Genomic DNA, 144,179 nt, shown 5'->3' on the forward strand with positions numbered 1-144,179 from the left:
AATTTCTAGATTGTGGTGCATTTTTATGGAATTTGTTGTGGCTTATATACATTTCAATCCTATTCCAATTGTTTTTAAGTAAGGTATAATGTAAAGCCATCAGATGGTTAATGTATGATGGATCTTTGATTGGGTGTTTAACAAGTCAATAATTTTCCACAAAAGATCAATTTGAAATAACTATTTCTTCTGAAGGTTTCTTAGGAAAGGGGCTGTCACCATGGGCATCGAATGAGGATGCCATTGTACAACAGTGAGACGTGATATCAGCTGAACAGGTTTATTTAACCCAGTTAGAGAGGTAACAAGGGTAACAGAACAGTTCAACAGTGCAGTGTTGCCACCCCATGTGAAGATCCAAATGTGAGTGCAAGGGAGTGCCATCTTAAATCAGCAGTGACCAGGTGAATGCAATCTAACTAATCAGTGACAGAGCGTAAACCTCAACTAATCAAGGGGAGGGCAGAAACCAGGATAAGAAATAGGAAAAGACAGGAAGTGAAAGGACGCCAAATAATAATCTTTACTAACGTTTTGATTTGATTTGATTTTTTCTTGCACTAAACAAATAGTCCTTTGTCTCCCCATAAAGATGTGTCCACAGCCACAGTTAACTGTATAGCCTTCATGAATGAGCAAAACCAGCTTTTATTAGTCACGTCAAACAGAACATTTAAACAGGGGAACGTGTGTGCATGAATCATTGTAGCGTCATTGTCGGAGTCTGTTGACATACGATTCCATTCACCAGTGTTTAAATACAAGGGGTCCTGCTGTTTTGTTGTTTGCGTATGAATGTGTCTGAATGGGCTTCTTATTTCTGATGCTCACCTTACATGGCAACCTCTGCCACGTAGATGTGACCTGGGGTGTGAATCAGTAGACAAGAAAAGCACAATACCATATAAAGTCCATTTACCATTCACGCCCCTCCTCGCTATGGGATCATGTATGCTTGGCCTGCCAGTCAACTTCTGGTAACAAAAAATTATATATATATATATATACACACACACACACTTAATCAGTGGAAAAAGTTGGGCAAATTGGCTTTAACTCTGGGTTGACCTCTCACATTCAATTTCGTACTATAAACGTTGGTATCATACATTTTGATAAAGGCTAAATATCACTGTATTTTCTGATTGAGACTATCCTACCAATTCTTACAATTTGGCCTTCTGGCATTAATAATCACATTAAAGTGGCCAACTTGGTAATCAAGGATTCCTATCCCATGCTGTAAGCTATGACCTGAAAATGTTTTTGAAAAACGTTCCAGTTAAAATGGAAAGAAAACAGAAAAAAAACACGTTCAGTTGATATGGATGCTAATAATTCTCTCAAAGGCAAAGTGACGTAAACCAGCTTAATTTTTATGATGTTTTGTTTGTGTTTGTGCAGATGTGTGTGTGTGTGTGTGTTGCAAGGGGGGTTGTACTATAATCATCCCAAAAGGTTTTAAAGGAAAGCATTATAATCGTTACATCTGGCCTCAAAACTTTAGGCCTTTATTTCTCAGCTTCACTTCCTCTTTAAGTCTTTAAGTCCACCATATTCCAAATTACAACGCCATGAAGCTATCACAACAAATTCACTCAAGTGAATGGATTCCCATCCAAAACCACAGACTTTACCAGATTAACTTTTATTAAGGAGTGAGGCAGAGTTTCACCAATGCATGTGTTTGTGTCCGAGCAATGAAATTAAGGGTAATGACATCATCCTCAGGGGTTGTGATGGCCTGGCGCTTATAGAATTGGTGTGATCAAAACTAAATCGAAGTTATTGCAGGAGTTCCCTTATGAACTTGTTTATTTGTTCCATCCACAACACATAAAAAAGTTAGCCCTCAGTCCCTTGGCGCATTCGTTAAATAAATATGAAATAGAAATCAATTTAACAAAGCCTTAACGGCTATCCCTTGGATGCCATTTCCTGCCGTTGCGCAAGAAAAATAAAATTCAAAGACAATAAAAAAATCATAAATTGTGGTTATCAAATAGCTTCCTCGAAGGTTTATGGTCGAATTGCCTCTGCTGATGTGATTTTGAGTCGTTATTTCGCACCAGTGAGCATAAATGGGAATGGGATTTATATTAAAATTGCATACCTCATGTTTGATGTGGGAGAAGTGATCAATGATTTCATTAATTAGCGGTATATATTTGAGCTTGGGGAGTATTACATTTGATATTCTCTATATCTCTCTTGCCCTATAGCATACCGAGACAGTTCCCCTTCCTGCTCTCCTGTGCCTGCAGTTTTATCTGCCTGTCCGTCCCACACTATCTCCCCTTATAGGCCTGGTTGAACAAGGCACCTCTGCGGAAAGAACCTCGGATTCAGCTGAATATCCGATTATCATCCAGGTTACATCGACGTCTCTTTAAAAAAAAAAAAAAAAAAACTGCGTGGGAGGTCGGTGCATGTCCTGACATTTTTATGTGTGAGGAGAGCCTTTTCATCAAGGGCAATGTCAGCTGTGGTTGCCAATAATTGGTGTCAGGGGGGTGCTTGTTAATATCAATGATGTAGTCCTAAAAGCTCATCAGTTGCTTACACTGTTTTGAAACAATCAGAAAAACACTATTAGAATCACTTTGACCTGATTCCCAGCAAACTTAAAAGCGTTTGTTTTGCAGTTAGTACCAACAAACAACAGTTTTTGGAATATATTAGAGATCAAAGTCGGAATAGAAGATGATTGGTTGCAAATGAAGTCAAATGATTTAGAGCTCCCCCTACTGACTGGCTGAAGTTCATCTTAAAAGCGCCTCCTCCTTCCATGTTTAAGGGAGATCGATCACGCTATCTCTAAAGCCCAGATTCTATCTTGATAGTTGGTTCTTATCAAGCTTATGTTTTGTCTTAGTTATCATGAGTCATTTGATGCAAAACAAAGAGCAGATGTAATGACTTGATTGACAGCGTTGTTGACAAATTTGGCTCCTCCAACTTTTGTCCCATGGCGCAACAGGATACAAGAACACACAACGAAAACTAACAAAGAGGTCATTTAACTTTCATTAACTGTCAGTGTCTGCTTACAAACTCGTACCCAAAGTTGACTGTACAGACATTGCTGCCAATGTTGTCATTGCCTGAGTGCATTGCGTTCTGTCAACGCCACAGTTTTGCTCCATTGGACGGATGGTGGGTTTCCTTGTCTGACTTGATATTTAGGTCGCTCTTATATGTTTCTGTTGACGCATGCTTTTTCACTTCAATTTTTTACAACAGAAAGAGGGGACACGCTGTCTATAGTAATACACAGTCAATGTGAGAGATTGACGTAGATAGCAAAAAAGAATAAATAAAAACAAACAAAAAAAAGTTAAAGTGATTGTTCCCATTGCTGAGAGATTGAGTTTATTTTCCCCCGCAGACTCTGACTCTTATTTATGAAATTCATACTATTCATCCACTGTTTTATTCATTAAAAATATTACAACTATTAATTGGTATGCATTGCCTAAACATTAATTACATTCAAATTCATTCTAATTTGTCTTAATTTCCCCTTCTCTCGACAGAAAATAAATAAATAAATAATACTACCCACTGATTATTCCATGCCAGGCAATTCAAAATGCTTCAGAGAAGACAGGGAAAAGAGCGAGACCATTTGCATATGAACATAATTCAAACCTCGTGTTTCTTAGAAGTGGCGTCTTTTGAAGACAAACATGCGGGTGGGAAAATTCACATTTTGAATTTCCAATTGGAGTTGCGCATGAACAAAACTTCATAGTCTTGTGGCAAAACAATGTTTTTTTCTGAATTTGATCATTTGGGTAATGATATGACACAACACTGCCCTTTCACTCTCTCATTGAAGGTCCTCAAATATTCCTATTTTGTCGGAAAACGTTTCAAAATCTTGGACTTTATGTATTTTACAGCACATTGTCTTTTTCTAATAAGATGCCATTAGTGATTTGAGGGCGTTGGAGAGGCTGCTGTGAGCCGTTAATCACAGCATAGGGAAAACAGTGGAATGGATCTTTAATCACCAAGTCTGTAATCACCACATACATCACCTAGGCATACAGGCCAGATAGGAAACACACATTTAAAAACATAAATATATGAACATAAACTCAGCCAATTATAAGTGCAGCTTTTACATGATTACAGCACCAGATTCTGAATGAGTGTTAGACAAAGACGTTCCATATTTATGTCACACAGTGGATTGATTCCCTACTTTGAAATACACTTCATGGTAATCAACTGCATATTGTTCTTCTCTGAATCCCAAGTTAATACAGTAGTACTTGTGATTGTTTCCCTTTAACTTATTACAAAGCATCCTAAATGTATCCCTTTTTTTTTTTTTTTTTACAATATAATTTGATGAGGTTACCAGGTTATCAAGTGGCAACCTTCGGTCTTAATAAATGAAGCCAATGCAGATGTGCAAAATCCTGCAGTTTGTTGAGTGTCCCCTTGAGGCTGGCTCCAGGAACACAGGAAGTCACATACACACTACAGCCAATAAAGCAGATTTTACAGCATAAATAAACATACTTACAGTCTTGTACAAAAAAAGAAAATCAGTCTGATTAGTTCTTCACATCATTGGCACGCACTGCACATGGGTGAATGTTTTTTTTTTAAAACGGCTCCATTTTGATTTTGAAAACTATACTTGTTATCAACAGTTAGGCGCGTAGCTGACATGATTAACAGGTGAGCGCAATGTAATGGTTGGTCCAGTGGCTTAAAATCTGCCTCAGCTCCTGCTATAAGCCTGTTGTTAGGTTGACTGAAAGTAAGGCTGAGACATGATTTCCAGCATGGCGATTGCCACTAATTAGCCTGTGGAGCCGCTGGCCATAACAGGTCACTGACGTTACTCAGGTTTCTTTGCATTCATTTTGACAGTATGTGGTATGAATCTTTTGCTAATAGCAATGAACTCTATAAAACATTTAATTGATTAAGAGACTTTGATTCTCCTTCCCTTAAATTCAACCACAAAAACTATTCCTTTCTACTTCTTCATTCAGCTAGCATATAGGTCTGTGAAACCCAATGTACTCCTCGCAAAACAAACTAAAAAAGAATATAGCTGCTTGCTTCCTAACTATATTCTATATCTACAATAAAGTTTACTGTATACAATTTGGTGGAGACCAAAGCAGAGCTTTAATTAGAGCGAATAATATACATTTGTCAGCTGGACATGAAAACAACTTCAAGTTAATGCTAAAAGTAGGCTGCGTCTGCTTAGCATACATGATAGCAGGCTAACAAATAAGTGTAACCTACGTCTTACTTTTACAGTTTCAATAGTTTCAAGGACAAGACAAGAATGATAAGGTAATCATAAGTAGACCTTTATTATCGACATAACATTTTATCTAAAATGGTAAAAATATATAACTGAAAGTAATATTATGACATGGCTTGGTAAGCACACTGTGATTAATGGTCCATTAAATAGCTGGAATAGCTTACTTACATACTCCATTTTTAAAGTTATGAGAATAATTTACTGCTTGATGCATACTTTAAAACAAATAATTATACCTGTTAAACATGACTGGTTTAATAGAGGCATTGTTGTAATTCTTGTAGCTACACTATGAGGAATAAAAGGCCCTCTCAATATTTATTATCCAATAAAAAAAACCCACACATATTGAAAACAATAAAAAGCAAAGAGACCGTAAAGACAGAATTTTGTTTTACCATGTTATATTTTAATTTCTGCAGAGACAAAAATGACAAGCAATTTATTTACACAAACCTGTACAAAAGCAAATTAAATTATGTAAAATATCTCATAAATAGAAGTGGACTTGCGTTCAATACACTTTGCCATGTTCAGCTAAGCTGCGTGCATAGTGACTCATATTAAACGATGATAAATTGGTTCCTCAATTTCTATATCAACATCCAAGTCGCAGGACAAATAGTAATGGTTAATATTACAAATCTCATTACACTGTGAAGGCTATATGAAGAGTGGAGAGCACGGACCGAGCACACACCTCAGGCAAAGAAATTTAAACATTTTGATTACAGGTGTTTGGTATGCCACTTTTTTCTGTCAAATGTTTATTGTGAAAGCAGTTGCCTCAGTGGATAAAAAAATAGTTATTATACTGTCTGTAGTGTAGTTTCCAATGGATGGCATTTTGTCTTTTAATGCCTTCGCTTTTTGGCTGAGGTGCACACTACAGAGTATATTTTCCCTCCCATCTTATCTTGAAATTCAAAGCATCACCCTGCAATATTATTGCAAACATCGCGGTGCACTCATTTGGAGCACAGGGTTTCATCACATACTCTGATATGCACATTGTGAATCCGCGTACAAGTGTTGTGTTGCTCCACACATCCTGAGGTATGTGTTCTGTCAGCTACTCTCCCTTACAGCTTTTTTCCCCCCCTCCCATCTCCCACTTCCAACTCCTAGTAAACCGTCACATTAGCATTTTTATCTCCAGGCTCCCACAAGTCTCAGCAGTCAAATGTCTCCAAGCTTTTTTTTTTTTACTCTTTCATCCAGCTCTCTGTCTTTCTATGCTTCTATATTCAGTCCTAGGGCTTGTTTCATGCACAAAGGTTACTTGACCTCTGATGTCATACATGTACATGGGTGAAACACGACAAAAAAGTCCATTATATCATTATTATTACTACCAACAAGCAACTTTTTAATGTACCTGTACTCATTCAGTAATGCACTATGCTATGAATGGATATTTCAACAAGATATTGATCCCAGTGAACAATAGCCATAAGACTCTAAGGCTCACTGACATTTGACTGTTTTTCCTCCGTTTGACATCATGGGATTTCCTCTAAGATATGCAAATGTAATTCAGTCTGTTCTTAAATGCCACCCCATCTACTTTTGAAAAGCAATGTAATTGTTTATGCACCATTCCAAACCAACATTTAATCATACCGATTGGTATAAAAAGGCACAATTGCATATTTGCATTCACTCTAGTATTTTTTATGGGGTTTTTTTGTTTCTTTTTTTTTCAGAAGCACTCTAAATATACAAAGTGGCACCAGATAAAGGAAAAAAAAAAACACATAGTACATTGTCATGATAATTTCAACGGTTTTGATTTTATAGTGTAAGAAATCAACATGTATATCATAAAGTAAAATAAAATACAAGATAAAAATGTGATAGAAAGTTTGATGTTAATTAAAACATTTTGGGTTTGTGTTGTGATATCAGAGACGATATTTGATTATGTAAGAAAAATATTTTTAAAAAATCAATGGAATGGTGTAAACTGATGTACTAAGTTATACTACATGTCTCTTCAGGTATAACAAAGGCAAGCAACAAGGTGGATTTCCATGTTTACAGGGAAAACATTTTTTTGTACATTTTGTTTTACAGTTTTTTTCTTCCTTCTCAGTAAGTGAAGTAAGTTCCCATTAAACGTGCAGTAAAAAGTAAATATTTATGTATACAGTTGATAAGTATAGGAGCACTTTCTTTCCAACAACGAGTAGTACTTACAGACTATAGATTGCCAGAGTGCAGAAAAAAGCACCTCCGGTCGAACCAAAGGGGTTTTGCTAACATACAAAAAAGTTCCATTGCATCTGATATTCTTTTGTTTTATTACAGTTAGGAGATTTGCGCCTCTGTAGCTGCGGAAAGAAACATCACTTGTGGACAGGGAGGCACAACATCTCAACATTGTTTGTTAGCGTTAGCTGTGAGGACTTAATGCATGGTAGGCCATGTTGAGACATCACAATCGTTTTGTTCAGTCTCAATCCTTCATTAAAAAAAGAAAAAAAAAAATCTTCATGTAATGTCAAAGCAACGTTCATCCAGAAAGCTATTATCTGTCAATGATTGGGGGGAGGGGGGGGGGGGGGGGGAGTGCTTCAACCTGTTTGCGAAGCTTTGGTTTCATTTTGACACCATTTTGTTCAGCCTGCAACCAAAAATGCTCCTGGTATCTGCTCGACAGTGCAGATGTTGCCTTTTTGATTGTTCTCCGATGAGCTGATTCTTACATTCGTGCTCAAAGACACCATCACCAATGGACAATGGAAAGCAACATCGACTTGGGTTTTAAACATCCATGTGTGTGCGGTAATGTCACCTTGAAGGCTTGAGAAGGAGTGAAAAAGAAGTTGATGCTTGTTGGTCACATGTACATTATGATATTTATTGCTCAGTCTATCACACAACAGAAATAAAGAACAGTAAAAAGCTGTCCTTGCAACTGTTTAAGGACAAGCTAGGCCATGTTTACACCAACCTTAGCCTATTATCGGTGTACATCTACAGTATACACTTAATATAGTCTATACACACACTATATACTGCATATCTGGCCCATACACACATACAATTTCAAATGCACCTCAAGAAATGTAATCTCGGCATGCCACACACTGTGCTTACCAAGGATTTTCCGTCAGTACAGCCGCACCTCAGTTGAATGAATTTGCTTTACTGCTTCCATGTGAGTGTGTGATTGGGAAAAAACAGGGTACAACTTGATATAAACTGGAGCATTCTACCAAGGTGATCGAGATATGCACAACCACGTATACACATGCTTTTTCCAGCCAGTGGCTCTATGATTATGCAGTTCATAAAAGATGGATTTTGGTCTCAACCTTGCCAATCATCGACAAAGAACGAGAGACTGAGGAAAGGTTGCAAGACAAAAAGGGAATGGGAGCAGTTAGCTTTGTTGCTATGGGTCAATGTTTATGTACAATGAGTGACTTTTTATCTGTGAAGAACCACACATCGTTCAGACATAATCAGTCATCTTGTGTTCGTAGTACACCAGTTGTGTTGGGAACTGAAGAAAGAAGTTGTTGCAGCAAATTCCATTGGCTCCCATTTGTGTTCAAAAAGTGTTCTTTTGTTTTTGTTTCAGCTGAGTACTTAAAGCTTAGTCTTTAATGTCCTTTTGAGATTTCATTAAGTTTTGGTAAACTTTTATCACAAACAGTCAAGTTGACGGAATCCACAGACAGCTCAGTGTGATGGAAACCGATGGGTCCCAAATATTGTTGCAGCAACTGAACACCACTGCAAGAGCACTGCAATGTTCAGGAATTAAAAAAAAGGTATAACCAACACACACTTTGAAGTCAAAATAGTCCACATGTACAGCTTTGTTTCTAGAAAAAATGTTGTCTTTTTTTGTACAGTGTCTTCTTCAGAGATGAGGCCTTCGTTGGGGGTCATATGGGTATGCATGCATGTATTGTGTATGTAAAATGACTTTGATTATTTTACAGATTGACTGTCAGGCAGCAGATTGTGTCCTCAGAGCCCATTGCCAGTAGAACATCCCAAGTCCAATCAATGTCTTCAACAGTTTGTCCTCCTCCTCCAAATTGTTCCAGGTCAAGAGCAGAATAAGCACTTCCAAAATGGTTTTAATATCCCTTCCTTTGATTAAGGATCAGTTGCAAATGTCTAGGAGATTTTTTTAGTCCTACCTTGTGAGGAACAAGAGTGGCTAAAAGCTTTTAGAGCAGTAACTTGATGGGTAATCAACTATGCTTGGTGTGTTCCAATGCAAATGTTCTGGCACAGGGGATACAAGCTCACAGGTACACCTCCCGTCGTGTCAGAGTACCACAGGACGTGGGCTTGTACTCCCCAGTTGGTGCCAGAGGGATCTCCTCGGTGGGGTGGCCCAGTGTCTCCTCCCCACTTCCTGGTGATCCGTAGGAAGGCGATCCAAAGGCCTCGTATGAGGAGGAGGAGGAGGCCATCTTCTTATTGAGCAAGTTGCGATTGCGGTCGCCCATCATGTGAGCAGCTGTGGGGTCTCCGTTGGCCATTGTGGCCATGGCGAGGGTCTCTTGGCTGCCAGGCTGGTCGGCGCTGCTGCTGCTGCTGCTGCCGCTGCTGTTGCCGCTCATGAAAGTGGAAAGCTTTGGTTGTTGTGGGGTGGTGGTTGACTTAGATGGCCGTCGCTCAGGCGACGTGCGCACAGGCATCCAGCAGGAGTCCGAGTGGCCGTACTCGTCGCATTCCCGGGTGCACTTGCCAGTCATGGCTACGTCAGGCAATGGCCGAGAGTCTAGAGGAAGAAGAAGGAGAAAAGAAAGTAAATAATACAGTTTGTTCCACCAAAGTGGGATATATATATGGATAAACTATTACTTGTGACTAGAAACATTTCCTTGCACTAAGTGTTTGTTGTGGTATGTGTCTCATGATTTGGCTATGATTCCTCTATTAGATGCGTGAGTCTGTTTTTCACCCTAATGAAGTCATCATCGCATCTGAATGTTAATGAAGAAGGTGAAAATCAACAGAAACTGGTTAAAATGGTTACCAGGCGACTTGTCACTGCTAAAGCTTAAGTTACAAATGTTATCCCTGGTGGATAGGATAGAATTAAGCCTGTGCAGAATTCAGTTGCATGTTTTCATGCAGCACCCAAAAACCACATGACAGAAACGGTAACAGAAAACAACAATGAAGAGAAGACTCCACTGGCTTATACGACAACAGCCTCGAACTCAAAAAACAGTGGCGTGAATCAGAGTTGAAATAATGTCATGCTTCAAAACGTGTTTGTGCTCAGAGGGGGGAAGGGCGGGGGGAGGGGCAGCAATGAAGGGAGGCTGGAGGAGGAGTTCAGTTTGTGTTTTTAGCTTACCCTGATCTAAAATGTATGATGCACAGTTCGGCCGGCTCTGTGTGCATGAGTCAGTATGTCTGTAAGCTGGGGGCAACAACAGCACCCTGCGTTCTTATCCGGTGATTGACAGACGGCAATCACGTTGTAATCTAAGTAGCTTAATAGCTTTGTGTGGCTAAAGCAGCCTGATATCCTCTTAAATCCACTAATAGAGGTCTTAACCAATTACCTAGCAAGGAGCTGAGCCATTAGCTACATCTTCTCTGTTATTGTGCAAAGCGAATTATGTGCTTATGATGCTGCAACAGGACAACAGGTCAGTATGCAGTCAGACAGTGGCATGAGTTTATTCCAGTGCAATATGTGAAAGATAATTAGCCCAAATACACACAAAAAACCCAAAACAAAGCTGACTAGCTGGCTCAATATAAGGCGAAAAAACTGTGAGTACGGAGCCTAATCTAAAGAATGCTTGGACGTCGTAACACAGTGCCAGTTATTAGAGTGCCAATGTTATAGAGATGCCATGTTAGATGTCATTTCTTCATGATCTGATGCGAGTTATGGGAAACCAAAATCAAGCAAAGCGAGGGTGAGTGCAAACCAAGCCAAAGCATGCCTTCGCCCATAATATAAAAAAAGTAAAACAAGAGTTTGGTCCATGGCTTACTTTTAATGCTCTTTTTCTCCTGTAAAAGAAAAAAGTAGAACAGAAATCACTCTTTATGTTTTGCACTTATGCCATAATGAATATGTATATATGTCTGCTGTTTATGACAACTCTTGAGCAGCATTGAAAGTGTGACTAAAATGCACAACAGTGACACAAAAACAGTGTTATGCAAAGCAGAAATATGACTGAGGACACAATGCAAGGCTGAGACAAGGACAGCAAAGAAAGAGGAGACAGAAAAACAGGATGAAGCCCTCCTGATTTGACTCTTTCAATCAACCAATGACTCACTTGCTCCACTATCAAATTCAAAAACATTCAACGAGAGTGCCATTCCTGTGCTGCCTCAACGCCTATTCCTTCTGGTATATGTCTTAGATTCCTTTCTTTCAAGTCACAAATTACCTTCATGAAGCATCAAATGATAATTAAAGTCAACGTAAAGCTAATGCCTTGGGGAGCTGCTACCACTTGAAAAAAAAATCAAAGACCTTTTTGTTATTCGTGATCCAAAAAACAAAATGAATTCTTGCTTAATGGGATGGAAAAAGCGTAATAAATGAGAATACAAGGCCAGAAAATCAAACAAACTATGTAGATGGAATTGCAAATAGAAGTAGTTAGCGTGCCAGTTTTATGGGGGTGATCATGGCACATGGATCTGTGCCTTAGCTTGCCAAACACAGTCATCAGAGAGACAACCATGGACTGATTGTCTTCCTAATTTACACCTAAGACTGAGCCATCAGGTTGCCCACAATGCAAACAACTCTCACGAGACCCCTGCGCCCTGCTCCTGGAAGCTCATCAAATTGCCTCCTCACCCTCAATGAGCATGTATATAAAAAAAGAAACTGAGCAGGGGAGGACCTTTTTGCTTCTGTCAGCTCTTGTGTGGAAGCAACCAACCTAAAGCTGCTGCTGAGGTAGTTACCTGGCACTCTGTGTTGTTGTGTGCGCTTGAAAAGGAGGCTGATTATTTCCTCGACATGCTCCATTGTCTCGGCAGGCTCGCTAAAAATGAAGACGTTTCCCATCGAGCTAATGAATTGGGCTGCTATATCAAAGCGAAAATGCTCTGTTCTTTCCCTTCTTCAGAAGTGTCACTTTCCCCTGAGGTTGGGCCCACAATATGGATACTTTAAAACCACTTAAATCCAAGTGTCCTGTAGCGCTGGACAAATAAGTATGTGCATCTTCAGAACGGACTTCTATTTGTTGTCTTGGGAATAGCTTTCGGGATTTGCGAATTAATTCTAATGTTCACTAAACATCAATCAGATTATTATTAATTCCATCCAGAATAGAAAGACAACATCACAATTTAGATTTTTTAATAAACCCCTGCTGACTCATTTGATCTAAACTTTACTCTATGTAAATCTAAGATTACAAATCAGCAGGATGAAAGCAAATGCGTTAAAATATAGTTCAAGAGTGATCAATTTGAGTTTTTTTCTCCTCCGAGTGTTTCAAGGAAGACACGCAACATTGCTCCCAAACATATCCATAGGCCCTTTTAAGACCCAATTCAGGAATCAGGACGTAGAAAATATCTTCAAAGAAAAGCCCTTACAGCGCACGCAGCACTGGAACAGGCTTTTGTTGCATATTCACAAACACCCCGCGAGCCCACACCATCAACCACTGCCTAACACAATACAAGTGGGTCACTCTGCTGTGTTGAAAAAGCCTCTGTGCAACACTGAAAGCTTAACAGAAAGGCCTCTTCATTCGAGGTTAGGTCCCAAAGGAGGCTCAAGGCCTCGTTATTTGGGGGATGCAGGATCAGAAAACCGTGTTATATATGTATGGTCAGGGTGCTACGGGCAGCATGTTGCTATCTCTGCCACTAGAAGGGGTATTTCAGTGAATCAGGGAGGGATTGTCTGTTGATAATGGCCCCCCACAGATCAAGCCATTGTCTCTTTACTTCCAAGAGAATTCCAGAAGAATTAAGAGCAGGGTGGTATTTGGGAAATTTGGCAGGTGAGTTAGGGGAGGGAGGGAAGGGATTTTCCTTTGATTTGAAACTGTAGGTATGGAGGATTACTTGCGTTTCACAAGTGTATTCTAGGACTTTCATTTCTAAGTAAAAAGATATGGACCTGAAAGATCTTCATCAATTGACCACTTCATATTTCATGAGCAACTGGAAGAAACAATACATTTCAGTCTTTTTCAAGCGAAAACAACATATTGATTACTTCATTCGGTACCAACATCTAAGTTCTCCACAGCTATGTTAGCATTCGACCTATTTTGAGCTAAAGTTTCAGTATGACAACCAATTCATTGCTAAAATACTGTAGCTGTTAGTTAATACAACTTTTAACGATTTAACGATTAGCTAGGTATCTGCCTATTTCCATAATGTAGCGTAACCCTTAATGTAAGCTATGAAGTGGTAAAATGCTAGCGTTAGCTTTTATCTAACAGCAGTCAATGAGCTAGCGAATATGCTGCCACTTCATACATGGACCCTTGAGAGGTTCACTGTCTGTTTTCTTTCGTCAATCCTTAAGTGTGAAATGTTGCATATTTGTCAGTTGTCCTTTGTTTCTTTAGCGTTAGCATCTGCATTTGAATGGCGTTTGAATTCCAGTCCCAAAAGCGAAATCTGAGAAAAAATGGCTGCCATGTGAATATGGCGAATGAGGCTGAACGTTGTGCACTGCCGAAGTGATGATTACCCAGCAGGACGCCATTATAAAGCAGTGCTCGGAGATATTTGTGCCTTATTCTCTGGCTACGCTGAAGGCTTTCTTCATTTTGTGCAAGAAAAGCAGGCTGAAAGTGGGCCATTGGCTGCACTGGTTGAGCCGCTGCTTTTCTTAGCTGGCTTTAGTCAGCCTCCCTATCAGCTGACTAGCTTACACTGTGGGATATTTCAAAGAAGCTCCACTGCTGGGGATACAGTAGCAATTTGTTGCGGTGTCTTTAGCACTCGCTAAGATGTTGCAGCGGTAGGAAGAAAGCAGAGGGTTAGACTGTCATCACTCGCGGGCATATGCACGCTAATGTCTGTTGCGTGGGCCTTTCTGGGCAATTACAGTTTCGCAGGGTTTGTTTGTGTCATGCACGCTGTATTTTTTTGTTGCAGCATGTCAGCATAGTCCACTTGTCGGCATGCATTCATCTACGTCACCCGCACACTACACTTTTGAGCTCGGTCTTCTGTTCTTCCTCTCCCTTCGCCTCTTCATATTTTCTGCTATACAGACTGAAGCTCCGCGACCTTTTGCCCTCTTTTTTTTTTTTTCAGGCTGGCAGATTCGACCTAAACAGCTGAGGCATTGCGGGGAAGAGATAGGGTAAGGGTGGGAGTTGTGATGAAAGGCGGGGGAAAGTTGGGCCGAGACGAAAGAGGACAAAACAGAGGTGATGTGCCTGCATGCATTTTTTTTTTGTGTGTGTGTGTGTGTGTGTGTGTGTGTGTGTGTGTGTGTGTGTGTGTGTGTGTGTGTGTGTGTATTCGTGTCCACGCTGCGCCTTTGACGGACATTGCAGCTGGCTGGACAGCAGACAGGGGTCACGGCAGAGAGGGAGGAGGAGGAGGGTGCGAGCGGCAGATGATGATGATGATGATGAAGAGAGGGTGGGAGGGAGGAGTGATGAGTGAAAGAGAAAAAGACAAGGAGGGAGAGAGTGTGTGTGCTGAGTATAGCAGGGTCAGGGCCTGGGAGAAGGGAAACAGCAGATTGAGCGGAGAAGACAGCATGGCTGCCTCTGGGCCGTCACAGGCCAAACACACTGCCAAAGAGAGCAGTAGAGAGGAGAGGAGAGCAGGAGAGACAGGAGGAGAGGAGGAAGAATTGAGGACATTAGCAAAGACGGTAGGAGGAGCGGAAGGACGGGAGGAGAAAGTTTGACAACAGAAGATGCACTGTACTGAATCAGTTCCGCGTGCTCTCCCAAATTCACTTATCAATCCAAAGACCTTTATTTAGCCTTTTTATGGTTTGACATGATCCCTCTCACAATGAGTTGCATTCAAGCGACTCAATCTGATTGACCTCCATCACATTCCCTTCATTAAATAAAACACTTGGACCTCCAAATGTTATTCACACCAGTCCACATGCTTCCAATTCGGAATCTAGATCAAAACAAGGGAACAGAACGTCTTTCAAGGTTTCACGCCTGTGTGAGATCAGCTCGGATATAGGCTTGTGATTTCCTCGTGCCCCTCATCAAAGGCGTCCCCATACGGAGCGATTCGGTTTCGCACGGCACAGCAATCAGCGTGGAGAGGACGGCGTACATTGTCAGGTGTCACACAGATTACTGTGAGCGGCCGAGGAGAGGGAAAAGAGAAATATTCATCCAGCCGTGGGAAACACTCGGGAACCAAAAAAATGGAAGAGGAGAAACTAAAGGGTCAAATGAGAATCGATGTGGAGAGACTGCGTCGAAGATGACGCTCCGCACTGAAGAGAGATTTCTCTCCTCCAGCCGCCTTTGCGTTCCGTGTTTCTCGCCTCTAATAGGCTCCCACTTAATTAGCCGAAATGTGCGATCTCATTATGGCGTAAGAGCGCAACTTTGCCTGTGTTTTGGCTGCCTCCCTGTGCAAGGAAGGCCCCGCGGACATCAGCCAGCATCTCAGTGGATAGGCAAGACGTCTGTCTCATTCAATGAAAGGTGGCTGTGGGGACCAAACGGAAGCAAATACAGGCGGAGGGAAAAAAAAACAAAAACAGAAGAGAACGGCCTGAGAGGAGGTGAGGGGATGTGTTCCTGTGAGCAAGGAGCAGCAAGAAAAAGGAAAAGGTGCTAAATTATTAACGCCGTGACAGCGAGTTCAGACAGAACAATATCCACAGAAGAAGAAAAAAAAAAAAAGCGATATTTGTCTTTCTCTTGCTGAGAATGTTTGCCAGACAATTAAGGGAGGATGGAAGAGAGGAAGAAACGCAGTGATGCAGGGGAAAGAATGAGAACAAAAGGGGCGTCCTGGGGAGCAATGACCTTTTGAAAGCGCAAGTCATGGCGTGCACCGCTAGCAACGGCGGTAATTGATGGCATTAACGTCAGTGGAGGAGGGTTTTTTTTTTTCCCCTCAGCTGCACGGCAAGTTTAACAAAAACGTCTGACTTGTAACTCCTGATAGCCCAGTTAAGAAGCTGTGATTTAATGAGGAATTAATCTGATTTCTGACCCTTTTTATTTGATTAAAAAAAAAAAAATCCTAAATTCTTTCACATGAATCCAATCTAAATGAAACGCCTGTTTGACCCACATTTGACCTTTTACAACGCCAGCATCCCTCCACATATAACCTTTTGCTTCATTGCTCCTGCTTATGGTCCAGCTGCAGGAATGCTGTTGAAAGTGGCAGCAGGTGATCTATTCTCTGCCTTCTGAGCTCCTTGAAGTATTTACTGCCTGGCAAGGGCAACTGAGGGAATAATCTAGAACCCCCCACCATGCCTGGAGAGTATCGGGACGGGGTGGAGAGAGAGAGAGAGAGAGAGAGAGAGAAAAAAAAGAAAAAGAAAGGAGAGATTGAGCGAGCGGGAAGAAAAGATCCGTGTCCTTTTTGCTTTGTTTTTTCCAGATGTCCGACCCCTGTGTGGAACAAAGACTGCGCGACAAGTACAAAAGTCAAACTCATTTTTGAAGCTGTATGACATCACACGTCTCTCACCCCTCATTTGATAACCACATATGCTAACTAGCATTACAACAGCGCCGCAGCTAAGGGGTATGATGTGGCCGCTTTTCTCCTCCAGCAGGATCAATATTCTTTCTGGAATAATGAATGTACTGCGGCCTGCTCCTGAGGTAATTAATTGCAGGGAGATTAACTAGCATAATTTCATTCTGGTGACGATCTCTCAGCCAATTATCAAATGCGGCTTGCACTCTCCACATCAGGTCTCTACCTTTCTCTCTCTCTCTCTCTCGCCCCTAGTCTGAACACTCAGCACTCAAGCCCCATAAATAAAACGTTCCCCATGTGTCATGCTCCCTCATTCATCTTGCATGCACTCGGCGCTCCTGTGTGTGTGTTTGTGTGCATGTGTGTGTGTGTGTGTGGGGGGGGGGGGGGCTTTCTGTACAGCAGGTGGTTGTTGTGTTTACTGGAAGCATATTTCCTCCAAATGCAGACACCAAAGGCCGTGCCCTGAGAGCACTTGTGACCCCCCGACCTCATCTATAAGTGGCACAACAGCGGGATGATTTGGAGAGCTGAAAAGCGGAGTGACTCATCCACTCTGCTAATAAGAATGACAGCTCTGGCTTCCTGCCACAGACACTAAAACAAACACACACAAAAAAAGACTCCTTAATATGTTCTAAAAACCCAGCAAATCTGGAAACAAAGGGATTTTCTCATCAGGCTTTTCTTTTATCCTTTAAAGCACAACACTTATCATCAATCTTATGAGGTAAAACTCACACCTTTGTACATGTTACTCATTCATGTCTGAAAAAAAAACCAGTTCAAAAACAAAGTATCCTTCCTGTATTTTTTTAAGCGCTGTTTTTTTTTACTCCAGCATGGCACACACGAGCTTACGCAAAATGCTCCCGAAGACCCGTAAGGATTAGCATTAGCCGCTCTGCTATGGTGCACACATGCAACACTGCTAGCCGCCGATAAAAAACCCAACAACAACCAAAAAAAAAAAACAATATGGCAGCCTCAGCTCTTTTTTCACACCACACAGACACTGCAAGCTTTACATTAACCATGCAGCGTGTGTGTGTGTGTGTGTGTGTGTGTGTGTGTGTGTGTGTGTGTGTGTGTGTGTGTGTGTGTGTGTGGATGCTCAACATTCCCAGCCACAGACAAGAAGAAAAAGCACACAGTATTATTTGATAAGACAAACACAGAATACAGATGAAGGGGTAGAGTGTGTGTAGAAAATGGTAGGGCTTACTGAGCGATTGTGAGCAAGGGGTTAATTTTTTTTAATTTTTTTTATTGTGTATTATTCCTCTGAATTCTCTCTCTCTCACACACTCACACACAAACCATCTCTCTCTCTCTCTCACACTCTCTCTATGTCACTCTCTCTTCAGTCTTTAGAAAAAGAAGTGTCATTGCTTCCCCTCCACTGTTACTCTTATCGCACACTCCCAGGCACACTCACACAATAGCCTGTTTTACACCATTAAATGGTTATTTGTCAAAATACAATTTCGATTAAACCCTCCCTAAAATAAAATTAAATAAAAAAAAAACAGAGAGAAGAAAAGTCTGTGATTTGTGCTTCTTTTACCGATCGCACTAATAAGAGAATACGTTTAAATCACTGCCAGGCATACTGTATAGCAGCACATAGAGCAAGAGGTGTGATTGTTTGAGGTGTAATGTTTTCGAAGATGACTTATGGTCGGTTAGAATAACTGCTGGGGCTTGGTTGCTGTATTTCTCATCTGGTACAGTTGAAATAAATGGCAACTGCAAAGAGCATCGCCCCATTTTTAGCACATGTTCAGCCCTGAGCAGCATATGAAATAGGAGGCTTTAGCAAGAAATATTACAACACTTGACGATGACAAGTCGAGCTGAAGCAGCACATTTGCATCAGAAATTCATGTGTGGCATAAATTCAGTATGAACTCCGTATGCAATCGTACATTTTGTGTAGGTAGAAATAGACACATGTTCGATGCCACAAAATGAGAGATGTAAATGTTAGGACTTCGCACTTGATGTCTAAAACACTGCTCCACTTGTGATAAGCAGTTAGCAGCAAAAGGAAGCTAAGCTAAGCTGTGATTCAGCCAAACAACACCCACTATGTACCGTGCTTGTCATCCTGAGTGTAGCAATTAGCTCTCGGCTGCTAGCTCATTCTAAGGCCAGAGCGAGCTGGGCATGGTGAGTCACGACCTTAATGGAAAGCTAGTGGTAGAAATGTGGTGTGGGGGGTAATTATGCTGACTTCAAGGGACAGGCTTTCAGCTTTTGTTGGTGTGCAGACTCATAAACAGGCACAGTAAGCTCCACTCCAGGGTGAAAAGAGGGACAAATTATTGTGGGTTTATGATTTTTTTGAGGGATTAGTTTGAATGTTTCAGCAGGTTCACTAAACGACTTTTACATCCCTGAGCTGACCAGAGTCCTGTTCAAGTGTTTCATTCATTTTGTTTGACAATTCTTTTACAACAAAAAAGTGTCACCTGAACAATATGATGACCGGGGTAACCAAACAAGTGATAAACAGGGGCGTGTCCAGACTTTCCAGGGTCAATGACTTTCACAGGGATGGCAAGACGTTAGCTGGAACACACTAACTAATTAACTGATTAGTTTAATTATTTGTTCCCTTTATATTCCCACTAATGATATGTAGGGACTCAAAAACAAAGATGTATGTGCAAATTAATTTTTGAAGTACTCGCAAAACGCTTGTATGTAGTCTAACTTGCATAATATGTTTTTCGTTGGATTTTTTTTACGGACAGAGAAAAGTATTTATTTTCATGAAAGTACTAGCGCTAGCTTGTTAATAATCACCAGCATATTATCACCTAATGATCACCTTTAAATTAGGCAAATAGCCAGTCACAGATTTGGATTTTGAGTTGGTAACTGGCGATCCAATCAGATTTCAAAGGTTCTCCCTTGACACGCCTCTGATGATAATACTGGTTTTGAAGATTTGTTCCATCAGGACAGATAGTGAAGATCATCCAGCAAGAAGGTTTAAACAAACTACATCAAATGCCCCCCCCACCCCCCACCTGCACAGCTCATTCTCGAAATAAAAGTGCTACAAGGATGTGCCTGTCAGCAAATACTTTCTCCAGCAGCTCTTTAATGTATCTTCTTGTCCAATCAGGGTGCCTTTGCTGTGCAAATCCTTCCACAGTGTTGGGACGTCCAAAAAAAAAAAAAAAAAAACCTGACCAAAGGCGTCTTTGACAAGCTTGAACGCTGCATCCTACACAAGAGACATCTTTCGAAGGAACCCAAGTCACCACCAACGTGTGCACTTGATCATATGTACAAAAGAATGGGCTGAATTCTGACAAAACGGCCCCATAAATCGGGCAGGATCCCAGCAGGAGAGGCTTGGAAACTCAGGGAGAATCGTGATCTTTGATTTCTTGAGTGCCTTAAACACTATCCAGCCACTCTTGCTCAGGCAGGAGCTCAGACTGATACAGCCTGATAACGCCAAGGTGTCCTGGATTATAGACTATCTGGCAGATAGGCCACAGTTTGTTCCCTTTTTTCCTGGAGCGGTATATTGGATTTGCTGCAGCAGAGAGGCACTGTGCTGTCACCTCCCTTACTTGTTCTCTATCTTTGACTTGGGACAAGACTGGAGGTCGTGCCACCTCTAGATTTTCCCCGATGATTCCTCCATAAAGGTTTGCATACATAAAGGCGTATGCTAGCCTGATCGGATGTAGATGGATTCTGATGAAAAACAACTGTTCTAGAGTTTTTTCTTCAGTTCTTTTGAACACCTTTCACCCAATACTTCTTTGTTAACCTTATGTGCCATGTCAACTCCAGGGCATCCTGACTGCGTTTGCACTACCCATGTCTTCTCCCCACTTCTAAAAGGCTTTGAATGTCGGCTGAAGTTATACAGCGTGAAGAAGCAAAAAGCCCATGATAGCGGGTGTCAGCGACAGTGGCACACCACATCTTAAAACATTCATCAGTGCATGATTCTGTTCCCACCAACAAATGCCAAGGGGACACAACAACAAGGCTCTGTTTCAGTCATCGCTCAAAACCTGTTCTGTTTCCTGTTCTTGAAGCCCAAAAAAAAATCTAAATTTGAATGCAAGCAAAGGCTGGGAAGCAGGTTTCATGTTGACGTTTGAATGTATTACACGGTTGAACAAGAAAGAGGCCAGATTCAAAGCGAAACCGGCCTTGGATTGGAATCACTAAATATCGCTCCTCTTTCAACCCACAACACACACCCTTCTTAACAGGCCAGTTTTGCAGTATGGAACTACAGTAACATAGCTGGAGTCGTACACAGTGTATTATTTAAAGCACCAGGGGCCCAATTTGTCACTCTGGCGGGCTCATCACAGGCGAACATCCTTTATGAAATGCACTTTTCACGCTGCCTGTCGGAGGGATCAAAGCAGCAGCCTTGCCCGTTTCTCCCTCTTCAGTTTTCCTGCTCCGATTCCCCCTGACAAAATGAGTCAATTTAAGCCAAATGGATCCCCTATCAAAATAACGAGAGAAATGGCGAGTGAGGGAGATAGACGGGGAAACAGAGATTCATATTGTGGTTGGCTTGCGTTTGGACATGTGGGTAGAAACTTGAGAATACAGAGACTCAGCCCCTCTTATGTTGAATGAAAATGGCTGAATACGACACACAGTATATGCCTGAACTATGTTTGACGCAAAGATAATTTTCCGCTAAAATGATAGTCAGGCCAAGTGACAGAAGACACTTTCCACAACAGAATGAAGAGCAGTTTCAATCGTGTCTACTTCAAAGGTAAACATTACAGAAGTAAACTCTTTAGCAATATCTAGCGGATGTTGTTTGGGAAACTACTGTATCACACAAATGAAAATATTTCACAATATTAAACAGCACCGTTCTTGTCAGTATCACGTCTCCCTCACCGGCCAATCAAAATAAAGAGGGACTTCTGGTATCAAAAATGGTAAAAGGGAAAAGTGTTCAAAGTTGTCTTTTCAAGAATATTTCCAGTACGGTTCCTTTACAATGTTCTATGTTTTCTTGATGACGTTTCTTTACATTAGGGAAAACATTCAGCGCAAGTAATTCCAAACAGACTTTCAAAGAGAGAAACGGGAGTGCAGCGACTTAACTTCTGTAACCTAGCAACAGAAAGCGCTGTTGCGAAGCACTCTGAAAACGATATTGTAGAGGGCTGCACGCGTTAAACTTGGAAACAAGCCCTTCTATCTGCCAATTTTATTGATACTTCTTAATGTCGCGGACACACACAGGCAGTGAGGAGGTGTCACAACATTCAAGCTAGTAGTAACAGAAGCTAGCTAGCATGATTCAGTTGTCTTTTATTTAAACTGTTATAAAAGGGATTAAAAGCCAGTCATTTTCTGGTCATGAATGTTTGCTATGTTTAAAAGCTTAAAAAAAGCTAATCTGTTAGCTTGTTGCAAACAATATCTACATCAAAAGGCTTTTTTATGTTTAATGAAAGTATTCCACATAGTACATCGCACATAGTCAGAGGCGAACAAGGACAGCCTGTATTAAAAGTGATAATTCCGAGCAAACCAAAAAGAGCAACCATCTCTACCTTGGCATTGATTTTTCCAAATATCTGTGAATACACCTTAAAGAGGCTCTTGAGAATAATGAATTCATGACAAGTTCAAAAGCCTCGCATTCACCTCAGAGTTCTTTACATCATTTTACACTCAAGTGATACTCAAATTAATTTGACATGAGATGACACCACGAACGTAACATAACTTCACTGTTCCTCCTCTCCTTTGCCTTTGAAGCACTGAAAACAGGCCTCATTATTCACCCAGCTTGACAGCCCTACCCCCCCCCCCCCCCTTCCCATTTCTACCCATTCCTACCTCCACCACCTCCCCACCCTTATTTTAGCAAAGCTTTCGACCAATTGATTTTTCCTCTTTCCTCTGTCTGCCTCTTTTTTTCCCCGCTCCCCGTCCTTGATTCTAATGCTTCTGGGTTGTGGGAAATATTTATTCACATTGATCGACGACCGAGCTGATGGGTCTTTCATGAGCGTCAGAACTCAAAACTGTTTTTGTCCCATTGATGTCTCAAAAATATCAATCACCGGTGGGAATAGTGCAGCGGGAATGCAGATTAGGGCAATGAATGCCCCAAAAGGCCAGACTCATTTTCCTACTAGAGAATAGAAAAAAACATACTCCAGACACTAAAAGTCTGACCGGTGATGGAGTGCTTGTGTAATCACGGATGCTGTCGCTGTTCAGACACCATGTTGGAGAGACAAATCAAACTTTTTTTTAATGAATGACCACATCCAGACACGCGCTAACCTCAGCCTAGGGGTGCAAAGTCATTTGGGTGCCATCCGCTGCTTGTTATTTGGAGTGGTCTGATGATAATTCCTGCATCTACGTGGCCTCCATTAAAAATGCAGCGCCCGACACGATATTTTTCTGCATCAAATTTTCATAGCATTAAGAAGTCTCGATTGCCCCGTCTCACACAGACTGACATGATGAAGTTCTGCTTATGCATCTTTCCCCTTTTCTCTGAATGAATACAGTTTTGTATGAGGGACAAACACATGGCAGGGGGATCCCTTTCAGTACCTTTGGGTACTGCTCAGTATATTTGCTTTCACCTTGTGGATGCAAGTTGAAACCAAGACCGAGTTTCTTTCTGTCACTCGCCGGAATAAAAGATCAAGATGCTGCGGTGGAATCCAGCCGCAGTTTGGTATTTATGCAGAGAATAAGTGCTATACGTATAAGTTAGTGACATGTACGTACATGTAAACAGGCAGCAGCCCACACAACCTTAGAGTCCACTGACATCATATACAGTATGTTTGGCAGCCGAGCTATAGCAAACACATTATGTCTAATCCTCACGAATATCACGACCTGATCTGACTCAGCTGCTCTTTTCATATTTTCATATTCATATTCAACTGTCAAATACCAGATAAAAGCAAATCATTCCTGCAAAATAAAACCCAGCGAATCCCCCGTTCCACCAATCGCTGCATGCAAGGTCATATGTAAATAGGCTTCCCTTGCATCGAGGGAGACGGAGGCATCACCACCCGTGTCAGGACGGTAGAAAAAAAAATGGCGAAAGTGCACGCAGACGCGCACACATTCCCTCGCACTGAACAAATAGTCCTCGGGGTTCAAAAAAGAGGAGCTCCTCATACAAGAAATGACCACGTTGACTCAAGAAAATGGTCACGTGACCCTCATTATCGTCCTGACAGAACATATACTCTCCATGTTCTCTTGTCATGTGTGGAGACCAGACACAGGCCATTAACACTTGTATCTCGCAAGGAAACGTTCAAGAAAGAAGTTGTACTTGCTGTAATATTACAGGAAATTAATAGTGCTGGATTTATCGCTTTCTATGCACGGAGCGAGAACAAAAAAAAAACAAAAAAAACAACAACAAAAAAACCTTTTGATGACTCCCAACTTAATCCTAGAAAAGCTGACAGAGTATTTGCTTGCTATCCAGTTCAGTGGTTGAAAGATTAGCGCTGTCTCTGTCCTTTTGATGAAAAGAATTCACAGAGAAAAGGACGGAACATTTGAGGCTAGAATGTAACATATACAGCAACTGAGTGACTGAATCACATGAGGGTCCGGCAGCTACGAAAGGGCATGCTGTGTTAATACCTGATGAGCGTCACTCAAGGGGGGGGGGGGGGGGGCAATAATATGTATTCACTTCCTTTGTTTCCTCTGGAGAGACGAATGGGAGTGGGGATAGTCAGGCTACAGTGGCGTGTGCGACCAAATTAAGAGAGAGAGGAGAGAGAAACATAATCAGTGAGTGGTAGAGAGAGGAGAGAGAGAGAGAGTGAGAGAGATTGCATGTTTGAACAAGAGAGAGAGAAGGAGAGAGAGAGAGAGCGAGAGACTGGTAATATGCTTGGGAATTTAATAAGGCTCAGCGCTCCTCAATAATATCACCCGCTTCACAGAGTCCTCTGGGAAACATGAAATGTGCCGATAAAGGATGATGCCTCCCTCTGACAAACCGGGTGTGCTAAAAGCGCTGTAGGAAGACGAAGAAGACGAAGAAGAAGGAGAGGAAGAAAAAAGAAAAAAAACATGCGGTGACGCTAGAGCTAGTGCACATGCTAATGCGCCCCGGGCTACACTTTAAAGAATTATTCACTTTCTTCTCCTTATGCTGCGATTCTCCAAACCTCCCCTTCTTTCAGGTCACACACGCTGCATACTCGCACAGAATGCAGCTGAACAGTGTCAGCTTGTTTTTAGGGGTGTTAGTGGACACGGGTGGTGGGTTTAAGAGAGTTTCTGTTTGGGGTTTGTTTGTTTTGTTTTTTCGCCTTGTGTGCACATTTAGGCCCATCGTGCCGCGTTGACTATACAGAAAGCTGCACTGCGATTTGTCATGGCGTTACAGCGTTGCCTCTATGAATTATACACTTCACCAAAATCGTGAGACATGCGTTCGAGCTAAGAGGCGCCACCCATTTGTAGGCAAACTTGCCAGGTGAATGAAGGTATACCCATGTTAGACGCGACTCTCAAACGTCTTCTTTCAAATGATGTGCTCGTTTGTTGGCTCCTAAAAACAGCACACACTGTTTTCTAGAAGAATTCCCGACAGAATTTGGAAACTCATTTGCTGGGGAGTGCCTCACAGACGAAGTTTTCTTGGCCGGTCAAATGATGCATGAGGTGTTCACGGTAATAACCATTGGAAAACACACAAGTGTTGGCTACCGTTCTGGCCGCTTTAACTGTCCCCCCCCCCCCCCCCCCCGTTCTGGGTTGCGTGGGAGTGATGGAGCCGGCTGTCATTGGTCGAGAGAGCCTTTAGTCAGTCAATCATAGGGCAGACATGTAGAGACAGATAACACTCATATTCACACACACTACGGGTAATTTAGAGTCACCAACTGACCGAACGAGAAAGGCTCCTGTCCGACGGGGAGTCGAAACAGGAACCTCCTCGCTGTCAGGCAACAGCGATAACCACTGAACCGCCGTGCAGCCGCAAGTGTTGGCATTTCAGGTTTTCTTAAAATCAACTATTTCTATGCCCCTTTCAAATCTATAACAGGCAGTTTGACTCAGAGGAGTCCAGAATTCCACTTCAGAAAAACTGAACCTAGGCTAGACGACCATTTACATTTTCTTGTCGGAAGTTCCTCAGTCGAATTTACCGGGAAGCAAACTCCTTTCAGCCAACATGTGGCTCCACGGCAGCCCTCGAAAAGCGCTCCTCTGCCTGTCATGTTCCATCTAACAAACAGAGAAAGACAGCCTCTCACTCTGTTGATTCCCATGACATTTACATACCACACTGCCTGCTTGTGTAGGAATCACCCCGAGGCTGTACCAGGCCCTTGAATTTAGGACAGGCTTCTTTTTTTTTTTTTTACCCAGAGAGCCCCTCCCTCCTCTCTTGTCACTACCTCACCAGGACCTGCTCACGCTTGACAAAAAAGAACCCCAAACATGTACCTTGCTCCACTTGCCCGCCAAAACGGGCCGCTGCCTTTCAGACGGAGGACACAAAGCGTGAAAGGGGGAAAAAACACGGCCCATTTCTCTCCCTCTCCTCTCCTCCCTCCTCTCTTTCCTATCTGAGCAGACATTGACGTTCAAAATCTTTCTTTCATGGCGACTCTGTCGATCAAGGCTCACCTGCTCTTTTGTCTTCACTAATCCGTTCTTGCACGCTCGCTCAATCTTTCTGCTTCCCCCCCCTTTCCTCAACACCTTTGAACGTCTCATCCTTGTTGTCCCTACAGCCCCCACCTTTCTGTCTCCTTTCTCACCCCTCTACATCCCCCATATCTCTCATTATCTGCCTCTGTCTCTGCTGATCGTCCAACGACTCCCTATTGGCAAATTCATGAGATTGATCATTTTTACACGGGTGGGTGGATTTACTAAAAGGGCCCCTCTACTCTCTTTTTCCTGATACGAGGCTCCTACACGGCGCACTATGTGGCACCCACACCCCTGCCGGTATAGACTCTGAAGCCCTATCACTTAACATGCACTGGGCTCAACTCCCGGGAGGAGACAGAGAGAGAGAGAGAGAGAGAGAGGCTATGGGTGAGGGAGGAGAGATGGAGAAGAAAGCGGAATATCGTCTGCGCAGAATACTAATAAAGAGCACCACTCGAGAAAAAAATAAATAAATAAATAAGGGCGTGGGGAAAAGACAGTGGCGGCGTTCTGGTGCGACAAAATCACCACTTAATTTAATTCAATACTGCGGCGTCTCCCTTTCTCATGTTTTTGCGTACACGAATGTGTGCGTTTCTGTGAAGACGTGTACGGCTGTGTGTGAAGCGTACCCACAGGCGTGCAAAGATCCGGAGTTATAGAATTCTCCACTTAAGATATTCATATGCCTTAAGGGACTTTGGGCACTCCATTCTTTCTCTCTTTTACTTTAATGTGAGAGCGAGAGTGTGGTTTTTCTGTGCAGCCGAGAGAGCAAAGGAGAGGTTGCATTAGCATGATTAAAAGGACAGTAACAAATGACTGCTGTCTCCAAGAAGCCATGTGACTATCACAACAGGATATGGGCCAAGTATATCAAGACACACACACACACACTCCCTCATGATTCCTCCTTAAAAGAGCGATGGAAATGAGCGATGAGGTATGCAAAGAAGCGAGATCTAACATGTGACAACTTTGAGAATTAACTTGATTGTATATGTTGTGTTTTTAAGAGGATGTGTGTGTGTGTGTGTGTGTGTGTGTGTGTGTGTGTGTGTGTTCGGATACATCAAATATTAATGGGAGCATGGTCGCTGCTGAAGCCTCATTATCACAATTTCTTTTGGGGGGGGGAAATACAGAAGAGAGTTTCTTGCTTCTAGTTTATTGCTACAACTGCTGAGTTGCAGGCAAAGGGGAAAACTATAAATAGAATCAAGGTTTCATGTGCTGTAAACCCATTTCTATGCTCTGGTACTGGGTGGAAGAAGTGGGGTTTTTTCCCCTGGTTTTCCTCATTAGAATTTAACCAATACAGGGACTATTTCTCTTCTATGCAGCTTTTAGTCATTGAGCCAAACATTTGCGCACCTGTTGCTGGGACGTTCATACTGTCGGCTCGTCCTTCAATAGTAACCATCCTGAATGGGAAAATCCATTTATTCTTGTCTGTCACCTGGTTAAAGGGGACATATTATCCCACCTCCCTCCCTTGTAAATCAGTCCCATGTGGTCTAAATGAAACATCTGTGTGGTGCTTCGTTCAAAATCTAAAATTAATCAAGCACCAGAGGAGGTTTTGCGACTGTATAAACCAGCTCTCAGAACGCTCCGTTTTGGTGTGTGTCTCTTTAAATGCAATGAGCCCCCCCCCCCCCCCCCCCCCCCCCCCAGTAGACATCCCTCCTCTGTAGTGAGAATAAAAATGGCGGACCTGCGCAAAAGTTTTGCTCTAGGCTGGAGGTGGAATCAATGAGCAGATATACTAGGGAAGAGGATGGTATTTTTTATTTTTTTTTTATTTTTTTTTACCAGAATCCAACTTGTGATGTCACAAACTGAGAAAATTTGAAACAGAGCATTTTTTGTCTGTTTTTTTAAGACTTATGCTGACCACAAGCTAAGTACTGGATGGATTTATTTCAAATAGTGTGGGTCGATAGACACTCAGGTTACCGAAAGATAGGTTCAAAAACACTGAAATTGGATTTTCATAATATGTCCCCTTTAATAGTTACCTGTGGCTCTGCAATAAACCTCTGCTATCCAAGTGCACTCTCTTTTCCAATTCCTCTCAGAATAAGGAAGAAGCTTTAACCTTGTTCATGTAAGCATAGTGGAAAGAACATGTTTCTATCATTGCCTGTGGCGGCATCCAGCTTGACGTTCATTAATATTGGAAGGAGAAAGAAGAGGGAGAGTGAGAGAAAAAGATTCCGCGGTACATTAGCGGGCAGATTTATTGACGTCTTTGCGCCACAAATGTGGCAGGTGCTCTTAGGGCATTTGCGAACAGCGGAACTCCCCTCAAGTCCTGCCTCTAGAGATAAGTTTTCAGGGAAAACACACACACACACACACACACACACACACACACACACACACACACACATCCCACCACATTCTGTCAAGGTTGCTGAGACGTTGCAGGAACTTTATGAATGTTCTCTGTCTTGTCAGGGCACAGTGTGCAGCCTCACACTGACAGCAGGCACAAAGTGATGGAGGGTCTGTGCACGGTGTTGCCAACGGCTGAAAATCACCTGCCGGACCTGCGGACAAACCTTGAAAACTGATTCACCTGAACACTTTTGAGGTCTCTAAGTCATATTTTTAAATCTTTCAGACAACTCCAAAGTGCTCATGTGTAAATTTGTGTCACGGTTGCAAATACAAAGTAAAACCCAACACTGACAACACCTAAAACCAGATATACAAAATAAAACAGGAAACACCAAAGACTAGACTTAAAACCTAACACAGGAAATAAACTTACAGGCAACAGGGAAACACTAAAGACCAAAGCAACAGCACCAGGAATCACATATAAGTAACACAGGAAACAATATTACAGACAACTCAGGAAACACTGAAGACTAGAATACAACTTCAAACTCAGGAAACACTAAAGACTGAACTAAGAAATATACGGAACTTAAAACTCTGAAATATAACACATACAAACCCAAACCATGACAATTTGGTGCAGAACTGGCAATACAAGGCCATGTTATTCCAACCAATAAGCATGGAGAGGACAAAGAAAAGGAAAAACAACCCTCATCTCAGCTCCCTGTGCCTAAAACCTTAAAAACAGCACTGTTCCATTAATAAACCATTTCCTCTCGCAGTGACTGAGGCTCATTTTATCAGTTATATCAGCACCGCATAGTGTCTCTCCTTACTCATGTTGACATTTATTTTCTATTGGTTTGACAACGCAGTTGGCAGTGTGACAAATCAACACCAAATCAATTTTATTTTCCACAATAACTCACACTGTTGTTTTTGTTTATCAGTCAAGTAGCCTTTCTTTGGCACGCATTGCGCACTACTCCTGCCTGTATTTCCCTCGACATCACTGTCTGTGTTTGCTCTGCGATTGATGACGCCGAAAACAAGTCTACATGGCCTTAAACATACTGCGTTTGCAAGGTAAAAACCAGCTGGATTTCCCTTGAGTTTGACATGGTTGAGTCAAATAAATCCATCCTGCTCAAATTACAAGGGCAGACATGAATAATATAAGATCGAACCAGCAGGTGAAGGATGTATATATATATCTACACGTGTCCTGGAATAGTCATAGGTTTCTTACAGTACATTGAAGCACTGCTTGAGTCTCACTTGGCCCTACCCTAAGCCACATTCATAACCTTTTCACCCCAGCTCATATGTCTCTCCCAAAGCCTGAGGCAACCCGACGAGCTCCATCCCTCACTGGATGGGAACTGATGTATGGAACTACGCGTCGGTTCAATACCATTTAATTGTATCAGGCCTAAAGTATGAGATTAGTCTTCAAATCTGCCCAGGAGAAACAGGGATGCTATGCGAGCGCCAGGGGTAGCGTACTAAATTGATGTGGAGCCGACACTGACTAACAGGAAGAGGGGGGTGGGGGCGACTCTGGTCTCAGGAGATAATGACTGCTTGGTTTGTTTCTGCTGGGTCAGTCCGGCCATTTCACAAACCAGGGGAGTTGTAGCCCATTGATGTGTCAGAACTATTTATCCCCTCAATCATCACTGGAAATTCCTTGCGAGTTGATTTCCATCCCCGCACCTTTCTTAAAGCTCCGAGACAGGTTGTCTGGTATGACGCTTGTGAAATAAATTAGAAAAGGAAAGGGGAGGATAAATCACATTTTCATTGGATTTCGAGCGAGGGAGCCTCTGCGAGAATCAAAGGAATGAGCTCAGGCTATGAAACGCCATCTATTCTTGGATTGTGCTCGTCCTATATTTTTTTTTGGGAGTGACTGTGTTGCAGCATAGCATAAATAAATATGCTATGGAGGGCTTTTGAGATGGTTTTGTGTGGCATGAAAGGCCTTGGTGTCCATGGTGAAAAGCAGAAGACAGGCAGACAAGAATTGCTTCCCAGTGTTTTCAGTCAAGGCCATTAAAGATGCAAGCTACAGAACAGGCTCATTTATCTAACTCTTTATCTCCTTCTGTGCATACCATAGAGCATATTGTGGCATCCTTTAAAAAAAAAAACTGCCTGAGACAAAGCTTCCTTTTATTTGTGTGCTTTGAACGTGTGGGAGTGCAATGACATACGAATGTGCAAAAACAATCCTCAACACTATGCACAGATTTTCTAATCCAAACACAGACGCGTTCTGGGTGATAAATCTCCACCAATCGATTGGAGCTGTGGGTATCATAGCGATGCAGGGAAGCCCACCAAATATTTAATACACAACAAACATATCAGCTACTAACAGCTGAGTATGGATTAGGCCTTTTTTTTTTCTAAATGAGTGCATATTTACTTACACAAACAAACTTGGGAGCATATTACCCAGATATACGTTGCTCAGTGGCAGCATTGCATTAAGTAGACTATACTGTATGGATGTATGGAATGGACCCTGCTGTTCATTTGAAGATCACCAGATTGATTGTTTTTTTCTTTTAATGGCTGATAGTTAATGGTTGAATTAGTAACTTATTAAATTTCTACTTTCTTGAGACAGGGACTGTTGCTGGAGGTGGCTGTTGGAGTCAGTCGTCTCTCTGCCGCCACATTTCCACTGTGTCTTTTGGCAAGACACTTACGCCCAAGTTGCTCCTGTTGCTTCGTCGGTAATAGGAGTTACTTCTGATGGTCACTTTATATAGAAACAGCTGCCATCACTGTGTGATTGGGTCTAAATGGGACAAGCAGCGATAAAGCGCTTTGAGTAGTCTGAAGACAAGCTCAAGTCTATTTATCATTATTAAATAAAATAAATGTAAAGCTTTAAATCTGTGCACTGGCTGTTTACCGGTTTCTACTGAAATAGTGGGACATGTCTTCAAGCTCCCTTCCCTCGACATATCCTTGGACTTTTTCCCTTGCCTTTGATGGCATTTTGATAGAAAAGCCACAGCCACTGGTAAACAGGAAAAACAAATGGGCTTTGGTCTCAGGGATGTACATGGGTATTGTTTTTTATTGATTTCCATTGACTGAGGAGCTGGTGACAGGGAGTCTCCACTCATCAGGGCTTGTAATTGATTAGCTTGAGGAGGAAGAGGAGGTGCAGTGGAAGAGGTGCGCGAGGAGGTCAAGCGTGCAGGTGAAAAGACTTGAAATGGCGCTCATTGGGAAGGCAAAGCATTACTGTGATCCCTGACTGGTAATTAACATGTGATATGTGGTCAATTTTTCGTCAGATAGTGATTTGGCGTTTGCCAAGTCAACATTTTTGCTTGTATGGGGCAACATCAATGAAGAGTAAACAGAGGTTGGGATTCAGCAGAAGTGAAGTGCAGAGTCAGGTTGGTTACTTTCTGGTGCCATTCAGCATTTATGATAAGAAATACAGCCGTCAATTTGGGTATTATACCTTCAAATTAGCTTAATACTAACGATAGCATTAGCATAGTTTGAGGTTGTGTTTACTGGTGAAATTCAGTATTTAAAAAATACATCCTTCAATGTGGGTATACTAGCTGGTTAACTATACAATTATCAATAGGTACTTCCTTGAATAACAATAGATTCCATTTACCCTCATCTTTTTAATAAGCTGGCAGTAGAAGTCTGCACTTAGAGGACACTGGTACACTCAGAGGTAGGTGACACAGATGACATTTTGAACCCCCGCAAGGACTGAATCATTACAAGCACCACCCTACTGGAAGTGTGGTGGGATCAGCAATATTTCACACTGACAGAAGGACCTAACAGCAGGCGTCCACACACAAGCCCAACTCCTCTACGCCCTGTTATTTATTTCATTCTGTGTCTCTTTCTTTCACCCCCCATATATTTGGGAGTTTCTAGATGGGATGAGAAGAAAGAAAGAAAGAAAGAAAGAAAGAAAGAAAGAAAGAAAGAAAGAAAGAAAGAAACTCCCCAAACTCAAATGTACTCTTTGGCTCCATCACAACCTTCTCTGCTTGAAGAAGTGCGCTCGGAAAAGGGCAGCGTGTGATTAGAAATCTCAAACTTGACAGATTTTCCCGACATTCTTCTTTATGTCTCTAATCAGCATCTGAATGTAAATGTGTCTTTGGCTCCAGCTGGAGTGATAGCACCAGAATCAGTATGTGTCTGCTTAACACCAAAGTGTTTAAAATGCCCGCTGAGTGCTCCTCTATCTTTCTCTCTCTCTCTCTCTCTCTCTCTCTCTCTCTCTCTCTCTCTCTCTACTCCTCTTTTCCTTTCTCTGACTTTGTTGCTGATGTATATGCAAAAGGCACAACATTAGCACTCTGGTTCATCTGATTGAACCCATTTGCGACAGACTCTTGCCTCTATCCCTGTACCCATTAGATAGAACCTTATCGCACAACAGTTTGCTTGTACCTCTCTTACATGTCCAAAAGAAGATGAGCTCATTTGATCTGAATACCCTTGCCTTAATGCATTTCATTCCTTGTGCTATTTATTTCTATTTAGGCCAAAGCCTTTTCTTCTCTTTTTTCGGCCCCATGAATAGAGCATCACTAGTCTTTGTGAGCGCTTTAACAGCAAACACAAAAAGCTGTTGAAGTCCAAGTTTGACTCCAGGGTAAAGTGTCCAACCTAGTCCCCTCCCCCATTGTCTAGCCATGTAACCCATGACTCTGGGCTCTTTTTCTCCTTACCCGTAAAATGTAACAAGTCGGAGATAACAGCTCTGTCTTTGGCAGCACATCTGAACATCGTAATTCTCCAAACAATCCAGCTTTGGAAGCTACTGACATGGAACAACGTTTGCTGACAGAACGCACACTTAATCACCTCGGAGGAACAGGTCTGTCTGGTCAAGGAAAAAATACCTTAGCTTGGGTGGCCTGGATTCTCCTTGGGGATTGAGAATTCCATTGCCAATTGTCTTTCAAGTGCAGTAATTCATTTCCTGAGTAGATCATATTTGGTTTTATATGTTTGAAGCTGAAGTTTTTCCAATATTTTTTAAATTATACTCGTTTTCTCGTCTTCTCGGTGGGCTGGTACCTTGGGAGTGAGTTGCCAAATATGTAAATACAGTCTGTTTGGATTTCTGTGGGTGTTAACTTAATTTAAAACTTGCCATTTCTCTCCGCCTTCCGAGCAACTATTGAACCCAAACTAAATGTAAACTCTCCAACAACGATTCAAATATCAGCTACCATGAGGGGTGACTTGTACTACTTGCTGGGATCAATTAGGCTGATTGGTTTAGGCTCTGTCTTGGCCAGCCCAGGGGGGTTGGCAGTTGCAGACAAGTTGTCCAATTAAGTGAGCACAAGTACTTGCCAATAATGGCTGAATAATGGGCCTTAAGGGGAGAGTGATTCATCTCAAATGTTAGGCACCAGGGAGTCAGCCATTGAGTGTGTAAAAACCATAGATTTCTCTTTTCAGATTACAATCGATATTGCCCCCGTGGCTTTGACAACGGCCTCAATGAAGGATTAGACTGTAAAGATGTTGGTATCCTGGGATGATGCCAATACTTATTTTCAGAGCCACAGCTACCAGCGTGTACTGTAGAAATGTCGACACGTGCTCTTCAGAAGACGTGGCTACAATTAAACTCAGGTAAGCACTCGCATATCATGTTTCTTCACTTGTCTTGTTTAGAGAAACAGCTGCTTGGAAATGTGGGCATCCAAACATCGCAGAGTTGTCACTTGATTAATTTGACGGGTATACTTACCTGTCATTGTATTGTCCTGTTATTTATTTCAGTTTGATTTGCATATCTGTGTAGAACAAGCACTTTTACATGTCAATCAAATGGCAAAAACTGGGACAAGATTGGAACCATTATATCATAAGGGGTGGGTAAGCAGTAAAAGATGGTGCTAAAGACAAACAGCGAAAAAGACTCCAAACTTCCTGACAGTGTTTGGTGACCTTCCATGAAGAATTCCCACGTATTCCCTATCATTGTTCTACTAATTTATCGACTTTATGGTCGCTTTTCTGATTCTAGAATGATAGTCAATACATAGACGACGTCTCTCTTCCTCCAATCTCTTTCCCCCTGTTCCGTTGATGTGTCCAACGCTGCCAGGTTTCTTAATGTCACATGCAAGCAGCTGTAATTTAACGCGCCAGGGTGTGGAGTCTGACAGTGGCGCGTTTAATCCCCCCCCCCACCCACCCCTTCCCCCCGTGTCGAATCCTTGTTCGAGCCACCACCTGATCATAGGCCCTGGATGGGAGGTGCCAAGGCGTGCGACAAAAGGACCATTTGAAATGAGAGTGGAGGACAGAGACGAGCTGAGAGAATTGTTTCCATCTGTGTCACATCCCCTTTATCTCTCTTGTTTCTATTCCACAGGAACTTCTCGTACTGTGTATGTGATTATTTAACATGTCGTAAGGAGACAGAAGAGGGAGGGGGAGTGAAACTGAAGCGCCCTTTGGCTGAAGTAATGTGACACCTTTACAGTTTGCTTGTGCTTTTATTCCAAATGCTCCTCTCTAAGATCCATCTCACACTGCTTGTATGTCTGGATTGCTCTGTTGATCTCATTTGAGCTGCTGCTGGGTACCACAGCACATCATTCCCTTTCCGATTTACTTCTCAGCTCTCTCTGTTGCTGCAAGTCTCTCTCCGCTTTGAGTCCCTCTGTGTGCAAATGGCTGAAGGGTGGAACATGTAACAGACCTGGCTGTTTTCCCTTCGAACGTTTTAGTTCCTTTTCCTTATTTCCTTACTATTCTTTCTCTTTATCCCCTCTCTCTCTCTCTCTCTCTCTCTCTCTCTCTCTCTCTCTCTCTCTTTCTCTCTCTGTCATCTTCTCACGTCTCTGACCAACCGTGGACACAGCACATCAGGGTCAGCAACAACGCGGCATTAGCAGGGGAATGCAAGCCGGCACATGTGTGCGAGCACGCCGCTCCCCAGTGTGCGCACACTCCCTCGCTGATACCAAAGCTGTCAATCATTACAGTCCTGGAACGCGTACTTCAGGGAGGCCAAAATCTGAAAGTGATACAAATCCTCTGTGCTGCAGCAGGCATCCCATCCACCCAAATGTCTCCTCTTCCCTCCCTCCAACACTTTCAATCCACTCTGCCTTTACCTCCACCAGACACTCTACGCTCGTTCGTCCTCCATTGGAACAAACTGTAATCCTTCTTTTACAAGAGGGTGCTTGTGTCTTTATGTTCATTCTGTAATGGTTGCCAACAGATAATTGTTTAGAAGACACATTGTTTTAGTTGAGATTTAAAACTCAAGACCGAGGACGGAGAGCGAGAGAGACAGAGAGAGAGAGAGAGAGAGAGAGAGAGAGAGAGAGAGAGAGGTAAGCCAGAAACACGTGCAGCCTGAATCTCGTTAGATATATTTGAACATCAGGGCTGCATGTGATTTCGCTGACCACATTGCCGTACAGTTAACAGCAGGGCATTATGGGAGAAAAAGCAATTTGCTGCGGCAAGGCTCGATGGCCTCATGAATCAAGACGATACGGACAAGGCGAGAGCAGTTAAGAGACTGGTACATGCTGCTTGAGGATTTTTACTTAACACTGTTGGTTTTTCTTTTTCAAAAAAGGCATTGAATTATCTCAACAAACAAAAGTCCTTTCATGGTGTCAGATTTTACTCCGCCGGTTTTGTGGTTCACTGTGAATCTTGAAGGTACAAGCTTTGTCCTTTGTAAAATAAATGGATGGCACAGCGAGAGGGACGCCTTGGCTACTTTTCTTACAAATAACAACCTGTTGATTTTTGCGCTGACAACAAGGGCTTAAAACACCTGTCATACCCCACTGCCAACCTCTTCCTGGTTGGTATAGCGGCGCTGCTCAAGCTGCTAATGATAATGACAGCAATCAAAACATTGGCGCTAATGCTGTTAATGGCGATGATGTGCTAATGAGGACACTACCTGGGAGGCTGTTTGCTTTAGCTGTTTTCCTGGCTCGCCCTCTGGGACCCAGAAGAAGACTGGATGATATCCTGTTGCAGCAGTTGCTCAGCAGTCCCCTGGATATCCTGAAAGGCCCTCATCTGCAGCGGGCTAACTGCTAATAAAGACGGCTAATTACAAACAGGGGAAATGAGGTAAGCGCAGGAGAGCCTCGTGAGGCTTGGCGATTGCACCCTGACTCTGTTCCCTTCCCTGCTACTGTACAACCCATCGCACTCGTTCGTCCCCGGAGCGTTATGGTTTACAGGAAGTTTCTAAAAAGCAATTTTGTATCCTTCTGGCTGTTGTGAAGTTTGGCTGAAAACACACTATAGCGAGCAAGTAGAACAAATATCCTCATGTTGATATTCTCTCTGAATCTCAGTCTCTCTTTGCAGTGATTAAAACGTGGAATATTAGTCTACAGCGTGGCTGCATGAATGAGCCATGTGGTGGAGAAGAGACAAAAGCAAAAAAAAAAAGAGAAAAAAAAAAGAGCTCTAAAGCTTGTGTATGTTGACAAAAGCTATTTATATGCTGTATTTTCTGTCTCTAACAAAAGTGTGAGGGAGGAATGGGGGTGGGGGATTACAATGTTGTGGGACCACCTTTGTAATGCTAAATCCCATTCGTAATCTGCCAATATTGATTGGCCATCACAAGCATTCACTTACCAAACAGAGGATTGTGGGGGAATAAGGGATTGGGTAAGGCAACGTGAGGCACTCCCGAATGGCCGACACTGGATAAAACCAAAGCCGGCTTCTCTGAGCCTGCGCAGAAATAGGAAATAGAAAAACCGAGGATAATGCTCTCCCCCTCATCTACTGTTTTGCCACAAGCACGAGGGAGAACATAATCGCCAGTGCAAGACTGAGCTAAAAAGGAAAAAGAGAGGAAAAAGGGTAGATATGAGCCCTCCTGCCTCCATTTTGGCTCAGTTATCTGGCAGTTGCCCTTTAAGAGTGAGAGTCTGCAGGGTCCAATTGGAGATGGGAGCCCAATCCCCTGTTCGGTCATTAAAAGCGGTTTCTAGAATGGCATCCATCTGCTGCTCCCTCATTACTGCTGTGAGTGATGGTGGTAATGTTCCTAAATATGGTACTGGCGAATTGTCATCGTGACCCTTGACTCAGGAAGTGGACACTAGCCGGCTAATGATGCCAGAGCGTGGACAGAAGTGAGCTCTGGGTTTTCCAACTTGGACCCAATGCGGGCGGCGAACGCTTGTCGCATCATTAGGCTGAAATGGCTTGTCCTTCCAGTGGCGCAGCTCGCCTAAACATTGTGTTTGTACCATGGGTCAATTGCTCGGCCATCTGCAATACCATGAAGGAGCTCCTGCTATCAGTGGAGGATTCGTCTTTATCACTAACAAACATCAATCAATGCCTTCTGGTTCCCTCTCCCACTGGACCCAATTCTTTTCTTCACTGCTTTCAACAGATGGAAAAACTCAAATGTGTGAAATGAGTCAAAAAGCGTTGCTAAAGAGCTAAGCTGTGACTCAGCAAACAGCACATTCACAGAGGATAAAAGACTTCTCCACGGCAGCCATTTTGATTTCACATCCGCGACGTCAAGTCAAGTCGAGGGAGTTGCCGTTATTTTCTCCTCAACAGACTTTAAAATCTCTCCTCTCCACTCCACTCCTTTTTTCTTTTGCATCCATTCTCTGAACCAGCCCCTCCTGCCTCCGCTCTCCATCCTTATAGCTCACTCCCATTAATTACCTGCTTACAGAGGCTCTGCGTTATCCCTGCCAAGACGCCAACAGAAATAGAGCACGAGTGAGAGTGAAAGTCACCCGTGTTTTTTTAGGCTTGGAAAAATGTCTAACTACCCCCAAAACACACGCGTACACACAAACCCAACCTCTCCTTGTTTTCCTCAGACAAATACCAACGCATGTACAAATGATGCCGCTAACTTAAAGGTCTCATATTATGCCCATTTAAGGGCTCATATATCTAATTTACGTGTCTACATAAGTCGATCCCAATCGCTAATGTTCGCTCTGTTTTCATGTTCTAACGCTCAGAAGAGAAAAAAACAAGACCAAAAAAAGGGTGCTCATATGTGCCAAGTCTAATCTGATTGGTTGGCCGATCTGCTCTCTTGTAATTGGTCAGTCATTCGGCTTTGATACGTCCCACCCCTTTTACCATATTGGGAATGCTACGGCCAGTCCGAGGGGAGGTCGTGCTCGCTACAACGAGCCAATGGGCTTGGATCCGTGACGTCTTTGTCTTGTGATGTCACGCCACACATTTTCAACGAGGAAGGCTCGGGACTGAATGTTTCATGCGGCTATTGCTACGGCTAACAGGAGGAGGTAGGAGAAGCGGACTTTGAACGTTTGCACATAGATGTGCCTAGACATGCACAAGAGACCTGATAAAATATGCCAAAGAATATGGGACCTTTAATACACATTCAGCTATGAGTCCAATATGCAAATAGAAACTAAAAATTTGAAATTTGAAAACAACTCACAAAGACCTCTACGTGAGTACATGTTTATACTACTCATCACTCCAAGCTGTGCAGATTGTATTTACCTGGGAGAGATATTAACTACACAGCACACTGTAGACTAATGAGCTCACTGCAGCCAAATCCCCCAAGCGTATCACACAAATGTTCACAAACACAAACCCATTCACACACACTCACACAGTTCTATGCAAAGCTATACACCCTCAAATGCCAGTTCCCCTACCCCCAGCCTTCCTCCTCGCCTCTGTTGCTTCCCCTTCCCTAACATCCCTTTTTCGTCATTTTCTGCAAATTCCTCTCCTCACCTCATCCCCTCGTTTTTATTCTCTCCTTTATTATTTCCCCTTTCCCGCCTCCTCTCCCCGAGGCGTATCCCAGGGAGGCTCACTGATCCAGAAGCTGTTTGTTTGGAGTGCAGTTGATAGGGCACACGGTTACCTTGGGGCGTAAAAAAAAGAAAAGAAACAGGAGCTAAAAAAAAAGAGTTACTGGAGGTGAAGGGGAGAAGGAAATAATGGTTGTGATGCTTCAGTAGGTGCGCACCTTTGGAGCGAGGGAGGTGTGGAATGTTACAGGACGATGTGCTGTTTGTTAACACGGTGACTTTTTTTTTTAACTCAAAGTTTGGCTGACACGCGTGCAGCGAGAACCCCTTGATCCTTAGATTTTCCACATTGTTGCCTGAAGCGACACAAGAAAAGTTCAAATTGGGCACAGTCAAGGTGACCGAGTGTGAAGTTCTACTAAGAAAACACAGCAAAAAAAAAAAAAAAATGAAGGAAGTGATGTCTAAGCTTGGGTTGAAGGTTATTTGGTTTAAAAGCAGGGTAGGTCATTTTTCGAAAAAAAAGCATGATTTTGAAAGTAGTATTCTCTCCGTGCTCCATCTTCACCCCCTCCAATCTATGCTCCTTGAAAAGCCACGCCCCTCACTTACATGCACTAGCACCACTGGTCCAGAAACAGCTCATGCTTTTAGTGTGGGCTTGTGCACGCATGGGGTAAAGAGGCTTGATTGGTTTATGAAAGGTGTACCGAGTGCCGACATTAGTCGAAGGTTTTACGTGTTTACAACTGCGTCAGTTGAAGATTATTTTTGGGTTTCTTTTTCAGAGCACATGAGTTATTAATCACTGTCAGGACCTAAAGACAATTTCAACCAAAATCTTAAAAACTATGTCTGGGGAAAATTACCTTTTGGTAATTTTGGACTTTTGGCGCCCAAAATAACCAAAGAAACCTCCAATATTGCTCTTTAACAATCCTTCTCATTGACTTGAACCATTTCCCACAACGCCCTAACACAACATACATTTACAATGGATTGACATTTGAGACTATACGAGTTCATACAGTGCAAATTGTGAGGCAGTTAGTAGGTCAATGAGTATATTATGAGTTGATGTGATGCTCTCTTTCGCTTTACAGTATGCAGCAAAGAGGCTGATCAACCTGTCGTTGGCTAAAGCAAGCACATGTTGTACCTGATGGGCAGAAATCAACAGACAGATTTCATTTACGAGCTTGTTTTCATTCTCGCAGTCGCACACAACAACCACAACAGATCTATTGGACGCTGTGATTTGTATCGTTGCCAAGGGAAACCAAAACACATTTACACAAATGAGCACGAGCACCATATGACAGGTACACAATAAAAGGGACAACTCAAATCCCATAAAAGGTGCCTTTGTGGTATGTGACGCTGCTGCACTGCAGTCTACTTCACTTTGCTGGTAATTATCGCCTGAAAGACAGAGACGGTAATGCGTCATTACAAAGTGCAGAAGAAGACTGGGGACACTATGGAGAAGAGAACAGACCAGAAGGAAGGAAGGCGATGAAAGGGTATCATTACTGGCCCATTTGTCTTAAAACACAGACAGAAGGAAGGAGTGGAGTTTGAGGAAAAGAAGGTGCATGAGACGACTGGACGTATGGGAGAAGAAAAAAAAAAAAAGACCCTTCAGAAACTAATCCAGTCTGGTCTCTTGAGAATCCTGCCTGTCTGTGAGGACCGACCGGCACCCGCAAATTGAACCAAACGCAGAATAAATGAAGAAGACTCTCCAATTCAATTTTATTATTCCACCTTTAATTACTTGCCCAATTTGGGGTGAGAGCACGCCTTGATTAAAATGGACACTATTTAATAACCCCGGCCCCCTCAAAAAAGGAACGCACCTTGAAGATGGAATAATTAAAGCGGCCGAGAGATAAGATTCATATCGTCCCTCTCGTACTCTCTCCCTGCAAATTGGATGTGCTGTAACGAGAGAGTGGATGGAAACAGTGAGGAGGGGAGAGGGCGAAACAAAACAAAAAAAAAAAAAGAAAAGGAAAGGGGGCATAGGGAATAGGGGCTTGGGGATTGAGTGGCGGAAGGATTTGATGGACAAGCAGAATGGCTGGGAGACAAGGGGAAGGGATATGTTGTCGAGGAAAATCTTGCTCTGATAGCAGGTTTTCAGTGTACATTTGACCAACCCAAGATATCGAATTCGTAGTGTTTAACACAGCTGATACTTTGAAAGAGTGTCTCCTGAGTTGTGAAGGGTAAATGGGCTGTAAGGATGTGGGTGGGTGAGGAGGGTTGACTTTGCATGGGTCCAACAGCACCCCAAGGGAAGGGCTATTTAAAGACAGGGACGGACAGCAGAGAGTCCCTCTGTACTCTCACCAAGAAATGAGGAGAGAGAAGTGGGGCAGGACATTTGCAGTGTCCTCCACACACAAACACGCACACGCGAATTCCGACTGACTGTGAAGCATCGGCGGCGCTCGTTTACTTTTTTAAAAGGCTGTTTGCGCTTCGAGAGGACATGTTCTTACTTGTGCTTAATCATACCCAGTGGGCTCGAGGTTACAAGACAAAAACGGAAACAAATGAGGGAGTTCTGTTTTTTTTTTTCCTTTTTCTTTTCTTTTTTTGGAGGTAAAGTCGAGATTCAGAACCAGATGCCGAATCGGTGTAGTTGTCCTGACCTTCGAAGCATGGCTGCGAAGAGGAAGGGGATTTGGGGGGGGGGGGAAGTAACTACTGTGGAAGAGAAAGGTTTCGCCACATCACATTTCAGGGCTGGTGTGTTGGTGTGCCACTGTAACAGATACTAACCTGTGTGCCCCCATGGCCTCACCTAGTGAGAGTGCCATGGCTCGTTACACTGGCAAGGATGATAGGGCCTGACATCTATTTACCAAAGCCCCCGCAAACACACACACACACACACGCATACACAGAAATGGCCTACTTTGGCCAGCAGCATACCTCCCGGCCTTTTTACGACTCTCGCTCTTTGACTCTTTCCCTTCCATTACACCCAACCCATGACCCCACACACACACACACACACACACACTCCCCCCTTCATGGCTCTTTATTCATCCCTTTGGCATCTGCATCCTGGTCTTAAACGATTAGTGTCATACCTTGCTATGACATATAAACAGAAAGGGTCCAATCCGGTGCCTTGCAATCGCGTCTATGCAAATTCTCTGTCATCGCATCTTCCAAGATGTCCACACAGAAGCAAATATGGCTCCTCCGCCACGATGAAATGTCTCACAAGATGAAGCAGCCATGCACTGCGAGGCTTCTATTGCAATTCGACAAGCTCTTCGTCTTACATGCCCTATCCAAATTGACAGGATTTCAAAACATCCCAAGTTGCGGTTGATCTTTGCGGATACCTCTGTGTGTCAAGGGCTTGAATTCAGCCCTTCACTGGAGCAAAACACATCTTTTAACACATGCAGAGGCCTTGCAGATCTGGCCACTGTAGTAGAACGGCAGCAAGAAACCTTGATCGCTAACAGAATACCAAAGCCTCTCTTGATATTTCAGCAAAAGGAGAGTCCTGAGTCTTTGAAAGCAGCAAGATAGTTTAATAAACCTACGATACAGACCGAACAATCATATGCTTTATGTCAACAACAGACGTATTCAAAATTCATGCAAGGAGTTCAGCACGCTTAATCGTTGTAAGGGAGTTTTCTCACAAAGATGTAGAAATGAGTGAAGCAGGTTATGAAAGACGACGCACAGATGGGACAAACAGTACAGGGAAACATACAGCCGTAGCACGAGGTCATCACATTTGAAGTTAAACCAGTCTTAAATAGGTTTTCAAACGCCCTCAAATATAGCCTGCCGACAGCGCTGACCTTTTCAAACTATTGTCTGCAATGAAGAGAGAAGAAGAGCAGGAGGTGTGTGTGTGTGTGTGTGTGTGGGGGGGGGGGGGGGCTGTCTGAGTCACTGTCTGTCACTCAGACAGCATGCTTCCAATTCTTTCTAATTGAAACTTTTCTTCTCTCTGTCAGAATTGAACTGAACTCTCTGAAAAAGAAAAGAGGAACAGGCTTTGATATGACTTGTTCTTCAGCTGGACTGCTTTCACACATGCGCTTTACAGCAGGATTTGTTTTACCAGACAGCTGAAAGGGGAGGGGGGGGGATCTCAGGAAGTATTGCATGGTGTACAAAGAAGACTGCAGGAGTCACAGCCTCATTACAGTATGTGCATGATCATCCCACTGGCATTTCATAGTATAATTTAAACGTCTTCAACCCCGCCCTCTCGCTTGTGGTAAAATTTCCTACAACTTTTGGCTGGTGAAATGCTGACTATTTTTTTTACCTTGGGGTTGGCAGGAAAAAGCACCTGCAAAGTTGGGTTGAAACATCTAGCCGATTGCATTCATACATGAAGCTCACCTGGACAATTCAGAATATTTTCACGAGGGAGGTGCATGTGTGAAAGGGGCTCAGGAGACCTTGTTGCTGAAGGTTTCTGATCTGCATTCACTCTGCAACTAAACATGACTAAATGTAAGTTGTGCAGATCAAGATACTAAAGAGATTTTGTTTGCCGATGTGTCGGAAAGGTATGACTTGAAATTTACCAGAAAGTATGGTGAAGTATTGGTTGGTAGTCTGTGGTTGCTTGCAGCCATCCCAGCGAAACCTACAAACAAATGAAATCCTGCCCTTGCTTGCTTGGTACCTATAAATCTCACCAGTAGCACATGATTGATTTGTTTATGCGTGACATGTGTTGGCTTGGAAATGTATGTCAAGTGAGCAGGTGGGGCGGTCATCAATGAAGACAATTAAACACCTCGGAGGCACTCAGCCAAGTCTTCCCTCTGTCCCTTGTTTCTCAATACCTCCCTGCCTCCCATCTTTTTCCCCTCTCTGTCTCCGACAGACGATAATTCAGTGGGAGTAAAGGGTCACGGCCTGACAGGGAAGGGCATCATCAGCTGTGATAACCATCGCTGGACACAGACAGTCAACAACAAGTTGGCAGCTGAAAACAACAACAGACGCGATGAGAAGTTTTCAAAGGCACACACAGGCTTACAAGCCTCACACACTATTGTTCTTCATGAGTGTGTGTGCGCCTGCATTAGTGCTGAGTTTGCAGCGTGGAGAATGGGTGGCGCAGGTACACTTTGTGCTGTGGTGAGTGGAGGCACACTGCTTACTCATCCTAACTTGACTCCCTGGTGCATATCGAAACCCGGACACATGCGAATACACCGCAAGACACAAAACGTATCACTGCTCAGCCCAAGTCGAGGTCAAAAGGGCTCTCCGTTTCTTTCGCATCATCTCAAATGCTTGCTAATTACAAGGAGTTGATGGGTATTATTGTACCCTATCTAATTACTTGAATATTCGTGAAGGACAAAAACTACTTCTGTCACTTGCATATCCTCAAAGGAGGGATTATAGTCCCAAACTAGAGAGAGGGGGGAAGAAAAAAAAATCCAGTGTCACAAATGGGGATCGACTGTCAGCCCAGCTAATTATCCCCGTTGAAAAGAGCAAGCTTCATTTCCCGGACTTACGTCGAGGGGAATCATTTGTGGCGACCTCATCCCCGACTTTATGAAAAGAAACATTACATTCATGATATTACCAATCCCGCCCCCACCCACACATCCCCTCTGCACCCCATCCATTCTTTCCGACTTCTCTTCATTTTGACGGCTAATTCCGGTGTTTTCATTTCAGAGGCATGAGCTTAATTCTAATGCATATTAACGCATTACAAGGGGGGTATCTGCGTCAGCAGCCCACACGCATCACTCTGACACAAGGGACAAAACATGTAAGCTTGTGGTCACAACCACAGTCTATTGCGCCAACAGTCTGTTGAATGATAGCTCCTGCTCAGTTTCCACATATTAGCGCTTCTTTATTAACTTGACATTTTTAGCCTTGTGCCTTTAACTGCTCTGTCAGAAGTACAGCTTGGCTTTTGCTACAGTGCAGCTTAGTCTGAGTTCAGAGTGAATGTAATGCAGCAAGGTCAAAGCCCACCCCCCCACCCCCCGCCCCCCACATGATCGATGCTAACGTGATTAGCGACACCAACCAGAGGCTACAGAGGCACTCGTGAAAGGTGCTAGAATTGTGCTCTCTTTCTCATCACTGAAGAAGCATTTGAACCCTGAAGCAAACATGTGTGCAGGCTAACATGAAGCTGCCCATGGACCATAATCCATTTATGACTGTAAACATGGGGGGGGGGGGACATTTGCTGTCAGACAGCACTTGCTTCACAGTCAGTATATCACCACCCTGTCAGTGATGCACAAACTGCTGCTCTCTTTAAACTCAACATTGATACATCAGTGATGTAACCACCAGGCGCCTTCTAATGAAACGTAATTTAAAGGAACAAGTTCAAAATGTACATTTTGAACATACAGTATTTAATCACTATTCCCACTGTTTAGGAAGGTAAAAATCTGATGTTTTACATGTTTTTCATTTCAGTGAGCATGCTAATTGGCATGCTAAGGACCATCTTAAATGGTAACATTAAAGGGGACATATTATGAAAAATCCTCTTTTACATTGTTTTTGAACATTTATTTGGCTAACCTGAGTGTTTATCTACCCACCAAATTTGAAATAAATCCATTCAGTTTGTGACATCACAAGTTGGATTCTGGTAAGAAAATCCCCTCCCCTCCCCTGGTATCTCCACCTCCAGCCGAGAGCTAAACTTTTGCGCAGGTCTGCCATTTTTATTCTCTCTACAGAGGAGAGATGTCTACCGGGAAAACTGAGGGGGGTCTCACTACATTTAAAGAGACACACACCAAAATGGAGTGTTCTGAGAGAGCTGGTTTCTACAGAGTCACAAACGTCCTCTGGTGCTTGATTCATGTCATATTTGGACCAAAGCACAGCACAGATGTTTCATTTAGAGCACAGGGGACTGTTTGAAAAGGTATAAAAAGGGTATCATATGTCCCCTTTAACACATAACATAGTAGAACTATAAACGGATAATCAGCTTCTTAGAAATGTCTGTCCTCTTTGGAACAAATAACCAGCTAACACCAGATCCAAATGGAGCTGTCCAAATTCCAACTATAGGGACAGAGTTGAAAATTAGCTAAAGATATAAACTTAGTTCAGTGACTTCAACAGATCAGTTTTAGTCACTGTATTCAAACTGTTAAACACTTAGTATGTGACTTCCAGAGAAGATTTTCAGAACAAAACAATGCGCTCTTCAGACGCACCTCCTTCATCCCTCAGCTCCACCCTCCCCTCCTGTCTCCAAACTGGGATTGTTGTCCTCATTCTCTGCAATATGAATTACAGTTGAATTTATTAAAAAAAAAAAAACAACAACAACAAGAAAAACAATAAAATTTGGCAAAACCAAGCAAGAAAGCCACAGCTTAGCAGGGGTCAGAAGACTCTGACAGTTGAGTGTTAATCCACTAGCCTTACATGAGGTGAGTAAGGCCAAGTTGACAGCCAAAGTAAGAAACATATTCAGAAAAGGTTGACATTTACACACTCTGGGTTCTAAGCCCTTTAGACTCCCAGCAGTCACTCAGTGGCTTTGTGCCCTGCTGCCGGTGTCACAGCGTATGGCTTGACAGTCGAGCCAAGTGCGATAAAGTGCATGTGAGTGCGTTTGTAAATTGTAAAGAAAATGGAGGGAAAAATAGAGTGACACAAAATAGTTTATTTCTTCCCTGGGTTGCAGACAGTCAATGACACACTCCCTTTCCCATTATGCAAACACCTCTTTTCACACTCTATCATGCTCCCAGACCAGAACTTCTATTATTAGAGAAGGGCTCTCACAGCTACCGGTACTCCCTTTTGATTTTCATTTGCGGCATCAGCGGTTGTGAGCAGGTGCAAAGGCTCTCGCCTGCAGAATCAACCGTCCTCAATCTCAAAAGGGAAACACAATTAACAAGCTCACAAACATCTACTTCAGGACGACTGTGTGTGTTTCGCTCTGGCTGGAGAAACACAATGCATCCTTAATAATTTTTGTTAGGAAGCTGTTCTATTCATACGGGATGAGACAACTTTAGGTCAAGCAATGTACACCACAAATACCTCCTTTGCCCTCCGACTGCCAAGGTTGTCTGCTACATCCAGATCGATATTTCGTACTAGCTGCTGGAACATGGGGTGCATTGGCTGCTGAGCAACTCAAGCAACGGAACACACATCTGCCTGTGTATTTCCAAACAGGAAACGAAGCAGAAGTTGGGAGTCAAGTCAAAAGGAAGGAAGGGGAAAACAAATTCAAAGTATTAGCAGTTTGTTTCTATGTTTTTAGTGTTCTTAAGCAGAAAGATAAAGGGAACAATAATAACTTCCTAAGGTTAAGTTTATACATGTTAACCCTCACTTATGTATACATAACAAGAAGAACTTCAAGGCACTCTCTTTTCAAACCATTAAAATGTCCTTATTTTTCTTGGCATGGAATGGAGGCAGATAGATTGTATAAACAGATGGACAACATGTCAGAGCTGCCTGAGAGTAAAGCCACAACATTCAGAGCTTCCCCTATTGACCAACTGCAGTACAGGTAGGAAAAGCCCGTTTTGTATCCTGCACTCCTGAAACTATCTACATCATCAGATACTCGCTGTCAAACTGTATGGGGGAGGGGGGGAGCGGGGAGCGGGGAGGGGGTCTCTTCTGAGACAAGAAGTGAAGTAAAAAAAATAAACGACTCCCATTGGCTCGAGGTAAAATCTTCGGATGATATCTAGTTGTGGAAGAATTTGCCTGATTCAGTTCACTCATACAGCTGCTGCAGTTTTTCTTCAAGTGTGAAAGCCCTAAAAGTCTGCCTCCATGTTAACAGATGGGACACGGGTCAAACTACAAAATCAAAGCACACAACAAGTAAACGTTTCTCAGACATGGCTTAGTCAGTCATGTAAGTTATTATCATGATGATTTAAACCAAAGTTAGCTATCCTAAGAAATGCAGTTTCAATTAGTTAATTGACTTAAAAAGTAAAGTTATGTCTTCATGTATCCCAATATGAGAAGAACCTCAAACTTCCACTTTTTTATTGGGTGCAAGAGTCCTCCTCCAGTGTTTATATACTTGCTGCTGACTCAATTGGATCATCCATATGGTCTTATATAAGCATTCGTCTCAATATTCTGAAACTTTTTATTTTTTTACATTGCTGAACATCTATCTTGGTAACACAACATTGCTACCGGAGATCGTCAGAGTTACATTGCTATTATTAGCCGCAGTACCCCCCCCCCCCCCCCCCCCCCCCCACACACACACACACACACTCCTTCCTGTCGACGCGGTGCTGTCATCATAGATGACTGGATTCAAATTGGATGCAGAGGAGGCTGCGTCCATGTTTCACAAGCTGTGGATGGTTATCGAGTCGTGAGCATGGTATTTTTCAATTAAACAAGCACCCAAAAGCAACATTTCCCAGGGAGTTGAGCTGATTACTCTGGGAATCTTATTGAGGGTTTTGCATAAACAGATGATTACAACGAGAGGTCTGATGGGGGGGGGGCGGGGGGGGGACGGGGGACTACACGGGGCAAAACATGGAGGAGTTTGTGGAACATTGAAAAGGACTATGTTCTCTGTCGCTCTTCACCTAAAACAGTTGGCACCTACTTTTTGTCTTTCATTTCTGCTTACGTTGGATAAAAATAAGAAAATACGAGAATGTTAACACACACTCAAAGCAAGCAGACAGACACACACACACACACACACACACACACAGTGGGAAAACTGCAGAAGAGCGAAAGTGAGGCAGCTGTGAAAACATTGCTTCTCGGTATCAGAAGAGACTTGAGAGGAAATATGGTGCAATTTTACAGCCTTCTGCCTGTCAGTGTGAGTAAAGAGAGCCCTGTCCAGTGGACCTTTACAGTCCGAACACGCATAAACACACACACACACACACACACATCACACTCAAAAATCCAAGCCTTGGTGCCACTGAGTGGGCTGTGAATATTTACCTTTTGCCTGATTTGAAACAGCTCGTGTTGGATTATTCTTGCATTCCTGCTGCCTTTTTTTCTTCAAGGGAACACATTAGTCTGTGGCCTCATTTTCACTACAACATAAACAAGTGATTTCATGCTAGCAATTGCGGGAACTGCTGTATTTTTTTTTTTGGCCTATTTCTGCACCAGACGTATCACGGTTAACTTTGTTTTCAACATTCTTCATCTGCAGGTTGAGTCCAATGTCTAATGTATACAGAATTAGCCTGGTCATGCTCCCTCAATTAATCTCAAACACAATGTATTTAAAGCACAATTTAGCCAAAGAATTCAATTGATTTCTTGAGTATCGCCGCAGAGAAAAATTGCATTCCATCAGACACAAAGTGCTCTCTGGGTCTTTACTGTGCATTCTTTGTTTCTCATTATTTTTTTGCCCTTTTCATATCATCAGCCCTTCAGATTAAACCGGCACAATATCCCGCCTGAGTCTAAGGACGCACACACAGACTGCACACACATACATGCACAATTAATCACAAGAAAAAGGAGGAGAGTCTGCTCGGGTTGCATAACACCTTGCAACAGAACACAATTGTGTCTCCGAACTCCCACATTCGCTCTCTCTGTCTCTCGCTCCCTCCTCTCTCCCATCATCACCTTTGTCAGCGGATAAACTCTTTGGCTTGAAGGCTTTCTATCAAAGCCCAAAAGCACAATAAAGGGGAACTCGCTGTCTTTATTCTCGCAGTCTCTCTCTGCAAAAGTCTGTTTATACACTGTACACACTTTCACCCCTTCTGCAGCCTTCTCAAAAAGACCCCCCCCCCCCCTCCCCCCCTCTCCTCGCTTGCTTCTCCTCTGATGCTTTGGAAACAAATTGCTTTGTCCTCACGCAGAGTTCAACCAGAGCACATGAGTGTTGACAGCTATGGTCTTTTCAAGAGTAGAAGAGGGGGGGTGGGTGGGTGGGATTACTGCATGTATGTTTCGAGGTAGATTAAGATTTTTGACGCTATTGAAGGGTTACGACTGGAGCAGTTATGTGGAATTGGTCAGCAAATCTTAAGCCCAGATAATGCGCGTTTAAGACCAAAATGAAATCAGCAAAAGCAGGGGTAGTAATAATCATAATAACAGCAAGGAGGGAGGGCCGGAGAAAAAAAAAGGACATATAATCAAGAAATGTCTGGAAAAATTTAATTTTCACTCCGAAACCATCTGTTCTTGCTGCTGATAATCTGTTGTTGCTTTTGATTAAGATTAAACCTTGCTGAGCTATTAAAACCAGCCTCTTCCTTTTTTTTTAATATAGATGAGTGATTCAACTTTTGATTTGGGATGCTCAGGAACAAGGTGAAGTGTATGTGTGTGTGTGTGTGTGTGTTTATACGTATATCTGTGTATATATGCAAATCAGTGTGTGTGAATGTGTGTGTCCTTGCGCCGGCTGCAATCGCTCAGGGATTAAGATGATTTATGCTGCCCTGGCATGACTTCAGATTCCCAATGTGGGGTGATGGAACCATCATTCATCTCCCTCTATCTCCTTTCTTACTGTCAGTGAAAATCAAACTAGTCCACCTGATTCCACCGAGCTCTATAAGTCTCAAATTCTTGTAAAATTCCAACAAAGTGTTTTGTTATTTTTTTTGGAGTGGGTTTTTCATGTTGTATTTTACGTTGCGAAAACCAGCTAGCCTCAAGCAGAGATGAGGCGTTAGCTACAGAGGTCACTTTCACTACATCTGGTTGAACTTCTCAGATCGTCTGATTGTGTGTACTTATGACCGCACTGATTTGACTGCCAAAACCTGTAACACATTTATTTACAATGTATTTCAACCAACAACAGATGTCTTCAGAGATTTGTCTGTAAAGTTAGGGCCTGATGATGCCTTGTGGTAGCTTCAAGCAACGGTCAAAAGTGGCCTGGGGTTAGCTAAATGTCTTCTTGCGTTCATGTGTGTTTGGCAGTCTTCTTGTGACAAAACTTAACACCTATTTACACACAATGTAACAGAACCAAGAGAATACATTCAGAGATTAGGGTGTGATATGGTTACAGTGGTAAATGATGCTACAAAATGCTAATCAGCGGCTGATATAAGCGAAAGGTTCTGACTAAATCCACAGCCCCTGATTATAGGAACTTATTTGAAGTTAACAATCAAGGACCTATTTACTCACAGAAAAGTGCTCCTGAAGACATGCTATGCTAGCAGTTGCTAATAAGCGGCTAAAGCAAGAGGAGCATGGATTCCAACAAGTTTAGGTCACCTCTGTTTAACTTCACACTCTCAAAAGGTGTGCATCTTAGTGCAGCATTCTGGATACATTTATTTATATACCCACAGAGTGCAACTTTCCAGTGAGTGTATTTTAGCTGTGATATTGGTGTATGATATGTTGGCAGTAGCTAATGCAGCTTCAAGCAGTTAGCCTCAAGCAGAGAAGAAGAGCTGGATCCAAAGGTCAGCTAAACTCACTTCTGATTAACTTCACACCCCCAGATTTGTGTGTGTGTGTGTGTGTGTGTGTGTGTGTGTGTGGCAGTCCCGCTATGAGACAACTAAAGAGCAGTTTGAGAACGACTTCCTCATAACAGCTATAACTGGATAATGACTGTAACTTGTTTCTCTGCGCAGTGTGTGAACCCAATCTGTCACTTCCAGAAGATTTTCAAATCCGAGCCTTACATTGTGTGTGGGAGGCAGGCTAAACGGTGCCTCTCTGCATCCTACAGCCCTCTGTGCTCATGCAGTGAAGGATACAGTAGCCTTGTTCAACCAAAGAGACTGGTGTTTATTTTAAAACAGTCCAAACAGACATTTTTTTCCCAGTTTTTCAGATGCAGTATTCACTAGCTCCCCTGCAGTACAAAGGATCCCTTTCTTGCCTATGTATACAAGCTCTTGATTTGCCAGAGGTAAGCCTCTTCCCAGAAGCATCCCTCCGACAATTGCACAAGCCCATTTCTCTCGCAGTTGAGTTGCAGGCGATGCAGCATTTGCCGAGGCTGCCAATAGCTGATCTCAGGGCATTTATTTAAAGAGATAGGGAGAGATTTTTACATGTGTTTGAATTCTGCACATTTTGCGGGGCATTGTGAGTGGACTCGCATGCACATCATGTGGATTAGGATGCTCTGTTTTGACAGTCCATCGGTGGCGGGGGCGCATGCAGGGGGCGTCTTTTGTCATCATGTCAGTCTCTTCCTGCTTTCTTTTCTCTTTTTCTCTCCTTGTGCCTGATCAGATTTGAAGGGTTGTTTGATGCTCTGACAATGTACAAAAAAAAAAAAGAAGTCACGAAAGAAAATTTAAAAAAAGAGGAGAAACAAGGAAGTGAAGGAGAAGGTCCTCAACTTTTAAACAACTGCAGCTCTTAGCGGTTGTTGACCATCGCTCATTAGTTTCCCCTCCTCTTAAATCTAATCCTATTCGCCCTGTGGAGGCACTTTTGTGACTAGTTCCACAACCCCTGCTAAAGTGACTGCCTGGGGCTAAGCTTGAGCTACAGACAAGATAAATGCTATTGTTTTAGCCTGCAAGGTAGCCATTAGTCTGCAGGTGGGGACTTGCAAACAAAAGAGCAGGAAACAGACAAAGAGTCTTGGGCTTTGCCTCAAATGTGCGAAAACAGGTGTGCCCCTATTACGTGTGTTGAAAGGGTTAATCTTTTTGTTAAAAAAACCCCAGGGAAAGAAAAACAACTCACCTGTCTTTCCCTCATTAAGTCCAGACCACATTTAACTCCATTGTTTGGTTGCAGTGTCATGTTACTTTGCTTTGATTGTGACTGCTGATATCCTTTGGCTTTCTCTATTGTGTTTTAAATGGACGCTTTTGACTGCCACTTTGGCTTTCCTCATCCCTCACAGGAAGTTTTGGCCTGCAGTCGTGAGCGATGTGTATCACTGAGGCGAAGCTTTGTGGGGTGATTGCTGCATTTAAAGGCCTGAAAAGACAGCTGCTTTACACTGAATGCTACACAAAGGAAAAGCGGGGTTCATTTCTCTCTCTTGTTTTGTGACCTTAAGGTGAGAAAGGCAAAGAGAAAAAACATCCACACCTGTGGAAAAGGCGGGATATACGTATGTTTGGATGGGATGCAGTCTTTCTCACCTTCAAGACCAGGTGCAAAGATATTACAAAAACAAAGAAGAGCGGGGCAATGTTTAAAAAATCTCAGGTGAAATTTGTCAAGGTATAGGCTCAAGTTGACATTCTATTAGTTCGAGCTTATATTCATTTGAGTAAAGGAGCTGAGGGGTTCGGGTAATGGCATGGCGTGTCTTTGAAACAATGTATTTAATGTTAGAAAGGTGTTAGGATTTTTTTCCTACTTGGGAAAAAAAGGATGATCCAGAGGAAAGGTAATAAGTAATTTTTGAAAGAGAAGGTATTAGATTGTGAAAAATGGACGTCTTCCGGCAGGTTCTATTTGTATGCATTGTTGTCATTGTGAGATAAAAAGAGTGCACAATAGCAAAAAGCTCTTAAATGGGTCATCAATGCATAAGCAAGTAGCCTCCACTCACAGGAGAGAAGCAGGGAGAGTGCAAATATTAGCACACACACACAGACATATTCCTACAAGGGCTACACACACAATTTCCTCCTCGTAATGCACACACACAACACACAGACACACACCAATTTCACGGCTGTGTGAATGGTTCAGCGAGTGTTTGTGTTAAGTAGGCTGAGCTTTCGGCCCTCATAAAACATGTATGGCGCTAATGCTGACCGTTATGTGGGTTCCGTGCCGGGCAGTCGCCAGGGAAACCGGTTCGATGGACTAAATGGACGAGTAAAAAAGAAAAAGAAAAAAAAGAATAGAAACGTCTCTTATAAGATGCATTAAAGTCATTCAGAGTACTCTCCGACGGCTCCGACTTAAAAAAAAACACAAAACACAAAACCCTCTGTTCTCTGAAGACTTCTAAGAGAACGGCAGAAGAATTGTTCAGGGTAAGAAAAAATAATGAGCATCTCGCGCTTCTTTTTTTTTTCTTTTTCGCTACTGAAATCGGAAATAATATAAATCACATCTGCTTCAGGAGGGGATTTTTCTTGTTCCCCCACTAATGCACACGTGACCCTGGATGATTGTGTCCAAGAACTCAAGCATGGACACAAAAAGAGAGGAAATAATGAAATTCCTCAGCTAGGGAGAACTAAGGAGGATATTGTCCCTCGCAGGTGAAAGCAGTGTGCACGCATGCATACAGCTGCAACAGGAGGCTTTTGTGTCTCTCTGTTTGGAGATATGTGTTGGATCTCATAAACTGGCCCCCCCCCACCCCCCTCGGCAGGGCAAAGGTCAGAGCCTGCGCCAAACAGAGACCTCTTGCATCGCTCTACTTTTATAAACCGTGTTAGCTTTTCATTTTACTCACCCCCTCTCTTCCCTCTCATTGCACCCTGCGTCCATATGAGACACATATGTCCTCAAAGAGAGGGAAGGGAGGGGGGAGAGGGAACAGGCGCTGGGGTGGTGGTGGTGGTGGGGGGGGAGGGGGGATAAACCCTCTTCTTCCATTGTTACAAGCTTTCATCTATTTTTATAAGGCGGGGAGCGGAGAGCAGACGAGGGAGAGAAAGATGGGGGGGGGGAGTAAAAATAATTTCTGCTGGGGCCGCGTTCGTCTTGTTGCACGGCTGAGAGGATGATGCATCTCCACTCGGACGCTTGTACATGTGCAGATGTGTGCGCACGTAGAAATACGACACATGCATGCCTGAATACACAGATTGGTTCAGCAGTTAGTATCGATCAAATGCCACCTCCTGTAGAGCACTCGGTCAAGCTCAGGCTTTGACCTCTATTTATTTATTAGCACTTTATAAAACAGTTAGTACGTAAGTAAAACACACTGCAATCAGTTGTTATCAGATTAGACCCTTTTAACTGTTGAAGTATATTCAAAAGTCACGCAGCTGCAGGAAGGTTTCACTGTGCATTTTACGTACTGTCACCCCAAGCCAAGGAAACGCAACACTCTGACATCATAGAGCTCACTTTTTCAGCGGCTCTGGTTCCAGAACTACAGTTTCCCATGAAACACCTCACGTGAGCTGACTAGCCTGCTAGCGAAACGTATTTGTTCGCACACAGCGCTGAGGGGCGGGGAACATTACTGTTGTAGCAACAAGCTCAACCAATCAGAGACATCTTGTGACACTCTATGATCGTGGGTAGTGTAGTTTTTTTCTCCGAAATCGTGAATAAATGTAGTTTTTTCTTAAAATGAGGTTGATATCATTCGAACTTGTTTCTCCTATAGGAGCATATACCGTTGTTTTTTACACTCGGGTAGCTTGTGGTAAGTTTACCTTAGATGGTTATGACATTATTGCTAATAATCAAATCTGCTATAGAGAAAATTAATGGGATTTTGTTTTTCCACACTGTTGAGCCCATTGCAACACACACACACACACGCACGCTGATTATCATTAGCTTTCAACATAATTCCTGCAGCAAGGAACCATTTGTTTGCTCTGTTTTGACAGTTTTACTGCATTGTACCGCGTCTCTGACTCATCAAACCACCCCGATTAAAAGACGAACATGATGTCAAAATCCCAAATAATACGACCTAATTGGGTTCAATTAGTGGGAGCAGACGATGCTGTTGGCACAGCGGCGAGCTTTCCTGACAAAATCCTTTCCCAGAAGGAATGCCAGTTTAAAGCCATGCCTGCTGGAGATGTGGCACAGCAAGCTGTTCCTGTAAACACACACACACACACGTGGGAAACCCCAGACAGAAAGTTGTTGTTTTTTTCCTCTCCTCCAGTTGGTGACAAAGAAGTGGGCGGAAAGGCGTGATATGTATCGGTATAGTCAAAGGTCAAGATGCTACCCAACCAGACGCAGCATATACATAATGTGTAAGATAAACAGAGGAACGGTGAAGACATGCATGCGTCAGCTCAGGCACAAACACGGCCAGAAAAATGTACACAATTTGCAATTCCAACCTTAAAGGTCAGAAAGAGTGTCACTGCTTGTGTTTAGACTGAAGCTGCAGGAAGTATTACCAAATGTGGCAAACCCTCCCTTAAAATGAAGTCATATCCACTGGCTGGAAAGGGGCATCATCTGGTACCATTTGGATCACTTGGGATTGGCAAAACATGTTCAGCTTTCTCGGAAAACTTCTGCAAATCACCGAAGTGATGTGTGTTTTGTAATCAGCGCAGGATTGCGTGTGCGCAGAAGTGTAATTTCCAGCGAGTTCTACAGACGTGTGGAAGGAAAGTGTGGGGCAAGAGTTATTATGCATGCATTTGTGTTTGTGCCTTCGCTGCGAGGAGGTATGAGGAGGGGTTAGTGAGAGACGGTGTTGGCGAAAACATGAATGAATGCATGAGCGGCCCCAGCTTGGTGACGGTCTGCAGAATGTGCAAACACCTGAAATGTGCTTGTTTTGTTTGCAGAATTGTTTTTGTTGCACTTCTTATATCAGATTCCCCCGAGGTGAGAAAATAAAAAAGAGTGCATTCATTCTTTGGCTCTCTCAGTTTTCTTCTCAGATATAATCCTGGTGTGAAGTTGGCATGCTGCAACATATGCACATACATATATATCTTCAACACAGATGGATTTATACAATTGAAGAAATCAGCCATTTTTCCCATGTCTTCTCAGCTAATGTGAGAAACCAGAATGCTGTAAATATGTACGATGGTTAGCGCTTCCCTGCGTTCCTGTAGACCAGGGGCCAAATTCACAAATCCTCCTAAGTATCCTCCTCCACACTCTGACATCTCTCCATTAATGCATGTCCACAGGTCCTGCGTGTGCTTGTGTGTGATTCAGGCCTGTGTGTGTGAGAAGCATGTCTCTATAATAAAAGAGTGCGAACCAGAAATTCCCCTCTCAGATAAATAAAGTATATAAAATAAATTAAGAGTTGCTCCTTGTAACAAAAATGTTGTTTAAATCAGCACATTTTTCTAAGAATTTCCCCTCAAAGTAAAGACTAGAAACTTGTAAAGATAAAAGTTATTCAAAGTGTCTTGGCCCTTAAAAGAGCTCCTTAAGTGTAAAGGATGACTTTTAATAGGCTCAAGAGTTTCTTAAGGTGAGAAAAAAATGGAGAAATGTTCCTTCAACACTGCATGAAGAGTGTTTTGGAATTATTGGCACAACAGACACACGTGATTTGTGCAGAAATGTCAATCCATCTCTGAATGTTTTCATTACAAAGTGAGACATGCATGTTGAGTTGGTCTTTCTGCGATCAGCTCTACAGGTGCATCCAATCACTAATTAAGACCATTCACCCGTGAAGAAGCAGCTGCACAACGGGCATGTGATTTCAAACATCATGTGGGCTATATACTTTCAAAGAATGTCTTACAAATGATCACACACACGATAATTTCATCGTGTTTATAATCACACGTCTGATTCTAGGTTTGACTTTTTTTCTCATTTTTTTTACATTAACCAATCACAGCTTGTGAAAAAATCTGTTATACCTAGTGACTGCGTCAACCCTTCTCTCACTAAGATAAACGTTTCTGTCTCTTCCTTGCTCAGAGTTGCTCTGAGAATGTTGCTAAATCACTCTTAAGCTAAGTATCCTTGCTCGGATTTTTTTAAGCTTAGTTTAGGAGCTCTCTGAGAGGATTTTCAGAATGTTTGTGAATACGGGCCCAACAACTTAAAAGGAAGTGACAAATGGAAATCCAGAAAGAACTCTGCGTATTTTCAAATGGAGAAGTTAAATATTAACTAAATTGCAAGTTGCAACCAGACAGCAGCTAGCTATAGCATTCAATACATCAATAATGATCACTGACCTAAAAGACAATACATTTCAAAGAAATAGAATCATATGTGGTCATATTTAAAGTCTAGCACATCTCCCTTTTGCTCATTAGCTACAAGAAGACAACTGCTACCGTGAGCATTCAACCATTTCCAGTTAACCTTTACGTTAGCAAAAAGTTTCCCTACATATGAAGGAGACGTAGCATCTGACATTAATTCTGGACGTCTGGCCAAATAATTAAGTGAAGCTAACTATTAGCTGCCACTCTCTACAACATCTTACTTTAGATTTGAAATAATTTCAATAAATAAATAAAATAAAATAAATAATTTAAATGTCCCAATCACAATGCAAGGAATTGACAATCCAAGTCTTAGTATGACATTTTGGAAAATGACTGCCTTTAGAATAAGGTAAATTGGCACCCCTTGCAACAAGCCCTTTCCTTGCTATGGACCTCACACTGAGAGATACAAGGCACCCACTGTGTCCCGGTGCTGCACACCTGATGCTCCAGCATGCATCTGCAAATTCTTTCTCCGCCCAACTTGTTCCCCTGCTCTTCTTTATATTAATAAATAAAATACCAACTGATTTTTTCAGTTAGTATTCTGGGGAAAAAAGGGAGGGAAAGTAAGGTGTAAAAGTGAGAACAGGAGGTGCCGGAGGAGGTGGAGGTGGAGGAGGAGGAGGGAAAACAAGCAGAAGACAGAGTGCCTGGGAAAGGAAAGGAAGGGGGCGAACAGAGGGAAGAAGGGCAGGAGGCTTTGGCTGCGTGCCTTGGAGGTGTTTAATTGTCTTCATTGAAGACCGCCCTGCCGGTTCCTACACCTGACACACATACCCCGAGCCAAAGAGGGATGATTCTTGAGGTAAGATAAGGAAGTAAAAAAAAAAAAAAAAAAAAAGTCAAGCTTGCCGCATTCCGAATTAACAGCTGCTGGAGAAAGCGATTTTACTCTGAACATTACAAACGTCCGTGCCATTTGGAGATGAGCCAAATTGCTAGTCGACGCTTCGTTGCACTTAAAAAGGCTCAAAATGCACATGGCGGCGTGTATGACTGAAGGCCCTCATTGAAAACGCAGTCATGTCTTTGCAGTGCTGTGAAAAAGCGCTCCTTCTTGTTTTTCTCCTTTTTTTGTATCCAATGTTCCAGATTGCAGAAGACAATAAAGAAATAGCTTGGATGCGAATATCGACACCTTTACCTCCAAAAACACTGTAGCTGCCTTACTAGAGCGAGAGTATTATCGCTAGTGCTTTACAATAATACCTTTTACAGCACATTCGCCGCCTTCTATTGTGTGTAAAAATGGCTCATATTCTGTACATACCCACATTGAGTGCAATATAAAGTGGCTGTCTTTTTTTTTTCTCTCTAGAGCAAATGGCCATCGCGGCTGTGTGATGCTTTTCTGTCTGTGTCAGTGGTTGTAAGCCTCCTGAATGGCTTTTTTTTTTAATCTCTGTCAGGAGTGGGTGTCAGGCCGCCTCTAGCTGCACAAAACACCACAGCAACAATTCCATTATCCACACTTCGGACTTCCACAAAACGGGTTTGTGTGTGTCTGCTCAACACTTTCATCCATCAGTTCTTGTTTATTGTTTGCAGTCTCCTCTGTTATTTCTAGATACCTAAGCATTAGAACCATTACATCTGTTTTGAATGGTTCTATACCCTTTTTTTTAATTCAGATTATTCAACTCAGTTGTTTCAGTCTCAAGAAAGCTCTTCTTGAATTGCTAAAACACTGGACAATTGCAAAAAAAATTGGCTCCAATCATGTAATTCCACATCCTTTATTAAATCTAGAGGTTATAAAATGATTAAACCCCAAATATGTCTTTGTTTTTAGAGGCTTGAAGACTTGATATTCCGAAGATATGTATGATGTTTTGCCAACATGTTGTGTTTTTCCTGCTCATCCACCCTGCAAATCACATTTTCACCCCTAAGATTTAGCTTTTGACCCCTATAGGCAGGTTCCGAGCCCCCCTGCAGCTCTTGGTAATCCCCAGAGTAAACCGTTTTCTTCAAGACTATTTCTGCAGTAGCAAGTCGTTGAAATGAAGTAGAAACTGTCAAGGGTGAGGTCTTTGGGTTGTATACAGAGAATCAGCTTCATATGAATTACAAAAAAAAATCAAAAATCAAAACTGACTGCTGTTAGAAACCTCAAAGGTTTTCAAACCTGAGCAAATTCATCAAAAACGTTCATTCATTCCAAATGTCTGCAAGTTGGGGGTACTCTTACTTCAGCAGAAAACATTCAAATATGCAGATTCCTCTTGTTCACCTCTACCCTGTGTTCTTCCCCATTCAGAGCACTATGTTACAGAAATTAAGACTGCGCTGGGTGAGCTGTACAGTCCATGTGTTCCCATGTGGAGAGACACAGAGGAAGACAGCACTGTGGATGTGACACCAGGGTGTGATTTGAATACCTGCCTGCTCCAGCTATGCTGCGATCAATCATCCCTCTGTCAAGCGCCACTCCCCTGCTGGCGAACTTCGCCATGCATGTAGCCCAATCCTTCACTTGTTTCCCATCCTTCTGTTTCTCATTCTGTATCTCTCTCCTGTATCTTTTTTTTTTTAATATAAATTTTCTCTCAATCTCCTGATCTCTCTCTCGGGCTCCCACGCAGTGTGACTCATTTACTCCACCCTGCCATGCCACGCATCCCTCTCTTTACTTTCCCCCTCAGCAGGTCCCCTTGTTCTGTTCTGTCTCCCTTTGTTGTCGGCTTGCCCGAGGATATCAGGAGAAGGAATCAGTGGCGTGGGGAAAGGGACAGATGGAAATGAACGAGACTGCGGGCACACTCGCACAATCCTGGCTGCAATGTTCAAGCATGCAAATTCTTTACACATGTTTTGTTTGTAGCGAAATATTTATATTTCTGTGTTTTCTCCGCTAAATTTCTCACGTTTACATTTGCACATGGACTTTAACCTTGGAAAGTCTGCGCATGTGTAACATGCTGATTGATGGCGCAAAGTGTCTTCCGCTGGGTGATTTTTCACAATGCTGGTCTGCGCTGGGTGGCATACACAAACACAAACACACACACTCTCATCCCTCCACCGAGTTGGGGGAAATCAGACCGAAGACCAGTGCTGCTGCCTCTCAGCTCTTGAAATATGAATGACTTTAATTAAACAAACTTGCTTTGCCATCTGGCCCGACAATTGGGCGCTCTTAATGAACAGAGTTACACACAAACAAACACACACACACACACACACATTTGTGCACATTATTAACCAGGCTAAGCGGCATTCCAACAAGCAAAAAAAAGCGTGATAAATAGATAGATTAACAAGCAAGTGATCTAGTGAGGTGAGGAAATGATGCAGAGTTTTTTTTATGTTAGCATAACATGGGGTGGCAGCTCAGTCTGTAGGAACTTGGTGTTGGGAGCTGGAGGGTTGCCACTTCAAGTCCTGATGCGAACCAAAATATGGCCACTTCATGAGCACTGCCGAGGTGCCCTTGAGCAAGCCACCAAAACCCCCAACAGCTCAGGGGGCTCTAGTGGGGGCAGCCCCCGCAATCTGACATCTCTGACATCCATTAATGCACATCCACAGGTCCTGCTTGTGCATGTGTGTGATTCAATTAAAAACATTAAAAGTAAGCACACAAAAATATCTGAGTATTGCTCCTATATGTGCTATATCTATTTTAAGCTAGCAGCTAGCACTGCTAAATGATGATGTTGGTTGCCCAGCAGTTGAACCCCAAGTTTCTTCACAGGAGAGACAGTGCAGAGATTGAGTCTCGTGTGTGTGTCTGTAAAGAGTTTGTGTTTGTGTGTGCGCTGGGGGGGAGGGGGGGTGTTGTTGTCTGGCAGCCAAAGCACAGAAACGTGGGAGGCATGCTAACGCTAGCAGCCAGTAGGACGTGCTATTACTCTCTCAGAGGCAACAATAAATTTGCACTATTCATCCGTCTTAGCAATCTGGCACCCAACAAAATCAGACGTCAGCCTCGGTGAGAGGCACTCAGGGATGTAGTGGTAAATAAAAAAGTTGGTTAAACAAATGTACAAGGCACTTATAAGCAATGTAATGTGGCAAGATAGCTACTTTCTAAGGAACATTCTCTTTACAACTGGTTTTAAAAATTGTGGTTTGACTGAGGTTGTCCGATCATTTCTGGAGGTGTTAAGAGAATTAAGAGGGAAAATTGATAACAGGGGATGCAGAATTTTCAACACAGAACATAAAAATGTTCTTTTAACCCCTTTTGGAGAATGCAAAGCTGTGTGTAGGAATCCTAAGCCATAAATAATCCACATAGTAAACATTTATAAGACTATTTCTTTGGTAGAAAGTAAGATTGCCTTATTTCTCCAGATTGAACAAATTACTCCTCTAACTGGGAACATAAGAAAACAGATTCCTCTGGCTTCTCTACTTCCTGTTGTTTTTCAGTCAAACACAATTCATTTTACTAGACACACTTATGTCCACAAAGAATATATTATCTTTGTTTACCTGTGTACAGCAGCAGCCCCAGGCCGCACAGCACATACTGTTGCATTAACTCTGATGTGTACGCGGAGGTTAAAGCTAATCCATTAACATTTTTCCTGTAAAAAAAAAAAAAAAAAAAAGCCCCTATGTAATAGTGAATCACGCCATGGATCAAATGGGATACATCATTGGCAGCGTGACCCGTGGCAACAAGTTCAACTTATCCACACTGATGTTCTCAACAATGATATTACATCTTCAGTGCCGCGAGCTGTTTCGAAATCGCACAAGAGGTTTCACAAGAAAGCCCTTTGCACACCTCAGACACCTCACACGATCAAAGGGCGTTGTAGAAGCGTGTTATTTTGAGGTGTACTTGAACTAACACGCTTAGTTCAAGAACAGATCTTCCCGATTGTGCCCCCTTCTCCTCCGGCATTTTGGAGATCAATAATGGAGTAAAAGTCTCTGACCGACTGGAAAACACCGCATTTCTATCTGTAAGGGCTCTTTGACATCCGTTACAGCCTAATCGGGTGTTTGACTGCAAACACTCAGAGTTTATGAATATCTGATGAGCACCCGGGTAAGCTTATGAATAAGTGAGAGGCCCAGCTGTGCATCAAAAACATCAAGACTTCATGGAATGTGCCAAGTGCCTTTGCTGAGATCTATAAAGAAGCTGTTCAAGAATTATTGAAGAATTTATGTACGTCTTGGTATGAAAAGGAGACTAACAATCGAGTATTTTTTTTTTTTTTTGTGCGCTATCCAACTGAGCAAATTCAGAACTGCCTCAGAACTCACAGGCTACTGACATGCAGCTTTTGGCCGTCTGTGAAGATGACATTGCAGAGGAGTCTTGTCTGATCATTCGTGCAGCATGGAGCGGGTCAAGAATGTGTTCATGTGCCCACGGTGACCTCAGCACTCCCTGTCTTCATTCAGCTCTGGAAGAAAACTGCCTTGGCTTGAGAGTTTTTCTTTTTTTTTGTTGTTGTTTTGACAATCCCCATGGAAAGGAGTCAACGGATAGAAAATAATAAAGTTCGAAGCCTGACCTTGATGAAGGAGATGAGGGGAAAGTAAACAGGGTCCCTTGGCACAGCTGTGCAGGGTGGAAGGAAAGAAAGGATGAAGACTTGGGAGTTAAAACACAAAAAAAAAAAAAAAAACAGACTGTGTGTGTGTGTCTTCGCATGTGTTTGTCTGACTTCAGGTTAATACAAATGCCTGGGTATTTTGTGTGTGTGTGAAGAAGTTGCGTGCGTGCATCCATGCGTGCGAGACAAGAGGAGCAGCTGCCGTGCTGGACGATTGTTCAAGCACATTGTGCGAACATCAATTGACAACGAGCGAGTCCGAGCTGAATGAAGCTTGGAACCAAAAAAATGTGGCCATCTAAACATGACACAAAACACAGGCAATCAAACTGGATGGATCATGATGAAGCAGGAGGGAAAAGTCAAACCAACAGATTCAAAGTTTCCAAACTGGAAATGTTTTGTTTTGAAGCTCCAAGGGTTGAGATTTTTCAAAACACCAAACTCAAATCGTCATTTGTTTTTGCCATCAAACCAACACACTCTCCTCCCCTTTCTGCTCCAGAACGCAGGACAAAGAGACAGACTCTCGCCACAAAACCACAGTCACATTATGCACGTAAAAAGGCTGCAATTACCTGTCGCTAATGATGCCCATGCCAGCAATGAACACCAACGCAATCCATCTGTTAACTTCAGTTCTCCCTTTTTTCACACAAGTCCCTCATTTTCTTAAAGGTCTAGGGTGCTCATAGTGTGTGTGTGTGCGTGTGTGAGTGTGTGTGTGCTCTGGCTACAACACGAGGGGGAGGGCTAATGACAGTAGTTAGCATCCCTCAAGAGGCTGTAGCAGTTTGCCAATATTTGCCCTAACCTTCGATGATTGTGTTTACTTTACACTCAGGTATTTAGCTCATGTCCCTCATCCAGAGTGACCTAGCATAAGTGGGAAAACCAGGGGCGCAGTGTCTTCCTCAAGGGCACTTTAAAAAGGAAACTTAAAGCGGGTCCTTTTTTTTTATGTGATTGCAAGACAACATCTACACCATTACAGGCTCTCAGACCATAAGACCACCCTGCTGCCAGCTTACATCAAAGCTACATCTCCTTTTAGCCTCAGAGTACAAACTGTTAGCGCTCAGGACTGTATACACATGCTGACATGATGTGAATGTTTGAGGTACAAGAGAGATTACAAAAAGAAAATCTCCGTCAAAAAAACTGCCAAATCTTCACATGCTCTCACTTATTTTCAGTCTCACTTATGCGGCCGCTTTCCTATCTACACACACACACACACACACAAATACACCAGTTCAGCTGATCTCACTAAAGATAGCGAGGCAGCAGTCGAGCATGTTGTTTCTCTTGGCTGGAGACTGATTCATGAATTGACCTTGACCCTGTTTCTCCAACAAATCTCGTCTAAAGCGCCAGTTTACTTTGCAACAGTATCTTCTGAAAACGTGGAAAGGGAGAATTGACAACATGTGTGCACTGAGCTGATCTAAAAAGTGATGGAAGATTGTATGATGTTTTAGGACAGACTGCTGATTGAAACTATTTCAACTAGACAATTTTTAGGTGTCAATGAGCACCTTTTTTTTGGGGGGGGGGGGGGGGGATTCTATATTTCATCTTTGGGATATATATCTCTTTTAGAATTTATGCTGTTTTTATTCTCAGTTTCCATTTGATTGACAGGCTGATCTGTGTTTTGATCTAACTTGATTGCTATCGGCAACCTCTGTCATATTACACTAAAATCACGCCAAATTGAAACGAGCCTCCCTGTTATCTACCTTGGCAAGTAAATGGTTGCCTAAAGCTGTTATCAGAGATCTCTCTCAAAATAAATGAAATAAAATAAATCCACAAGGCTGCCCAAACTGCTCTCATTAGAAGTGTTTCAAATCCCTTCGAAAAAGCTCACATTGGCACCTTTTCAACTGCTGGTTTGATGTGCACATCTGTTCGGGTTGTCCTGACTTTCCATGACCTGTCTAGGGTCGCTGCAAACCAATATCAAAAGACACATATCCCACTCCTTGTTCTACATCTGGATTCAACGGGGCCGGTAAATTGACAGTATTGTTCTGAAAGACGTTTAGACATCATCCACTGAACAACTCCATGGAAAAAAAGGGAGGATGTGTATCTTTAAGCCATTTGAATATCCTTATCCTAAGCTGCAGCGGGGAAGCCTCTGCACTTAGGCTTAGCACTCTCAAGACAGCTACTCCTTGTTAAGCGTCGCCTCAGACTCCTAGTCTATGAATGGGACCATTACCCCCATCTCTCAATGCACACCCAAATGCACACACACACACACACACACACAAACACTCACACATATTTTAGCCCTGGTAGGGAACTAGCTCATGCTAGCTGCGAGGAGGTTTAGAAAGGGAAGATACAGTTCTGCACCTAGGGACTACTCTTTACAACAGGCTCCATTGCTTTCCATTGCGCCCACTCACTCTCTCTAGACTGCAGTCTTTTCACATTACAACCTACAGAACATCACTTCTATCTCCCAGTTGTGGAAAGAAAATGAACTCCTCCGTAAGGGCCTCAAGCCAAACAAAGCACTACAATTTGTTCAGGTTCTGAAACAATGCAACCTGGGTATTAACCCCCCCACTGTTCCTCCATCTTTACCTTGTCTTTAGAGGGTGTAGATATCTATCCTAGTGGAAACCGAGTTGACAAATGGAATTTAATGAGGAGGAAGACAGTCTGAAAGGTGTTGATCTTAAAGAATATATCTGTTTCATTTGTTCCCCGGTGTAGTCCCTTTGATCAAACAGGCCTGTGGTTTCTGAAACAGAACCCGAGGATTCATAATAAATCCCAGACCTTGTCTTCGCGTGATGCTCATATGTGGAAGGGATCTTACCTCTGATAAAAGTTGCAACAGCTACTACAGCACAACCTCAACACCACATCACACCTTACACAATTCACAACTAAAACTAGCGCCAAAAATCTCCCAACAAAAACACTAAAAGGAAATTGTGATTGCAAATACTGATAAGGTTTGAGCCTCATTGTTTTGGTTTGTTTGTGAGACTTTATCTTGGATGCTTACGTGATTGCTCTCGTCATTATGTGAGTGTGTGTTTCCTACATCTTAACGACTTTCTAAATCTCCTTTCAGTGTTTGCCCCTACCATTTTCCATGTGCTCTGCCTCACCGACACTGCCATCCGGCGTTGTCCTCTCGTAGCTGTCCTCTGGCAGGGGAAGGGCGCCCAGGCGGGGCCCCGATGAACTCTTGCTGCTGGGCGTCTCCGACTCGTCCAGGCCGCTGTCGTAGCAGCTCTGCAGCGATCCCTGCTGGTGAGGGTCCTGGGGCTGGCTCACCACCGAGAAGGTCACTCGGCGAAACGGCTACAAGAAAAAAAACCAAACGGCCGGGGGTCACTATAAAAGGGACTGCTGGTACTTTATCTTTTTATTGTTTGAGGACATTGCTTGGGAGTTGGATCCTCAGGATTGTCAAGAGGGATTTGGGTCAGGATGGAAGAGATAGGTTAGGGGGGGAAAAAAAGGGGGCAAGGGTGAGGTTGGAATCTGGTGGAGTAGAAAGTTTCTAGCTAGATTTGAAAGATTCTTGGGGCCATCTCGAATCTCAAAGCTAACTTAAAACCAATGTCTACGCTCCAAAAACAAGCTGTCTCACATAACCTACTGTCACAATAGCCTACAAAGAGTTTTCATAACCACAGTCAAGGTCCTGCCTTTCTTCCACCCAAAATACTTTCATAGTTAGACCTTGTAATAGGGACGACGAGGAGGCTGCACAAAGGGAGCCTTTCACAAGCTTCCTCGAAGCTCAGGGGACCCGACAGACATTGCAGCTGGTGTTAAATACAGCTAGGAGGAAAGAATGCACCAGCCTCGTTCCCCTGATTTTTTTTGTGCACTTTAAAAAAAAAAAAAAAAAAAAAAAAAAGAGGCCAAGGTGAACAAGAATTCGGCCTTGCAGGAGGTCCGATCTGTTGCTACAAAAAGAAAGCACAGAGGCAAAGACGGCCGACGATTTCAACCAGGCACACTGACCCAAAAGAAAGAAAAGGTTTGCTGGATGAGCTGTTGTTTCACATGGTCAATATGTGTAGCCTGCCTTCGAGCACATTAATGAGCAGTGGCCTGAGTTAAGCAGTTACAGAGCACGTCATTAAAGCTGAGGCCTCTTTCTCGCTGCCTCTGTTCTGTTTCTTCTCCGTCCTCTAAGTCTCTCAATCCCTGTCTGAGTTTTGCACGGCGAAGAGAGGAGATGAAAGAGGGAGAATGAGCATGAGGCGAGGAATGAAAGATCAGGCTTGGTCATTACCCAGAATAAATGGCATAACAAATGGCTAATGCCATTCATTAATTAGATACGAAGAGCCTCTGTTGCAGCGCATCTTCTTTGCTAGACCTCATCACTTGCTAATGTTGTCCTTCTATTTCTGCTTTGTCCCCCCCCCCCCACGTCCTCCTTGTTTCCTCGTTCCATCATGAGGATATTAAACAAAACGTAGGCCCATTACTCACAAATGTTCTCTCCCTTTCTCCCTCCTTTCATTTGTCCACCAATTGTCATACCTAAAATAAATCTGTAATCCAACACTGTGTCTTCATTCTCGCACCGTTATTTCATCTGAAAGGTGAATGCCAAAAAAATCATGTCAAGCTCGTAACGTGTTGACAGACATTTGGAATATGTGCGAGTTGTCCATCTTGAGAAAAAGATTTGCAAATGAAGTATAAACACACACACACACACACACACACAGGGATATAAGAGACATCCTCAGCAGCCACTGATAGGTCACCTTTTCTATGGGAGCCTCTTTTCTTATTCTATCATCTTTAGACACTTTCTGTAAGCGCCTCTGAGCCTCTGCCAGGCACACACTGTGAAGGATTCTCTTTTTGATAATGAAATTTCCCACAAGCCAATGGGAAAAAAATGGGCTTCCTTTAGCTGTGTGGAAAACAAATTTGCATTTATTTATATATTTCCGCCCTCTCTTCTTTTCTTTCTTTTTTTTTTTTTTTCCTGGCTGGCTGGCTAACACAACAATCTTGGCAATAAATCATGTTTCCATGTAATTACAATCAACACTCAACAAATGAATTGGTATAAATATTCATGCAAATTTCACTTGGATAGTCAAACATTTGTTGCATAATTAATATCGAGGCCCAGAAGGAGATCAGTTCTCTATAAGTGTAATAACACTTGAAGGGATGCTAAGATTCTTTTTTTAATAGTTCTATGCAGGTTTTGTTTGTTTGTTTGTTTATTTTGACTCTATTTATCTGAAACACTTGCTTGGTGTGAGGTGCGTTTTTAACAAGTCCCCTAGCTTGCATGTCGTAACACAAAAAGTACTTTGTCTTGATCAGTTTTTCGTGGAGTGCCATACTCCTCGAGAAACACATTTCTTTTTTTTCTTTTTTTTTTTTCTAATGATACAAATTAAACGACTGTTGCCTAATGAATTGCTGGCGAGACCGTTGCAAAGAAAAGAAACACTCCAGCAAGCAGGCACCGAGGGAAAATTGAGTTTGGGGAGAGAGAAAATAAGCTGACTGGAAGAGGGAAAAAAAAAGAAAAAGTTAAATGAACAAATAGATTTTGTACACCTGAATTTCCTTTATTTTCACTGGAGGGGGAGCGAGATAGAAAAAAAGCTAATTTGTTTGCAGACCAGAAATGGAGTTCATGCAGTGATCGCCGGAGGCTTTGGATTAGAATCTGCAGCAACCACCGTCTGCACAGCGACCTTCGCTCCCTTCAGTCTGTGTCTTTTAAATAAATGAATACAATAAGAAGCAAGACTTTGTCCTTTTTTCCCCTTATATGTGTTTTGCATGTCTAGGTGCATATCGTAGCAGACTGTCCCACAATGGCTCGTAAGAACCTACGTGTTTTATTGTGACTTCGAAGTTTGCAAAGGGGAAGAAGATTTGGGAGCTTGTTTCATGGTGGAATGTACCAGACACACTCAAAAGAGTTGACAGCTTGGGGATTTTCCAATCAAAAGATACTTTTACATGACAGAGATTTTACATTGTAAGGTATAAAAAATTGGTATAACATTGGAAGTGTTAGCCTCTCACAGTTTGCCCTCTTTTACCAGATACTGGACATTTTCAGACCTGGTTGCCTTTTAGTCGAGGCTGACTGACTACATGTCCTTTTATGATGTCCACTCTACCTCCTACTATGACCCCTTGCCCTCGCTGTCCACTTTGCTGCCAATCAATTTAACAGCCGCTGAGTAGGAAACAAAAAAAAACACACACATAAAGGAAATGTCACAACCTCAGTCCCATTTAATTTTAAAGACAGCCACTTTAGATGACAAAAAAACCCCATCTGAGAGTCAATTATTTTTATTGACTGTCCATTATGTGGTGGAAGGTTCTCCATACTTTAGTATCCAATCATAAAGTAGGAAGCTGAACTCCATAGTGTGCTCTGCCATTGAGTGGACAAGCTTCCAATGAATGGCTTTCATTACATGTAAGAACTAGTTTGCTTTATCTTTGCCAGATGCTTGGGACCCCCTTTTGGGCTCCCAACACTGGAGAAACCTCTTAAGGGTGTGCCTGTGATTGAAAGCCAGCTGTGACAGCCACGGGTGATTGAGCAAATCCGTCATCCCACAAAATGAACAATGCAAACAAGCCACAGGTTTATTGGGGAACCCTTGGCCGAAGCCTGGCCCTGGCCTATTTCCTGGACGCTAAACGGGAAACACATGGGCCTGTCTGACTTAAGGGGAGCTGGAGCCAATATAAACAGGACGGTGCCACTCGTGTCAATAATGTGTGACCTCTTGGATTTGATTTTCATTTCCTGCTTTCCTCATACTTAAACCGTGCAGCTGTCAGCAGCACTCGGTTTGAGCCTTACTTCTTCTTTTATCTTCATTGTGTTTAAAGTAGAACGCTCTGCCTTTGCATGACACATCAGAGTTGCTTAGATCAATGACACAATTTCAAAACGCAGTCAAGACACATTACTTTAGGCTATACAGTCACTTTAATGTCAAGTGACTCTATCCGAACTCTGCTCCAATTGACGTACCAAATGTTACACTCTACAGCTTCTCCTTGTCCATTGAGCTAGACTTTAGAACCTGTGTTCTCTGGATGTCTGGATTCATAATTAGACCCTTTCCAGAGCCTTTGGACACGGTCAGTGATAATGGAGCAGTGGAGGAAGGCCTGGTCGGAAAACACAGTGTGTGTAATTTCAGCTGTAAATACCTTTGGCGGATGGCAGTGACCCACTACCATGAACCACAGGAAGTAATTGTGGCTGTGGCTACACTTGGGAGAAGGGGACCAAACATAAACTGCAGAGCTAGTGTCTTATAGCAGTCAAGCAAGCGAGAGGGGAGGTATAGAGAAGAGAGTATGTGTAAGTGAGATGGAAAGGTAGATAAAGAGGCCAGTTGAAAACCGAAAGACTCCGAGAGAGTGAACGAAGGAGTGACACATGAGTACGGCCACGATTGCCAAAAGTGCCAGTCGGTAATTAAGAAGCCTTGTTTCATTTTTAATGGGCAACCAGACAGAGACCTGTGATATGCCACCTGAGACGTACAGAGTGCCAAATAGCCATGGAACACCAAACAACATACTTGCTGGGATCTTAAATTGGTTCAACCCAATCGCAGCTGTTGGTCAGGCCTGGTGTAATACCAGAACTGTGAATTAAAAAGATCATGACACTGAAGCGATAAATGAGACAAATGCCCTCAAGGTGAACGTCTGACTGGAAATCAATCGGAATCTGATCAGGGTGGATTCAGGTTCTATTTGGGTGCAGCTCAGTTGCATTTAATTACCATGAAGCGGGCTAAGCTAGGTACAGAACAACGATGCTGCGTGGTTTCAGCAAACAGAACAAAAGTGACTTAGAAGGGCTCTCAGGTGGGTTTTGGTCCGGGCCGAGTAAGTTGAGGGAATTTTACTGGAATGGTCGGCTTCAGCTTTTGTTAGTGCAACCCCTGCTGACTCTCAGGTATCATGTTCTAGCCTGACTGATAGCTTTGGCCCCTGTCAAGCTCCAGTGCTTCTCTTTCACTTCCTCTAGTTTCCCTCCCGTCTTCTTCAAACTTCACTACCCGGCGGCGCACATTCCTCCCAGGTCGCCATGGATGAAGAGGGGAAACCGGGGTAACATCTCCAATAAACACCCAAGACTCCAGGAGAAAAAGGAAGAAAAAACACAAAGCAGAGATAAGAGGCTCTTGCGAGTTCATTGTCTGATGTTTTTCCCAACATTATCTTTCGAGTCAACAGAGATGCAAAGGTTGCTTTTTTTTCTTTTCTTTTTTCCTGGTCGTGTTCTACTCTGCTGATTTTGAAAGAAACCCATCCTCTCAGGCGCACGAGAGTATCCAGCTGCCTCAGAGTTCTGCACGTTAACTCACAATAATAGATTTTGAAAATAATAATGGAAGGGTTTGATTAGATAGACGGCTTTGAATGCCAATCTTCAGTTAAACTGAGCTGCGAGGTCATGGAATACACAAAGGTACAAAAGCTAGATGATAACAATTTCAAACACCTCGAAGAATACTTTTATTACACAAGGTGTAGGCATTATGAGCAACAGAGCACACAGTCTCGTTAAGTGTCGATGCTATTAGCACTCTCTTGAGGATCTTTGAAATCATGGGGGTATCTTTTACCTTACCACTTTGCCATCTGACAGCACACCGATCAATCGAATGCCCTTCAGTACTTGTCCACTGAGGGTCCTCTTTGAGTCTTTACTGACCCTTTATAGGATTCTTTGGCGGAAGAAATAGCTGTATAAACATATGTACCCTAAAAAGAGAACACCATGTAAAAGAAAGAAAAAGACAGCAGGAAACCAAAGATGCTTTTGAGTATTGGACAGTTGGGGTGGCGCCATAAAAAGTTGTTGCTAGGCAAAAGAAGTTCTCCAAGGGAACTCTTGGGGAAACAATCTCAGGTCTCAGAGCTTGTGCATCGGGAACAACTTTGGATGGAGAAAAAGGAAGTGGGCAAAAAAGCTGCCAACGTTGGAGAGTATAATAAAGGGAACTTGGAAACAAAGAAATAGAAGATAAAGAAAAAAAAAAGAGAAAAGATTCCTCCTTTTCTAAATTTATTTTCCTCTACATCCCGCTTTAGTCTTTTCTGTTCCCAATGTGTTTGGAATGCCTTTGGAGTAGTTCCAGTTAGCACTTTCCGATTAGCATGCACCCCATGCACACAGCCGGAGAGACGGACCCCGCAGGAAGAGAAAATATAGAGTGGGAAAAAAAAAAAAGATCACACATGGTTACTTTCTTAAAGTCTGGGCTAAACTTTTAATTGCTCTTCAAGTGGCGGATTAGGCCACTGGTGTAACAGAGATACTATTCTAGGGGGATGCTTTTGAACATCTTCAGAAGCTTAGTCCAACCCCTGACCTGCTCTGAATGGCAAAGGAGAAGTGTTTCTTTCTTTCTTTTTTCTGAAGTTGATGGGCTGGGGGCAGAAATGAGTTGAGGGATGTTGGTGTTGAGTTGCAGTGGATTAGCTTCAGGCCGACTAAATAATGTCCTTTCCGTTGACGTTCTTGCTGAGCTGCAAAAACACCAACACGAGCCTAGTGTCATGTCGCTGATAGCACGGGCCTTGAAAAGACATGTGAGGGATAAATGAAAGCTTCATAATTCATAAAGGGGGGGAGATTGTCATTGTCAGCCAAAAAAAAAAAGAAAAAATATTCGATGCATGTCCATTTATTGCTGTGGTCAATTTTTGTGGATGTACCAGAGCAGCATCCGTGAATTATGTTACACCCTCTCATTACAAATGAATGGGGCCGTCTCTTATGTCACCGTGTTTGAGCTACTGCTGCTGACACAAGTGCTGGCAGACACTGGGAATGACTGTCAACCAAACCCTGACACTGGTGTTGCTTACATACAGTCTGCCTGCAAATCATGAGATTGCATTTCCTTCTTTTCCGACTTCAGATCTTGTTTTTTCACTGACAACTGAATGGCACCCCGCTCATTGTGGCTGCGCGTACGAGCTCATGTGTGCGCAAAGCGAGTGAAATAGCGCCCTGACCACTCAAGCGTGCCAGTCGCTCTTGTCTTCCAGTCAACGTGTGTGTTTGTGTGTGTCATGTATTTGGCATTGTCATGTCATTTCACGTGTCAACCTGCCATCAGCTTAGGTTCCAAAATCTGGCACTGGCGGGGATAGAGGAATGTAGGTGTTGTGTGTGTGTGTGTGTGTGGGGGGGGGGGGGGGGGAGATCCATCACAGTACTAGCAGCACTGCATCTGACCAACGGCCTACTACTGTCACTTCACTTTGTGACGAGCCTGAGGGGGGGGAGCTGGCGCTAACATTAGCTTGTTGTGACACCGGTCCTGGGTGTCAGCACAAAGCATGACATGACATCAACGAGTTGCGCTTCAAGTTGGCGCAAAGCGGCCAAATGCCAGAACTGAGCAGCTGTGATATGACCCCCCCCCCGAAACTTCCTGTCAACGTGCAAACACAGATTTAGAAGCAATTCATGTTGCCATACTGGGATAGTGCCGCAAAAGAAAGAGGATACGGAAGGAAAAAGAGATAGATAGAGAGACACAAACTGATAAACAACACTTTGTTTACCATTCTGTGTCGCTGATGACAGATAACCTGCGTTTAGGGGGATCAGGGCTGCCATGCAACCAGATGAAAGAAAGAGGAGGGAGATAGATTTAGAGAAGTCAGACAGCATGTCCAGCTCATCCACTAATGAGGCCTTCTATTTGGGGACGATCATGCAGGCATAGAGTGTGTCTCCTGGTGTGTGTTCGCAGAGCAGAGCCGTGCCAAATGTGTGCACATGTCCAGGGCATCTCTAACCCCCCCCCCCCCCACACACACACACACACACTTTTGTTTGATTCTCATAGCACCGCCATGTGGCGCGTCCTTGCCTTGACGCAACTGAACGGAATGTCCGATCCTCTCACTCACACACATGGACACACTCTTCTTGAAAGGAAGTCCCATCCACCACCTGTTCCCGACAATGGCAGCATAGGACGATTACAATTCAAACAATTATGGAGACAATTCTAACAAATGAGTAATTAAACACGTACGTCAGGATAAATAAAGTGACAGTAAAAAGAGAGAGGATGAAGGAGGATGAGGGGGGGAAGGGGGGAGGGAGCCCGAGGCAAAGCATGGGAATAATGAATAAAAAGGAGGATGGGGAAGGGGCTTTGAGGAGTCGCTAACATGCTACACTCTGCTGGTGCAACATGAGAATTAGGAGAAATGGAATGCCTTTACACGCACATCCTCGCATATTTAACAGAGCCCAACACTCGGCGCTGGAGAGATTTTTTTCCCCCTCTATCATGTCGCCCCATCCCTCTCCGCCATCCCCGTTCATCATCTCAACCCCGGCCCCTTATCTCCTTACCCCCCCCCCCCCCCCACCCCACCCCCCACCCCCCACCCCCTCCCTATCTTTGTCTCCGTCACTCTCGGCCGGCTCCCTCCCTCCCTACCTCGCTAACTCCGCCGAGATCACGCAAGGTCAAACCTCCCCGACATTTGATGGATGAAAATGGAATTAAGATGAAAGCACACTTTCAGATAATGAAGATATGCGGCGGGAGATTAGGAAGCTTGGGGAGGCTGGTGAGGTGCCGACCAAATTAATATTGAAATTTATGTGTGTTTGGCTCGCGCCCAGACAATCCCCATGTGTTATTTCCACCGAGGGTGGGGGCAAAAGTGGAAAACACAACAAAAAAATAAGTTTCGCAATTTAGGGGGGGGAGGTGGAAAGGCGGTGGCATAAGTCATTCAGACGCCAGTGTTTAGTTTGACACAGGAATGCAAAGTGAGGTAGTTTAAGTGCACAATACAGCCTGTCTCCAGGGCTTTGTGTAGCAGTCACACATTACATATCTTGTCTTTAGGTCAGGTTTTTAAAAGGTAGCTGAGTGCGTGCTCACGAACAGCATGTTTGCATATACCCACGTGTACCTATGCAGGTCTTTTGCATTGACTTTGAAAGGCATATGATGTACTTGCAAAAAAAAAAAGTGACACGCAGGCCGACACATCTTACTATCCAATCTTTCCCCCATCCCAGCGGCTCGAAAAGGGCGAGATCAGCGGGCGTGCATTCGAGGAGCGTGGCGCTGAAGATAGGCGAAAAGGAATAAGAAGGCCACCGCGTCTCAGAAGGCATCAAAGATAGGCGATCTATCAAGGCCGCGTATCGCTGTCTGATGACGACGATATGCACGCTAATCCGCATGTAAAATAGTCCTCACCTCCAAGGCACCTCTTTGAGTGCACTTAGTGTCTCTCTCTTTTTTTTTTTTTTTTTTTTTCAAACCAAGAAAAATCCTCCATGTGCTTTTAAGGTTTCATTTTCAGCTTCGGCCGCAATTAGATCTCATTACTCAGTTGTTGGCTGCGTATCCGTCTCGGGGAACTAATGGGAAATTTGATAACGGCGTCAGGTTGTTTTTTTGTTTTGTTTTTTTGGTCGCTTTCTTGTCGCTCTGCTAGCACTTGCCACTTTTGTTAAGGGCGGCACAGGAGGGTTTTTGAGAAACGACGAATTAACAGTGTGGCTTGTTTGCAGCCTGTGGTATGCGTGCCCCAATAAGTCAAAAGGAGGCGGGGAGACATTGGGAGAAGAAGCACAAAGGAAATTCATGCGTAGTTCAATTTGGTCCGTGTTTTCTGTCCCTTCCAAGCTGCAAGCTGTTCCCCCTTATTGAATAAGAAAGGGAATAAAGAAAAAAAAAACACGATCAGGTTACATAGGAGATGAACAATGAAGCTCTTTGTTAAGACATTAAGTCAACAGGTAGAGTGCAGGAACCATTACCCTTGTTTATTAGGGGTTTTTTTTGCACCTGAATTAAAGGTTACAAAGGTCAAACAGGCATGATCACTGAACACCTGTATGTGCCTGTTCTCCATAAAGTCATGTACCAGAGTACTGCCGCCTCTGCGCCATTCAGCCTCATCTATGTGTGTGTGTGTGTGTGTGTGTGTACGTCTGTGTGTCACCTTACCGGCAGCTGGTATCCAAGGAATAAAAGATTTGTCAGTGAGATGGCCAGCGCAGGCAGAAAGACGAAGAGGAGCTGTGTGTGTGTGTGTGTGTGTGTGTGTGTGTGTGTATTTGTGTGTGTCCGCATGGTGTAAGCAGATGGAACTTATCCTGCGTCTTGTTGAAATCCCCACCCACCCCTCACCTCATCTTTCCTTCTCATGGCGCAGGTGAACGCAACAGACCCCCCCCACACACACACACACACACACACACTTCTCCTCTCACTACTTCTAATCAAGCAGAGGACAGAAATGAAAGGACAAGGAGCTGTGTGTGGGGGGGGGGGGGGGGGGGGGGGGGGGGGGGGGACGACAGAGGAAGAATGGCCGCTATTGAAGTAACCTAAGCTAGCGCAGAAAGATAGCCGCCGTGAGGACACGTCAGACTGAACACAAACACACACACACACACACACAGTCTGGACGGTGACTGTTCTGCTCTCTGACTCCATGAAGGGTTGGTGTGTCAGTGTCTACTTGTATGTGAGTGATGTGTGTGTGTGTGTGTGTGTGTGTGTGTGTGTGTGTGTGTCTGTGTGTGTGTGTGTGGGGGGGGTTATGACTCTGAGATGGCTATTGATTTAAAATGACATCGGCGTGACAGATAATAGTGACGACTGTTCAGGAACGGCGCAGTGCATCACATGCAGCATCATCAAAGAATCTATGATGCCAGATCAATACGGAGGCATGGCTGGAGATGTGTGTGTTTGTGATTTCTGAGAGTAGGAGCGTCCTTGTGGATTTTTTATATTTTTTTCCAGGAAAGGAGAAGAAGAAATATCTCGGTCTCCCACCTTTCTTTTCTCCCTCTTCATCACTTTCTCTTTCCTACAGCCGCAGCACGAAAAAAAAAAAAAAAAATCAAAACTGGAGGCCAGAATCGAGGCTGTCACATTAAAAAAAAAAAGACAAAAAGACAAAACATCCATTTCATTGAGCTCGTATTACATTGCCATTTTTCTCTTTCTTTGATCTAAGAACAATAGCCAGGATTTGCCTCAGACTGGGCCGCCTCCAAAAAAAAAAAAAACCCAAAAAAACCCAGCCGCTGTGAAGTACAGGTTTTTCAAACCCATCCTGTGACTCACAGAGCAAAAGCCAAATGCTAACGGCGTAGCACAGCACCCCGCCGCACTAATGATGGCCCTCATCAGGCTGGCTAATCTAACCCCCCTGAGTAAAATTGAGAGGTGGAGGTCACAGTGGGGAGTTTGGATGTTGGGGGGGGGGGGGGGGGGGGGGGGGGGGGAATACAGCTTAGAACAATAATAAGACCTCTAAACGAAGAAAGAACGAAAAGGAGAGGACGCCTGGCACACATTGCGAGACTAACAAGGAAATTGGTGTGTTGTGTTTATCTGCAGTGCGGAACCAAATTACGATATTTAGAAGGCTGCACCGTGTGTTATCCCCGAATTCTCCCCACGACTAGAACTTCTACAGCTCGTCCCAGCAGCTGGAAAACTGCCCGCGTGTCTCGCTTAACTACATCTACATTTATCTCAATGGTGATGTGTGTGTTTTTTTTTACACGAGTTGTCGAGCTGTCATCAAGGAGTCATTGCATCAATTTATCTGTTTGTTGTTGTTTGTTTGTTTTTTTTTTCTCCCTCCAACAACCAACCAATGTGTTCCAGGTATCATCCCATCCAGATGTGATCATCACCATTTGTTTTTTTTTTTGTTTTTTTTTCCAGCTCCAACAACTTTTCATTCCTCATCCATCTGTCAAGAATATTACCCCCCCCCCCCCCAAAAAAAAGTCATCCATCACATTCAATCCACTCCCTAATTCTCACATCTCTCCCGCTCGGCTTATCGCAATACTTGAGACGGAGCTGAGACGTTATACTAACAAGGAGGAGAAAGACGGATGGCTCGTCAGGTCGTAAATCCGCAGATAAGCGGTGAGTGGTATGTTTCACATTACAGTTTTGGAGTCCATGTAAGACCTTGGAGGAGCTTCTCTTTGGGTAATCACACACACACACACACATAAGAAAAAAGGTCCCTGTCATCCCTCCCTCTCTCTCTCTCTCTCCGCTAATGAGTTCCATTTCATTCCCACATTCCTCTACACGACCCCATCAACCCTCCACCGTGTTGAGTTGCAATGGCACCATCTTTCTACCTCCCTCTCTCTCTCTCTCTCTCTCTGGATACAGTGCAGCTGATCTCCGTCGAGCCCTACAATCTCGTTAATATTTCATCAAGTAGGGAATTTCACATCTGTAGGTCACATTCTAGGCCCTGGCAATTAGAAACTCAAACAGCGACCTGGCTTGCTTCTTTAATTCTCCTTCTCCTTCTTCTTCTGTTTTTTTTTTTTTTTTTTTTTTTCAAAGGGAATTAACAAGTTGAAATTAATTTGCGCCCTCGCTGAAGTCCTTACAGCGCAATCGCCAGGAGTCACAGAGAGCACAAGGGAGGTGGGGGTGGTGGGATGGGGGGGGTATCTCGGCCCGCCAAGAAGGCTGGAGCTGGGAGGGAGATGAAGATGGTGGAAGATGTAAGAGAGGGAGAAGTCCGCACAAACTGACATGAATAAAATAACATTTGGGTTTGGTTTTTTTTTGAAAGTGTTGCACTGCTAAATCCGAAGCGACTGAAGTCACTTGTTGGGCGCAGATTCTCTTTGGTCTCGGACAAATCGCTCATTTAGGGACACCAAGGACATGATCTCGCCATGGTTGCTTGAGCGCTGATTCTCTTTGCAATTTGCTCGTTCAGGAAACATGATACTGCCGTGGATGCTGTAGACACAATGAGCTGGAAAACCGTGGCTAATTGGAGTCGTTTTATTTTCCCGCCAGTTTGTGTGATTTTTCCAAAATGAATTATTTCACTGCACATTTCAAGACGTGTTTATTCACTACCAGTGTATGCCTTTTTGTGTGTGTGTGTGTGTGTCTGTGTGATTACAGCGCACACTGAAGGACATCTGTGTAGGCGCATTAAGTGTGTGTTGCGTGGGTCGGAAGTGCACGTTGGATTCTCTGGGTTTTGCCCTAGATACAGTAGGGGAACTGGATTAACAATGCCTCATTCGCTGCAAGATCTTTGATTAACCCCGTCTGTAGCACATGGCATTAGAAGGCTTAACAATAGGGCGCCTGGTTTTTAGCATGTTCACATCTGTGATAACGCCGAAACCAGATGTTGTGAGTAAACGTACATGGGTGGGGAATCCTCCAATGTGATAAGCGATGTGATCAATGGTCCATTCCATTTGTTTCTAGAAGTTAACACAGGAGCAGGAGAATGGATTTGAAACGATCACGGGGGGGGGGGTTTATCTGCTTAAGATACTGAGTAGCATTTACACTGACGGACCCATCATGCTTTGCAAGGCACTAAGCAACAGTGTGTCTGCGTTGCTGCTTCGGGACCAGTGATTATTAGCAATGACCATGCTGAGCCCTGACCTGCACCGCACTCTAATACACGACCTCATGACCTTACTGTTTGCTAGCCGGCTTAGTGGCTAATACGTATTGATCGGTTGTTGGGTGGGGGGGTAGGAGTCTGTGGAGGGAGTGAGGAAGAGATATGATGGGGTTCTCATGTTGAAATTGTAACCCCACCACCACCCCACACACACACACACACGCACGTAAAAAAAAATTGGCAACCTCAGGTCCCTGCTGGGCTAATTTAAGCAGGCAAACAAGAGAGGCAGCCCAGCAATCTGGCAAAATAAAAACCAATGCTCCCCGCTGAAGCCAGCCAACCAAGGCCATCACGCAGAGAAAATGGCCGAAATCCACAGCATCTTCCTCAGAGTTAACAGTCTCAACCAAAACCTCAGAATGCGAGCCAGAGGACGCCAGCATTGAAATGAGAGAACAAAGCGTGCACCTTTTTTTTTTTTTTCTGGTTTTGTTTCGTTGTTGTAAGGTGCAGCCAAGACAGACTGAAACTTTGATTTGAGCGTGTACGATCAGTGGCGCAATTCAAGACACACCCATCCCCGCACGCAGCCCAGATCTGTCCATCAGCGTGGTGTTTAGTCAATCTGGGGGAAAAAAAGAAAAGAAAAAACACACAAAAAAAAACTGCCCCAATCAACGCAGAAGCCGAGGCTTGTCAGTCACACATTAGCAGCCAAGTCACCACAAGGCAGAGGAGGAGATGAGGCTGAATGCTTATTAGCGGCTGTGAAATCTTAGCCCCAAAGCTTCTCTTGCATTCACAGTCAGACAGCACCATTGCTTTTCTTAAAGAGGATTTTTTTTTTTTTTTTTTCGTTTCTTGCTAAATAAACGATGCAGGAAAGGTCGAAGCAGAGACCCACGAAAAACGTCCAAAACCGGATATTTTAGGACATGGATTTCCCCCCACTGGCTCAAACTGTTACTGTAAGCATAAGAGAAAGAGGTAGTTTGATAAAGTGTGTTCCCAGAGATTAGGAGGCTTCACTTTATCCCACGCAAATTTACTCTGCGCAGCACTGCTGGAATGCTGATTGGCTGTGTAGACTTTGGCCATGCACGGAGCGAGAACATTTGCCGTACATTTAAATTTACAATTAAAGTCAAAGAACAGAAAATTGTGCAAGTTCAACTCCCACAGGGGTGGTAAAGCTGGGCCTTTTTTTTTTTTTTTTTTCCGTGGCCTCACACAGGCCTGCTTACTTTCTGTATCCTTAAAAAAAAAAATCACTTGGACAGCCCGCAAACGTGCCCACACGCCATCCCACATACATTAATAAAAGCTTCCAACCACGCATGTACCCACACACACAAAAAAAAAACCCAGAACCCCAGCTCACATCCGCACGCTCGCATCACACGGACGTGGCGTTTAAATGGATGTGACATTAAAAACAGGAAGCCCGGTTTTCGAGATTGCGGCCGGTCGAGAATCACACTCCCTTCTGTCTCTCCGGCTCTTCCGCATCAATGTTGAAATAACGATGTCTTAACAGATTTGTCAAACAGATGCAGCCACTTTACACTTGCTGGAGGAAGATGCAATATGCAGAGCTTTATGTCATTCTGGTTTTTTTTTTTTTTTCTTTCAATAACGACGCACAGCATGCTGTCACTCACTAGCCTGACCAAATTTCAAAATAAAACTCCCACGCATGGGTCCACTCAATAGTTGTCATGAGTCACCGCTAGAAGCAATTACTGTGATAATCAGGGAATAAAAGGAACGTGTAATCATACAGACGGAGAAACTGAGGCGGCGAGTTCTTCGACGGATCAGGTTCTTGTGGCAAACTGGGCAGCATAATCAAGATGGCAGGCTAACAGGAAAACAAAAACATATTTTTAGACGGAGCATATGTGCGTTGGATTGCCTTCCCCCGTACCCCCGCTAGCATGTTTTACCACTTCATCCCGCCTCTCTGCGTGTACCAACGCGAGGATTGACCATCAATCGCTCGCCGTCCCCTGTTCAATCTGCTTGTTGTTTGATCTCCGCGCGGCGAGAGCCAAAGAATAAACAACTCGATCACAGAAGGGTTTTGCATACAAGAGAAAGGCAAAGAGATACAAAGCAAACAAATAAATGTGCCAGCCCGTATGAAGAATTCTGGGCTGCGTAATTAGGCAACGTTCATAATACATGACCGGAGGGAAAGCAGGGAGGAAAGGGAGGAGGGAAAAAAAAGAGAAAAGAGAAGAAAGGTAGATGAGAGCAAGAGTGTAGGCAGGGCTGGTAATGCTTGATCCGTTGTCATTGATCACGTGTGTGTGTGTGTGTTTGTTTATTTCAGGTCGCTTTCCATCATGTGTGTCTCTGCACCTGTATGTGTGTGTGTGTGTGTTTGTTTGTGATGGAGGCAGAGGGCCTGTGGCAGGTAGAAAATGGCCCGGGCCTTTTCATTTGACACCGCTGCGCCTTCAAACAAACTACCTAGGGCCCCTGCGCACACCCATAATCCATTCAAGGTAGCAAGCAATTTTCATTATTGACTGGTGAGAAACACAGGCAGAGAGAGAGAGAGAGAGAGAGAGACAGAGACAGAGACGGAAGGGAGAGAGAGAGAGAGTAAGTGAGACGAGATGGAAAACAAAAAAGAGAATAGCACGGCTGAGCGGGGAGAGATTGAAAGTAGTAAAGAAAGGCAGAAGTGGAAGAGATAGCGTGGTATTGGCCAGAAGAAAAAAAAAAGAAAGAAGGTTGAGTAAAGGGGGAGAGAAAATAGATTACAAATAAAAAAAAGGGCTCAAGGTAGAGGCAGGAGAGAGAGAGAGTGATGCGTCTGGGAAGGGGATGCAATCATATAGGCGGTAGCATAGGTGCTAATGTAGGTACAAATATAGGAAGTATCAGTTTACCAATGCAGGAAGGTGGCTGTACATTGAAGTTACATAACCTGACAGTTTATATGGGAATGCACACAAACACAGATGGTGGTTGCAGCGAGAGGGGTGGAGCACAGCGTACGGATATGCTAATCCAGACCTTGTAAAAAAAAAAAGAAAAAAATAAGCCAGGGTTGCTCGACAGACGCGGTCATGACCATGAGGTGACGGATGGCGGAGGCATTTTTCTTTTTCTTTTGGTTCCCACGCATCTCTAGTCTTTATGCATTTTATTTCCAAAAATAAAATAAACCAAAACAACCTACAAATCCTAATACAGATATAAACCCTGGTAAAACTCCAGCACTGCTTCTTATGTGTCTGTATTTTTATTTTTTTTGTTTTACTGTAGAGTGCTTTAAAGATCCGTCAAGAATATTGACAGGGCATTTTGGCAAAGAAGCTCATTGAAATGCAGCTCAGCAAACCACAGAAGAAGAAGCAGCACAAGACGGAGATAGATGGAGACAGGAAGGGTGTTGAGAGTTGTGAGAAATCCTTTTGCAACATTACATAAAATCACACAGATTTGTACAGTTTAGCGCCCCCCCCCCCCCCCCGCCCCCCTCCACACACACACACACACGCACACACCCTTAGCATCAACACAACCTTTTTGTAGGTAAGCTAACTCTCCAGAATTCATTCTGAAATGCTCTGTGTACGCCAGCTGTGCATTAGTCACTGGAAACGCTAGTGAGCCTAAAAACCAGGAAGTGTCACTTTGCTTTTGTACATGGAGGGAAGTTGTGACCAAGAAAGAAGCAGAAGGCTAGAAAATGAGAGAAATGATTGATATTCCATCCCCGTCTTGTTCCAGTCAAGAGACAAAATTCCTCTCGCTGTGTTTTTCTATCGCTCTCTGTCTCTCTAACAACCTGAGCCGGCAGCCAGGAAATGAGCCTGTTTTGTTTTGTTGGAAGTTTTTTATGTCTTCTTCTCTTTTTTTATTTGTATATATATTTATTCTAAATAAAAAATGGCAGCTGATTTGTCACTCTCTCTGTGGTTTCTTTTCCTTTTCATTTTGGTTGCATTTTGTCTGCAGCTAAAGGTGCAGTCCGCAGGAAAGGGTGAATACCTTCTGACTGAGGGATCATATAGCAGCGGGGACACAAGCCCCCTTGAGAAGGTTAACATCGCTCCCTGGGGTGGGTGTGACAGGTGTGTGTGTGGCCATGTTGTGCCTTGATGCAGCATCTATCAAACTCCCCAAAACAAACAATATAATATAGAAATGTCTCCCTATCGTTCTGCATTCATCACTGCAATTCCTGCTTCCAAATCTCTTATGCTAACATCCCGAGTCTCTTGCGCCTTATCTCCTCCTCCTCATCCTTTTAGCCCCCCTCCTTTCTCCATAGTCACATTATCTCTCTCTCTCTCTCTGTGTCTCTCTCTCTCTATCTCTCTAACACACACACATTACACTTACAGGGAGTGTGTATAAGATTATGAGTCGCTCTCTTTTCTTTTTTTTTTCTCTCTCTCTCTTTACGACTGGGGCCAGGGCCTGAAGTTGCCTCTGTCAGCACAATAAGGCCCTATAATGGATGGTAATCATTCAGCGAGCGTGGCAGCTACGGCTAGCATGAAAAAAAAAAAAGACGACGAAATAAAGTGAGGGAGAGAGAGAGAGAGAGACCCAGCTCCTCTTGCTGCTAATCTCAGCTAATGGCTTCTGCAGAGCCAGGAGAGAGCTATACGCACTAATAATGCAGCGAGGAGGGGGGCAATGAGGGGGGGGGGGGTCGGTCAACTGAGTGTCGGAAGGGGCAGGGGGTGTAAAGAGAGAAGAAGTGATGTAAAGAGATTAAGGGAGGAAGGCTGGGGAATAAAGGGTGAGAGAAAAAAGAAAAGCAAAGTCAGCTTAAGCGAATGGTTTAATAGCATCATTATTATGGGGAAGCACCCACTATGGGATTTAGAGCCACACACACACACATACACTCAAATCTGCAGGTATATTTAAAGACCATATCAACTGCTACATAACACAGAGCATTCCTCAGGTATTACTGGCATTACTTGAAAACAAAGTGAACTACATTTTCTCAATGTTCAAAGAAGTCCTATTAAACGGGAAATACTCATCTTTGCTTTCTTATGTTAAATGAAACGTGCTAAATAATCAGGGTACAACTTTGCTTAGCTTAGCCTAGCTTAGCTAAGTAGAGCTTGGCTAGATCTAAGTATGTAGAAAGTGGGTAACCTGTTAGCTAAAATATGCTCTCAAAGGTGACAAAGTCTGTACCACAATCTCTTAAACTCCCTCACCAGCTTGTTAATTCTCATTTGCTTGTAAAAGTTACTAACTTCACTTGATGACAAGTTTAAAACTGGACATTCCCTGCCCTTCATTTGCCAGATACTTAAAAGATATTAGTATATTTAATGAAGATATAAGTCAATTTTGCTAACTTTTTACACAGACCAACGTTAGCTAATGCTTTAAGTCTTTAGGCTAGGCTAGCTGCTAAAGGTAACATTTCAATAATGTTGAAGTATTGTTTTCAATACATTTTGTGAAGTTATTGAACTAGAAATCAGTGGTGTATGGAGTCAGGTGTTTTGTTGGAGGAGCCTTATCCAACTCAGATTAGATTTGTTTTTCCCTTCCAAAAGAAAATTAAAAAAAGGTTTCAGGTGTTTGCATTTGGAGTTTATTGGATGTATATCCATGACTGCTTTCAATCCGTGCAGACTGTGACCTTTCAAACCAATCAAACGTAGCATCTGACTTTTTATTTGGCCCAATAACAGGTCCAAAGAATAAACCCTGGGAGTGAATAAATAAAAATTAAGAGATTTAACAAATGGAGAAAAAAATGCAGTATTTAAATATAGGAGTTTAAGCAGACATGATTTGACAAAGCAGCACATTGGCTAGTGTTGCAATGAGCACCATGCTTTGAGGGATTGGACGTTTGTCTAAAGGGATTAGCTCAAGGGATGAGCAGAATGTTTCCTGTATCTCTTTAGCCTTACTGAGCAGACAGACAGCAAAATAGTACTTGTTTGTGCTTGGCTCATTTTTCTGTTTCCAAATATATATTTATCCTTTTATCTGGTTTTCATCATCTGCAAGGTTATGCAAGTGTAAGCAGAGACTACAAGGTCGAACGTATGAAAGGCTGATACCAAATTACTGTTGACCAGAGCTCATGCACACGGGCTGAGGCCGGGGATTGGAGTAGAGAACAGCGGGCGTTTTCTCTCATTACAAGGCCAGCAGACACAGATGGCCATGGTCAGAGCAGTGGATCAAATCTGTTGGACAGCACCCAATGGGTGAGCCATGAGCCTACCCATGGTCACCGTCTACAATTGAGAGAAAAAGCTCAAGGGACATGGTGGCAGCAAAGTGTAAAGAATTTAAAAAATGTGGCAACTGTGTAAAAATGTAAAAACTTTGGGCACATGAGAATAAAATAGCCTGTGTTGCCATTGTCATCTCAAATACACTAGCAGTGGGTTTCACTTTGTAATGAAGGGAACATTTATCCGCATGTACTTGCTCAGACATCTTGAATAATTCTCTCGGAGGGATTTACAATAGATGATGCGGTAGGGATTTTATACAATTTTCTTTGCAAGACTGGCCTCAGTAACACAAAAAAATGCCTCTTTTCAGCAAAAAAATAGGTCAGATTTTAGCATCCAGCCCAGGGACAAAAACAGCCGTCTTCTGTACTTTGTAAACATAAAGCCACACAGAGGACAGAGAAGAATGAGGAGAAGGGGGAAAAAAAGTTGTCCGTGTATTTGAGTGTGTTTGTGTGTTGACGATGGGAGGAGAGGCTGAAAAAAAGGTGATACAAAAAAAGGCAAAAGTAGGTGAAACAAAAATGAGATGGAAGGGATTGAAAGCAGATGAAGAGAGGATATGGAAGAAGGCGAACACAAAGGAGCTTAAAGAGCTTAGAGACTGAAGTCTTATGAGTTTGTATTTGTGTGTCCAGTCTGGGTGGTCACAAACTCCAATTTTAAGCTTCCACTTTCCGTCAGACTATAATATCTCATCAGATCCAGTCCTAAAAATGGGCAACAGCCATTTAAAATGAAAGGAAATTGGAACTGGCGATGTCATTTTTCGGTCGTCAAGGAAATGTCTCAAAATCGTTGCTGTTAAAATTTGAAAGAAATATTCAAGGACCCTTTGGAATCCATTAAAAAAAAGTATTCTACTAAATCAAATGAAGTCCACATTTTAGTTTGCAAGGACCTGTAGCCTTGTACCTTTACAGCTAGTTCACTCAAAACTAAAATAGCATAGCACTGGAACAGGTTACCTTCTATTTAAAAAAAAAAAAAAACAGGTAGCATTTTACTCTGTGAGTGTTAGCATCTTGACATTTACATCAAAGAATTGCTGTGACCTTAGCCTACATGGCATTCTCCTTAGCTACAGTTAAAAGTCTTTAGGACAAATTAGCAATTGTTAGTATCTACAAAAAACCCTAAATGGTCAAACTTAAACAGCATTCCTCCTTAAAAAAAAAAAAAAAAAAGATTTGGTCGCATTTTTATTGTGATAATTTTAGCATCCTGACATTTGCATTTGTCTCAATTGCCATGCCGTGGTACAACGCCAACGAGCTAACTCTTATTATTCACAGTTCAAACTCTGTACAGCTTATTAGCACATGTTAACATGCTTTCAAGTTCAGCTGTTCAAGCTGTACATCATTGTAGGCTATTTTAGGATCTTACTATTTAGACTGTTAGCAGGCTGATGTTAGCTTTTACTTTAAATCTATTATATGCTTGATTAGCTTACACTTTTTAGCATACACTTAATATTGGATCAATACACAGACTACATAAACGTAATGAAACAGGCCTTAAACTACCCCTTTCTTTCTTCATCTCTCTTCTCTCGTCTGTTCACCTCCGTCTTCACCTACTGTTTATTTCTTCCCCGTCACCGTCCTTTATTCCTTTTATTCCTATTTTCTCTCTCTCTCAGTCCCTCTCTCTCTCTCTCTCTCTCTCTCTGTTTTTCTTGTTCCCTCCCACTCAGCTTCGCCACTCAGTGAAGACTGATGTATGCCAGTTTAAGAGGGACGGAAAAAGAACATTCATCAACAAAGAGATGCCTCGTCACTTCACTTGAAGTGTGTGTCTGGCCTGCGAAAAACAAAGCCAATACTATCAGAGGCATTAGACATCTGTGTCAGAGTGTGCGTGTGTGTGTGTGTGTGTGTGTGAATGTGTCTGGGTTCAAACACACCTCCTTGAACCTGCTTCCACCTGCCGCGACTGACTGGAGGCAGTGTGTTGAATGCTCCCCGCTTCTTTCTTGTTGTTGACATTCAAACAGCGTAGTAGGTTTTGTTGCTAGTGAAGTGCCAGAGGTGGAATCCGTCTGGCATTATAAAGGAATGTGTTGACGAAAAGACAACATTCCTTAAATACAAGTACAGTGGAGAGCACATGTGAACATCCGTGCCTCCGTGTGCAGGACTAATAACCCCAAAAAAGAAGCCATGAATCGTGTTTACAGCCTTGGCATGAGGCCTTTCATCCATCACCGCGTTGTGTTTGTGTGTGCGCCTGTTTGGGCGCAGGTTGCTCCGCTCCTAATTTGACCAGAGAATGAGTGAATGTTATCATTTTCCTGCCCTTGACCTGTTCCTGCACCGGTAGACAGAAACACCAGATTGAGAAAAGATTGAATGAGGGGACCACAGACAGAAAACCAAACAAACAAGGGGGAGGAAAAAGAGAAAGCTTCAGGCATCAACAGTACAAGACAGCTACCCTGGAAGAATATTATAACTAGTTTTGAAACTGGTTTATTGTCTGCCGTTGCTTTTTCTATCCAAGATGGAAAATCTCATTTTCAATCACACAGCATGTTTCAAATATTAGATCTTCTCCGAGCTCAAAATGTTGGCATACTCCTCACAAAGTGTCACTGAAAAAGAGTTATTCTCAGTGGATGGATTAGCTTCAGTCTTCCACATGCAGACTTTGACCTTTAGGGTGTAAATTGCAGATGGTTATCGGGAGACAAGCCGAATAAGAATGACAACCGAGGGGAATTTGATCCCTCAGCTAAAACTTTAGGTCTGTCAGAGAAGTTTGAGGCCTGAAAAGTTTGTTAGAACGTGTCCATGTTGAGGGTTTTTATCTCCTTTCTCCCGTCAGTTTTTGACACTATCAGGTGTTCTAATAGGATTCAGGCTAATACGCGCAGATGTGCGCGCGCGCACAGGCGTGCACATCACAGTGCCGTTTGATCTGGCATCGCACTGAGGTGACATCCTGCTGCCGGTAACGAGGCCTGCTCTCGAGGAAGGAGAATCTAAGGTCAGAGAGGCAACTACAGTTCCACAGGCTTTTATTTAGTGCCCCGCTCAACCACCCCACCTGTCTTTGAGTTGAGATTAAAGACCTTCAAAAAGGGAGACAAAGGGAGAGAAAAAGAGGGGTGAAAGAGAAAAGTGAAAAGTTCAATGACAACAAAAACACGCTCAGCTGCCAAAACTCAATGTCATTGTATCTCAAAAGGGAATTAGTAATTGGCTTGGAGAGTAGGAGAGAAGGGGACAGGAGGCAAGAAGGGACCAGGGCGAAGGTTCTTTAGATAGCTAACAATGTTGAGGTATGCTACTCGCATTGTCTCTCGCCTCAGGCAGAGAGAGGCCAGCTCGGCTGCGCCTTAACTGCGTAGTTCTAAAACGGTATTGATGTCAAAAGAGGAATAAAGCTCAACGGCACTTCCTATTGTTGCTGAGAATATAAAAGACAAAGTGGTAGCTCCCCCACTGCGATGAGGGAAAAAGATGTAGGCATGAGTCATAAAGAATCACCACGAGCTGCTCTGTGGTTAACCAAATCACTTGCTGGGAGCAGGCGAGGGTATCTCATGAATAGAAAGACAGATATATTCCAACATAATTCTGTGGTCAATAGCGAACTGTGCCGGGCGAAAGAGGCTCTTACTCTTCCCCTCACAATGGTGGCTTCTTCATTTGCAAACACATCCGTTTTCTGTGAATTAATCTGTACCACACCAAGAGGTTCCTGCTCAAAGACCAAAGATTTCAGAAGAAGGAAGTTCCACACCCCTCGAGAAAGCTTGATCGCGCCTTGAAGGAACAATGAGATTGATCACTTCTATTGATCCCTTTTCTTTCATTCAGTTTGTAATTCCAATGTCATGGTCAGCATGCGGTGTAGAAAGGCATTCATTTGAATTTACATGGAAGGCAACGTCAACCAAAAAACTTGTTGAACTCCTTGACGATGCATTATCCCTTGTCCGCAAGGTCAGGCGGATCAAAGGGCGGACTGAGGGTAAGCATCATTTCAAAAAACGACACACATCGTGAAGAAGCAAGGCAGACAATGACTTAGCAAAGAGGACGCGCAACTGGGCTTGCAACGCATTCCATGTGGTTGGAAAAACCTGTGATTGGTGAAGCAAATTGAGACCACAAATCTAATCCAGTCCGAATATATTTAGTCACGTTTCCAATTACTCAAGGACACATTTCTCGATGAGTAAATGCTGGACTCCATTTGGGGCATTAGAATAATCAGCGTTGTTTGACATTCCAGTCTTGACAAAGCAATCCCTCCCATCAAGGCGCCATTTATTAACTACTAAAACTTGCATCGAAAAAAAACTGATCCGACATGAAATCCCTGTGTTGCCCCGCCAAGGCCCGAGCTCGTAACATAACTGACTTAATAGCTTCTTGTCAAATAAAACATTTCCTAGTTAATATTTCACAATCAAATCCAGGCAGGTTGAAAGCCTGTTTCTGCAGTGTCTTTACGCCCAGAACGCCAGATTGTTTCGGTTAAGCCAGTCGCTCATCTGACCTCCCACCTAATACTTCATTGGTAGATTTACTCTCCTTGGCCATTTAGATATATCGCTAAATCCTACAACGTTTATCCAGATGGTCACCATCCAGTGACAGTCCCAAAAAATACCATAAAAGCCAAAGAGAGGGTTCAGAAAGATCTCTTTTCAGCACTCTGCTTTTAATATTTCAAGGTTGTGAGCATAATACTTGCATGCTCTGGGACAGGGAGATTCACTTCAAAGGAAGGGTGTGTTTAACCCAGAAAATATAGCAATTCAGTAAAATGGATGGTTTCAAAGTGTGTGCATCTGATTCAGTGTGTGCACAGCCTAGGGTTTAACTATGAACCCAAATTCAACTCGATGGCAAATGAAAAAGGAAAAGAAGGTGGGAACTTGTTGGTGGGTTTCTCCATCTATAGGGTACTTCAGCCTCTTCAGATGATGTGAATGCGCACGTGTGAGTCAATATAAAGACAGCAGCACATTAGCTTCGCTGCCGCTTTTCAGCAAAGATGTTCAAATGACGCGGTCTGTGTGTGTTCCCTTTCTCTTGGGCCCTGCATCCACTGCCTCATCTTTTGTGCCTTTGACACGCTTGTACGTTCTGGGTTCTTTTTTTCCACGGTGCTATGTCATGATCAATTTGCCGCTCGGCACATGACGGCCCCATAGCGCCTCCGAGGATTTGAACGACTTTGTGTGCAATCCCAGCCTGCTTTTCTCGCTTTCTCTCCCACATACAAAACGGGCATTTGTATTTTTATCCCGCTTTGGCCGCTGAGCGAGATTGTGTCCCAGCTTCTTTTGCCTCTCTGATTCCAGGTTATTGTTTGGAAAGGAAATCACACGGAATCTCGCAGAGCAGACACCAACTGGCAGCTCTTATTTGGAGTCAAATCTGGCTCATTCAGGCTATTTTTTGCCCACTCTGTTTCTGGCTGTGTGAGGTCGGGGTCAATCCGGTAATCTTACAGAACTCTAGCTGTATGTGTGTACCTCGTTTTGTGTGTACCCGCATTTGTGTGTGCACAGAGCGACATACAAAGAGAAAGCACTGAAGCATTTTGGAAAACATCAGGCCCAATCAGCGCTCATTTGTTCGGGGACCCTGAGAAACTCAGCTCATTGCCTCATGTGGCGACAGAAAAAGAAGAAAGTGTAGTGCACCTGCCTTTTTTTTTTTTTTTTGTAATGCTTCTCCTCACACTTTGTAGAAAAAAAAAAAAAAAAACCTGTGTTCAGTACTTCAATTTCCTCCATCATTCACGATCAAACAGACGGCAAATATTTGTCTTTAGCCTTCTTTGACGATAAAAACAAACCAAAAAACATGCTAGTTTTTAATATTTACTCAGAGAAATTGAGTAAAATGCTAAATAACCGGGCTAATAATCCACCGAAGCAAAAACATGCTGTTGAGGACATTTGCAATTCAACAACTGTCATCAGTGGTAATGTATGCTATGCCAATCCAGCCAAAATATTATATTATCATTCTGCTTTCGTATGCAGGTTGGTGCTGCTGCCACTGGCAAGGCTAAGGCTGGATGTGTATGTGTGTGTATATGTGTGTGTGTGTGTGTAGGTGGGCTCACATTATTAAGCCAGCCGAGGACTGAATGTATTCATGCAACCTGCCTCATGTATTGCGTTGCTCATTCTCTCCTTTCTATCGCTCCTTCTTCCTCCACCATGCCATCCCTGCCATTCTCCTTTTTCCTTTTTCTTTTTTTTTTTTCTCGCCTTCTCTGATCCTGCATCCATCTGGCGAGCATTCCCTCCACGGGGTCTTTTTTTACAGCAGACCTTTCTTTCCTCCGCCTCCTAATTGAATAATGCACCGTAGTATAAAATCCCTCTCATTAAAAAAAAAGGCCTTCTTTGGATTAAAATGCTGAGGCGAACACATTTTCCGCATGCAGAGGTAACTTAATGTATTCTGTTACCTCCAGTAATGAAGTGAAAATGAGCGCTGACCGATGGGCTCCAATTTAGTGCTGGTGCTGGGGGCTTGGCCCTAATGGCACCTGAGCAAGGCTTTAGGACACGTAAACAGAAGTGGTTTCATGCGTGTTTGTTTAAGCATATTCTTCAGGAACACCAGCACCTTTCAAGTGCAGCTGATCATCCTTTGAACTTACAAATACAACACCAGAGCAGAATCTATATTAATGTTTAAAGATTTATTAACGCGGTCAATAACCCGTGCTATGTTTGCCCACAAGGCAACCCAACACAAACCATCCTCAGGTGGTGTGTGGCAGCCTGCTCCTCTCTTTAACACGATAATAGTAGAACACAGTACTTAAACAGCACAGTATGATAGCAGTATAGTCATGCATAGAAAATGTGTCCCATTAATCATTCAAGGTCGTTAGATGTATCAGTAATTTAGCCCTATTTCCACCAAGCATTCCAGGTCAATTCGGTTCGGTGCGGTACCCTCGGCATTTCCACCATCAAATGTTGGGAATGGTACCAAAATATGGGATCCGTACCGTAATACTTTTTGGTACCCTTCTGTTGGGGTGCTATTGGTACATATCCAACCGTAATGGTTTCCTTTTATTTACTGTTTCCAGTTCTTCTTCGTTACACTTAAATTTGTCGCGGGCTAAAATGTATTGCTCCGCTATGATGTCACACTTTTTCACGGCTAGCTCCATCTGGCTTACACTTTGCTTACCAAATAAGGCTACGGTTGGCAGTGGAAACGTAAGCAAGATCCGAGTTTATCGTACCAAACTGAACTAAACCAGACTGCTTGGTGGAAACGGGGCTTTTTCAGTTGGCTTTATAATTGGTTCAGAATGGCGCTTAAAAAAAGATTTAAGTACAAGTCAGTACACACATCTGTATGTGCTCTGGTCATCCTCTTTTAATGGGAAAATAAGATTTCAAATGTTACCACACTATCAAGCTCGAAATTAATATCAAACATTTGGCAAAAATTCAAAGTGAAGCAGTCGAGAAAGTAAAATTAATTAAAAACACATTCAAAAGCCTAGCTAATTTTTTTATTCATTTCTTTATGGTCCATTTCATGTCTTTGTTGATTGGACAGAGAGGCGGGAAATACTGGAAGGAGAGAGTAGAGCAGACATGCAGCAAATACCGTGGGACGGACTCAAAATACCAGACAAATGCTCTTAAATGCGAGTTAAACAGGCGCTCCATCGCTAACATTTTCAGTGGATTCTACGATTTTTAATGCCACCACAACGCATCCATAAATTTCACTTGAGAGGTTAATACAGCTTCATATGTTGATGCCTGGAGCCAAATTCCAAGCTGCCATTTGTGTTGATGATCGTGGAATGAAAAACAGACTTATATTGTACAATTCACTACCCTTAGATTTTACTTCCCTGACCTCTTTCAGAGATATATCAAACAGACTTATAGCTACTTGTATTCAAATTGTTTGCCCCAATGTCTGAAGTGAGAGTCGGTACAAAACGGAGGCAGCTGCTTCCTTCCTCTCACACCCCACTATTCTTCCCTTTTAGCCATGTTGAGTAATTACAGACAGGTACCACCTGCCCTCTGAAATCTGAAATCTTAATTCAATTTATTTACCAAACCTAAAGGGGCAGACAGACAAGGGGGTGGGGGGAGCAACCAAAACCTCCCTTTTTTCTTCTCGTTTGCTCTTATTTGATAGAGAGACTGTAAACCCCCGTGGTAGAATTTCGAATTAACCAACCTCAGCCTCGTATGAATGAGATTTCTTCGGCTAATATTGATATGCAGAATTTTCTCATTATCCCAGGCGAATGAAACCGCTACAAACAACACCCGAGCAAGCGTGTCTCATGCGAGGCGTAGAGAAGGGGGAAAAAAACAAGAAGAAGAAAAGAAAGTTAATGTTTAATTTGTGAAAACAACGCCCTGACTAATGAATTTCCTAAGTTTGTTTCCCTGCTTACAGCTCCTTGTTTGGCTTTGTTTTTTCGCATTCAGACTTAGAAAATGAAAGGCAGGAAAAGCGAGCTGAGGTAGGAAAAAAAAAAGAAGGTATTTGTGTGGGGATAAAAACACCTTATTTGGACTTTTGTGAGGTGATCCGACCGTGCCCTGCCAAAATGAGATGTTGGAGCTAAGTGCAAGACAAGAAACAGCTTACATGAGCAGTGCTTTGCCAGAGGCATTTTAATGATCCAGGGGTCTAAGAACGTGAGCAACACAGTGCTCCTCTGAGCCCCAGACATGAGCTGAATTATTGCTGTATACAGAAGCCAAAATCTCCTTGTAGAGAGATCACATAAATCGACGGAGAAAAAAACTACGTAGTCTGGTGTCATGGTGGCCTCAAAGATGTTTGTACATATGGCAAACTAAGACAGGATCCGTTTTCTGTGGAGGGGTTCAGCACAAGTTCATACAAGCCAGTATTTCTTGTCAGTGTCAGCAACAGTTATGTGTGAAGGCGTAAACTGGCAATTAATGCATTTTATTCTTATTCAAGATGTATCTTAAGAGTAAAATATAGTATTTTATGGAATTATCTGAAGTGTTTCTTTTTTTAAAAACCCTTCAAAATCAGACATGAAGTCATGTTTTATGATTTTATAGATTTCAAGGATAATGGGACTCCCAATTTAGAAGCAAATTTATCAGTGACTCATACTTCGTGTATGACTTTACCTCCATAAAGCACCCTTTATAAAGGCAAAGGAAATGTCTGGAATTAAAAAAACACTGTGATATGAGCAGCCTTGCCTGCTCCATCTCCTTTAGCTTTCAACTTCTCCCTGATTCTAGTCACAAGAAGTAGTGTAGCTCTGAAGTGGAATAACTTTGCAGAGTGCTGTAACTTTGTTGCACTCATGAAAGGAGCGCTCTTAGAATTGCATGTCATAGACGTAGGTGATACACACTTACACACATCTTTTAGCCAGGAGAGAGGTTAAGGGGAGGAGATATGAGGAAAGATGTTGAAGCTAACCGGAGTTGTTCCCAATACAGCCTCAAACTTGTTTTTTTTGGGCTTCTTGGAGCAAGTCAGTTGACGTACATATCTGCTAACCTAATTTCTTTAGCCTCAAGGAAAATGATGTTTTAAAAAGCAGCCTTAACTAAAGTGTCTACTGGTAACTACCACTGAAGATCCGCAGGGAACTGTTTTCATCGTTAGAAAGTTAGAGTGACTATCTTAGCTAACACGTTGTTAGCTAAAATAGTCACTTTAGCGGAAGCTAGCAAAGTGTCAGAAACCAGGGTATTTCCATCAAACATTTTGAGACTGTTTGGCAATTAAACACATAAATACAGATGAAGAGAAAACTTAAACTGTACAAACAGTATTTCCCAGACAAACAACATGATGCTACAAGGGGCTGCAATAAGCTAGTGCTAACAAAAACTCAAGCTTGTTTCTACGCGCTCTGATTGAGTTTACATCAGGATTCCAATTAGCACAATAAACACTAAAAAACACCACATAATGACAACAAACTAATCACATCCAGGGTTAGTGGTACACCCTCACCTGCTTTGTTTAAAAAAAAAAAGTTTAATTGTCTTTACCACTCTTGTAGCAAAGGAAGAACTTGTTATTGTTATTGGAAAAGACAGGTTGAAAGCTCCCTGCTAGGCTACATACCTTCTCACCACCAGAACAAGAACAGAAGTCACTGTGAAATTCTTCTTTGACAGCTTAATGCAGTTACACACAAACAGGATGGACACACCCTCTCAAACAAAACAAAAAACTACTGAAACAGTAGCAAGCAGGTGCACGCTGATTTCTTTTCATCTCCTGAAGAATTGATTTCCTGTGAAGATACCTCGCATGTTTATCCCCACGCCTGCATATTTCTCAGCCGTGCTTTCCTTTCACTCAATCATTTTGTTTTAATCCAAACAGTTCCAGATTGATTCCGACAATAATCTGTGCTGAGCCGCAGAGGAAATAAAGACAAAAGATTTGAGTACTCCGGTTCCTTTCTGGTTTAGCTAAGAATGCTGAAGCGTGCAAACTGGGAGTGGATCTTGTTTGTTTGTATGTTATTTGTTTTATTGTTGGAGCAAAGTGGAGTAGCACGCCTCAACCTTGGCAGCAACTTTGGCCTAGTTGGTGTACATTGCCCTCATTACTAACCCACCTCCTGTCAACATGAAAGCCTTCGAGTTTACCCGTGTCACACTTAATTGCGCGCCATTCGAAAAATGTTAATGTAGGTTCAAGAGAAATCACTCCGAACTCTCGTCAACGGCTCAACGCTCTCACTTCTTACACAATTTTATGACTTCAAAGACCTAATGCATATTACTCAGATATCCCTGTTTATTTAATACAATAAAAGAGATTAATTTTCGTCCACACAAAGTCCCTGGAGGGTGAGAGAGAGAGAGAAATGTGATTGTTTTAAGTTATCACAATAAATGTAATTACTGAGTATTTAATGTTTTTCAGTTGTTGTTTTTTTCCACCTCCTTTTGTACTTTTCTTTCATCGAGAGCCTTGTCAGTCTGTAATTAGCCATCACTGAGAGGAATCAAAAAAACGAGAAAGACTTGTTTTTCTTTTGGTCCTGCTCCTCTCTCTCTCTCTCTCGCTCTCTCTCTCTCTCTCTCTCTCACTCTCCCCTGAGGCTAAGACACCTCACACGCAATTTAATTCAGACCTGAGTTGCGGTAACATACCCAAAAAAAACAACCTCACTGACTTCAGACAATGTTAACTCGAGGAGACTCTTGTCCATATAACCGCAAATGTTCCAACTTGCGAGCTTTTGCTGTTTAAAAAAAAAAAAAAGCAAACATGTCCGTGGAAAGGATGAGTCATAAAATCCTAAGGGTTTTGTTGATGTCTTTGTTTCCATTTTTCTCTAAATCCTTCGCAGAAAAGACTCATGCAGCTACCACAGGTGTTCAAAGGCCTTTGTGTCTGTTCTTTGATATGACACCAGCGGAGGGCCGGACTCTTGAAAGTACACAGACCTTCGCGGCGTACAACTTTATTTTTGTATCATGAATATATTTGACCACTTCAAATGAAGCAACAGGGAAAACAATGTTGAAATAAAGCTGAATTTTTCCACAATTCTGTTGAAAGTAATTTCATATTTAAGCTGTTTTATAAATGTGAAATCTAAATATAGAGTTCTAAAAAGGAGACAAAGCTTTTTAAATGTTTCACAAGCACTTTTCTCTACTCTTGTCCATCACCGTGTATCATAGAGGCACCCCACTGCTGCTGCCTCTGCTGCTCTTTCTTGCTGTCTCAGGCTGATCTTTCCCACTTGTAAGCGTTGAGCTAAACTACTGTTAACGCAGACAGCCGGCCCTCCTGGAGTTGTTTCTGGCCCGAGTTGATGTTTATTAAAGCCAGATTCACTCAGAAACATGAAAGCTACGCTACATAAAAAAAAAGTTTCTGGAAAGTTGGTGTTCTAAAAGGTCAGGAATGTTTCACTGCAAACAAAGTCATAGGAAGAGAAAACATTCTTAAAGGAACAGTTTAATAATAGAGCACTTAGCTTCTTTTTTTTTTTTACGTGGCTGTGTTAAATACTGAACGTTGATTGGTCAGCTGTGTTTTTTCTCCAGTCTCTTATTTCTATATAACTGACTGTAGGTGAGGCTAAAAGACTTTTACTGTTTTGATGAAAGATTCTGAAAGTCTAGCTGTATTTTTCTGCATCTTATCCCATCTCCCCCATACCATTTTCAAGCCCAGCGCAGTTTAGCAGATGGCTAGGTCTGGTAAAGATTTCTGCCTGTTAAAAGGTAAGTTTTTTCTTGCCACGCTATGATGGATTAAGCTGGGCTCTGGCAATAAAACAATAAGTAAGGTCCTTTACCTTCTTTTTGTAATTACTACATTGAGCAGGGTCTGTTAACCTGCTCTTTTGTAATGTTAACAGATAAACAGTAAGGTCCCCTACCTGCTTTTTGTAAAGTATCTCGCGATAACACCTGTTATAAAAAAACAATAAATGGGTACCGAACTGAACTGGACCACTTTGTGGAAACAGGACTTCAGAGACAGTATACTTGGTCTAATGGCACTGGGCTGGATGTTCTAACCATGATGGACTCATCTAATACAACCCCCTTGACCCTGAGTTCCACATGAGACTGATACGACGAGAATTACTCTTGCAGTCTTTACTTTACCCGAGTCTTGCCAATTATCGAAATTAATAGTCAAGTGTTTTGTTTATCAGGACCTGAAGCTGAGAGGTTTTTCCATGATTAGCAAGCGAGGCCGATGAAAACAGGAACAGCCGTCTCGACGGGGGAAGGTAAAAAGGAAGGCTGCCGCAGAACCAGGTGGTCTTTATAAACACCATTAGAGAACGGATCTGGCACATGTTTGAATTAACTCAGAAACGATAGCCTGCTGTTTATCCATCATTGATCCACCCACCCCCTCTGTCCATTTCACCTCAATGGGGGAGGAGCAGCCGTAATCAGTCACAACCATCACAGGAAATCCATATGTAATGCTTCTCGTCTTATCATGATTGTTGTAAAAGTTCAAGAGTAGGAGCAACGTGGGTGGCAGATCTGATTCCTTATTGGGGGTATGGGTATTTTTATTCATCCTCTATCTTTAACAACACAGTCAGTATCTTCTGATTCAAACAATATGTCTGGGTTGTTAAATGCAAGCTCTGTATTTTCAAGAATGCAGTCTCACTAATATGCTTCTGCAAAGAAATCAACACATCTCCAAGTAGCTGCAGGGGGTCCTGGGCTGTGGCTGCAGCGATGCGACGCTTTAAAAAGAAAAGAAGGAAAACATTGACGAGGGCACAGGAGCTTAAAAAAATGGTAATCTTCATTCTAGATGTATAGATATCCTGAGTTATAGAGTGCACACGGTGAGCCCAGGAGCCATTCTGGGCCGTGATGAAACAATGACCCAGGAGCCGCCAAATTTAGAGACAAGCTGAGTCTCCCAGGAAGCATCTCCATTTGGACTGGAATGGCAAGTGTGACCCTCATCTCTCGGCTCCTCACCTCCTGCTAATTGAAACAGGCTGCTGCCCAGGATAATTCTGTTTCTGTGTGTGTGTGTGTGTGGGCAAGGAGTCTGTTAAACCTGGTTTAAAAATCGTTAAAATGTGTCTTTCTGAACTGACCCTCGCTTCAGATAACCATCCAATATATTTCACACGTGAAAGGATTGGGGGAATGTTTTGTGCGCACACACACACGCACACGCACACGCACACAGACACAACCTCCAGGCCTTATGCTGCAATAAAACTCAGAGGGCGAATATATAACTGTGCTAAAAAGTCGTACGACACTTCCAGAAAGTCTCCATTAAATTCCCTCGTGGACATTCCCGGGGAAATTATGCATTATAAATATGTCTACTCCCCACCCTGCAACCCACTTCTGACACTCGGCTTTTTACTCCATTCAGATGCATGGATTTAATTAAGAAACAGCGGAATAAACATTAAAAATGTATGATTGGAAATTGCCGCGAGTTCTAGATCGTCTTCTTTTATTCTGCCTTCTGAAAACAATGTTAAAGCATTGTTCAGAGACTTCCCAGTCATTAATTAGAGGGTTTTTTTGTTGTTGTTTTTTTGTTGCCATGAGAAACACAACAAATTGTGCAGGCGATGACATGGCATCATGACGGCGACAACACGGACACAAAGAGGGGACGCTAAAGGGTAAAGGCTCTTGTTAGGCTTCCTGTCTTGTTCTTCACGCCGGGCCTTCGAGCGTCGCTGTCATCAGCGCGCGACATTCAACCAGGGCTGTGAGGAGCCTTATAATTGTACCTTGTAATTAGTCAGTCGTCTGCTTTGAGAATGCGGAGATAAACACGGTTTAATTAGGAAGGCTCGAGCAATCTGGGACAGATGTTGTGCAGGAGGGATCACGCCGTGTGACATGCTTTTGGTTTGTGTCGCAGTGGCACAAAAGAGAAAAAAACGATCTTGCTATTTTAAAGAGACAGGAATTCCTAATTGTTTCTCAAACTCTCGCTTTCACGTTGCGCTCAGTTGCAAGCTTGTTGTATTGTTAAGTAGCTTACGTCAATTGTGGTCAAAACAGAACGAAACACATTGGAAAATCGGCGCCAAAAATGTAACACTTTTCCTTATTTTGCTGTCAGGAGTGCATGTTTTGATGGAGAGAGCTTAAGCCCACCGCCCCGCAGGCTAGGTTCCTAACAGTTTTCCTTCTGGGGACGGAGAAGGAAATCGGGGGACAGGTATTCCGAGAATGTCTGCTTGACTTCCCTGCTAAGTGGTAGCTCTACTACTTAAAACCTGCTGATGGGAACACACGGCCCCACCTATGGCTTAAATCGCCCCTGAAACCACATGAAACTCTCCTCTGACGGGCAGGAGCTGAACGAGGATCAAGAGCCAACAATGTGGCAGTGAATGCAGCATTTTGGGAAAGTAACAAAAGCAAACACACCTAAGGCGGGTTTTATGGATTCTAAGCCTTAAATAACCACATCGGCTAAGCTGGAAAGAACAGAGAAAGTGTGGGGTGGGGGGGGTGGGAGATGGGAGTGAGAGAATGAGAAAGCGAGAGAGAGGAAGGAGGGTCTGTTGGGTGAGAGAATGGAGTGTTAAAAACAGAGACGATGAGAAGCAGAAAGAGAGGGGCAGATGATGAGGATGACAGCGGGGAGGGGAGGGGAGGGGAGGGGAGGGGGGGGAGTGTGGGGGAAAAAAAGAAAAAAAAATCACGCATTCTTGACAGAAGCAACATGGCAGGATCACACAGCTATTTTTCATTCACACTCCTCTGCATTCGCACATGATTCCAAAGGTACCCGAGCCCTGAGGAAGCCTTCCAGCAAACACTGTTTGCCAATTTTTCAAACCTGTCACTCCCTTTTGGTGCATGAGCTCGCGCTGCACAAAAGCGCCTCCTTGCTCGAGCTGCCGCGATTGTTGCTGTTGTTGTCATTGTTGCCGATTGCGAGGTAAACACGTGAGGCGAGTGTCATCCGTTTTCTCCCCCGTAATGCATCACACAGTGTGGCGACTAACACAACTGTGGGATGGACTGGTGTGTGTGTGTGTTTTTTTTTTTCTTTTTATCCTCATGCCGGCACTTTGATACCTTGCAGTTATCCATGTGGTGCATTTCGTTCATGTGAAAAATCACATGAACGCATGAAAATATGACACAAGGAGAGGATGGTGGGATTGTTGCACCATCACCTTGTCAGTTCAAAACCGGCAGCTGCCTCCTTTTTTTCCCTCCCCCCTCCATTTGTTCTCTGACTCAGTCTTAACCTTTTTACACCTTTTGGCTGTAAATAAGAACTGGCATGGCCTCACACAGCTACGGCGAGCTACGTGCTAAGCCGTGAAACAGAGCAGGCCGCTACAGGCAAGCAGGCAGGTGAAACAAGTTGGAAGTAAGTGTTGGTAGCCGATGACGTCTTGGGAGTATGTCACACACATTGCACAGACACCTCTTTCCTTTCCTTCACACACAAACACACACCCTGCACTGCCCACAGAGTTCATTATGAGCTTTGACACAGAGTCTAAATAGATGCTAAGGCTTGTAATCAAACATGAGTCACAGCGTGTTCCTAAAGTCTGCCTGTCTGTGTGCTGGAGAATATTCGACCCAGGCTTTATGAGGATCAAATAGGGACGCTGAATGTATTCGTGTTTGACTTTAATTGAAAGATTAAAACCCCTGAAAGTGACACTTAAATCCTACCTGTGAGAGCCATGACAATGCAACGGTTCTAGAAAAAGGAAAAGAAACGTGTGTTTATTGTTTGAGGTGTTTAAATGCACAGAGCAAACGTGTTAAAAACACCCGCAGGCAGACTCGGGGGGCAATTCCGCAACAAGTTCCAACGCGTAGATGTAGTCGCACTTCATTAGGCTACATGTGTGCTAAGAGTGATTATAGTGAGGAGACGCACTCTAGTTTGATTTGCACAAACGCGCGCATCTCTGACTTCATTTCTGTCATTTAAGCTCGTGGCTTGAAGCCGATGAGGTGCCTGAGTTCCTCGCACTACGGCAGGTTCTCTTTACATTTCACATCCCATCCAATCTACACACACATCGGAACGCAAGTGTGCATTGGAATGCATGGAGAATTTATTTAACATTCCTCCTGTTTGATCCTTGACACCAGTTCCCTTTAATCTGTCTGAATGAATTCATTGCTATTCAGCCTCCATGCTCCTCAGATATGGGCTGAAATATAGAGGACTTGTTTCATCCGTCTTTAAGATTCATGGCTATTTGATACTCCGGAATGTTTGAAAGCACGAAGATTCCAGTGCAGCACATCAAGTCAATAACAGACTTGACCTTGCATGGTGTGCCTTCGCTCAAACGGGGCTGAATGAGTGACTCAGATCTCTATTAAATGCTTTTGTTTAGCCACCTCATGCTTATTCTTCTCTCCTCGTTCGAGAAAAGCGCTGCAACTATTTTATTTCAAATCTCTTCAGACTGGTTTCACAATGTCGAGCACAAGGAAGTCGATGGAAACACTGGCCTTGGGTTAAGAGCAAAGTATTCGGCAGCCACTGATGTTCCCTCACTGTCTAATTTGATCTCGTGAATCAAGAACTCAAAGTGGGATGGGCTGTAAAATTTCGGGTCCCTAAAGGAGCTGTGACACAGGGAAGAGATGAGCCCATTGTGCCGAAGCAACTGCTGCCAATTTTAGCGTTCAGGGACCTTCGTCTTTGAAATACTCCCTCCTTGCCCAGGTGGCTTTATCAAAAGAGTTTAGTGGAACACGGCGTTCCCACGCCTCATCCAACTTCAGGCCAATGCTGCTAGAATACTGACTCTTTCGCTGAGGGGGCACATTCCCCCCCCCCCCTTTCAGCTCAACTTTTGGCAGTGATGTGTCTGAATTACTGGGTACAACGAAGATGAGAGAGCAGAGAGAACCTTTAAAAAAACTCCAGGTACATGGCCCTGGGAAGTTGCAGTAGGTGGGGGGTGGGGTTGCACTGCGGAGGTATATTGCCATAGTAACAATGGATAGCCCACCAAGGATTCCTGAGCAAACACAGGCATACGGTTTGAACAGCGACAGAGGACCCTCACTCGAGAGCCGGCTTGTTCAAACAGATTCTCGCTGGCACAGATAGCGCGGGCATTTTAGACATAAATTACAAGGCCTTCGATTGTCATGTCATGTCCCCAATTCACTGAGAGAAGAGGGCTGCCTCTGCAAAGAAAAGCTTATTCAAAGAGATTCAAAGGAGCAGGCACACACCCTGACATAAATCGTTCAAATGTGCCTCGGAAGGGGGAAAGGGAAGCAAGAAGCGTTTTTGTATGTTAAGCACATTTGCGTTGACATCAAACGACTGCCTCGCAATGGTCTTCACAGGGGACGGTAATCTTGCGCTGCTCAAACATTTGCCGCAAGACCAGCAGAATTCTGATGGTGATTAAACAGAAAGTAACAGTCCTTTCCACTAAGTCCAGCTGGGGATCTCCACGACCCCTCTCGTAAATGTCACCCGTGTAGGCACTTAGCTTCTTGTCAAAGTCGCTATGAGCTCCCCTCAAGTCACCAGTTCATGTAAGAGCTTCGGCTTCCTTTGTGCACTTATGTTCCCAGCAGTTTGCCTTCTTCTGCTGAGGTCTGTTATTAATATATCATTATGGACGGATTAAATGTGATGTGTCTGACGTTAAGTGAAACTTATTAAGCCGCGGCTGGGTTTGAAATAAAGTTGAGGTAAAAGATGAAAAACCTGCTCGTAGTCTAAGCGCCTTTGTTTACCATTATTCTAATCATTTTACCGCCTCCAGAAATGTCAAATTGATTGATACCCTTTGCCTTCCCCCAATCCCAGACCTCATCAACCTAGAAAAAGAGCAACCAATGTAACAACATTCCCTATTTTCCTCGCCTCTGTGGGCTAGCTCCCCCTCAAGGCACTTCTCGCCACTGAATTCACTCTGTAATTTACAATTGGCTATTGTGTCCCAAGTGTTGCATTGGACCAACTTGGAGTAAATGAACTATGTCAAAGACCACTCTTTCAGTCTTGATTACATCCCTCATGTTCCTCTCCCTCAATAACAGGGCCAGACTCAGCAAAAAGCCCAAGCTCAGAACCTGCTATTATTCAGGCACCTGAGTTGACCCTCTCATTCACAAGCCAAAATGGGTATTCTTTTGCCAGTGGCCAGTTTGATGGAATATTTGTTGTAGCTACCAAGAACACTGTTGCTGGGAAGAGAGAGCGCAGAGGACTATCTCCTGAGAAACTGCAGAGAAAAAAAGGAGTAAAAAGTGAAACCAAAGCTAGATAATAAACAGGCTATAGGGCAAGGTACCGCAAATCAATACCTGAAACCTTATTACATGTCTGAAGCTCCTCAATCCACCGTACAATTTGTCCGACTAAAGCCAGCATCACAGTCATCTCCACTTTATTTTGCAGTTGGCAACAGGACTGGCCTATGGGACTATGCAGCATTCGAGGATCAGACTGTATACAGTTTATCCTCACAAAATTGTATCGAGCTCTGTTGCTATGGAACAAAACTGTTGACGTTGATGAGTTCTTTAACTACTGTTGTGTATCAAAACCTTGTTTTGTTTTTGTTTTTTTTCTGAAGGGGTCATGTTTGCAACTAACCATCATTTGACTGATTGATTTATCTATCTATTTAAAGAGTCCAAAGGTAGCCCCAATGGATTTAGGTTAAAATGGTTGTTCAACAAAACCAGGGACGTTGGGATTCATTATGAGGATAGGTAGCTAATTAATATGTTCATATAAGGGCTGGAAATCTTAGGGTGTCTCCATTTTCTGGGGTTAAGATTCGATTCAGGATCTATTTTCGACTCAAAATGATTCTGGATTCATGATTCTATTTTTGCTTTTGTCCATACTTTAGGATCTACTCAAGTCATCTGTAAGACTGACTGAATTTCTTGTTGCTCCATTTGGCATTCTACTAAGTTAAAGAGCGAGCCTTCGCACTTTGAGTGACTGACTAGCACAAAATACATGTCAATTTTTGGAAGTTATGAATCTAAATCTGAACTATCACAAATGGGAATCTTCATTTTTACATAAACAGAGTTGTTTTCCCATCTCTAATTCACTTGGTGACAAAATTTAAGTAAAGCCAAATATATTGTCTATTGAGTAAAAATGTGAACCAACGTTTCACCATTTTTACATAACATGGCTACCATCCGATTTGTTTCTTTCTGATTTAAAAGTTCTGTATTAATGGCAGCTATTTAAACTATTCTTGAAATCTAGACTATACATGATGGAAGATAAATATTCAAAGAGTTTCTGCCTTAGGAGTCAACCTGTATCAGCACCAGCTGAAATGTTATATTGTTGAAAATGTTGACTTATTAATGTTGTATTAGATTATTCCTGTTTTAAAACAAAATATATGGCAGATGTTTTCTAAATGGTGCTTCTCTTTATTGCCAGACAATGTAATGAACCTGCCAATATTAGCAAAACATTAGCGACAGGATTTACTCAGCTAAAAAACATGACTTTTAATATAAGTTTAGGTCTCCGGCTAGCTAAAGACAAACTAATGTTTGCAATTTCTGCTTGATAAATGACTGAATCGTTCAAGCTCTTAATATAAACATGGAAAAACAACACAAGCTCCTTGCACCATTCAGCTCGTAATATAATGGTTCAACATCCTTAGCTACATGTTTAAATCATCAGTTGAGAAGTCGGCTTGAAAATGCTCTCAAATGCTACATAGAAAGTGAGTGAATTAGAGGTTTCAATTTGTCATCACCAATCTCATCGCTATCACAAACTATGTCAAGGTTCCCACCTTATTCATATATTAATTGAATCCTCCATCTTTTCATGCAGCATGACTGAAGTGACTGCAGAATCAGGTACACACTAAGAAAAAGGCAAATTTCGAGAAAAAAAGAAGAAGCATACTTTCACATTTCAGTGTATTTGATACCAGCTGCCTAGCAAGGCTGCTTGTAACTCCAGCTGCCCCATGACCTTCGTACTCCAGCAGGCAGGTGGATTCTCCGGTGTGAGAGTTATCACACTTGCTAATAAGCCTGCTCCCAGCCAGGTTAGGCCTCATCAATATGGAAGCTTCTCTTGCCTCAGCAACTGCAGAACATAGTTGACCGTGGGCAGAATAGGGTTAAAGTTAAATCCAAAATAGCTGTATTGGGGCTCCTGGTGTCTTGCTTACAGGCACTTTAAAAGACAACTCTAAAAAGATGTGGCATCATACACCTCGACTACTCGAGTTCGGTGTTGGATTTTTAACAGCTGAAGATAAAGTATTGCTCCAGCCTTCGGGCCCCATATGCCGCTGTATGTGCAGTGTGTATGTAATAACCAGACACACATACAAATGTAATGAACTGCATACCTTGGGTAAACACAGCAACACACACACACACACACACACCACAAACACGCACACACAGGATATTGAAACCCTCTCAGGCATGTCGCCACGCGTGTGCCTTTACGTGCTTGATGATGGAGAGGCTGAACTACAGAGGCCCACGTTTGCTCTCCTCTCCAGCCCTCACAGGACACACACACACACATTCTTACTGTACACCCACACAGTTTATCACACCCTTACACATCCACACAGTGTGTGTACCCACTGAGTACACATGCACAAACTTTCACACAGGTCCCCCCAGGCTTTGATGGATGGTCGGTGAGTGCTCTACCTCCTGTTTCATACACATATAATCTCATTTGGGGGCCACATGGTGGGAGCCGCACCAAAACAGGGCTAATAGAAGCAGTCAAGCTGTCCTATCCCTCCCCCTTCCCAAGTCAAGTCAGATCCATTAGATCTGCTCCTTAGCAAATACGTATGGCTGCAGCCTGTTAATAAAAAGCAATATCCGTTGAACAAAAGAAACACGAAGGTTTTAGATGCATTATTCATCCAGGACGATTCTTAATGTGTCTTATGCAGTCAGGGGATCTCAGTGCGTCTTAATATTTCATACATTTCTTAATACAAAAAGTAAGGTCAGAGCTAAAAGAAGATGGGAAGGGGGTTGAACAGGTGCATGTCCGTCAGAGTCCTAAAAAAAAAATCAATGTGCACCTGAACCCCGGGTGAAGGTTGTACCTATTAGATACGCTTCGATGACACTGCTGAACTTGTTAACTTTCCCCCCTCCCTGTCAACACCTTTGTGCAGGCGCGCAAAGACACACCTGCCTGAACGCCGTCCTACAAAGTCCACCAGCTCCCCTCCGTTTTTCCCCGGCAGACACGTCAGTCACAGCATCTTTTTCTTCACCTGTCAGCCCCGGTTAATAAACAAGTTCACTTCACACTGTGGGGCTTTACAGCTGGCTGCCGGAGCAAAAGGTTGCACTTAGGGCTAAATTATGGATCAACATGTCTGGTTTTCACGGCTCTGATTCTCATTTTCATGAAGGCCGTGTGTGACAACGACACCGATGCTGGATGGGGTTTAAATCGCCGCCCCAGCTTAAGGGCGAGCCACGGACCCTTGCTGGCAGTTCCCTTGACACCTTAGACCTGTGTGAGCGGGACTGACAGCAGGTGATTCATCATGACGTTCCTTCCACAGTGGCGGGAGAACCAAGACAGGGAGGTAAAACGTGTAAACCTACAATTTTATCTTTGGTGCTTCTGATTTTATCGGCTTTTTTGGCCTTTTTTGGCCTTCCATATAATGGAAACCCTACACAAACTAAATTAAACTTCAGAATCTGAACAGTCCCTATACGTTATCCTAGATCGCTGCCTCTACCAATTATCTGGTTCTGCCTGAGTTTTTTGCCTGTTCATACGGAGTTTCCTGTTGATGTGAGCTCGCCTCATTCTATGAGTTATGTGTGATTACAGATGTTAGTGTGAAAGCAATGATAGTGGCACCAATTAGGCTGGTGTTGCTAAACAATTTTTCTTTGGAACTATTTCCAAACACTCGCTCCTCAATGGATCAATGTTGGGTTTCCATAAAATAAAATAAAATTCTACAATACATGAATACGATTCTGGATTCATGATTCAAAGTCTTCAGAGTCAAAGTATTTTTTTTTTTTTAAATTAGTACACACTTCTGGATATACTCCAGTCATCTGTGAGACTGGCTGGATTTCTTGTTGCTCCATTTGACATTCTACTGAGTTAAAGAGCCTTGAAAATCCATCATTAGCACAGCTCTAAGCAACATTTAGCAAAGTTATAGTGGCAAGAAAAAGTTCCTTTAAGAGGCAGAAACCTCGAGCAAAACTAGAGTCATGTGTAGCAGCCATCTGCCGAAACTTTGTTTGGCCTGGAAAGTGGGATAGAAGGAGCGGCAGGAAGTAGGAAAATAACTGAAACAAAAATAGATAAAAAGTTTGATTGGTTAATTGATAGAATGTATATAACTGAACACTAGCAACTGTAATGATGATGAAACAGGGAGGACTGGTAATGTTAATCATAGAGGTTAAAGTTGAGTGGCTCTAAGATTCACTGACATGTAAATTCTCTTGATAACTTTTACGTTGACTATAATCAATTGATTGGATCAGGCTACAGAGCTCAAACAAACCCTGAATCAGTCAGCCAAAGGCCAACAACCACAAACAGAACACATGCTTACAGTAATGACTGCCAGACACGGTTGGAACTTGATGAGCTGCAGCGTTAGACTAAACAAAACACAATTGTTCAGCCTGTTCGTCTCCCAAACAGGCGAGCGCTCACTTCTGATCCGTGTTGTGATCCACAGAACTATTCCTAAAGGGTTCGCACAGCACTGGAGCTAACTGATGATCTCATTTAGTTCAGTTCCAGCTCCTACAGTCAATACGAGAGGACAGCTATGTGAGAAAAACGACAAGGCTTTAACATCGCATATGATAGACCTTGGGAGCCCCCGTAAGAGTCAATTTACTGTACAAACTCCCCCCTCTTTAACAATCGCTGTGAAAAACAAGTCTGCAATATGGAGAAGGTGTCTTGATTGATAGTGCCACAGGAAAGGCAAATCTGCAAAAATGAATCGGCTTTATCCTGGTGAGCCCTATCTAATGCGATCGCTGCCGAGTATGAAATGAAATTCCATTTTCGATGACATCAAATTGAAAGACGAAAACGGCGAGAACGAGGTGGCATCCCTGACACTGCCACTTACAATCAGCGGCGTGGAAAGCAATCAAGGTGGCATGCGGCTTAAATTTCTCCCCTGCTCGCCCCCCCTCCTCCCGTCTTTTTTAATATTTTGGAATCATATGCTGACAATCACACATTTATTTTCTTTTATGAAGAAAGACAACGGAGAAAAAAAGAAAAGAATTGATGATCCCCTAAACAGCAGGTATAGTAACACAGCGGAAACTGTAGCAACCAGCTATAGAAATCTCCCTCTGACTCCCCCACACCCCCACCTTGCCTCCCTCCATTTCTGCCGGCGTATCAGGTAAGTCTAATCCTCAGATTAGTAATTGCCTTAGAGCGACTGCATTCAAATCACCAAACCAAATTATAGCAGAAAACGCTGCCCGCTGCAATTTCATGAGTATTACCGGGCACTCTTTACTCTCCCATTTTCCCTCTCGGAACATAAACAACAAAAGCGCCGAGGAGCAGCCATAGATTGAATTAAGCCGTAATAGATCCAAAACAATTTTGATAAAATTAGCCACAGTCGGCGGTACGCGGCAGCCCACAAAGGACGAGGACGCTAATAATAATTTGGCAATAAACAAACCAGCTCATTGCACGTAATCTCATTTCGTACTTTAATAGAACATTTCCAGATTGCTTTTCCTTCACCTTCTTTTTGTCACCTTTGGCACCTTTTTTGTTTTCCAGTGGGAAACTTTTTCACATCTTTGTCGTTTTATGTGATAATGAGCTGTTTTTTCGACCTAGTCTGCTTCGACTGAAAACAGGCCGACCTGTATCAGCAATCAGAGAGGGAGGGACGGAGGGAGGGGAGGGATGACCAAACATGTTTAAGCTCCTGTGGAACCTCTTATCAAGTAATTACCTCATTGAGCTCAATGAGGGACTGACTGCCACAATAGTTGCACAGATAAAATCATGCCAGAGCCATCAGGGGAGTTTGGAACCCTGATGACTCGCGGAGAAAAAAAACAAAAAAAACTGATTTCCTAAACCTATGCGTTGACACCAAAGTGGGTAAGTCATTACAGGTTTCATTAAGGTCAGTGGTGGCTATCTGTAGGTGTTTAGGCAGCTACTTTTTTTTTTCTGTTGTTGCTTGGAAAACAAACGAGGCCAGAGGCAAAGTGCGACATTTCCATATTGGTTTCCTGTTCCACATGGAGCCTGAAGGGCAATCGCATCCTATGTTTTGGCTACAAACACCATTCATGTGACCTCCATTTGCATGATGTTGTTTGTCCTATGCAAGTGCGCACTGGGAGGGGTTCTGGCCTATGCAAATCCGAAGCGTCTCTTGTGCTGGAGAGGCTGCGGCGATGAGGATGCGCAGGAGGAACAGCTGGCCAGAGCGCGGGAGGTGAAACCTCTTGGCTGGGTTTAAGGGCAATGTCCAGTTATGCTAGCTGCATCAGCCCCGAGGCAGGAGGATAACCGGGTATAAATTCCTCAACTGTTATTTTTTGTCTCTTTCTCTCTTTGCCCTGAGGGGCTACACTAGCTGAGCATTGCATACAAGCTGCTGTGGCTCACCCCTGATTAAAAGTGATCCACCTGGGCAAGAGTGCCGCTTTGAAGTGCAATGATAAAACAAAAGCTGATGGCTTGTGCTAATTCGACGGCTAAGTGAATTCATTCTTCGCTACATTACGGTTGGACGGCGTTATTTTCTGGCACGGGCTGAAACAGAAGCTGCTGCCAGAAGTAATAAAGTTAAGTGTTCTGTTAAGTGCACACACTACTCATCAGGTTTCGGATTTAAGGATGGGACGCAGGTATCTTAGGAGCATAGCCGCATATATGGCAAGAACACGAATAACTTAATCAATGGGGTTAAAGGAAGAGATGAATTTTCCCCTCCTGGCTTCTCCCCTTCCAGTTAGCTCAGCTTAATGACTGTTTAAATGTCCGACGGGCTAAAAAAGAAAGCCTCCCTCGTTGATACACTCCCTCAGTTGCCTGGTTACCTGCCCGTGCACTTATTGTAAGATTAGCTTGGCGAGGAAAGAAAGAGACAGAACCTGATACCTCCGAGATTACAGACAACGGTCAGCACCAGTCCCTCCCTCTCTCCCCCCCCCCCTCGTCTTCCCTTCTATCTTGCCACCCGACCCCAAGTCCCCTGTGAAACAGTGGAGGCCTTTCTCCGAGCCGCAAACAGGGCCGTCTTTCTTGTGCCCATCTCTATCTCTTCCCACTGACGGACAAATAGAGAGAGAGAGAGAGAGAGAGAGAGAGAGAGAGGGAGGGAGTGGTGAAAGAAGACGGTTTGTGTGGGAGGGCGTGTGTGTGCATGTTGTGTGTGTGCCACTTGTCATCACTTGCGATAAATCCTAACCATTAACTCCTTTAACAGGTTCTACTCAGCTGACAGCCACACGTGATTATAGGTAAAACGAAAAAAGAAAAAAAAGTTAAAATAGCAGCTCTTCGTCTCAGACAAATCTTACAACCATCTACAGTCAATTATTTTTCAAACCACTGCTGTAAAAACCTGCACATACTGTTCCGAGGCACACAAGTATCCCTGACTGTTTGATTATGTCTTCAGCTCCAGTGGCACCTTGTGCCAAAAAAACTGAATATTTTTAGATGCAGTGTTCCAAGAATCAGGAGCGTGACCGCTTCACTACTTCATCTAATATAGAGGGGCACGTTTTAACGCCATCATTTGAGCACACCTTCTCTTCAATTAGCGCTCTTGTGCAGCCATTAAAATACACTGCCGTTCACCGCAGCAGAATTTATCAAGAGCGAGTGTTTGCTGAGCCCTTGGGATACGAAAGGCATTTTGATTACCTGTTAGCATTGTTTATTTAATTCAAAAAAGGCTACACTGCACAATAAACGTGGGTGATATTACCCAGTGGACCACTCAACACTTTTACTATTCTATTACAGATTAAGTGCCCAAAGAATCACAAGGAAACAGTCTTTGTGCACAATAGTTTTGTCGATGTGTTCTAACAAAAGCACAGTTCATAAAAGTTACCGCAGCATTAATGCAGAGAGTAAATAAATAATTATATAAGTGGAGCGTAGTGACACACAATACATGCTGCTGCCGCAGCAGCAAATAGAGTGCCCTTTTAATTATGCAGGAGACATCCGAAAGCAACAGCACTCCTCACACTCTGGGAAGCAGCTCAGTGAATACACCATATTAGAAGCTGTTAGAGACAGAGCCAGGAGAAGAGAGGGGAAAGAAGTAAAAGGGAGGAGTGAAATGATTTTGAGAGGAGAAGTAGCAAAGAGGGAGGGGAAGAGGGACACGGAGAGATGAGTGGAGATTTTAAAAGAAACCACTGAAAGTAAGAAAAAAAAAAAGGCACGGCAAGGAGAGAGCGAGAGAGCACTATTGTAAGGAGGATGATGTTGTGGAGGCCGGAAAAACGAAGAGAGAAAAAGAGAAAAGGAGGCACAAGGGGCGAAGAAGATGTTGGGTCGGCACTGAACAAGGTGAAAGAAAGACAACAAAAAATAACCAAAAAAGAAGAGACACTCCAGCTCTGTTCTGAGAGAAAACAGCAGCCCAGAATTCTTAAGGAGTAAAGCTGACACCAGGTAAAGGAAAGATCAATAATTCATTAGACTACCATAGAAAACACATAAAACAATAGGTGTTCTTTCTCCTGAAAACGCAAATCAGCCAACTTCATTATGCATTGACTTTGTTTCTCGCAACAACAAGAAAAAAAAGAAAAAAAAACATGATAAAAGCACACACATTTCCTGGAATTTGAATATCACATCACCCCACCTACACTGTTTCCTGCAATGAAAAGCAAAAGAAAAAAGAAGGGAGGTAAGAATAGCTCAGGGATGGAAGAGAAGATAAGCAGGTAGAAGATGGCAGAAAATAATATATGAGGAAGGGTAAAAGAGGGAGGTGTCCAATTTCACTGCTGGGTCAGTGAATTGATGCAGACACTGAAGTGCAAAAGAATGTTCATATGACCCTCCTGACCAGATGTTCCTACTAAAAAAAAACCCAGACTGTTAAACTGACTCACAAACCTAACAAAGCCATATTTGTGTGGCATTCACTCACCTACATCTACCTTTCTCTCTTTTGTTTTTTTTCTTCCTTTCTGGTATGCTTTCACAAGAGGACAAGGCGGCCTTGTCACATGAAAAAGGGCAGAGCAGGGTTTGACATGGCTGGGGGGGGGTAGCCGGCCCCTGCTTCACTCCCCTCAGGGATAAAATAACTGCAAACCAAACCCGTATGTGAGCTGTCTACAGCACTTCGACACATATTTGCCAAGGTTAGTAGTTTTGACACCCATGATGGAAAAGGCAGTCTCAACACATGGCGTGATAAAAGCGAAAAAAGTTGAACGTGTTTGGCCGAGTGGTAACAGTACCCCCCCCCCCCCCCCCCCCCCCTTACAAGCTAATCTAAACCTTTCTCTTTCCTTTCAATATTACATGTGAATGGCACTCCAAACCAAAACAGATCAATACCGCTAACTTGACACACATTAGCACCATAAAGGCAACAAGACTACTGAGACTAGCCCTGTCAGAAAGCATTATGGTGGAGAGAACACTAAGAGGAAGAAACAGAAGACATTTAAGAGTGGTGGAAGGGGGGAGAAAATAACATGGAGATGTGTCTTCTTACCTGTTTGTTGTACTTGTTGATTGTTTGACTGCTGTATTCAGAGCAGTGGTCAGATCCAAGGGAAATGTTATCTCCGGTGCCAACAAAGGTATTGGCAGGGGGCAGGTCCTGAACTGCCTGGTGCTTTTTACCAGCTGTTGGCGATTGCGGGTGAAGCTGGACAGTAGGGAGTGGCGAACTGGACTTGTAGTGGCGGGCCAGGTCCGGGCTCCCCGGCCCTCCGTTGACTGAACGGTAGCGACCCATGCCGGGACTGTCCGACAACTTCTCGTTGACACTGTCGTATCGCTGCCCGTTGGGTTTGGAAGCCTCCACAGTGACAATACTGCTGTAGAGGGGCTGTTTAGATTTCTGTTTCTTCTTATCTTTCTTGGGCTTTTTGGACTTATCGTGCTGCTGGGGTGTAAAGAAGTCTTCGTGGTCCTTCTTCCCGGCCTCATAGCCATTCTTATTCTTGGGGCGGCAGTAACGGGCCATGACGACAACCAGGATAATGAGGATTACTGTCATGATGCCTGAAACTACTCCGATGACAATGCTTAACCTCTGCTTGCTGAGATCATAGTTGGGGTCACCTGCAATGTTTGTGTTCAGGGAAGTGCTCAGGCTCCGAGCCACCTGGGCCTCCACCACTGTGGAATTGGAAAGAGTCTCGTTAACGTATACATGAACTAATGTGGTGGTGCTCTGTGAAGGCTGGCCACTGTCATTCACCTGGATTACTAGTCTGTGGAGGCCAAAGTGCTTTTGCTCCAACTTCCCCACCAGCGAGATGACCCCAGTGCCCCCATCTATCTCAAATAGCCTAAAAGGGTTTCCCCCAATAATGCTGTAACTCAAGTCTGCATTGGGACCGGTGTCGGTATCAGTGGCAATGACAGTCCTGACTACAGTTCGGATGTTACTTGACGGAGGAAGGAGAGTGTAAGAGCTGTTTATTGGGAAAGTGACAGTTGGTGCATTGTCGTTTTCGTCCATGACAAAGAGTGAAACTGTGGCAGTTGCGGATTTTTGAGGGTCACCGCCGTCCACCGCCTTGACACAGAAGGTGTATGTAGTTCTCGTCTCTCGGTCAAAAGACAGGGTGGAAAAAATAGTCCCAGTGTCGTTCTCAATTGAAAAGTCCTCCTCCTCCTCGATGAAAAGACTCATCTCAGCGTTTTGGCCTTTATCTGCGTCAATGACTGTTACCATGCCAACTGGGCTGTTGGGCTCAAGGTTTTCTTTGACATAGAAAGTGAACACGTCCTGCATGAACTTCGGTGCGTTGTCATTCTTATCGGCCACAAGGATGACCACTGTCGCAGAGCCCTGAAGGGTGTTTATGCCCTTATCTTTGGCTATCACTTTGAATTCGTAGCGCTCAGTTTGCTCTCTATCCAGAATGGTGTTTACCCGGATGTCACCGCTGTCTGCATCAATAGAGAAAAGCCCGTTCACTGATGAGTCCAGAGAATAGGCTATTTCAGCATTCTTTCCACTATCTGCATCTATGGCTGCCACAGTCGTCACTCTCTCGCCAGGGGGATTGTTTTCTGGAAACGACACTTCTACCACATTCTGGCTGAAGACAGGAGGGTTGTCATTAGTGTCGCCCACCTTGACGATAAGAGAGTTATTACTTGCCAGACTCGGGCTTCCAGAGTCCACAGCCACAATGACCACATTGTATTCCTGTGTGGCCTCATAATCCAGCGGTGCAGACGTATGGAGGAAATATTTCTTTTTATTCTGCTCGCCTTCCATTTCGCTGGCTGGTTTGAGCTGAAAGGGAACATCCCCCACCACTGTGCAGGTGACAATACCGTTTTCCCCCTGATCCCGGTCAGACACCTGAACCAAGGCAATGGGTGTGTCCACCACCACATCCTCAGCCACGTTTGCTATCCCATCTTTTAAGAATATGCGTCCAATTTTCCTGATCTCTATAGCGGGAACATTGTCGTTCTCATCCTTGATGTTTAACACCACGGTGGCCTTGTCCATTTTCGGCGGCTGGCCTCGGTCACGGGCCATTACTGTGAACCTCAGTTGGCTCACTTCTTCACGGTCAATGCGGTGCAAGACACTCAGCCACCCTGTGCTCTCATCCAACCTCAGGAGCCGCCTTACTGACTCTGTGGCTGCCCCGAACACATATTCTATTTGACCATTAACCCCCACGTCTGCATCCGCCGCTTTCAGCTGAAGTATGGGGGCACCAGGGGAGCTGTTTTCCGGCAGGTCAGCCTCATACACGCTCTTCTCGAAGCGAGGGTTGTTGTCATTCACATCAGTGATCATCACCCTAAGAATGGCCTGGGAAGAGCGAGGAGGATCACCTCCATCCCTCACACGCAGTGTCAGCTCATATGAGTCTCTCTGTTCTCTATCAAGGGCCCCTTTAATGATGAGTTGAGGCTGCTTCTCTCCATCAGTCGTGTCAGCAACTTGCAGCTCAAAGACACTGCTCCTGCTCGCGCCTTCCTCAAATCTCCTCTTCCCGGAGAACGAGTCCCCAGAAGAGCCCAGGCGCCTTGTGTTTTCCCCGTTGTCCTGGATAAGCTCATATCTCTCTATTCCATTTCTTCCAAAATCTCTGTCTGTGGCTGTGGGAAGCAGATAAAGGGTTCCAATGGGTCTGTTTTCCTCCACAGACAGTGTCAGGACAGGGGAGGGAAAAGACGGAGTGTTGTCATTTATATCTAATATGATGACTTTTCCCTCAAAGAGGTCAACCCAGCTCTGAGCCGGTCCGATGACAGACACTTCAAAATCTATGAAACACTCATTTTCATCGAATATCATTTGGCACTGCTGTAGTTTTTCACGGTCTATGCGTCTCTCATTGGTGGTGAGTTCACCTGTTATGTTGTCTATTTTGAAAAAATCTGAGCCTGATTCAAGCGTGAATGTCACCTCACCGGAACCGGCGACGATGCCCAAGTCACCGGCTACGTTCCCTACTCTGACATCGGCGGGTCCCTCCTCAGCCAAACGGTACCGGAGCACCTGCTTTGCAGCGGGCTGATGCACAAACTGCAAGATGAGCATGCAATAGTACAAATAGTCCACTGCACCAGAAGTCCTCATTGTTCTCCCTGGAAAAATGTCCACTTATAATAAAAAAAAATGTAAAAAAAAATAAAATAATTAATCACTACAGCAGAGTCCGAATCTGTAGATGAAATATCGTTTTCATTCAGAGCTAAGCCCTCTGGAGCGGGATGCGTGAGACTTCATCCTCCGGACGACTTCCTACATCGCTCCTGCTGCAGTGTAAAGCAGCAAGTCTCTTCTCTGCTTCTCTACCACGGACACTGGATGTTACTTGCTTTTTTCCCCCTTTGATTTAGCGATGCAAAAAAAGCCGCGATGATATCACGAAACACACCAGAGAGTCCCCACTGCACTCCGGGCGGTGCCACAAATGTTTGAATTTCATGCGCGTAAAAGCCAAAAAAAATGTCACAGTCCGAGCATCATCAAACCACCGGGAAGTGAATTCAGTCCATATCCCGTGTTTTTTTTACTCACAGTTTGGGGATAGAATGTTCCTCTTTTGGCGAGGCTGCAATATTCCTCTTTCCGGTGATATGTCCACAGATTATTTAAATGCCCGCGCAGTTTCCAAACTCATCACACGGTGAGTGTTGACTGCGCGGAGTCTCCGTTCGTGAGGATGTTCAAATGAGGTATTTTACCTGTCCGGTTGCTTACTCTGCTCTCTTCCTCCAAGTCAGCAAGCAGAGAGAATAGTTCTTTCCTTTTTTTTTTCAAGAGACAACTCCACCGTTTTTTTGTTGGTTTTTAACAATAAAAAAATCAAGGCTGTGTTTCAAAAAAGAAAAAGCAACAGAGAAAAATACAAAATGTAAATCCTTTAGTTTTTCAGGAAGCGCTGGTTGAATTTCCTCAGTGTGTCCAGCACATTCAAGCCTGTTCCCTCACCTGCAGACGCGCCGCATGTGTTGGCAGCCCCTATCTGCAGCACTGTGAGAGGGATTCACAAATGATATTGCAGTCTGCCTCTCTCTCCTCTCGTTCTCTCCCGTTCTCCACACCCCCTCCGGTTTGCTCTCTCTCCCCCCCTCGGCAGCGCACGTAAACAGGGTCGGACTTTGTCTTGAGCGTCGGGTTCAGACAACCGGCAGCACCGTCAATATTTGACAAAAAGAAAAGGACAGAGGAGGAAGATGCTTTATAATGTCGTTTTTTATCCGTGTTTCACTGAGATTTTTACACTTTCTGAGCAAATGAACCCTTCTTAATTCATACTTATGTTTCTTTCGTTGGTGCCAGTCATCATGGAATGCCAGTATGCACAGTTTTGTAGACGTTGTAGGTTTGATTGATTGCATGTATGTATGTGGGTACAGGGGTGATGGCACTGGCGCAAGAAATCGCTTATGTGACAAAAAAAATGCAAATCCAATCATAAGTTTTGCGCACTCTTAGGTTCGCTTAAGTTATAATATTGACATGAAATGGTCGACAACCTCAGTGCAGCAGTTCAGGACAGGCGAGGCGGGACGGTGTGCGCAGTGCTGTGGTTTCCCTGTGGTTACTAATATGAATGCGTGTGGTCGGTCGCCAGTGGCTGTGCTCTCCGGCTCAGCGTGCTTTGGTGTCTTTCGCCTGTCTCGTGCAGCGCTGATCAGTCCACTCAGCATTGAGGAACCTGACGCTGTGGTTATGAATTCATTTGCGTAAAGAGTAACGAAGACAGAAAGAATGATCTATAGGGGGGGGGGGGGGGGGGGGCAAAAAGGGTGTCATATTCGGCCACTGCGCAAACCCAACTAGTGTACGACGGCGTGTGTGTGTGTGTGTGTGTCCCCTCAGCTGCCTGCATGTACTTGTGATGGGGGAAAAAAATGTTGAACGTTCATGTGATGCTGTTGGTCCTTCTGGCAAGATTCATGCGTAAATCCTCCTGAGGGCGCACGTGAAAAGCAAATCTGCACCTTTTCTTTCTCGTTCTTTTTTTGTTGTTGCACGGATTCGAATACAACATGAAGTGTGTGCATTTGCTGTGTAAGAGGAAAAAAGCAGTTGAAACTCTGTCTTTTCTGATTTTATTAACGCGCGTGCATGAGGACACCCTCCGCTCTTTGATGGAAACGTGGATGGCTCTCCATGTGTTTAATATAGGGAGAGTGCGGCGCTGTGTCTGAGATTATACAGTGAACGAGTGTAATGAGTGAGTGAAGGAGTGAGGGACAGAGTTGGAGAGAGAGAAGGGGGGGAAGCAGCCAGTCTCAGCAGCTGCAGCTTTCTCAGACGGCTGTCTGAATTCCAGCAGTGGCTTTATCCTTGCTTACTAGCGCCCTCTATCGTCCAATTCAAATCAAACCCTCTCAAAAGGCTGTAACAGAAGTACAAACTATGAGTCAGAGTTGTCTTTTAAGTCACTGTTAGATTATTTGTCTTCATTGAAATGTGTGATTTAGACTTAAATGTTGTCTTAATATGAATAAGGTGACTTTGAGAGAGAGATTTTAAGGGTGTAAAGGTTTAACCACTTCCATACACACTTATTTTTGTAAGCTTACTTTATTAGAAATCTCAATCTTATCCAACCTAAATTCAGTATAAAAGCCTCTAAACTGCCTCATGTGCACCAGTGAGTTTGAAATCTATTGTATCAAAGAAGACCCACACAAAAACACAAAAAATAACTCTGCGTCCCAGGGCCTTAAAAACAAGCACATGCAATGAGGAATAGAGCTCGCAGACGATCCGGAGACGGTGTTTACTATCGTCGTTTTCCGAGATCAAGGCTCCAAATCATCACTGAAAATCATTATCATAGATGTGCGTGGCATCGATCTGGCTCTCGAGTGGATGAGTGGTCTAAAACGATGCAGGGGAAAGCGCTCGAGTGGGTTTCAAAAGACCGAATCGGTGAAAAACGAGGTGTTTTGAAAATGAGATGTTCAAAAAAAAAAAAAATAGAAAAAAAAGATTGACTCATACGCCCAGGTGATGACGGAGAGCACACAATTAAAACAAGTTCTGAGAAGAGATAAAACATTTGCCTTTCCACCCCCCCCCCAAAAAAACAAATTCCTGACTGAAATAAATTCACAAAAAATGTCCTTTAAGAGTGTTAGCAAACTGCGTTAGCCTCAGAGCACACATCTCAAAATATTTACCTCTTGCTTTATGTTTTCCTTGTTTTGCTCATGCCTCATTGACAGTCTAGACGCACTAATGAAATGTGCGGAGAGAAAATGAGAAACTTGGATGATTTCACAGCCTGCTGAATTAATGGTCCCCGTTTTTCTAAACATAATAAGAGAAGCAACGCCTGCCTGTCCTCACTGAGTTCATGCTTCACGCTGTGACTCCGGGTACAAGTAGTAATTATACGACGGCTGTCAACACAAAATGACACCTGTGCTGTCCAGTGATGCGCAGATGAGTGAAGTGGGGCACTTCTTTTTTTTTTTTTTTTCATTAAAAACACCTAAATGTTATTCTAGGTTAGCCCTGTTGATTTGATATTTGTATCCTGTGGGTCTATTCTGGAGACCATGAAGCTGACTTTATACCTTTTAAAAGGTACACAAACAGCATACTGCCAATGTTAAGAGGGGTTCTCAGGGAAGGATCAGAGGCTGTATCCATGGGCATTGGTCAGAATCAATCCACAGGGAGACTTCATGCAGTCCAATAATCAGGTAAGAGAAAACACACATGGGATGTTTGAACATCAGTGCAGTGCTGAACTCAAAAAAAAAAAAAAATCACTAGATGTATGTTGTCTTTTATGTCTGTTCCCTGTCATTCTTTTGTCAGCGCGCAGCCCTTAAATGTGTAGTACTGTGTAGTGAAAAAGAATTTCCCCCCGGGGACAATAAAGCAAAAGTCAAAGTCAACTGTCACCCCATGTGAAGATCAAAACGAGAGTGCAATGGAGTGCTGGCTTAACTAAGGAGTGACCAGGTGAATTCAATCTAACTAATCAGTGACAGAGCGCAAACAGCAACCGATCAAGAGGGAGGAGAGAAAGGGGAGAAACCAGGAAGTGTACGAAAGGTGGTGCGGTAGGAAAAAGAGAGGAAGTGAAAGGAAACAAAAGAGTAATCTTTACTCCAGCCAAGCTGTTTAGCATCCTCACAACACAATGCATGTACAGGCTCTTTGACATCAAATAAATAAGACGTAAATATAAGACCAATCAGTGCTGATGGTCCTGATCGTCTTCCTCGTATGAATGATCAAAAGCAGAAAGGTTGGGATGAACATGAGATGAAGAGATAGATGTTATTTATGTGTTTTTCTATATTTACCTGGCAGGGAAAACATTTAACACCTTAGCAGGAGAATATGACAACATCGAACTGGCACCAGTTTATTCACACCTTCGGACTGAGAAGGTTCTGAAATAGAGCTGCGGCAGATACAAAATGATAATTGTGGTCAAAGCTGTCAGGCAAAGATTTCTTGTCAACTGAAGAGAGCATATTTTAAGTGAATGACAGCGACACCAGAACTACTGATTTGTATTTTTTGAAGACTAACAATTACACTGAGTAGAGTTTCATCCCCCCAAAATTGTGGATGTAATTACCCAATTTACATCTGTGTTTGCCAGCTTGCATTTTTGGTTGTTACCTTTTTCTTTAGTGAGTTTAAATGATGCCACCTCTATATGTGTATATCCCTGCTTACACACATTCCCAAATCGTGGACAACATAAAAATTGTTCTGTAGTGCTATGAGTGTTCGAAAACGTCACATTGTGCCAAATGAAATAGTTAAAGGTACAGTATGTACAATTGCATGCTAATGTTTACATTAAATTATCAAAGTTACCGTTAAAATTGATTAAATCCATGTTATAAATATTTTTAGCTGAGCACTTGCATCACCTCAAATATTTCCAAAAGTTATCAAAGCCAGAAAAAATCTGTAATCTTTTTATAGTTGTAACGTATCTTGTAGGTGGCCGCCATGATAGATACGAAATTTTGATCGTTGTCAAGGAAACACCGGATGTTAAGTCAAAGATCGCCGCATAAGCTAGCTCAAGCATGCTACTGAAAGCTGCCGTTCTGTCGCTGTATGAGATGCTGTCGTAAAAAATGTCATGTAAAGCCATGTAAATCATCTTTGGATACATATTCATTAGACATATCGTCTTTCTCATGTCGGTTTCACCAGTTTGTTAGTTTTTACTCCCATGATACACCGCAAATCTTTTTTGTTATTGTTTTGATTGAGTGCCTCCTAGTGGCGAATTTTACATACTGTATGCTTAAAAGGGAATTTGGCTATGGGTGGCTGTGGCTCCCAAAGTCCTGCAGCCATGTCTGATGTGTCCTTGGGCAAGACATGGAACACAAAGTTGCTTCCACTGCTTCTTTAGTGATGTATGAATGTGTATGAATGGGATTACTTAATTCTAATTTTCACTTTATATAACATCCTCTGCCCTCAGTGTGTGATATGCAATGTAAAAGCACCAGTGTAGTCATACTCAAGTTCCTTTACCATAAGACAGAAATGAAGTTTGGAATTAAATGTCAACATTATGTGCTGCACTTACACTGAAAGTTCACACAGATTGACGTGTTTTTAAACTACTGTATCCACACTCAACGCACATTAGAGCTGTCCAATAAGACAGCATCAGTCTGTTAACAGAGGCTGGTGTCTGCAGGGTTGTTCACACACTTCACTGGTGAACCTGGGTTACTTTAAAACAGATGATCAATTCAAGTTTTTGCTTCTTGTCTCACTTATGTGCCCAATGGCAAGCTCCATCACTCTCACTTGTCGATGTGATCTCTCCCACCCTCTCAGTCGTAGTTCTGAAGTTATTAAATGAATAATCAACTAATGTGCTTAATTCTAAGATAACATCTTGTTATTGCTCTGCTCTGTCTGACAGGACAAGTACACGTCTTAGATGTTTTAGATTATGTTGAAAAAGGCCCCGAAATACCTCAACATGTGCACATCCGACCTGCTGGGAGTGAGTATCCATCTGCAGGAAGTATTATAAACCACAGACGCCTATAGTACATGGACCATAAATATAGGTAGGCTACATCCAGATAACAGTGTAAAATAAGTTTGAATGTTATTAAAAAGATGGTTTTAATTCTGCTCGATTTTAACATAGATTTTTTTTTATCTACCACCTCGAGTCACCATCATAACCCTGCAGGGAATGTTGATTCTCGTAGTGGTGGAGGAGTTGGTGGTTGGATGTTGGCATCAGCATAATGCAGGTGTGGCTAAGTGGATTCATTAAGCAGATGGTGATTAGTCATTGGCTCTCATTGAGAGGAAAATTAGCTTAAGGCTAACCTGATTGGATAGTTTTAACTTGAATGGTGTTGTGTCTCCTATGTTCAGAGATGAATCCTGAATGGATGATAGCTAAGATGAGCATGCAGCAAAAGGAGGTCAAATAGCAACATTTTCAGCTTTCCTGTGGTTCTTCTCCTTTGAAATACGAAAACTAATTAGAACTTTTTCGACTGGTGCTGCTCTTGAAATTTGAATGCAGGTGATTTTACCACCACAGAGCCCTTTTCAACACGTCTAATGTTGCTTCAGACACGTGCATTCAGAATGTGTCATTACAAGTTGTCTTTTTTGTCAGAAAAAAAATCCTTCTAATTGGCATTCATCTGGGAAATAGTTACCACAATAAGAGCACATTTCCGACAAGGCATCAGGTGTTTTTGTCTCTCTTCTGTCGTCACTTCAGATGGTTCTCCAGCAAAATTGATTTTCATTCACATGCAGTTTTTGAAATACGGCATGTTCAAGTGTGTATGCATTCTAAATCAAGAACTGGCAGAAACAAACAAGAAATGAATGGCATTATTGTGTAAAAGTGGATCTCTATTTTTTTTAAATTGGGGACTGTAGATCGCTATGATTATCACATTTGCCTGTTGATATACCTAAAGATCTCTTCTGAGAAGAAAGGAAGGCGTAATTTTCCAGCGGAGTTGGGACTCTATTGTTAAACTAGAAACACGTTTGTTGTGCTTTGAAACCCTGAAAGGATAATGTGAGTTACTTTAGTGATTGAAAGTTGGAGCTTAAAAAAAATGGCACTTTTTTTTTTTTGGGGGGGGGGGGGGTCTTCCATCATAAAAATCAGCACAGCCACAGTTACACCTTTACTGAAGTGGATTCTCTTGGATTTTCAATATTCCACTGAGTTACTTTGAAGAAGTCCGACTGATCGCTCTGTGTCCTAAATGGTGTCAAACCACCAGGTTTTTTTGACTTGAGTCAAAGGTTGATAGTCTGATTCTGCTTCCAGTAACATCTGAGGGGAAGTAAATGTTCAGAACAGTTTGAAAACAGATAAATTGCTTACCACCCAACTGATTGTTTAGCATGGATTCTCTTAAGTGGGTTTGCATGTAGCACCCATATGGAACGTTAGCTAAAAAATGCCCAACGTATACACGTCAATGGGTTTTGTTGAGTTCCACCTAATGTCTTCCCATATCATACCATAATCAACATTTATTTCTTGGAAATGTGATTCCTGGATTACTTATCTATTCCAGCCTCCAGTGTGTATTCATAATGAAACGGTGGTGAAAAGATGTAACCTTGCTCACAAGTTTTGGACAATCCCATTCTGAGATCAGTAGTCTCCTTTATCTTCGTACAGAAAAGCCAAACTCTGTCTTATCAACCATTTGCAGGCACCTGCAGATGTTGATCTGATCATCTCCATGGCATCTACGCATGTGTGTCCTTATCTTTTCTTGTGCCTTCCCCATGTAACTACTGTTATACGTATCTCCAATGCTTACAAGTAGATTTCCCTTGCTTGCCTCTGTGTGGACATGTCAGTCACTTTTCCCAGTCGCTCGTCGCTTTTTCCTTTCTGACCACAAGTCCTCAGGAGAGAAATACAACCATCCGTCAAGAACGTGTAAAAAGTCAGCTGATGGCCAGGCAGGCAATGAGCCAGGCCACGTTTATGCAACTCTTTGTAGTGCTGCCTTCGAGGTAATATGTCACGGCATCCTCCGCTTTGAACAGCAGAGAGAAACATCAACAGGGAGTGACTCAGACGCAGAGCAGAGAAGAAGCGTCCAGTGCCGTGGCGGTGTATCTCAGAGAGCCTTCCCCTCTCCAACTCCCTCTGGCGAGTTGCTATTTTGAGACTCCCGACGCCTTGTTCTGCCGTCTTACCCCCGGGCTTTTTTTTTTTTTTGAGACGCACTGAAGAGATCACAAAACACAATGGGATTGGTTCAGAAAGTTTCAATACCGCCCAGATCACTCAAGTAGTCACAGGGGGTAAAATGGATGGCGCCATGCTTTAAATATGAAAAGGAATTAGTGTTTCTTGTTCTATGCATTTGGAAACAGTAAAATTGAAAGCTGTTGAGAGCATTGCGGAGATCTTTCAGTCGTATTGGCTAATTATTCAAGACAATGACTGATAGAGTGGGTAAATCTGAATTATTAATCAGCATATAAATATACTGTGAATAAGAAGGGTGTCTTTGAGTAAAATGAATCCAAAGCTGCATACACTTCCTTTACAATCTCCAACAATCACAACAAGCCATGCAATGGTGCTTTAGTGTCTTACTTCGGGACACAGTGAGCAGCCATTTAACAACCAGTGTGGTGAAAAATTGGGGTTTCAAATAACCAGTGATAAATCCAAGGGATGGCCTGGGGCACCTGATTGGCCAATGGAGTGCACTGGGGGGAAAAAAATGTAAATCTTGCAGATTTTGTTATCATTTGTTCTTCTTCAGTCTCCGTCTTTCCCAATTGGCTATTTTTTTATTTGGCATGATAATCCACAGATTTCATTCTTAGCTGTCCTTTCGTTGAAAGCCAAGCGCAACAGAAGATTGGATTGTAAATATTAAACATGTGAAATATGTACAATTTCAAATTGGAATTCCGACATCCTTACCAGCAGATAAGAACACTCCTCAAACATTTTCCAACAAATATTAAAAAATCAGGACTTCACTTTGAATTGTCGAAAGGGCGAATTAGTAGTGGTAGTGGTAAAATAACTATGTACTACAACTTGACATCAAATGTTCATGAAGGTCTTGTGGATGCAAGACTGTACATGTATTTGAATTCAGTACTTACAAGCCCTGACCCCATATCACTCCCATCAGTACAAGGGGCATATACATTGTCGACATTGGGCAGCTCCCAATACACAGTCACAACTTAATCACTGGCACATAAGGGACACACTGCTTTTCAAGAAGCCCCTTCAAAACTTCAAAAGGGTTGTTCTGTCAAAGCAGCCATTCAGACGCCTTTCTTCATTGGGATAAGTGTCGCCGCTGTGCTGCTATGAATGGCACGATTTGGAACAGACGGGGTCCAAGGCAACTTGTATTGTGATCATTCCAGTGTCAACATTTTCTACTCTGGATCTCGAATTTTGTCATGAAGAAGAGCCTTGAAAATGTGACACTTACGAGGGGAAGTTTGGCACAATAACCCGGCTAATTCAGCACCCAGTATCCACCCTACGTTTAAAAAAGAAAAGAAAAAAAAGCATGCAACAGTAGCCACATTATTGGGTTCTTCTTAGAGAATAATAAGGATGAATTACCCCTGCTTTTCCGGTGACCTAAAAATCGCATAGCATACTAAATCCGGACCCCTTGTCAATGGCTGCCTGTTATTTGCATGCATTAAAGTGAAAATAGTGGCTGCTTTGTGGCGCTCATTTTGTGTCAGTGTGGATAGTCACAGATTGTTTTCCGCCGACCTCCGTCAACTTTCGCAGAAAACATTACGTGTGAAGGGTAGTCATTTCCAATGCATAGTTACTTCTTGAGTGCTGTGTTTATATGTATGTGTGACTGAGCAGAGTGTGTGTGTGTGTGTGTGTGTGTGTGTGTGTGTTTGCCTGTCTGTCTGGTCTGCGGGTCTGTTTATCTGTTTATGAACAGTGCTGGAGTGTTTGTGTGCACTGTCCCACTGTTTCGGCGGAAAATAAGAAGACACCTGCTCGCCGATTCAGAGCTGGCTGTCAAAAACAGGAAAGAAAAAGTGTGGTTGGAGAAGGGGGAAAAAAGAGAAGATAAACCCGGCAGCCCTGAGATATATCTATTCTGGCTCCCCGCTTCCCTCAAGCTGCCGGTAGGAGACTTCAAAATGGCTCCACTCCTTGCCACAGAGTGGGCTCTGCCCTGTCAAAATGTCTTTGAATGGGAAATACAGACTGAAAAGTTTCCCCCTTTCCCTCTCTTCCTGCGTTGTTTTTCACTCTCTCCCCTCCCCTTCTGTCCATCCTTCATCGCACACAGAAAGGGCATCTCATCCTCTCCAGTGAAGCTCTCATTCAATGCTGCCGTTGCTCGGAGAAAAACACGCTTCCTCTCTCCTTCTCTCTTCCTCCCTCTATCTCGCTGAATCCCCCCGCCAGAGCTCTCTGTCTCGGTGAGGTATCTGCCAGTCAGTCAGAAGTCCATTCTTCACTGAAACATGATGTCTATCTCCTGGGTCCTGTCGGTAGAACAGTGCAGGTCCTGGTACCTTTTGTCAGAAGCGATTATGATCTGTGCAGCTCACACAGTTGCAAGGAAAACTCATCACAGATCTTTTTTTTTTTTTTTTTTTTCTCAAAAGTTAGGATTGATTACCAGTGAACACTTTTTTGGCCAACGCCAAAACATATCCCTTGTTTATACTTTAGCTTGTTTTTGAACGGACAATTTTTACTCTGAAAAGGCCCTTCCCAAGATTTCCAAGACATGTAAGCAATCAAAACATAGCATACATAATGTTTATTTAATTATATCCAATAAACATAGCTTTAAAGTCGAAGACAACAAAATGTATACATTTTGGTGCGAAGAAAAAAAAGACTAATTTTGCATATATAAACAACACGGATGACACAAGGTCCCACTATGGCTTCTGATAATTGGTCGACCCAATGGATGGTTCCAATAAATTAGCCAGTGGTTAACATTAGTTTTAAAAGTCTTACCATTTTTATACTGCTAAATTGACCTTGAGCCTTGCGTGTGTGAGGCACAACAAGATTGACAAATTATGAGGCGTACAGCCACTGAACTTGATTCAGTTTTTATCCAAGCTCAGTGGATTAAAGATTGATACATTTTAATACTTATTAGAAGTATTAGCCTAAAGTCAAACATTGTGTATTTCACCATTGCAAGAGTGAAGACAAATGCATACTTTCCAACCAACCCCTGAGACTAGCCTTTGGGGTTCTGATAGGATAATGCTTAATTGGAAGTAAAAAAAAAAAACATGTCAAAGACCCAGGAGCCAATGTACACAACAGTTTTTCACATAGTTTGGTCATTGGTCAGTGTTTAGTCATGATAAAGAATAAGAATAATGTTTTCGTAAAAATTTCACTGCATAGGTAGAACGTTGATCTTTTAAAAAGCAAATGATTATTCATTTCATGGGATGGACACTCGAGAAATCTATCTCCTTAAATTTGCCCCTTGAGGGGTTTTACATTTATGGTTAATCTAATCCTCCTCCTATGACCATGTCTAAAAAGCCATTCAGCCAGTGCTTTTCCCATTATTTCAGGTGGCTTCATCACCTGTGGCCAGGAGGAACTGCCTAATACCCATTTTTATTTGATAATTGGTTATCTTGACATTTCAAACCAGCTCCATAATTTGTTCGTCTCTATTGTGAGTGGCTCATTAATTAGAGTGGGCCTGTGCTTAGCCCATAATTTCCAAAAAGGATCTGAGGTCATTGTTGAATTACACGGTTGGCATTCTTTGGACATGTTCATTAAAAATGGCACTTTTCACCCAAATGGCATAGCATAGAAACTTTGAGAGAATCCAACCCAGATGATAAGCCATGGAAAGAATATTAATATCCAAAAAGTCTGTAGAATTCAGGCTTGTAAAATCTGCTAAGAGTACTTCTACTTCTTTGAAACATTCTCTTTAGGACAGAAGGTGATATGTGCCCTGACAGCGTTGTGAAAAAGGATCCATGTTTGGTGAGTTAACTCCTCAGGAAAAGAAGTAAATGTCCTTGTGAAAGTCTTCAGATGAGTGATGCCTCAGACTAAGCCTTCAATCCCTCCACAATGCTCATCTCAGTAATAATTCATTCTGCATCCTCAGAAATGGAAAATATTGATTTTCAATGAATAACACCCGAAACCAGCATGCAGCCCTGCCTTTGATTGCTGGTAAAGTAAAAAGAAAAAAAAAAAAAAAAAAAAATCACCCTCTCTCCCTTCTCCAGTATCCGCTCCAGGCAAGATTTACAGACATACGCAAGTCGACTCTCGAACTAGTTACTGTTATTACAACTAATTAGAAGATAAGTTCGTGTTGCTTTCAAGAGGCTCAGAGTGACAGAAATTAATTGCCACAGTGTTCATATTCGCTGTTACTATTGTTGGTAGGGTTCAGGGACAACGCGGCTGTCAACAACAATGTTGCAGGATCTGGTTAAATATTAAATTCTGGGAAGGATGAAAGTTTCTTTGGCTTTCAAATTCAGAGAATTTGCGTCGTCAACAACTACAGCTGTTTGCGTCAGTGTGCTGACTCACGATGGACAGCAAAAAAACAAGCTTTCAAATCCAAATTTAGCAGATCATACGCTTTTGTCAGTAGTTATTTACATGATAAGATTTCTGATGATATAGGGTGATACAAGGAGGTGACATGGGCCTCTCTTGGAGTCTGATTTGACATGTCAGTTACCAACACATAATTCTAAACTAGGAATGGCTCTCTTCCCTGTAAGAGGTTGGACTTGTGTTTGGAGCTATTCAGCAACAAGCTGCCCACCAGACTCAGGATACTTTCACATTAGCCTAACAGGCTGACATTAGCTTTTGTAATTTTCCAAAAGAGGAAATTGTATACAGCAAAATTTCACATCTGTATGATAAGTTCAGTAGTAAAAGTACATTGGTGCAGACAAAAAAGGCTTTTAAGTAATATGGTAATTAGTATTAATGATGTCCTTTATGCCCTCCATTAGTAGGTTTGGCAACCCCAGTCAATAAATCTAGACACATTCCCTCTATCGGTCACAGGGACTGTTAGCAGGCTGCTGCTTCTAAACATGCAAGGCAGACCCCAGACCAGTAGGGTGGCCCCAGAGGGCTTACAAACTTTGGACCAAAGAAGCAACTCAAAACATACACATTTTGCAATGACAGTAGGAAGCCTACCTAAGGGGGCCCCATCTGACCGCAGCCACTCTCATTGGTCGGAGGGTGACTGAAACTTTTGCCATTGGCTCAACAAACCCAAGAATCACCACTGACTGTTAGCCCTCTTGTACCATACAGTATATCTCACATTGGCATATACTTAGTTTTATGCGCACAATCCATTATGCAGCTGTATCAATGACAGTAATTCCCCAGGATTAATGTGATCATCAGGATTGATCAATAGATTATTTCAGATTAATGTTCAAAGCGCAAAGCCTCCTCTAAAATTACCCATTTCCATACACTCCTACATGGCTGTAGAAAGATAGCAACGATTATAAGCTGCACTTTTCGTGAGCCCATATTAATTTACAAACCTTCACACCTCGCACCTGTTTATCCGAATTCAAGCACACAGTACACAGAGAGAGTCAACCACTGTGCGAGATTCAAGGTGGCCTTCTTTGACCAAAAAAAAAAAAAAAGATATATTTTTGAGGATAAAAGGCTTTGGCTTTCCTGATGTGATAAGAATTAAAAGTATAATGCTTAAAATCCCCCCCATGATCTCTTTTGTTTTAAAGTACGCAGAGATGACAGAGGGATTAAAGAACATTGTTAATTGTTGCAGATCTGCCTGTACAAAATTATACCGTTGAGCATTAATACATACAGAAATGTATTCGGAAGAGAATGCATTCAGCATATCATGATAAAATAAATGTGCACTCCTCTGCTTCTGACAGATGGAAATTCTAAATCTGATCCTGTGTGCACTTATCGAAATTGGCACCCATGTAAATCACAGTAGCTGCAGGAATGACTCAGTTTGCTGGATTTAAGTCAGTTAGTGTGCTGAGTTATATTTCGTCTTGTAAAAAGTGTGATAATGTTGCCAAAATGTTTAAAAGTGTGCCGAGTAGGTCTTAATTTGAGTCTCTCTGGTGTTCCTTATGTTGCTTCTCTTTAAAACTTTTAACAAGGCTCAAGTGTGGGCTGTGTGTTTGTAAAATATTTGAAAATGAAAGATTCTGTGCAGATCATTGGCTGAAAGTTTAGCAACCACAAAGAAGCATTACAATCAGAAGAAAAAATGCTGTGCTTGCCTCTCCTTTCACTCTACCACCAATCTACTATTCTGAAAGAGTTAATCAGATCGCTCATTTGCGGTTTCCGATGTTATCATTACATTTCAAAAGTGACTCAGTATAAGTTCAGAACAGCCCTACCCTACCTTAGCTTCTGATGGAGAAACACAATACAAAGCCCTTTTACTTCCCTTATGTGTGTTTTTATGTGCCGGTATGATCCTTCTCCCTCCTTGGGCCAGGCAGTGTCTCACTCTATACCCTCTCAAATCACTCAACTTGTCCCTGGTTACCACATTACCCCCCAGCCCTCACACTGTCTCTTATCTGTCCCCTCTCCCTTGGCCTTTGATACACCCCTCTAGCCTCCACCAGTTCCCCAGGAGTGCAATCTGTTGTCCACTGGTATTGATCAGACACACAAGGTTTTGATTAGCACACTTGGCTGGATAACAGGAGGCTTCACTGCATGATTGTCCTCTACCATTCCACCGTCTTGTTCCTCTATTGGCCAGAGAGTACTCCACTTCATTGGAGTCAGTGATTGGATGCACCCAGGACCCCCCCCCCCCCCCTTCCAACCACTGCAGTGAAAGATCCAAGAGTGTGATGCTCTCCTCTCTTGACTGAGTGTTTTTGTGTTGGTTTTGGCACATGAAGGCAAGCTAAATGCGAGCAGCAATGTGCAACCCCGGGATCCTCAGCTCGGGAATAGATCGGAACCCAAACTGGTTAGGTATACCAAGATGAAAGAACTGATAGTGGTCAATTTAAGCGAAAGATGAAGCTGAGGCCTCCACGTTCAATAAAAGAATTTCAGGCGACTCGGTGAAGAAAAGCCGCCTAACAAAAGAACCCGAATGTGGCTAGATGGGAGGTCGATACGGATGTTTAATCAAGAGGGACGTCCAAGCTTTTTTCTCATTTGCAGGAGAAAGAAGCAGACAAGGGCAAGCTGCTAGCCGGTCAGGCATTCTGACATCACAGCTTAAGAGTCAGCCACCCATTGGCCTATTCATTGGTCAGCCAATTAGGTCTTGGCTGTTAAGGTTTAATACCTACAGTTAAGGCTACTATTGTGTGCCAGCTAATGCTATTTCAGGCTTTCACTCACTGTGGAAGCTTTCATTAAATCCAGAAGAATGCCAGGGCTATTCAACTGGGCTTGACTTATAAAGCTCTGCATTTTCATATTTCCTCAACCTGCAGACCCCCCTTTCTTCATATATATCCCTGCTTTTATTCATGCAAGGACGCAATCCTTCAAATAGGTGAAGTAGAAAAGAAAGTTGGATTTCATGCTTGATTCTGACTGTTTTGATGTTCTGGTTCAAGTCTTCTTTGCTGCCTTTATTCTTGTCAGGTGCTTTTACAGGGTCGGGACAGTCTCTGCATTTGAAAACTTTTTCAAACCGTTGCTTCTTTGAGAAGTCAGTCACTCGGGATCTTCATGTGATTCGACGCCTCTCCTCCGCAGAATGTCAGGAGAGAATTTTGTGCGTGATTTCTGTTACATGCCAGAAGCTTCTACAAACATTTCACGCTCATCTGACTTGGATACTTCCACTCCTTGTTCCGGACCGAGTCATTTTAAACAGTGCCCCCATTGAGATTGAAACTTATCAAACAAAAAGGCAGGGGAGATGAGCACTGGCACATTCCTTCAGTCGTGTTCATTAGTTGCACCCTCGCTGTGATACATGCTGGGGGATGTTGGCTGGGCCTGGTCGAGCACTCGAGCACTGAACGCGCCAGCAGATGTAGCGTAGCCTCTCCAAACAGAGGGGATCTGACTCGCTCAAACTTGGCCAGGAGTCTGGGGAGTTGTCGAGGAGAAGACGACGAGGAAAGGGTATGCAGAGGGAAAACAAGAGAAGGGTAGAGGGAGAGAGAGTCTGGAAGATAAAGAGAGACAAACACAGAGAGGGGAGTTGGGGCGGGAGGTGGTGGAGGAGTTGTTCCCCAGAGGGATCACTCTTGGTGTCTCACTCCACTGGTCCTTCTAATGTGTGACGCTCAGGAGATTGACAGACTGTGTAAAACTCAGCCCACAGGAGAAAACAACAACAACACAAGTCAGACATATGAAAACTGCAGCTCGACTGGGCTGTGCCGTGAAGAGACAGCGGTGGGGGAATTTGTTGGATGGACAGCAGCACTGGTTGATGTAACCTTTCCGCATTCTGGGAAGGTTAGCTGAGCATGTGAGCCCTTATTTTTCCTACCGTTGTCCTGCTTCCCACTCACACATGACTGTGACTTGCCCTGTATCACCTCAATGACGCAAACACAGTGAAGGCCTCTTATTGTTTCACAAGGTCATGACCTTTTTTTGTAAAGGGTTCCCATGTGGAAAACTCAAAGGTTATCACACGTTTGATTCAACTATTTTCCAATATACTATCCAACCATTAGAAATGGGTTGATTCACAAATAAGACAAGGAAGTTAAACCTTGAAGGGTAAATATGCCTTTTATATGGCATTGAAGTTTATGCTTTTCTCCATTGAGGTTCATTTCACCTGATTCTCTCATGTCCCTTGCCCTTTTATTTGTCAAAAGTCATTTTCAGCCACGAGAGATTTTAACAGAATGAAAAAACTGGGCAGATGGATTGAGTAATAATCAAAGACACAGGTCATTTCACTGTGACCCGACACAGTTTTCTTGTCCACTTTATGGGACGAGAAAACTTCCCATGCTTCGTAAGCCCATTGCTTCCGAAAAGAAATCTACGGGAATTGACTGCAAATCCAAAATCCTTTAAAACAATTTAAAACAGGAGTTTATGGAAGCATATTGTTTGCCTTATTCCAGAGCAAAAACCTGCTGTGGCTACATGGGTCACCCAAACACTTGACCTGACTCTGTTGTGATTGTCATTTAAGGTGTTTGGTTGGGGTTGGGTCTGGTTCTCCTTTTATAAAGCTATGGACAGAGTCGGTAAAAACTTGTAAGTCGGATTTAGTACCATAAAGAATAATGGATATTCCTGTTCACATCGGTGGATCTGATGGGGCATTTTTCACCATTGACCACTAAAGGCAATAACTAAGGTGGCTGTCAGTGGCCTCAGTTGTAGATTCTGTTGTCACTCAAAGCTGGGGATCGATCCCTGGCTCTTGAATTTAAATGTAATATCCTTTGTCAAGAAGCTGAACCCTGGATATCTGGGGTTAAAGAGCCCAGGATTACATATTCCATTTAGACACGGTTGATCAGTTATTTTGTGTGAATGGAGTGCTGTGGGGCAGTTAGAAACTTTACATAGCAGCCTCTGCGATTTGAAAGGGTAAATGGGAAATGTAATAGCAGCTTTTAGTAGTCATCAGACCAAAAAAAAGCATTACCATTTATGATTGTACCATTTTACCTAAATTCCAGTGTTTACATGTACATGCATTTTGGTTTGTGATACTAACTTTCCAGAATCTTACATCTTACAAATCTCCCTGTAACTGGCTTTTATAGGGATTACATTCCACTGAAGAAACAGTTCCTAGCAGCACTGTTGATCGAGTGATTTGAGAAGCATGAACCCAAGGTGGTGCCTATTTTGTCACGTTGTATGCAAGTGCAAATTTCCATCAGTTTGATAAGCACATCATCCACATTATTAATTCTTCATACCGTTGGTGCGGTTTGACTGAACTCTCGAAAAGACATTATATATTAACCATTATTATTGGTTTAGTCACCCATATTTCTTTTACTATGTGCGTTCATAACTGAAGGTCAGGCACATATAAAGAGAAAACAACTTCCTGTTTTGTCTTATTATCTTTTCCACAAGAACTAAGAGGACAGGAAGAAAGCAAGGATAAGCCCTGTTTATGGGCCTATACGTTTCTCTTATCTCACCACTGGCAAGCCTCACATGATATACCTCCATATCTGGCAATGCGATACTCCCATACTAAGATTGAAAAATGTCATGGGCCTTCCACAACCCAACATCTTCTCATCCTCTCCATCATGTCCTTGACAGATGAACGCATAATTGACTGCAAAAAGGAGAGCGTTTCATTCACATGTATCTCTCAGCTTGACCTTCAGCAATGATGGAGTGAAAGCAGCAGAATGAAGATGAATGGCGGGGGAAGTCAACGATATAACCCAGTACTCCTCCGTCTGAGTGGCACGTTTAATACAACAACGGGCTAATCCGTACCACCATCTTCATCACGACCATCATTACTTGCATTTTGAGAGACATTTATCAAAGGTGTGTCGGGGGGATTTTTCCTACATATTGTGTTGTGTACTCATCATTAACATGCAAAACATGTATTTTCACTTGCACAAGTGAATAGGCAAACAGAATTACCCGGATATGTATGCATTCCTCTTTTTGCAGTATAATAATTTGCACATAGGCAAGCTCAACTGTGCCAAAAAGTCATGCTCATCATTTACATGTGGGCGGCTTTGGGCCAGTAGCTAGAGTTGTCGTCTCTCAACTGGAAGGTCGAGGGCTGTATATCCAGCATGTCCAGTGCACACTCTGTTATTGTAGAGATATGCTTCTCACACCTAAATCACGTTCACAAGCGGGACCTGTGGACATGCATTAATGAAGAGATGTCAGAGTGTGGCGGCTGCCCCTACTAGAAGCGCCCCCTGAGCTGATGAGGGGTTGATGCCTTGCTCAAGGGCACCCTGGCAGTGCTCCAGAAGTGGTCTAACACCAATTAAACTACGAGACCAACTTCCATATGTTGGTCCTCATCGGGACTTGAACCGGCGACTCTTCAGTTCCTCTGGACTGAACTACTGCCGCCTCAAATACAGAGGCGCTGCTTGTCAACAAGGCAAGGCAACTGCTAGAGGCCCTAGGCCCCAGTCGAGGAGCTCCAAAGCAGCTGCCGAAAATGTGCACATTTTGCATTGACGGTAATAACTTCCCTAAGGGTGCCCCATCTGACTGCACTCATTTTCGTTGCCCCACTGAATGCTGGTTGGAGGGTCCCCCAATTGATTTTGCAGAGGTTCTAGAATTTCCAAAGTGTGAATGGCTAGGTGTGACATGCAGTCTAACAGCATTTTGAATATGCAGAAGACTAGAAAAGCTCTACAAGCTCAACTCCATTTACATTTTTATTTTACAAACCCAAAATTGCAGTTCTGTTTCCTTTCACATTAAACCCAGTGTAAAGTTTTAATATAATTTATTTCTGCCATGGTGTCTGGGAAGTGCAAACCAAAATGACTAAGTGTGAAACACTTTTACAAAGCATGACACACATTTTCATTTCAGATAAAGTTTTCACATTTTATGATGACTGCCTTATGGGAGCTGCAATTCCACTGGCATGTTATAACAGCCTGCTAGGCTTAAGTAGGTAGGACACATCTGAACACTCATACAGCACAAAAGCTGCAAATGCATTATTAAAATGAAATATGAACAGCAGTACTGAAAAGTTGAGGTCATGTGCAAAAGCATAATCTGTAACCATCAAAAACTGACACAGCAATTTGCTAACCCTGCAGTCAGTCACTATGTTCCCTCTATTCTAAATAGATAGAGATAAATTAGCTTTTTTTTTTCCGAGACCATGAACACATTGTTTTAAAGTGTTCAACAAACATTTTGCATTATAAGTTGTTGGCCTGTGAAATAAAATCCACAAGACATTGTTGTAAACAAAATAGCCGAGGGAAACAGTCAGGAAATTGGGACAAATATTTTTCATGGGACTATTTCTTTAAGAACTGTAAAATGACATTTAAAATTCATGAACTGGTAACTGAAAATACACACATAAACCTGAAACCATCTTCCCATGTGATAAGTGAGAAAACATGTTTCTGGTTGTGGGTGCCACATGTGGCTGTATAAATACATTATACAGTAATCTCATATCTGCATAATTGATTTAGGGTATGAAACAATATGAGGACAGCATATGTGCATACATGATGTAGAATAATCACTGTCAGGTCTGTCTATCTAACAAACAATCTGTTGCAGAGTTAGGCAGCATCCACATTTTGATATGTCCCTCACATTTTCCCCAGGTAGGGTTAGGCTTAGGTTAGGTGGAGGGCGCTAAGAGGGGCACGAGCACATTAAAAGGCCTGATATAAAATAAGTATACATATTTCCACAGAGTAAAAGAATAAGTGCTAAAATGATAAATAATGAAAACACACATATAAGACATAGGGTAAGTGCTTTAAGTCAGTGAATAGGATTGTTTACTTAATTCAAAAAGGTAGAACATTTAAATTAAACAGGGTCCAATGAAATCAGGCAAATGGAATTTCTCAAAGAGTTGGTTTAAAAGAGCGCAATCTTCAGGCGGGTCCCTTCTCATAAAATACATTTAAAAAATATAAATTATTGTAAAATATAATAAATTAATGGTCAAAATCCTCCTTCTGTGGATCTAAAACTGCTTAAGAGTTCATGCAAGGGAAAGTGCTCGATAAATAAATAAGTGTGAATAATTTTTTTAAAAATCACGTTTTCTTAATTTGCATAGCTGTCAATATCAATGTAACGTCAATGGAATATGGAAACAATTTTTACTATGTTTATAACTATTATTATTGGATACGACTACCACTTGTTTTCTCCGCTACTTAGTTTCAGAAACTTCTTTGGTCGGGGTGAAAGATTTGATCATCTGAGTAGCGTCACATGTGCCAATTTCCCACCAAATGCATTGGCCTGTGACCTCCCTGTCCTACATAGCTGAAACTGCTACCACAAAGGCAAGAAAAGATGCACCAATTACTACAAAAAAAAAAAGAAATCCTTTTGGATGGTAATTGAACTTATACCTTTGTTGTTTACACTTCAGAATACCAAATAACCAACCAGGCCTAATCTATTTTGGTGAAAGTGACAGTCATCCCACATGTGACACCCCTGCTATTGAGCGTGTGGGTGTTGGTGCTCACGTAAGCGTGACACATCTTCCATCAGGGAATCGCCAGCTTTTTCCGACATGACAATGCCGCCTTGAAGTCTCCTCCATCTATTCTACTGTATGTGTTTGTGTTTGTGTGTGAGTGTGTGATGTTGGCACATTGACCACTCATGACACCCACGCACAGAAAAAGTGACACATGAGCGCAATTCGCACCGCACGTGTGTCACAAGCAACTTGACTGTTTCGGTGTCACATGACAAACACTGGCCTTGGCTGTTGTCGAGCGCGGACGGACAACAAAGCGTGTGTTGTTTTCATCGCCACTTATGCTGCTCGAAAAAGAGAGAGCCACTGCAACAAGAGGGCTGAAATGGAGTGTATTTCTGTGTGTATTAGCTTGTATTTGTTGATATATGATAGCAGTGCATCATTGCTATAAATGTGTGCTCGTCTGAGGAGTTAAGCCTGCCTGAACACTGGAGAGCAGGCCAATTACAAGGCCTGGATTAAAAAGCAAATCCCAAGTATAATGAGAGCCAATCACAATAGCCGCAGGGTATCCTAGCAACCAGAACTCGGATAATGCCGAATATTGTTGTTGTTGTTGTGATGGGAGTAAGGATGGGAAAATTTATATAAATAGCAGAAAATAAGGGGGGAGGTTGTTGGGTGTGTAAATGTGTTCTGGAAATGAATGGAAGGCCAGAGAGGGAGATGTGTAGAAAAATACAAAAACACAAAGTAGTGAGTCAGAAGATATGGAGAAAGATATACTGGAAAAACAGCAAGAGAGTAAAAAAAAAGACAGATAGTGGAGAAAACATTGAGCGCTCTAGCAGGAATTAGGCAGCTTAGGGGGCATTATGTCAGTGTACATAGGATTTAGAGTATAAATCTGGATTACGGCCTTTTGCTTTGATAGAAAATGCCACCTTATAGGCGATGGAGCTGTGTTTTGTTCTCCGAGTGCAGATATCAAAGAGCGCACCCTGCTGCTTCTTGGAATGCACAGTCACAAGGTGGGCACTCAATCCCCCCCCTCCCTTTCGCTGAGGAATTCAGACGGGGATTGTGACGCCGACCACTCTGTTTCTCAGTGTGAGGAGGCAACAATCACACAGACACACACAGAAACAAAATGAATTTACACACATATGGACACACACAACGCAAAGGTAGCTTACTTTAAAATGCATTCCGACGTCCTACTTAATTTCACTCCATTTGAGATTGCTTTGGCAAATTTGAGGTGTGAAGCGAAGGTGCAGATAAGGAAAAGTGAGCAATTACAAAGTTGGGGAAAAGTATTTCAGGTTTAAATTCAAATTTTCTTTCATAAAATAAATAAAACACTTTTGTTTAAATAGACTCCTGATTCTTTTCCTTTGGCTCAAGCATTCCTAGAAGTAAAACAACCTCTAAATTCCCCTATTTTAGTTTCATTAGGTGTAAATGTGGGGGGGGGGGGGGGGGGGGGGGGGGGGTTCACACGTACAGGCAGGAAAATGTGCATGTACAAACCTCTTTACACAAATGTTTCCACATGCAATGTTTGATCGATGTGAAAAATCAGATTCCTTCTTGTTCTTACACACCTACACACACACACGCTACAATTGCCACTATCCACTTCCTCCTCCTGCACGGTTATGGTTATTGTCAGCCGCATGAAGGATACCGTGTGATTGGTCTGAAATCCTACACAGTCCTCCTACACAGTAATGTGCCGTTTTGAGCCACAGAGCTTTCTCTTTCAGGTGCCTCAGTAAATAGGGCCATTGTGTGGAGTGCATTACCCAAAGGTTTTACTCCCATCTCTCCCTAGTGGTTTGTGGCTAGTGGCACATTGGCCTCGCTTTTCAGAGTCACAGTGCAGAGGCATTATGGAGTTAGTGCGAGGAAAAGGCTTTGTGATGTTGGAAGTGGGTGTTTCAGAACATTTCAAATAAAAGTCATTCGAAACTCTTCTACCTTGAACAGTGGCTCAACAACTTCTTATAAAATGATTAATAGCACAAACCTGACATAATTAATGCGGCCCAAAACTAATTAAAGGACCATACGAGAGTTTTGCTTGTTTTTCATCCATTAACTGCTAATTATACATGCTACACTTTTGCCAACATTTTCCCAAGCACAGCATGTTTTCAGACTGATTTCATACCCTCCAGGAAACTATCGGATCCCATTTATTTTGGTATGGCGTGAAAATCACCTTGCAAAGATATTTCAAGATGATAAAGTGACATTTGCGGAAAATGACTTACCATATTGCAACTTTTCTCGCTGATTAAGAAAAATAATCATTTGTTTGCTTCCTTAAAAAATAATAATAATTAGGCCCAGGCATGGAGAAGAAATATCCCAATTTGGACACAATGCAGCACAAACAAAATTAAGTGTTAAATTTGAAGGTCCCTGTGGAACCATTTAGTCCTATTAGAGAGGAAGCTAATTTCATACTTTAGTTATCAGTTATTTTATTAACTGTGCATAGTTTATGGATTTCAATGAATGGGTATTTCCATTTGTGTTAAAGCATCAAGTTAACAAACCAAGTACTTCCTGGTTAGGGTGACCATATGTCCTGATTCAACCAGAATCGCCCCTTTTTTAAGCTCTGTGTCCCAAGTCCTCTCAAATACCAGTTTTGAACAGTACCCATTTTAACTAACCAAACCCATACACTATGCTTGCAACACTGATTGGTCTTGATATATGTCAATCAATGACGCTGCCAATGAGGTTACCATTTTAACCAGTAGAAGTTTGTCCGTACATGTGGCAATCAATCTCAAGGTTGCGGCAATTACTTAGCTAGCATAGCTTATCATAACCTAACAGGACCTACTGTGTAATGAGACACATAGGCTAACTGAAGGAAAGGTCAGTGTTTCCCCCCAAAAAATGTCCAGGAGAGTTACAACTTCCAATGTCAATGTACCAGTGGAATGTGCAATGAATATGCTGCATTTTGCAAATACTGCAATTGTCCATTTTCAGTCACACATGGTGGAAATGCAGACAAGGTGCAGCACGGTTACATAGAGTTCAAGGAAGCAAATGACGCTAACAACCAACATATATGAGCTTCTCTGGATGAAACTTTTGACTACCACCTTGTGTGATGAGTAGAGGTCATCAGTGTGTGGATCTAGACATGTGGGTTTGCGGTAAAATTAAAGTGTTCTGTTTGAAATGATGGTCCATCAGTTAGAATTGTTGGAGACTATTGGAATTATTTTTAAATATTATCCAGTGACTTTGGGATTTAATGTTGGAACTGTCAGAATAACCCAAAGTAACCATTCCAAAGCAGGCAACTTTTGTCCAACCAACACCTCTAAAACCCATGTTGTATTGTTATATTATGTGACTCTCCCTGCAACCACATTTGCCCACAGATACAAATAAAGTAACCTCAACCTGTAGTCTTTTCATCTCAGTAATTAATTCTGCAATGATGATGCTCATATTTAAAAAGCTGGACCGAGAAAAAGTATATTTTTGGCTGAATAGATACAGTTTTCTTGCACAGCACAGTACAAATTGCAAGTGTTCTGCTATACCTTTTGCTTATCTCAGCTCTGCTCTCGGTTTTTGTGGGACGCCATGGTCAAACACAGCAAGACTTTACCATGTTCGACTTTGAATATCTAACCTGTCTGCTTCTTGTGTAATTATATCTCAGCTCTTCCGCCACTCAGATTTGAGTGGGAGCCCGGAAGTCAGAACTGTCTGAACTCCCCCAAACAAAATTAAAGTTACAGTATAAGGGCGACGCTACTCTGAACAAGTCACCCCATCATAGCATGACTTACATTTACAACCCCTGCAGGCACAAAGAGTTCTGATGTCTCCCGCTCTGTGTTTTTGTCTCTGCCTCACTATGTCTTTCTCGGCGCCGCAACTTGATGTCAAATAGAGTCAGTGCCCACACCACAGGCCTGAGGGAACAGAGAGACAAGCCTGCCTTTCTGCAGTCTCCTCTCTTCATCTTTGCCATGGATTTTTTTTTTTTGCCATGTACTTTCTGAATACAATAGCTGGAAAATCCACATTTTAGGGAGTTGAAGATAAATGATTCCCTGGCATTAGAAACCTACATAAAAAGTAATCTACACAGAGAAATAGTCTTTTAATTAAATGTGTTTTTTAAATTTACATCTATTACACATTCTAATTGTTAGCGCTCTATTACAATCACAGTTATGGAAGTTTTGTGTGTACTTCAATCTATGTTGGCAGTACTATTTTTGGACATGATGAACATGGATTGTTTAATCAATATGAATGGTTTTTTTTACCATCTGTCCATGGTTTATTCTTTTTTTCCCTGTTTGATGAATTTGACAATGAGAGTGCACGTTGAAGGGAAGTAGGGATTTGATAAGAGACAATAAAGAATGAGAGTGGGAGGGAAAAGGAGGAAAAAATAGACGAGGGGACAATTAGGAACTGCGAGTGTTCGAGGCAGTGAAAGACACAGAAAGAGAGACTGTACGAGTCTCTTGTGATTTATACGGTTATTATCTCTTCCACTTGTGGGTGTGAATGGAGGCTGTCATGCATGCACCCTGGCAGGTCTCCTCTCCTTGCGTTCGGTGAGCGGGGGCCAGTCCCCGGGGCCTGAAGTTTTGCATTAGCATTCCACGCAGTAATGGGCCCCCATTTGCCACTTGTCACCATAAGATAGGTGGCTTCGTCCTCACCAGAGTCCCTCCAGCTGAGCGGGGCCATGTGTTCCCGTCGTGCTCAATGACCCCGCTCATTCCGACTGTCCATTTTCCGCTCCGTCTTTGTCGGCTGCTCTCCTTCCTCTTATTTCATTTCCTCTTCAAGCAAGAAAAAACAACATTTTACTAACACATCCTGTATGAAAAAGGTTCATTTGGTTATTCTTTGCCATCAAACAGGCATTTAGTTTCCAAATTAACAAAACAAAAAAGGTTGCCATGGAGT

The 144,179-nt window shown here is 42.9% G+C and overlaps 1 protein-coding gene across 1 annotated transcript; it reads right to left on the reverse strand.

Annotated features, from left to right (window-relative positions):
* Positions 1–5,321: 5,321 nt before the first annotated feature.
* pcdh7b (protocadherin 7b) lies at positions 5,322–119,263 on the reverse strand. Its single transcript, XM_079371383.1, is given in 5 exon segments — positions 5,322–10,052; positions 11,290–11,308; positions 67,276–67,368; positions 67,370–67,495; positions 115,099–119,263. Coding segments are annotated over 5 exon segments (3,792 nt in total). The 5' UTR covers positions 118,171–119,263; the 3' UTR covers positions 5,322–9,570.
* Positions 119,264–144,179: the final 24,916 nt, after the last annotated feature.

This window comes from Symphodus melops (genome assembly GCF_947650265.1).
Source record: "Symphodus melops genome assembly, chromosome: 20".
Lineage (NCBI taxonomy): Eukaryota > Metazoa > Chordata > Actinopteri > Labriformes > Labridae > Symphodus > Symphodus melops.